The sequence below is a fragment of the Sphaerodactylus townsendi genome, linkage group LG07 (assembly GCF_021028975.2).
Source record: "Sphaerodactylus townsendi isolate TG3544 linkage group LG07, MPM_Stown_v2.3, whole genome shotgun sequence".
NCBI classification, from domain to species: Eukaryota; Metazoa; Chordata; class Lepidosauria; order Squamata; family Sphaerodactylidae; genus Sphaerodactylus; species Sphaerodactylus townsendi.
The window spans coordinates 65,497,447-65,641,178 of record NC_059431.1 but is presented as its reverse complement, the minus strand read 5'-3'; the positions used below and the strand labels follow the sequence as shown (position 1 = coordinate 65,641,178).

Here is a 143,732-nt window from a genome sequence, read left to right as displayed (position 1 = left end):
GGACTGTTTTAACCTTCGAGGGAGGATTAATTGCAGCCAGATTCAGCAGCAACCACTCAGCAACTTGATACCACATGATAGTTTGACTCGCCTAGATCTGGTTGCTTGCTAACATTGAACCTTGCCTCACAATAGCCAGTGTGGTATGGTGGTTATAGTTTCAGGCAAGGACTACAAATCCCCATTCTTTCCTGAAACTCACTGGATGACCCAGAAGTTTAGCTGGGACGCACTCCATGTTTTCTGCCCCCTGTGGCCCTGGTCCTGTCCCTGCAGCTCCCCCCTCTTCACACACTCCATGGCTCCCCCCACTTACCTTTTCCAGCTGGCAGAAAACAGCTTTCTTCCAGCTGAAAACGGGCCAGGCTAGTGGGACAGAGCCAGACCTGGCAGGGCGAGGGGGGCAGGGTCAAAGGGTGATTTTCGTGCCTCCCAGGTGCATGCCTGGTGCACTACGTCCCCCCTTCCCTTCCCCCTTATAGCTCCGCCACTAGGGTGACCTTGGGACAGTTACAGATTCTTAGTGGACCTTACAGGCAGGGCCAAACTTGACCATTAAGAGCACCTCGGAGACTCTTGATGGACCAATGGCCTTCCATTAGCATCTGGACCAGCTGATGGTCATTCAGGCCCAGCAGTTCATTTTGCCTATGAGAAATGAAGCCAATAGGACTTCCGGTGGGAGGCGAAAGGGCTACACGCGTCCATTGCTACGGATGACTAGTCCTCGCTATTTTTGTTTTTTCTCTGCAAAATACCCAGGAAAAAATCTTCTTCAGAAGAGAGGGCATTTGTGGAGATTAAGGACCGCGAAACGAGTCGGCACCCGAACCCTCAAACGATCAGTGAGGGGGGTAGAGGAGCCGGACGCCGCCGCGGCCATTATCGAGATAGCGACGATAGATAGAAAGCCCACCCTCCCCTTTCCCACTGTGCCAGACGGAGCTCGGACTGTCCTGTAAGCTGGGGAAATTACAAACTTACAAATTACATCCAAATGACGTCCGGGCAGTCGGCAGCTTCTATTGAATGTGGAAGGCAAAGAGAGGATTTTTGACGAGACGCTGCATGCATACTTTCTGCAGAGTTGAGGGTGAATAGACACCGGTGAACGAGCGAAAGTGACCAGCCAGAGGTGAGGTCCGATTTGTTCTCTCCTTGTAGAACAATAAAACTGGACTATAACTTTAACAGACTTGCATAAGAGGAGGGCCATTTAGATTTTGGCGAAATACCTACTTACTCCTTTAAAAATACCAGGAAGTTTACTGCATTAGAGAAACAAATGCCACTTCCGGTTTAGAATGACCATAGAGTATATGAGACTATCTTCCTAGATAGTCAGGAAGTGCTAATGAAGATGTGATTTCACAACAAATACAGACCTGTGTAAGATAAGCGGTTTGTGACGGACTTAAGAAACGACAATACATAAACGAAACCAACAGATAAGTGAACTTATTAAGTTATATATGACCACAAGAAAAACGAAATTAAATGGTGCCAGTAACATAAGTGTGGATGTAAGAACTCCAGAAAAAATGACGTCTGATTCTAAAATAGAACAACTTATTGAGATAATTACCAACTTTCAAAAAGATACTAAAGAAAAATTAGATAAAATAGATATGGAGGCACAAAAAAGATTTAATAAATTGGATAAAGACTCCAAAGATAGATTTAATAAAATAGATACAGAACTTCAAGACATGAAGGTAGAAATTAGTCAAATCAAAAAAATGGAAGAGTCAATTAGCCAACTTAAGGATTCAGTAAAATCTAACCAAGACCAACTAGAAGTGATGTCTAGCAAGTATGATGTACTACAAAAACAAGTAGAGACCTATCAAAACAATATCGCACTTCTAGAACTTAAGCAAAAAGAAACAACATTACGAATAAGGGGCTTGCAAGAAGAAAAAGGTGAAAATCTCCCACTCAAATTAGCCCCCATCTTAGCAAAAATCTGGAAAATAGAAGAGAAAGACACCTTCAAAGAATATGACCGGCTATACAGGATCAATTCTAGATTTGCAAGAAATAAAAATGTTCCGAGAGACATAATAATAAACTGCGTTAGAAAAAATTTCCGTGATGAGATTTTGCATTACCACTCCAAAAACCGACTGGACTTTAATGGACATACATTATCAATATTGAAGGAGGTGCCAAATTACATCTTGAGAAAAAGAAAAGACTATTATTTTTTGGTAGATGTATTGAGGAAAAATGACATTGTGTTCCGATGGGAATTGGTAGATGGTTTATCTTTCTCCTTTCAAGATTCTAAAATCATTATTAACAGTGTGGAGAAGGCACAAGAATTTCTGAAATGTTACAAACAAGACTTAATAGGATAACTCACAGGTCTGGGTAAGACATGCCTGTATATACATATATAATTTTCTTTTTTCTTCTTTTGTCTTATTTTTGTTTGTTTGTTTTTTGTGTTGTGATTACATTTTTTGTTATTATTGTTACTCTATTGCAGGGGTAGGGAACCTGCGGCTCTCCAGATGTTCAGGAACTACAATTCCCATCAGCCTCTGTCAGCATGGCCAATTGGCCATGCTGGTAGGGGATGATGGGAATTGTAGTTCCTGAACATCTGGAGAGCCGCAGGTTCCCTATCCCTGCTCTATTGGAACCCTATTCTGGATGCTTAATGTATTGATTGCCATAGATTAAGGAATTTGGGTTCTGTATCAACCTAAACATTTATTGTTTGTTTGTCTGCACAGATGGGGGTGGGGGAATGACGACAGAAACAAATAAAGGAATGACTTGTAAGATATTCTCTAATAATATAAATGGATTGAATAATCCTAGAAAATGAAAGGAAATTTTCCATTACTTGAAAAAACAAAATTATGACATCATTTGTTTACAGGAGTCACATATCAGGAAAAAAAATGAACACCTAGTAAAAAATGATAGACTGGGGAAGACATTTTACTCCTCTAGCCCCCCAAAAAAGAGAGGTGTTCTAATGTATATTAAAGACCAATGGAACCTCAAATTGTTATATACCGCTGAGGACGGGAGAACCTTAATAACAGAGGTAACAATTGAGGGAGAAAAAACTATAGTAATAGGCATATATGCCACTACAGAAAGAAACAAAAAGACAAATTATTACAACAACCTATTAAGTAAGTTGCTGGAATTTACTGAAGGAAATTTGCTTCTGATGGGTGACTTTAATGGTCTAGTTAACCCTGAACTTGACAGGAAAGAAACCAAACAAAGTAAAAATAGATTTAAAAAGAAATTTAATATGCTCCCACAAGCCTTTTTCTACCTCATTGAAAAGATCAAATTAAAAGATGTTTGGAGAATGAGAAATGGGAACACTAAAGAATTTACATATTATTCATATAGACATAAAATACACACCAGGTTAGATATGGCTTGGGTGACTGGAAAATTACCCCAATTCATAAAAGACATTAAGATATTACCTAAATTTCTATCGGACCACAATGCCGTTGAATTACATATTACAGTAAGAAAAAATCTAAAGTATGGAGACTTAAAAATTGGCTGATAAAAATGGAAAAACATAATAAGACAAAAACATCAACAAGAGAATATTGGGAATTAAATAAAAACTCCATAAAAAATTTAAATGTAAATTGGGATGCATATAAAGCTACGATAAGAGGGCTATGTATAAGCCAAGAGATTAAACAGAAGAAAATTTGGAGGACAACTGATCAGACATTAATGAAAGAACTTAAAAATCTGGAAACTCAATTTCAAAGTAATCCATTAAATAAAAAAGTTAAGAAGAAATTACAATTAACAAGATTACAAGTGGAAGAAAGAAACAGGAGAACCCTGATACAAAATATTAGACAATTAAAACATAAGAATTTTCTATATGCAAATAAACCGGGGAAATGGCTTTCAGCCAAAATTAAAGAAGATAAAGAAAATAGAACTATAAATATTATTAGAAAAAACGAAATAGATATAACTAATCCAGAAGAAATTAAGGAAGAATTACATAGGTATTATTCTGAATTATACCAAAAAACAGAAGTCTCATTAGAGAAAATAGACGATTATTTAGATAATCTCCCATTTATTACAATTCCCCAAACAGAAATAGAAGATTTAAATAAATTATTTACTATAACAGAAATTAACCAAGCTATTGAAAAGTTAAAACTAAACAAGTCACCTGGCCCTGATGGGTTTACCGCCCTCTTCTATAAAGATCATAAACAAGATATATCAAACATACTTGTTGAAATGTTTAACAATATAACACAAATTAAAGATATCCCACAAACATGGAAAGAAAATCATATCACATTAATAGCTAAACAACAAGGGACAACTCCTGAAGTGGATAAATTTAGGCCTATTGCCTTGTTAAATACGGACTACAAAATCTTAACTTCAATAATGGCTGAAAGACTGAAGAAAATTTCCACAAAATGGATACATGAAGATCAAAGAGGCTTTTTACCAAACAGGAGCGGTAAAAATAATATTACAACAATAATTGACATCATAGAAATTCTAAAAAATAAACCTGACCAAAAGGCAGCCTTAATATTCTTAGACGCCGAGAAGGCGTTTGACAAAATAAACTGGATGTTCATGATAAAACTGTTGGAGAAAATAGGCATAAAAGGAAATTTTTTAGAAATTCTTAAAATAATATATAATGACCAAAAAGCTTCTTTGAAAATTAATGGATCTCCTTACAAAACATTTAAAATCTTCCAAGGAGCAAGGCAAGGCTGCCCTTTATCTCCACAACTTTTTATATGGGTACTAGAATTACTTTTACATACCATTAGACAAGACAGATTAATTGAAGGAATTAAAATAAAAAATTTTAATTATAAAACACAAGCTTACGCAGACGATACATTAATTATTTTGGACGAACCTGTCATTAAAATAGACTACCTTTGGAAAACTATATCGGATTTTGGACAATTGGCAGGATTCACAATTAATAAACATAAAACAAAAATACTAACCTTTAACTTACCAAAAGAAGAAGAAACACAATTGATGGCAGTATCGGGCTGTAAAATAGTGAAAGAAGTAAAATATCTAGGAGTAAATCTGTCAAAATGTAATCTAGATATCTATAAAAACAACTATGAAAAATTGTGGAAGAATATAAAAAAGGATTTAGACAACTGGAGTAAGATCAAATTGTCTTTTCTCGGCAAAATAGCATTAGTCAAAATGAACACCTTGCCGAAATTGATGTACCTGTTACAAAATATTCCTTTCATTGATAAACAATCAGTCTTTAAAATATGGAAGAGAGACATCTTGAAATTTGTATGGGGCGGAAGAAAACCGCGAGTGAAATATAAGGTTCTGATTTCAAGGAAAGAAAGAGGAGGTTTATCTTTACCTGACTTTCGCATCTACTATATTGCAAATGTATGTGTATGGCTAAAAGATTGGATTGATCTTTCAGAAACTAAGATGTTAAATATCGAAAGTTATGGCCTCAACCATGGATGGCACGAAAGATTATGGCCACCTAAAGATAAGAAGAGATATAGAACCTTTAATCAACACTATGTTAGAAGATCCCTAATAAAAATTTGGGATAGATGTAAGTCCGATTTTTATAGAACCATACCGCTATGGATATCAAGGTTGGAAGCTTTAAATCTAAAAGGTTGGTCAAAAGAAATAAAATGGCCAACATACAAGGAATTGTTACTCTTTGAAACAGAGAAATTAACTTTAAAAGATAGAGAAAATATAATAATTGCCGATAAGGCATGCGATTGGTATACGTATGCGCAACTTATGGATTATTTTAAGAGTGACAACAAATTGTGGGGTTTTTCAAAAAAACCTTCGAAATTAGATGAAATTATGAATATGGGAAGGAAAAAATTAATTAGCAGAATCTATATATATTTATTAGATTTAGAAACGGAAGACAAATTAGTTAGAACATCCATGATACAATGGTCCAAAGATGTTGGAAGGAACATCGATCTAGATGATTGGGAATTAATATGGAAAAGAGCGCATACTTCTATAGTATGCACAGAAGTTAAAGAAAACATCTATAAAGTAATCCACAGGTGGTATTTAACCCCTGTAATTATTGCTAAAATGGACAATACTTACCCAATAACCTGTTGGAAATGTGGGGAGGAAACAGGAACGTTTATACACCTTTGGTGGAACTGTAAAAGAATAAAAAGGTTTTGGGTGAAAATACATAATCATCTACAAAATATATTGAAGGTACAATTTAAAATGGAACCGGAAATATATCTGTTAGGTTTATTTAAAGATAAGGAATTTACAAAGTTTACAAAATTGATTACCTACCTTATAACAGCGGCACGTATGTTGATTGCGTCGGTATGGAAATCCCATAATATTCCAACTATGGAGGCGTGGTTTGAAAAAATATATATGTTTAGGGATTTGGAACGCATTTCACTTACATTACAGGAAGAAGAGACAAGAAAGAAAGAACTGGAGTGGAAGCCACTGGAAGAATATTTCAAATTTATTACCAAGTAGATAGAAATAGATAGAATAGATAGGATAAATATGAAGTAGAAATATAAGAAGAATTATATGTTGTCAATAAGTAAGTAGGTAGATTATGCAAGATATATGTTTGAATAATTTGAAAGATAAATGTTTAATTCGCTATGAAAGATTCATTGAATGCAGACTTATAACATATTATTTCCACATATTTGATTTCAGTGCAGATTACTCCAGTTAGGAGAGAAGTCTTTTGATTAAAGTAATTAAATGTACGAAATTCCCAAGTAAGGGAAACAAAAATTTTAATTGTTTGAGATAAAATGTATGAAACTAAAATACAAATGTATAACTTGTATACTTTTTAATATTTTCCAATAAAGCAAAATTTTAAAAAAAGAGAGAAATGAAGCCAATAATCACACAAAGCAGTGGAATGCCAAGTTGCATGTTATTCTCTGCACAGATAGCAAAACAACAATATAATTACAGAAGGGAATCCATTTCCAAAGCTTAGCCAGTCTTTGGTTTCCTTATCCAATGTATCTTAATACATCAACATACTGTTAGGTGAAAATCTTGCAAACAGCTTGTTTTTAAAATAACCAGTCATTTAATTATTTACAGACTTCATGTAAGGCAGGGAGGGGTTCAACTTGCTGGTCACCCCATCATTCTATCACAGCTGTTCCTTTGACAGAAGGGGCCTTTCTTACTCAAACCCCATGCAAGGTGGGAGAGGCAGTGCCCAAATAGCCTGAGTCAATCAGGGGACACAGAGCCTGGCTCATTGAAGCCCTGTGCAAGAGGTAAGTGAGCCAGTGTGATGTAGTGGTTAAGAGCAGTGCACTCTAATCTGGAGAACTGGGCCTGGTCTGTGCCCATGCAAGATGAAGCCTCATGTAATCTGCCTGAAGCAAGGAAAGCAACACTTGGCCAATTGGGCAAGGCAGACTTGCTTCCATCCCACCCCCTTAGGGAAAGGGGGGCAAGGTCACGTAGACTGCCTCGTTCTCTCTCCTTCCCTCCTTTGAGGGTGGAGTTGGGGCTGGGGAAGGAGCTTTTTTCCAGGACCTTTTACTTCTACTTCGCCCCTGTTCACAGGGTTGTTCTGAGGATAAAATGGAGGCCAGGATAATTAAGTAAGTCCATTGAGTACCTACTGTGGAGAAAAGTGGCTATAAATGAAGGGTGTGTTACCAAGTGAAGGAAAAAAGGATACAGTATATCCTCTTTCCTGGGCAGAGTGTACCAGATGTACGGTAACGTGAAATAGTAAAGACGGGAGAAGAAAAGTTAGGTTAGCTGGTGTACAGGAAGGAGAAGAGACAGGAAAAGGTTATGGAAGCATTCAAGGAAGGAAAAGAGGAAACAGTGGGGGAAGAAGGAAAATTACCCCACAAGTCCTTGGGAGTTTCCATTTGTTAATACTACTTTCTACAGCACTTTTAGCATATGAAATACTTTACCATTCTATCACATTTATCATCAAAGCTGTGTTAAACACTAGAAAATTAATCCTATTTTATAGTTGGACAACTAGAATGAAGAATAATGACTTGCCAAAGGCCATGGTTCATAGCGAAATTAGTATCTGAATTCAGGTCTGCTAGGCTCACCGGCTATCTTTGCACATGGCCACAGTGGAAAGTTGTTTGACATTTACAACCAGAAGTTCCTGGTAGGTGTGGATGTTCAGACTGAAAATATAAGATAAATAACATTTTGGATCAGAGATGTAAGAAAAAGACCTGCTATAATCTATCAGAACAATTATCCATTGAGTACAGCACCTGTTTCACATAGTGGCCAACTGCTGCCCTCAGAAGGCTGCCCAAGAAAGGCAAAGCCTCCCCCAACTGTTACCCCACGCTTTTGGTATTCAGACACTTACCATCTCTGAACAGAGATGTTCAAGAGTTCCAGCAGCCACTGATAGACCTATCCTCTACAGATTTGCCTGATCACTTTTTAGAGCCAGCCAAACTAAAGCCCATCATTACATCCTCTGACAATGAATACCAGAAATTAATCCTTTGTCCATCCATCAACCTGATTGGGAACCCATGATTTAGTATTATTGAAAAGGGAGAAAAGTACTCTTTATTTGTATAATTTGATAAATCCCTATGGAGCAAGCATTAAAGGATACATACAGGAAAAAATAAAGCTAGACACAAGGAACACCAGCAGCCTGGGTTTTCAACTTTCCTTGCATCCACATCTGCTAGTTCCAAAACTAGCATTGTAAAACAGGACCCTCATGCATTGTTTCTACCACAGGGATTAGGGAAGATATATTCCACTGGCCCAAGTCTTTTTCAAAAATGTTTTTATTATTTTCATATTTAATAACAGTACAGAAAATCAGAAGTTAAATAAAATAAAATTTACAAATGATAGTAATAAATAACTGTACATAGATAAAATGGATCTTAACATTTATAACATTCTATTTTTGAGCCTTCACTACTGCACATCTACTTATGATGTTATTCTTACTTTTAACATCTTATCAAAAATAATAGCTTTACATTTACTATTCAGCAATAAATCTGTCACATTTTAGACAACTGGTTATGTTTTTAATATCATTTTCTTAATCTACCTTAAATTATACCATCTTTAAAACAAATCAATATAATATGTGAAATATATCTTCCATTTCTTTAAAAAAAAATTTCAGAAGTTTATTTCCTAGATTAGTTAACTTTGCCATGCTGGCATATTCTCTTAACTTGTCTTCCCAGTTTTCTAGATCAGGGCATTTGTGAGCTTTCCGTTTTTCTGCAAGTGTCACTCTGACTGATATTACCAGGTACAGAAACAGTTCTCACAGTTTTTGTGGTAGGTTAACTGGAAAAATTCTTAATAGCATAATCTTTGCATCCATATGAAATTTAATTTTCAATATTTTTTGCATTTCTTTCCAAACTTTTATCACTTTCTTATAGGACTACACATATGATAAAATGATTCATCTTCTTGATACTACCAACATCTTCCAACAATGCAGTGGCATCACATTAACCAAAGAAACAGACTGAGACACTCTAGCTCAGTGGTTCTCAACCTTCCTAATGCTGCAACCCTTTAATACAGTTCCTAATGTTGTAGTGACCCCCAACACTAACATTTATCCATTTTATAGATGGAGAACACTGATGCAGAGAGTCTTAGGCGACCCCTGTGAAAGAGTCGTTCGACCCCCAAAGGGGTCGCGACCCACAGGTTGAGAACCACTGCTCTAGCTGACCTTTTCAAAGGTCCATTCCAACAGTGTTGCTGTATGGACAATTGCTATCAGACTTCCATGGTGACTCATAGGGGAACTCGGAGTCACTAACTGGCCACAATGACATGTTGGGGAGAGACCCAAAAGAGGTCATCTTCAGAAGAACTATATAGAGCAATTGGTCTGGATGGCCAAAATAACGCATGTCACTGATGATGAGGATGTGTTCCTAGTGAAATTTCTAGTCCATGGCATAGCCTAAACAGCTTAGGCCCTGCCTACCTGAAGGAGCACCTGCACCCAGGCGCTGAAGTCACAGGGGGAGGCACTCCTACTTGCTGAGATGTAGGGGGTGAGTAACTGTAGGGGGTGAGTAACTGTGAGAGGGTTTTCTCAATGATGTCAAAAGCAAAGCAAAAAAGATGAGAAAGTATAAGACAGTACACTTAACATAAGAACTCCCAATTTCATCTACATCAAGTGTGAACAATAAAAATTAATATGCTAATTTACTTAATGTCAGATACCATCAATACATTGTTTTATTAAAATTCTATATTTTAGATTAGTGCTTAGTGTACGCTTAAGACCCCTTGACCACATATTCTCACACTGTTCTATTTAAATCTTATACCCAAAATTAATGAGCCATTTCATCATACACTCCTTCACTTGTTCTCCTTCCATTTCATATCTCAAAAATAGTTTTTACATTTTTAAGATATTTTTCAAGAATATTTTATTTCTTGATTTCCAGCTTAGAAAGTTAAAATCACTTGTCTTTACCAGCAATTACTTATTTTTAAGAACAAATAATTACTTTATTCAATATATCTATTTAACATCTGAGAAGTCTTCACTAATTCCAGGGTAAGCTTGTATTAACTTATGGAATTCTTCAAGATCAGTTTTTCCAAATTGTTGTGAAATTCCTCGGAATCGTAAATTATTACTTCTCCCTTGGACTTCCAGGACTTCAAGCCCTCTGTAGTCAACTATCTTGTTTTCCAAGACATAAGTTTTTTTCTTTAATTTTCATAATTGCCTGGGCATTTCTTGAATACTTTTCTGAATTTCCACTATTCCCATTGCAATCTCTTGTCTTATATTTTGAACTTCTTTTCTTAACATTTCTCTTGTGTTTTGCTCTGTATTATTTGAGTTGTTACTGCTTGAAGTTGTTTAGATATTCCCATAAAATTTTATTAATTGTCTTGAACATCTTCTTCCTCTACTTGTCTTTCCCCCCTTTTTGATGTTGCTGCCATTATCTTGTATTTGTTTATCTTCTTTCATGAAATTAATTAGAGAAAGTGGACATGAAATTAAACATAAAACCAGTGGTTTAATTGCCCTGACTTTAGATGGTAATACATATACAATCACAATCATAATAACCTTTATTGGCATTAGGTATTAGACAGTGGTTATACACTATTATTAAATTATTAAATTTAAAATCATATGTTACATCTATGGATTTTGCTTTCCAACTTGACAGTTCATTTGTAAAAATATAAAATGGATTAAAAGGGTTTAGCCATTCAATTCAAAGACAAATTTGTAAAACAGATACCATTTGACTATATTTAAGATCCAACGCCAGGAAATATCTGACATTTCCCGATTTAGTTCTATTTGCTAAAAGGATATATCCACTCCTCAGACTCTGGAGAATTACTAATTAAAACAACAGGATAATTAAATTGTCCTAATATTAAATGGTAATACATATGTATGAGCTAAAGGGTCTTTAAGATGCCTGTATATTATTTTCAAATTATGAGACTGTAAAATGTTCGTGATATAATTTATGTTTATTCTGGATTGATAACAGTTTGATTGGAGAATCTTAATCTGTGAATGAAACAGAAAATAATTATTTTTGAATTTAAAAAAAACTTGAAATATTTGGTGAGATTATTGGTCTATTTAGACCTAAAGCTGAGTTAGTGCAGAGTGGTTTCTGTCCAAAACAATAATAGCTCAGTACTTGCATTACTCTGCAAGTATGAAAGAGTCCTAAGATTTGCAAAAATTCTGTGTTTTTACCAGAAGTGATGATAGCACACTGGCATTACACTGGAGCAGTGTATTTCCCAATTGTTCTTGAGAGTTGCCAGCTGTGAACTGGCAATCCTAGTTTCATTCCCCCCATCCAACCATCACTTAAATAAATAACCACAAAACTGGTTAAGAAGAATCAAGCTTACAAAAATTTTGTAACATACTTGAGAATTAAGTCAAGATAATGAAAACATTCTTGAAAATAATTGTAAACCTATTATATCAGATATTGAAAACTTCTTGCCCTTTGGAAAACTTTTACTTTATCTATTATGAGTTGGATTGATGCTGTAAAAATGTTGCAGCTGCCAGAAACCAACTAGACAATTTCCAATTTACCAATTATTGTCTCAGATAAAACTATTAAGAATTGGTAGACCATGTTCAGTGAGTTTACATACAACAGCAAAAAACCTAGAGTTAAATTGTTAGTAGCACAAACTAAAATCAACAAAGGTGGTTTAGGTATTCCCACTATGACATTAATTCACAATGCTTCACAATTTGCATGGCTCAGAACATGGGTAAGTGGAAATAACTGTAGAACAACACTATGGCGCTTTCCGCATAGCGGAAAGGGCACTGCTCCACCAGCAGAAAATATGCCGGAGGAGGGAAGGGGGCCATTCACATGGGAGCGTGCGAGCAGCCCCCGCAGAGGCCAGCACAGAAGAGGCGGCTCCGCATGGCCAGCACAGAAGAGGCGGCTCTTCTGCATCCCCCCACTCACTTCGTCCTCCAGCGTCAGCCTGGAGGGATGCAGGGACCAGCCCATGCTGCCCTCCAACCTCCAGGGGTCGGAGGACAGCATGGGCGGGTCTCAGCAGCCCTCCAGACTGACACTGGAGGATGAGATGAGTGGCGGGGGGATGGGAAAGCGGTGCCTTCGGCGCGGTGCGGTTCTCACCGCATCGATGGGAAAGCAGTGCTTTCCAAAAACCTCCCTCAGGAAGGGAGGTGGAAAGCGGCGCCTTCACGCCGTTCGGGGCCGGACAGCGCTGCTGCATTGCCTGTGCAAACGGCTGACCAGGACGGCGTTTTTGCTGTCCCTGGGCTGCTGTAAATGGCTCGTGCAGAAAGGGCCTATGTTAAGATGACTGAAGACTTTTCTGTAGTTGACTAAATATCTAAGAAAAAGGCTATATCATAAAAAGGAAAACAATAAACAGTCTTACAGATTAGGCATAGCTAAAAAATCTATCATCTGATATTTTGCCATTGGCACTGGCAGTAAAAGTCATAGATAGCTTGCAAAAAATTAATTTTAACTCTTTAGCAAAATTGGAATTGCACAATTGATCATAGATAATACTATCATTGATTTCCAAAAAGTCTATTGAATAAGTAATGGTAATGTTAGTTGTTCGGAGTACTTCAAGTTCGGGGTGTGTGTGTGTTGTTTTGTTTTTGTTTGTTTCTTGACAAATTGTTTGCATACAGGTTCAGGAATAAGTAGTTTGATAACATTTAAAGAAACCACAAGCAAAAGCCAGAAGTTACTTTCGCAACTTCAAGAGATTTTACGTTTAACACTTAATGTTTCTAAATATCTTTTTCAATCCGAGTAGGGAAAAGATTTAGGATATGAAATTCCTGAAGAAAAGTGGAAACATATTTTTACACATGGTTTAGCTTGAAATTAGAGAAAAATTGATAAAAATGTTGTCAATGGAATTTGTCATCACAAAATTAATTAAAATCTTCCGAGCTGTGCATGATATATTTTGGTATTGTAAATTAGCTGAGTCTGACTAGCTACATGCATGGTGAACATGTTTCACACGACACATCAGACCTATGTTGATTAGTTGAAAAATGCTTTGTTATAGATTTTTCCATTGAAGTTAAAGTATTTAAATATGCTGCTATGTTTCCAAAAGACAAGCAAAATTAAATCTCCCATATTCTAACAGCTACTATATTAGTATTTGCATGCTACTGGCAATCAGTTTCAAGCTCCAGTTGATAAATGGATTTTAAAATGTAAGGAAATGTTTTTCTCAATCCATCCAACAAATTTAAAGAGAGGTTATGATGTGTCATAACAGAAAAATTACAATTGTTTCTTGTAAGAACTTTATAATGTAAATGGATATGTCAGCTATAATAAACTTTTTATTTCAAAAACAACTGAAACCGTAGGATTTGGAAAGGTACTTAATTAGTGTGAAATGTGGTGAGGCATTTTCATCTCAGAGGGGATTCTCACACAAAAACTGCATATTCAGTTGGTGATCAGACTAAAAAGAAAGCATTAAATCATTTGCCAAAGCTTATTTGTGGCATGTGCACTTAGAGAGAAACAGAGAAGTTCATGAAAATATGAAAATGAAATATAAGGTTGATTCAATCAGTCATCACAAGAGACTTGGAATACATTTTGTGTTGGAGGCCCCTTCTGCACATGCAGAATAATACACTTTCAATCCACTTTCATAATCGTTTGCAAGAGGATTCAGCTATTTCACACAGTAAAATCCAGCTGCAAAGTGTATTGAAAGTTCATTATTCTGCATGTGCAGAAGGGGCTGGAATAAGGCAATATCTAGTATGCAAAGGATGAGAAAAAGAACAACAACAATATTCTCCTTCTTCTCAGAAGTCTGTCTCTGCTCTCTTGGCTAGTTAGGTGATTAGGAGACTCTGAACCCCATCTAGAAACTGTGGTGGTGGGCTGCAGTGGTAGCTGCAGGGAGTTCATTTTTCAAGGTAGAGGCACCAAACTTGCAGGGTGGCTTTGGGAGGCTCTCTTGATGTGACTGTTCAGGTCTGGTGAAGTTTGGTTAAGGGGGTCCAATTTTGTGGACCCCAAAAGGGGGTGTCCTCATCTCCCACCTTTCCAATGGTCTCTAATGGGACATGGAAGCTACTCCTTTGAGGGTCCATAAAATTGAACCCCTGACACTCTTATCAGGAGGGCCTCCTAAAGCTACCCTGTATGTTTGGTGCCTCTACCTTGAAAAATGAACTCCCTGCAGCTACCCCCCAGTAATCACCTAGATTCTTATATTGAACTGCCTTAGCTCCATTGTAGCCAATGGGGAACTTCTGGGTGTGTATGCAGGAAGCACATTTTTCAAAATAGAGCCACCAAAGTTTCAGAATAGCTTCAGGAGACCCTCCTGGTAAGAGCACTAACGTTTGGTTTTGGAGGGGGCCACTGGTATGAATCCTCGAAGGGGGAGCTGCCATCACCCATTGCCCCCTGAACCAAACATCACCAAAATTGGGTGTTCTCATCAGGAAAAATTTCCAAAGCTACTCTGCAAGTTTGGTACCTGTATCTTTAAAATGCACTCCCTACAGACACCCCAGAAATTCCCCTTTGGCTACAATGGAGCCATCAAGATAAAAGAAACTGGCAGACTCTGCAGCAACTATCTGTGGTGAGAAAATGTCCCACCATAGACTTGCATGTCACGGCCACACAGCCCGGAAAACCCACCAGAACCAGTTGAGTCCGGCCATGAAAGCCTTTGACAATACATTGAACACCTCTACAGGGAGGAAATGTTCCAATAGACGCGGAAAATGGAGACACTCCGGATCAAGAAAGCACACCTGCTATGCTCTTTATCCTTTCTTCTGCGTTGCAGAGACACCAAGACTATTCCAGCCTTTCTCAAAGCAAAAAGGACTTTCAAATCCCCACAGGCTAACTATTTGTAACTTGTATTATTGTAACTTGCTCTACACAAAGCTTCCATTGAGACTAATTTTGAAACTTCAGTGGTGCAAAATGCAGCCACTCGGGTCCTTACTGGGACACTGTGGAGGACCCACACCCAGCTGGATGCTTCATCAGCTGTATCGGCTCCAGATGAAGTACCGATTCAGGTTTAAAATTCTAGTACTAATATTTAAAACCATACACAGTTTGGGACCTTCATATCTGTGAGACTGCCTCTCCCCACATGTTCCCCAAAGAGCATTATGCTTAGCAAACAACAACTTACTAGAGGTCTCTGGTCTGAAAAGTGTCTGGCTGTCCTCAACCAGAGCAAGAGCCTGTTCCATTCTAACCCTGGTCTGGTAGAACAATCTGTCTAATGAGACCAGGGCTCTGATGGATTTATCACAATTCCATAGGGCCTGTAATACACAGATGTTTTGCAAGGCCCATGGTTTAGGACTGCAATGTCCCCCCCCCCAGCTTAGCTGGGTTCCCTTTCTTCCCCCCTCCCTTTCCCCACATCTTATTGATCTTGTTAAAGTATGGGGTATAGAGAGACCATTGCAATTTAAACAGTCGCCCCCCCCCCCCAATGGAATATGATATTCTAAGACACCTGGTTTATTGTTTTCTTGTTTATCTGTTGATGTAATTTATTGATATGTATATTATTGATGTTAGCCACTCTGAATCAGGGGAGTGCAGCATAGAAACCCAATAAATATCATCAGTTGGCGTCCAGCAACCTACATCTCAGACTGCTATCAAAATGATTGAAATCCTGGAACCTGCAAGGGCTTATTGAAGTCACATCATTTCCTCCTGCATCCCCTTCTTGAAGTGCAGTGCTGTATGGGGGGAAACTGGTACCCAGGGCAAAATGGCACCCGTGCCCCCCTGTGAATGCCTCCATTCCCCCCCCCCCCACATGCTTCACTTTTAAAAGTTAAAGGAATAGCCTGCTCTGGGCCGCGGGGGCTGCTCTGGGCCGTGGGGGCTGCTCCGGGTCACAGAGGTGGTCTGAGGGGAAGGGTGGGGGAGCGATTCTCCACCACCACTCCACTCCTGCACCCAGGGAGTTTGTCCCCCCGCCCCGTGGTAGCTCCACCTATGCTGTAGTGCCAATGCAGAAGAACCTCCAAGGAGGATTAGAGAAAAATATAGAAGAATCTTCAAGGTATGGTAAAGTGACCTTATTCAGGCTTTCAGCATTTCGCAACTAAGTTCCAAAGCTATAAGTAGCTACAGAGTTACTTCCTCCTCTTGGGCATTCAGCCTTCACAATAAGAGCTCTAGGTTTAGGTATTAGTCCGAAGCCAGCATGACTCAGCAGACTGCCAGATGTTACTGAGCATCATTAGTCCTGGGAGGCTACATCTAAGGCTGAGTATAAAGAAGGAAGAAATAGTAAGAAGGCATTACCAGAAAGTGTTATGAAACCAGGCTCAGCCATCACTGTAAATAGCCCCCAGTGGCAAAGAGCGACATAAGAAAACACTCTTGGTACTGTGGACTTTATTTTACAAAGTTATCTTGCCTATGTAAGCTTTCTTGACCATCCAGCTCCCTTAGAGGACCCTGCCTTGGGGAAAACAGCCTTTGGTCAGATCCTCCAGGACAGTACAGGTTAGCAGCTCATCAACAGATATTTTATTTTGTTGTCAGTTAGGATACTTCACCATCTTGTATTTTAAGATTTATTATTATTTATCATTTTGGAATGATTGTTATTGAACTGTGCTGTGACACAAGAGAGAGGCAGGTTATAATGCTAAAATAAAGTAAAATATAAAATGATTGAATTTGTCCTTCATGATAGTGTAAAAGCTAATACAAGACCCCCAAGTCTTTATTTTCTGATGGTATTATACAATATTGCTAGGATTGCCAATCTCCAGGTGGGGCCTGGAGATCTCCTGCTTTTAGAATTGATCTCCAGGCTACAGAGATCAGTTTCCCTAGAGAAAATGGCTATTTTGGATCCCTATGGCATTGTATTATGCTGAGGTGTCTTCCCTCTCCAAGTCCTTCCTCTCCAGCTCCATCCCCAAAATATCCAGATGTTTTCCAACTCAGAGCTGGCAACTCAAAATATTGCACAGTTATAAAACAGTCTAGAGGTTTCTACTAAAAATATGTCGCATGACTCTAAATTTTTCCTTGAACACCTAGTGGTGGCCTCCAAAACTTTAAAACCAATTTCACTGTGTTTCAAGGGCTCCCAGGCCTTGGTGGTTTGAAAAGGGCTTTATAGGCCCTTTGTCCATTCAGGCCGTTGACCAGTGAGGTTCTTACTGCTTATGGTTTGATTACTATTGCTGTAGTCCTGTGGCTAGTTTGAACTGATTTCTATTGTTGAATTCTGCTTTTATGTACTACTAAAGTCCTCTGTAGCAAGAAATACAGCAGGATCTAGACAGGGTGGTGAGGGCAGGCAGGGCACTGTGTTTGACTTACCTAAAGTGGTAAAGAGAGTGCTACAGAGAACAGTGGCCGAGCAAGCAGTGAGTGGAGGGGGAAGGCAGGCAAGCAGGAAAAGTGGTGGCCAAGCGAGCAGTAACTTTTGTGAAATCTTTTCTACTTTTTGAAAGGGAACAAAAGACTGTCTAGAATATATGTATGTATTTTTCCTTTTCATTTCTCTTTATTCCTCAAGTGATACTTCCTCACTCCTTCTCCTAGCTCTTAAACACTACATAAGGTTTACACTGCCTTTATCCACAGGATAGAATTTCAACCCCTAAATCTTTAATTTAAAGATTTAATATTGGAATAAGCTGTCTTCTGACATTTCTTGGAAACTCTCCAGATGTGGCCATTTGTTGACTTCAGCAGTGTTGTATTATGAGAATGAGATGGATATAAATGGTACATTTTAACTGTTACAGCTGTGATAACTTAGTATTATTATGCTTTATAGAAAAAGAGTTGTACTCCGTTAGAGTTTCTGGGTAAGAAATGTTTATACAAGATGGCCATAAATCTCAGCTGTTCCTCATCAGACACAACTTCCTCCACATTTCACTCTCTTCCCCTATTTTTCTCAAAACTACAAGGGAAAAAAACAGAACCTGGTATTTTCTTGTAGTGATACTAGTTGCAGACATTGGAGGTGTTGATTTAAAATGCTTTAAAACAAAATGCCAAAATTATGAATCATGGAAGAAATTCTCGCTCTTTCAACAAGAAAATGCTTTCATGGAAAGAAAATGTTGTTGGTTATGTAACTCCCTTCTTCCCCAACAAAACTCAAACTAATTCAAACCAAGTTAATTTGGGAAAGATGCAATATGAGACTGCAAAATTACTGACACTGCTTCTGCACATGCTGAATTTGGGGGAGGGGGTGAACCAAGTTTTTATAAAGTAGGTAATGTAAATTTCATTCTAGTAACCTCATAGAATTAACAATAAAACATATTGGCTTATATCCAATACCTCACAAGCAGAACAGAGCTAGCAGAATGGGACTTTCCATCCCCCCATATACCCACACTGTGCCCTGTCCTCTCAACTTCTGCACCTGGGAATCAGATCTTAAAAGGGGAGCAGTAATTCCATCAGTGAGAAAGGATGGTTGATATACAAACAAATATAGATAGCACACTTCTTTAACTGCTCTAAATGCATTACATATATTAAGGTAGTCATCCATTCAGCCCTGAAATGTTCATCAGCAATCCAACACCTATATTACTGACAGAGGCTAAAAGAAATCAGTTTGCCTAATTTCACTCTGTAACTTATTTATTTGCCCAAACCTGAATACCCCAGCTTGCCTGGTCTCATCAGATCTCCAAAGCAAACCTCCGAACATCTCTTGCTACCTTGAAAACCATACAGAGTCACCAGAAGTCAGCTGCAACTTGATGGGTTTAAAAAACAGACAGACCATGAGCAGGTTCCTGGAAAGATGGTATAAACATCTCTTAAATACATTAAAATATCAGAGATGAGCTGCAGTTAAATCAACTAGAAGACCAATATTATCTTCCATCCAAGGCCCAGGAGAGTTTTAACCTGCCATCAAGAGAAAATCACTCTTAGCTCCAGATGAATGCATTTGGAGATGAAGGTCTTCAACTGTAGAGCCATAACCTCAGATGACCTGTCCAGCTACTAGCTGGCCAATTAATTCCTGAGGAAATTCCGGTAGCCATTATCCAGGAACTTTACCTCTTCCTGCCAGGCCACATTCTGAGCTCTCTATGCCCTGATCCCCAATTTATTCTTTCCTCCTCCTGTGTTGCACCCTCATCTGTCCTGTCTCAATAGCTCTGCCCACCACCTCATTCTCACCCTGTCCCTCCATCAGCTGCCAGACTAGGGTTGCCAACTTCCAGGTGGTCCCCTGGAATAATAAGTGATCTTCAGCTGAGCCCCCCCTTCCCTCCCAAAATACTGTCCCCAAATCTCTGAAACTTTTCCAAGAAGGAGTTGCTACTTTCTGCTGGATTGCAGCAGTCCTTCCCAACCTACACCAATCTCTAATGCAGGAGCCACAGGGACTGACTTTGGCCTGTCCCTCATAACCACCTGATTAAGTTCCAGACATAGGGGTTTCCACAGTAGACCACAGATAGAGCTGCCAGCCAATGGCTAGCACCAGGTGGGAGGCAGAAGGGCCATGGACATTGGGGTGCTATCAGCATTATGGCACAACATCACTTCAAAGGAAAACTCAGAACTGACTTCAAGCTACTCTAGGAATCCTGGAACAAAGAAAAGGGTGTTTTTTGCCAAAAGTGATATCACACTGTCAACATTTTTAAAATTGATTTTTCTTCTGGCATCCAATAGAACAGCACCATGGAGGGGGTGTTGCCAGTGGGGAGTCTCCTGCCATACCAGGAGACCTTGCAAACCTAGGGCTCTCACATGGTCTATTAAATTTCCTGATTACAATCCAGATCTATCTCTTGTTTTTCTAAGCTCAAAAGCAACGAAAGATGCTGCACCTGCTATGTGTGTTCCTTCACTGGAACCTTTGCCAGTCTCCTTACTCTCCTACTGTAGGATGAAACTGGAGTCATGCTTGCTACAGAAAGACCAGATATGTCTTAGCTGAATATTAGGCTATGCCAGCAATTATGGATTTGTTCAGCTCCATGTGGAATCATCACTGTGCTGCACTGCAGGCACATTTGTGGTCAGAACTGATGCAGTAGGAATGGAGTCTACATGAGGTCATCACACTTCATTTTCCTTCTACTGAAAATATTATACCTGTTGCAAACAAAGTAAGAAAGCAGCAGAGCAGATACTGCTTTAACAATATTAAAATATTCTGAAAAGATCTACAAACATTTTAAAACAGAAATTTCCATCAGTGACTGCACCTATAATGTCCTCTAATATAGCTAACCTGATGTTTCTGCCTAAGAAAACCAGTGTGAATCAGCATGTTGCCTTACATTTTTGGAACATTTTAATCTTATTAAAGGAGGTTGATCACATCCTAGCAAGTCTTGAACTATGGGTCAATATTTACGCATAGTATTCTTGATCAAATTGCTTTATTGTATATTTACTTAGTGGTATCTCTTATTATGACATGGATTTCATGCTGTCATGTTGTTGCTTATATTGTAGAAAATGTATGAAGAATTTTGTTTTGAGCAATTTTGCGGTAGATCTTAGAGGGCACATTCATCCCGTAAGTGCATTATTTTGCAATACCAGAGCTAGTTTGAGATCATACAATGGTTCTTACCAAATTTTACATTGTTTGTTTTAGAATTGTGATTTTCTTTGAGCTGAAAGAAGGATACAGAAGCAAGTTAATCAAGTTGTTGCCTGCTTGGAGGCATTTTGCGTGCCTGTTTTTCTTTGAAATAGCACCTCTGGCACTGGTTTATTAGTATTAGTTCTGTCCTTTACAGTTAAATTTTGTGTTTGAACTTATTGCTGTCTATCTATGTGTCCTTGTTGATAGCAAGGGATCATTTTGTTCCCTTTTCCCACTTAAATTGTTAGGTGAGATTGCAGCAAGTTTACTTTAGTATGTGGGAATTTTCTGAGTTCTGTTTCTTTAAACTACAGATATGAGTAGTGTCAATATAATTCATTGATAACAGGAATTATTTTGCAACTATTTTGTGGGTTGAAGTTCTTTATTTTGATATCTCTTTGCTTAAGTATTGTTTATGATAGAGTTTTTATACTGTTAAGCCATGGGTCAGTTTATATATTGTTTTTAATTTGTGGATTTCTGCACCTCCCCAGCTTATCTGTGATTACTTAATCAATGAAGGCAACATAAAGGGAAATTGAGCTGTAAGAGGAATATTTCTCAATTAAATGCTGGAGTATTCGGCATTGGTCAATGGTGGACTGATCTTCCTTGAAGCCAGCTTGCTCTTCTGCAAGTATGCTTTTTTGTTCCAGCCAAGTCTGAAATTTCTGTTGTAAGTGCCTTGCATATAGTTTGCTGATTATGTTAAGAAGGCTAATTGGCCTATAGTTAGCAAGATCACCCTTTCTTCCTTCCTTTTTTGTGTATTAGGATAATGATTGGGAGCCCTCAATCACTGGGGATACATCCATGGATATTAATGCAGGTCAAAAGGGAGACTTGGATGGGGGTCCAAAAGTCCAAATTATTTGCAATGGTCTCTGAGGGAATTAAATCTTTCCCTGGTGCCTTCTTCAGTTTTAGTTGGGCTATAAGACTCTTAATCTCTGTCCCTGTTACAGGTGCCCACCTTGGTAAGTTTTCTATATTTTTACTAAGGTGCCCTTTTTCATCAGAAGTGTTGGTCCCAACACAGATCCTTAAGGGACCCTATTGATCACATTCCTCCATTGTGAGAACTGACCATTTATTTCTACTCTCTGCTTCCTATTTTATAACCAGCTCTCAGTCCATAAGAGGATGTCCCCTTATGCCCTGACTGTGAAGTCTGCTTAGCAATCTTTGGTGGAGGACTTTGTCAAAAGTCTTTTAGAAAGTCAAATACACAATGTCCACAGGTTCAAATACACAATTGGGTGCTGTGTGGTTTCCGGGCTGTATGGCCGTGTTCTAGCAGCATTCTCTCCTGACGTTTCGCCTGCATCTGTGGCTGGCATCTTCAGAGGATCTGGCATCTTCAGAGGATCTGATCCTCTGAAGATGCCAGCCACAGATGCAGGCGAAACGTCAGGAGAGAATGCTGCTAGAACACGGCCATACAGCCCGGAAACCACACAGCACCCAAGTGATTCCGGCCGTGAAAGCCTTCGACAATACATCAAATACACAATGTCTACAGAAGCAATACTATATACAAACATGAAGTTGTTTCCAAAGTTCAGCACAGATGGTAATTGGCTTTTTGAAAAGATGTCAGTTCGTCATTGAGTTCTTAATGCTTTTTAAAATATGACAGACTTTTAAGATGTTTCACAGATGCTAGCACACAGAGGTTCATGAGTTCTCTGGTATCTGTAAGCTATATCAAAAGGAGTATTTCTCCTAACTCACTTTCACTTTGGACTTCTCAAGCTTTAGGGACTTCTCAAGCTTTAGGGTCATTTTAAATAAACCCCTCTAAAGGACTAGATAGGAATTCTTCTCCCACAGGCTGTGTAAATTCCCCTTCTGACTAGAGAATGGTCCCTCCCTAACCCAAACTTTTTCAAAGTTAGTTCACTCAGTCTTACCCACTTTATCCAGAAGACTAACTAGCTCTGCTTTCAGAACCTGGGCTAGGAATTCTTCTTTCCATAGAAGTAAATTCCCACTCTTGGTTAACGTAGGAACCCTTTTTCTCCAATACTCTTTTCCATTCAACACCACAGGTTTTTCACAGACACTGAACATAGTTCTTCTTTCTGGAACTCAGGTTTAAGTTCCTTCCAATCATTTCAGAAACTCTGCCTCCTAAAACTCACTCCCAGTCTGTCACTCACACACTCAGGGTCTGTAAGGGATTAACACTTTAAATTCAGGCTTTTCTGCCTCTGCCTGCTTCTTAGATTCATCACAACAGGGTTAAAGTTTTTCCTCTAAGTCTGTTTTTGGCTAACCACTTCCAAAGTTTGGATAAAGAGAGTGAATAGTCAAGTATGGAAATTACAACTAAGCAGTTTTGACTGACAGACTAAATGGCAACCTTAACCTAAGTTTCTACTTTCTCTATTTAACCCATATATATATCCATAAAGTTGCCTCCCTTCTGCTGAGATGAAACGTCAACCTTTTATTATCTCTCTTACAGATGGGAATGTTTCCCTCTTATTATGCTAACTGAAAACTACAAGGGGGTTAGCCATTCACTTCAATAGTAGAAGCCATACTGGGGCTTCTCAGAGCTAATAAGAAGACACTCACCACCAGGTTTAGATTTGCACCTGCTGAGTTGGTGAATTTAGTAAAAAGTTTGCAATAATATGTCTTTGAGTTTCCACTTGAAAACAGTCCATATTTAAAGAAATATATTTTATTGCTTTTAATAAGCAGGTCTAAGTGTTACCTGAAGTGGTAGGAAGTCTTTCCCTTTTAGTGTGGGGAAATTAGCCAGAGCAGACTCTTGGCTTGCAAAAGGCTGGGCAACATGGGGTCTTGAACGCCTATTTATACGAGAGTCAGCTTTTGTATAGATATACACACAGGAGAGTGGACAAAAGTTCAACAATTTTTTAAGGGATAAAAATGAAGGTACGCAAGCACACAATAAAACAGCAGAACACACACACAGTCCTAGGATATAGATCGAGAATAGATAAGGAATGTAGGGCGGGGAAATAGAAGTTATAGTCACCTGATCCTGGAGCGGAATGAACAGAACTGAGCAACCCATGCTTAGCTCTGTGGAACAGTATCACAGACAGAGGATACTGGACACTGTCTATTGGGAAAGTGGACTTCTTGTAGGGAAAAATGGACCCTCAGGGTTACACAGAATGATCCTAAATCTCCCTAGATAAAAGGTATTTCCTGCCCTTCCTGGGAAAGACAAGCGATAGATATCAACTTTAATGTTGGGTCATCAGTCTTATGGGTTTAGACATCAGCCTGATGTGCCCTGGGAAGTTAGCTGAAAAGATTACAGCTGTGAAACAATGTTAATGTAAAGTATGGTGGTTCTTAAAAGTGTTACTCAGAGGAAGAAACATTAGATAATAAATTACATGGCAGGTAAGCACCTTAATATATCCTTTGTCTTCTCCAGTGCATTTGGACCAGGGCTGGAGATGGAAACTCTCTCCACATAACATCTTTTGTACAGACTTAATCTTGGCAGGAAGGGTGTGAGAGGACATTATGCAAGTTGCTTTGGAGGGAGACTAGTCCAGACCAAGCTCTTTTTCCTTGTAGGCTGCCCAAGACAAGCTTCTCTATTTTGGCACTGCTGCTGGGCATTCAAATGTTGGCTGAGGTGGTAGAGGTGCCACTGTCAGTCTTAAAACAGTGGCTCTTGATCCACCATAGGTCAGTCTGGCAAGAAAGGGTCAGTTACACAATTTCTTTGCAGTTTACATTCTAATACATGTGAATTTCCACTGATGCTATGATATTAAGAACCGAAGAGTTAAGAACAGTTTTGTGTGTGTGTGTAAAGCTGGGTTAAGTTGCAACAGATTTATGGAGACCTCATAGGGTTTTCAAGATGAGATAGCTGGTCATTTCCTTCCTCTACCTCGTGATCTTGAAATGCCTTGGTAGTCTCTGTCATGATCAGCCCATTTCTGGTTTAATCCTGCCATGTCTCCCAGCTGGGAAGGGGGTCCTCTGAACTCCTTTCCCCCCATCTCGTCCTCTTCATTACTGTGATTGTACTTTCTCCCTGTCTGTGCTTTCGCTTCCCAGGCATTGCCTTATTAGCTCTTAGATACTTCATGATGTAGTTCTTGCAGAAGTGTGGAATATAGGTTGTCTTGATCCCAGAGGAAGCTGCATTGACTCTGAATCTTAGGACTGGTGAGGTGCCATTCCCCTTTGGGAACTGGTAGTCAAGGGTGGTGTTGTGTGAGTTGGGGGCATGACAGGTATAATGGAGGGTGCTTTGTTGCTTATGCTTTAGTTCTGGCAATAGAAGTCTAAATGCTTATTCCTGACACAAAGTCTCATTATTGAACAGCAGAGGTCCATGACAGTCTTGCAACTAAATACTGACCAGATCTGATTCTAACTTAGCTTCCAAAATCTGATGAGGTCGGGCTATTCTGGCCAAATTCGTATAGTTAATACAAAAAAAATCATTCTGTATTACATCCTTTCTAGTTCAAGTGATCGGTGAATACAAGAGGAATGCTGCCAGTGGGAACTACAGCAGCACACGCATATAAAACTGGTCAGCATGATCACACACAATATTCATATCAAGAGGGTCACATATTGGGAGGAAAGAGTGCTCCTGGAGATTAGTCTGGTTTTGCACATTTCTTGTGCTGCTCCACATTTTATTTAAAAGCTCTGAAGGTCTGTTCCTAAAGCTCATGGAGCTTAAGCTAACCCTCAGTATTGATAGAAAGAAGACCTCACCCCACCCCCACCCCTTAATGTTGGGTTCTTTGTAAAGAGAAAGACAGCTATCAAGAAATCATCTCCTGAGAAGTAGCTCCCATTGAAGAAACATCCTTAGCAATTAAAGAACATTTATATTAGTTTGTCGAGGTCCTATCTATCAAGTTCTGCCTTAAGTCAAACCATGCTGAAAGTTCCATTCATAGTAAACATAAAAATACAGTACCTTATATTAGGATAAACCTATTATAATGCATAAAACAATAGGTTACAATAGACCAGGAAAACATAATCTGAAAGAACAAAGAAACTGAAATAGCTCCTGTAATAGACATTGTAATACCTCTCATATATAACAATGAAAAACATCAGAATAAAAATGTAAGTGCCAAGACCTAGTGTTTAAAATAATGCCTCACTAGAAACCACTGCCATAATATCCTTTATAACGTCACCTATTGAAACGGTCTTCCAAACACCCTGAGGTTAAACATGTGCAATTTAATAGAAATAGAAAAAGTTTCATTCTCCACACTCACAGTAGAACCTGGATGTTTCTAAGCAACCCAGCACTACTTTAAATATTGTATCCCTCCATGAAAATGTAATTAACAATCAAGAAGTAAAAAGATTTTAACAACATCATCAAACTATTAGAGAAGTGGTCTGTTGTCCAAAAGGGCTGTTGATCAGTGATATGGGGAGAGCGGGAGAGTTGGAAGTGTTGGCCTAGGCAATACTTGCAAGCATGGTCAAATTTACACTGAGCTCGCTGACAATACCCCTGACTGAATTCCCAGCAAACCCTGTGCAAAGGAATATGCCTAGTATAATGGAACACTGCCACCAAATATAACGGACGAACACCCCACTCACTAAGCCACTTAAGAAGTAAACAACAGAGCATCTTTAAAAATGGAGGGAAACTCTGTTGAGGGGGCTTGGAGGTAACACTGACAGGCACTACCCTATTCAGACTAACCAAAGACACGCTGGCTCTTGTGGTAACATGAAAAACAGATTTTAAAAATTATTTACAGAAATGAACTGGCTTCTCAGATGGCGCAGAGAGGTTACTTAAGCATGTGGTTTCATAAAGTTAGAGCTTCTACTTTACAGATTTATCAAACAGTTTCACTGACACACACTTGGTCACACACAGGTGCCCACTGAAAGTACTCTTCCCTCTCACTAAAGTCTTCAGCTTCTTAGCAACTAGTACACCCACTGTCCCACACTACCAGCTGGAGCTTAGAGGACTCTTGGCTCCCTAACCTTCCTCTCTCACTAGTCCCTATTTGGGTGTCACTACCCTCTGGACTTCACTCCCAGACTGGATGGAACTGTGTACTTGCCTTGTGTCTCTATATATACAGTCCATGCGTCTTAGGCTTGGCTGGTCTCAGATTTTCTAGTATTGGTTTGACTGTATATATTTGCTGATCTGTTTAATATGGAACTGTGTACTGACAGATACAGTCTGCCTGGATGCTAAGCTGCGGGTCACCTTCCACAGACTTAGATCCACCTCAGCTTAACAAAGGCCGTTTCCACACGAATGCGGAAGCGGCCAGGTCGGCGTTGAAAACGACGCTGGGACCGTCCGCACGGACAGTCCTGGAAAGAGCTGGGCAGCCGGCGCCGCGGAGCGCCGGCGCCTGGCCAACCCGGCATGTCACTGGGCCTCCGGCGCATCGCCAAGGCCTGGGGACATGCGGCGCAGGGCAGGGGGGCGTGTCCCCAGGTCTTGGCAACGCGCCGGAGATCCGGGGACAAGGTAAGTGCCGGGTGGGGGAGGCGTCTTGAAGCCGCTGCTGTTCACTCGGCAGCGGCTTCGAGGCGGCGTTTCCCCAACAAGAGCGCTTCCGAGCGCTCTGGGGAAATGCCGGCTTCGCGGCGTGAGGGCGGCGCGGCTGCGATGCAGCTGCGCCCCCTGTGCGAATGGCGGCCTGGAGACGGCGTTTTTGCCGTCTCCAGGCCGCCATTAAATGCCTGGGCGGAAACGGCCAAAGGTTTTCACTGCTCAAAGAGCTCTTGCTGACAAAGTAAGACTTCTCTTCAGATCAAGATCCAAATGATTCAGATTTCAAGTCTGTTACTCTGACAGGCTTTCTCCTGCTTTTATATAACCAGCACTTTATATATAGCTCCCCCTACCTGAGGCTCTAGTCTAGGCGAACTGCACCACTGCCAGTCAATGAGGTGGTATCTCCATATAAGGAGTGTGCTTACACATTTCTGGCTGTTGCTAAGGCCAGCTAATCTGCACATTAACACACACCAACCCTTCAATGTGGGCTAGTCTGTCACACCTAGCATCATATTTTCCCACCTAAAAAGGGTCGGTCCTGCCCCAGTTGTGGGGACCCACTAACAACAAACTAAGCTTACTGTTAATGAGGTCAAACCTGGCCCTCTGGCTGTGAGAAGCCCATTTTCTGAATGCTTCATCATACTCAACAGCAGCCTCATCACTGGTCCATAAAACATTACCTAGGTGGTTAGTGGTGCCAGCCCCATTCAGAATAGTCAGACTGTATGACCCCCATAAACACTGTGTAGCTGGTCAACCAATTGTTAAATGTGTGATCAGCTTCCTCTTGCTTATTTTTGAGGATTGGTTACTTTTCCCTTCTTTGGCTTCAGGCCTGAGGAGGAAAAACATATTAATGTAAAAGCTATCCCAGATCTATTCCCTATGTTTGCACAAAAGACATATACTGGGGGGTTGGGGGGGGGGTGACATCATCTGTAGACAACGCAAAAGAAAAAATAACTGAAGGGTGAAGGGAGGAAACAAACTTCTTGGTGCTGAGGGAGTCCTTCTCCCTCACTCCTTCCTCTATTCCCTCCTCCTCCTGGGAATTGTGGTTAAGCTGCCAGATGCCACAGCCCCCCAGGTTGATAAGTCTCTTTTGGTTACAAAAGAGAAAGGGAAAGAAAAAATTGTGTAGGGCTGAAGCAACATGCCTGATAACACACTACCATATGAACTTACATCCAGTTTAACATGGGGAATTGGCTTTCTTTTTTCTGTCAGGTGCAGCAAACCAGGATATTTTACATAAAGAAGTGGCTGTGAGTAGCAAGTCTGTAGAAGGAAAAGGATAACAGAACTGATTTAAAAGACATGTAGAGTTTTGGGGGGATTTGGTACAATAGTGCGGGGGGGGGGGGGGAAGAGAGAACTTATCCTGAGCAAATATTAGCAGTAAACCAAAGTGCAGACACATTCCTTATCCCAATTAATATAGCAACAACAACCAAATATTAAGCAGAGCTACTCCAGTTTGAAGTAGGAGTTCATCTGTAAGCTAAAGGTGTACAGGAGGAGAAAATGGCGAATAGGAGAGAGGAAAAGAGAAAACAGTTGGAACAGAGATGCCTAGAGCATAGAGGAGTACAGTGCCAGGTCTCAGTGTGGTGCAAGTGTGGTTTGGAAAATAACAGGAGGGAGAAATAGATCAAGAGGGAGAATAAAGGTTACCTGTACTATTCTGTGAAGAAATCAGATGAAAGAAGGAAGGATCCAGTGTGTGTTGGGAGTCCAGATGGTATCCAAGATCAGACTCTAATTACTGGTTCTAAAGCCAGGGTAGTTATACTGTTTTTGGCTGACAACATAAAATGGATTCTTTTCAGGAAGCAAAAGATTATGACAAAAGAATACTTGAGTCAGGATAAAACTATAGAACTGACTAAATGGCATAGGGGAGGGCAACAGAAAGGAACTTTTTAATTGTAATTCAGAATTACAACACTGGAGACATTAAGAAAGAGCTTTGGGGACAATGGGAAGATTTGAATTGCAGATTTCAGACTGTCACAGGGCACTGAATGGTCAATTCAGAGATTGGTCAGATGGTCAGAGATTGCCTATCATAAAGACAATGCATGGAGAGGCATGTTTGTCTTCTACTACCCCTTTTTTTGTTGGTGCCATCAATTCATAGCTGATTTCTGGCTACCCTATAGGGTTTTCAAGGCAAGAGATGTTCAGAGGTGGTCCATCACCCACCACAACATCAAGACCCTGGTGAGATTAGACTAGCCTGGGCCTATCAAGGTCAGGGCCACAAATAGTAGGTTGCTGTTTTGTTTAAGGAAGAAGCAAAGTCATTGCAGCAACTTCCCTATACCCAAAGGCTAAAGCATATGGTACTAGGGGTGTGCACCATTTTTCCCCCAATACTTTTCAGCTTCAGCTTTAAAAAACCCAGAAAATTTTGAAAATGTCAAAAAAAGCTGAAACACCATGCTGACTTTTTCAGCTTTTTTAAATTGGGGTGGGGGGTTCTTTTAAATCCTGACCTGCCACAGAACTGGATGCAGGTATTGGCTCAGCCAACGCTGCATGCTGTTCTGCTGGTTGCCCCGCTACCTCTGAAGCCTGCTTGGGCTTCAGAGGCAGCAGGGGAGAGCTGTGTGCAGGGATTTGGTGACTAGATTCTTGCATGCAGCAATGTTAGCAGCCCTGCTGCCTATACTCTGTTCAACATAAAGATCCAAGGAGATATGTATATTAAACTGCCACATCTTCCTGGACCTTTGCTTTAGAGGAATGCTCTCCCAGGTCCTAAAACCTGACTTCCCCACCCTTCCGATTCTCTTTTAATTTTAGAGAATCATATTTAAGCGCCACTTTCATCAAAATCATTATTGCCTGCAGTATGAAACAGAACTTTGAAGAAAGATCGTTCATATTGCCCCTGTTGGCTTTTAGCAAGACTTGCTCATCTGTAAACTTGTACCCACTATTTTGTTTCCTGCAACAGGATCAAGTATAATAGACTCAGGTTTCTTTTTTAAAAATATGGTGGCAGACAGCTTTGTTACCCAAGGTGGAGACACAGTTTCTCAATATAATGGGGAATATTAACTTAGAACAGACTGCTTATTATTGTTGGAAGAGGCTGGGTAAGGAATCTTTAGTACCTGTGTATATGAAGATCAGCTCTTGGAAGAAAATCCACAAAGAAGGATATAACGCAAATGTGACAATCTTTATTGTAGGGAATAAGTGGTTTACAATCACTTGGTTCAATGCAGCAAAAATGCACACACAGAGTTCCTAACATAAAAATTGGTTGGAAAATAGATTTGGAATAGAGAGAAATATGGGATATACAGTGACCAAGACGGAAAGGTGTCAGTGGCAGTGGGCAATTGGCCCTTTGGGGTGGGGGAAGGATATTTATAGGTGGAAGAACCACCTTTGGGGGTGTCACGACAACTTTGTTGGATGTTAGGACAACCTCTGGGAGTTGTCTGGAGGGACTGTTTGAGAAACAATCAAGTGTATTGTAAGGTTAGGAGAAGTTAGTTACAGAAGGGAGTATGAGTTAAGATAATCAGGGGAGGCAATGACATCAGGAGTCTTCTTGTAGCTGAAAATGAGTATTCATTCAGCAGGGCTACTGTATCATATTGAGAACACATTCTTCTTTGGCTGTGCAGCTGAAAATGTGCTGATATGGCAAATAAGCTAAAAGTGTGAGAACAGAAAAACAGTTCCTGGAAGCTTCTTGTAGGTAGACCTGGCTATTGCCAGAGAATGCCCCCCCCCCCCATCTCTGCAATGCCAGCATCACCCTTTAGGCTGGCACGTGGGCAGCGGTACCAGTGAATAGGTACTTTCCCCCTATATGCCAGGGTGGTATGGTAACAACTTTGTCTCTTCGCATGTATGGGATGCTTACTTTCTTTCTGAAATCATATGAATATAAGCAAACTTTAGTAGTATTGTTAATTAATTTAGCCTGTATCCTACCACTATGCTCACCAAAGTTTGAAGCCTTTCTCCAGCTTAAAAATCGTGGTGGAAGTTTGCCACAAAGTCTGCCCTCTGAAGGTTGCATTTTTCCCCACGGGAACTGATCTCTGTAGTCTGGAGTTTAGTTTTAACTCTGAAAAACTTCAGTCTTCTTCTGGAGACTGGAAATCGTATGAGATTTACGATGTCTGTTTTATGTATTAACTAATATGGAGGGACAGCACAGGTGAGATACAAAGGCAGTCCTACTGAGCAGGGAGGAGTTTCTTTTATTTTGCCTCCTCATACCACTGAAAAGCCCTCTGGAGGCAGCAGGGTGGCGCCGCCCCAGGGCTTTGGATTGGCCTGTTAAGGGGCTAAAAGAGTTTTCTTTCATGTTGATAGATATTGAAATAAGGTGCTTTACATTTTAAAAATAAGACAATTTATAGTATTACTAGAATTTTGTTTAATTTTGATGCAACAGACTAACACAAACACACGTTTGCAACCTGTAGTCCCAAACAGTGTTCTTTTTGGGTGAACAAAGGGACCCTTCCTTTTATATTTGCAGAATAACTAGCTGGATCCAATCCTCTCCCCCCCTCCTCCCATCCTTCTCAGTGTCACAAACTGGCATGAAAAAACCTCCTGAATGTTCAAAAGGCTCCCTCCCAATCTCCCCAAGGTAGGTCTTCTTTTTAAGTTTGTCTAGCCACCCCCTCCCACATCATTACTAACTGGACAGCAAATGGTGGGGTGTCACAGGCAAACTTCTTTTGTTCTGTTAGCTACCTCACACCATTATGTGAACTGACTAGAAAATTTCTATCTGCAATTTGTGGTGCAGCTAGGAAAAAACTTTTTGGCTTACCCAATAATGCTAGGAAAAGTTGAAAGCCGCAAAAAAAGAGGAAGACCCAACATGAGACAAATTTGACTCTATAATGTAAGCCACTCTTTGTCTGCAGGATCTGAGAATGGTTGATAACAATGGCACATTTGGGAGTATATTAATTCATAGAGCTGAAAGAGGTTGGAAGTAGGGTTGCCAAGTCTGCACTGAGAAAATCCTATAGTTCTGGAGTGGAGCCTGGGGAAAACAGAGTTTGGAAAGGGAACTCAGCCAGGTATAATGCCATTGAGTTCACCCTCCAAATCAGCCATTTTCTCTAGATGAACCAATTTCTGTAGTCTGGAGATCAGTTGTAATTCTGGTAAAATCTCCAGCCACGCCCTGGAGGTTGGGAACCCTTGTAGAAGTGACTTGACTATGCCTGACACACGCACAGAGCTTTCACAAAGTGCAAATTAAAGATTAAACTTCAAATTGGTTACAGTGCCTCACTTCTCAAGGTCACTTTGCTAAATATTTTCAAAGTAGTCAGTACAATTGGGAAGGAAATAGCATGAAAACACTACATTGTCCAGTCGTAGGATTTCACTCATACCAAAAAGTCATGTACCTGCACGTGCAGTACATTGGGTGTATATGGATAATACGCTTTCCAGCCTGGATACTGATAAAATAGTCTGTGATTATTTCTATTATTTGTACTAATTTGAAATAGCATCCACCTTTCAAATAGAAAAGGCCGTGTGGGAAGCAGCCCTGAGTGACCAGAACCGATAGCATAGCAGTGGGTTAACTTTCTTTCCCCGCAAAGTGGTAACAACTGAGGTTTGTTATGTTTTTTATTCGGGGAATGGGACTACAACGACAAAAAGAATTGTGCACGCCCATGCTACAGATGTTTCTCCTCTAGGCTATTCGACTGCGAGCGGCGAGGAACGAAATTCCGTCCCCAGCATCCCAACACATTAGCCGAGTTAGGCTCAGGCCGCGCAAGCGCCCGAGGGCGGCCAGGCGGGGTGGAGAGCGAAGGCTGCTGAGGCGCCGCTCTCCTGTCGCAGTTCAACCGACGAAGTGCGCCTGCGCGCTGCAGAAGGGAGGGAGGCGGGGCCGCGTGTTTGAGGTGGCTCACTATTTGGCAGGAAGGCGCGGAGGCCTCTGTTCTGGCGGCAGCGCTCGCGCAGGCGAAGGGGAGGCTCCCAATGTGGCAAGGGAGAGGAGGGCCAAGCAGCGGCGGAGGAGGAGGGGGCCCAGCGAGACAAGGGGAGCCGCAGCAACCGCCGCCGACGAGCTGAGAGGCCTGGCCGGGCCCGCGGGGGTAACGGAGCCTCTGCAGCACTGGCACCCCCGCAGACGCCGCCCCCCCGCCGGGCACCTCACGGCCGCCCGGGTGGAGGAGGAGGTGGCGGCCAAGAAGAAGGCTTGGGCAGCAGGTGAGAGAGAGCGGGAGGAAGGGAAGGGAGAGAGGGGAGGGGGGAACTGGTGCTGCCGCGCCGCCCTTGGCCCGGCCCGGCAGTACCGGCCACAACCTGAGGGAGTCGCTGTGGGGGACTCGGCGCCTCCGTTCCCTCTCCCTCCCCTCCCCTGGGGCTGGTGTTATTTATTATTCATTTACGGCGGCCTCGCTCTGCTCCTCCCCCCTCCTTTCTCTCTACTTCTCTCTCTCCCCCCCCCCCGGAAGCTGTTGCCAGAAATGGGGGACAGAGAGGCCAGTGGGAAACCCTCTAACCTGGTGAGGGAGAGGGAGTCGATCCTGCCCCCCTTCTAATTGCTCCTCCTTTGTGGGGGGGACGACGACGGAGGGGAGGTGTCAGACTCTGTCCTTTCTTTTCTCAATCCCTTTTCACAGTCTCATCTCCCCTCCCCCGATATTTTGCCTGAATGTTCTGGTTCCTTCCCGCTATTGTGTGACAAACTGGGGCCCCTGTAGGGGTGCCCACATCCACAGCTCTTCGACTCTGAGCCCCCTCTCCGTGATCACTGTAATTGAAGATCTGCTACAGCACACATGGGGATTAGGGTGGGGGGAATGTGTGCGTGAGAATAGGTTTCTCCCTTCCTAGTTACTGTGTCGTGGAAAGTAGCAGACACTCAGCACAGTTCCTCTTGGAGCAGCTGTGTGTGTATATTTGTATGAGGCTTTGCTGGTTCCTTTGTCTGCTGTTGCTGGCTGTCTCGCCTCCCTTCTTTCTCCTCCTTTTCTCCTTCTTGTCTCATTCCTTTCTCCCCCCTCCCTCTTCCCCTCCCCCCACCATTCCTCCTTTCTCTTCCCTTGCAGACTTCAAGAGCTGCTGCAGCTGCAGGTTTGTAAATACTGTGCCCACACATTACATACAAGCAAAACATGGCTGACGCTGTCCCTCATCCTCTGTCAAGCTCATTTTGTCTCTGCTTCTTAATCTTTCATCTTCTACTACCTTTCTGTCGTATTTTCCCTTTCTCCCCTCCCTCCCTCCCCAAAGGCTGCATTTGTGTGTATGTGTGAGATATGAAACAGAGAGTCTGGCTCTTTTCTCTGGAGCAGTCGCCTTTTGATTTGTTGCGTACGTTACAATGAACTGAAAGTCCAAAAGATTCTGGAAGCTGAGTGAGGCCTTGTTGAAGGGGGAGGGGGTGGCAACTAGGGCGACCTCTGCTGAGAGACTTGACTGGAATGTGCGTATCTGTCTTCCTAGGCTTGGGGGAAGGGAGGCTGATGCACCAAAATGTTGACGGTGATTAAATAGGTATTGCACTAGCAGAATGCTCAGAGCCATTCCTTTTATTTTGGGTTGTGGCTCATTACCTGATATTAGCCAATGTGTTAGCTTGGAACAGAGTGGCAAAGCTATGCAGCCTGTTCCACCCTTCGCAGTACTGTGCTAGTATCTTAAATTCATTTTGTGCGTTCAGAAACAAAGCTGCAGAAAATTTTAATTGTAATGCAGTTCTGTTTCATCAAATACGGCCCTCTTAGTGACCTTATCATGAGTGTACTACTTGTATACAGTGAAGGGTTGTTCCTAATTTTTTTTTTAATTTTAGTAAATGCACATATTTGACATTTTTGGTATCCCATGTTTGGTAGCAAAACATTAAGTAAGAATAGGGATAGTATAGTTCACAGACTACAAGTGTGGTTCCCAATATTTACCAACTATCAAAGCCAACAGAAGAGAGTTTTTAAATAGCTTTATTTGCAAAGAAAAGGGAGCCATCCCTACATGGGCAGACTCCACTGAAACAACACATCCACAGCATATTTATTCCCTTCTGTCAGTTTCACCACACCCTCTCTGTTCCCCCATTGGCCAAGGGTACTTGGAGTTACAGCTTTCCAATCTGCCTATTTACATGTTACTCCTTGATGTTTCCCCCCTCCCAAATTCTTCCTGTATGTTCATTTTTGATGCCCCTTATTCAAGCTGGGGTGTAAAAGTTAATATGCATTAGCTAGTTATGCATGCCTCCTTTACACAACCTCCTGCCCTTTGCTTTCAGTTTATGTCTACTCAGCTTTGTGACTTTCACTATAGCTCATATACTTGTTTTTGCCTATACATGTCCTCTTTATTATTTGTTTTTATCTTGTGGTTGTTACTTTCCACCCCATAATTCTGAACAAGCATCTTTATATCATCTGTTTTCATCTTGCTGTTAGAAACTCTTGAACAAACATTGGCCTGTTAAAAACTTTTAACCCTTTTAGTTCCCACTCTTTTTATTCTAGTAGAAAACACATTTCTTCTCTTTCACACAAGGTTTCACTTTCAAGCTCTTTGTCAACTACTAGTACTTTTTTTGAACTTCCACCAAAACTTCTTAAAACAGTTTTGAACCACACACACGTGCAAATCCTTAGCTAACAGTGGTATCTTTCTTTTTGTTCCACATTTTTTGTTATAAAATGACCATGGAGATAGAATGCAACTATCTTTTTAAAGGATGATACAGAATGGGAGTTTTTATCTCTTATTCTCTGCTGCCTATGAGTGGCTGCTGTTGCTTAAAAGAGAAGTGTTGCATTTATCCTTTCTTTATGTAGAAGATATTGCTTATGATCAAAATCAGTCTTCATGTTACTCTTTTATCCCAACATGTAAATATTGTTTTGTGTTTCCATGAAGTAGGTTAGTACTATATGCAAAAACAAAATAAAACCCTATATACAAGTACAATGTATAAGATTGAAATCCGTTCTTGAGGTCTCAGTGGTAAAGGCAATTCCAGGATAAGAACAATAGTTAGGTATTAGGCCTTGGAACTTTTGGATGAACTGTTAAGAGTTCCAAGACTGTAAATCCTTAGCTGCAAAATCCATTTGTTTCAGATCATATTATCTGTTAATATAGTTAATATAATTCATATGGGTATATAGTATAATACATATAGGTAAAATATTGTGAAATAAAGTTGCACTTCGTCTGGTAAAATGTGGGACATAATGGGCTCTACCTACCAGGAGAGTCAAGATGGAAGGGACTTAAAGCCCAATAGCATCAATATGAAGCTTTTGGTTCAGTGGCTGCTGGACAGTTTTCTTGGCATTCTTGTTATGGTAATATCAGCTACTTGTTGAGAGCAGAATTCCAGTTTCTTGTTTTTGTTCCTAAATCAGTGAACTCAAAGATTAGGACGTTCTTCATCATGGTGCCACAGTTTTCCTGCGAGAAGTATGTACATCTTTTTTTCTCTAGATTTAGACAATTGAGGGGGTACACTCAGTGACTGCCAGTGTGATATAGATGGGTAAGGAAGCTGTTGGTTTCTGACTTGGAGAGAATTGTTTCTGTGGGCTATGGTAAATCCCTTTGGAAGAAGATGGATGGATCACAGGTTAAAATAATATGAAATTTTAGGTAAGAGGGTACCAGTGCATGGTTCGTCAGGAATATATGGAAAGGTCACGTGGGGAAACTATTTAATAATCACCTCTTTGTTTCTACTAACATTTAAACCATCCTCTTCTTGGTCTGAAAACCATGGGAGGGCAAGGGAGGCATACATATATAGATCAGCTTGGTGTCTTTAACCCTTAATTGTCCAGGAGTTAGGCCATATGAAGATTATGCCAGGCCCAAGGGTATCCTTAGTGTGGGACAGGTAGATGTGAAATCTACCTGCATTGTCAGTTGAGGGGATTCTATCTCCTCTTGTCCTACCAAGGCCAATTGAGCAGAAAACTTTCTTTCAAGCAGAAAGCTTGCCTGTCGGACTGTTTGTGAGTGAGTAGGTTAAGCCTCAGTTCTGTGTAATCCTGTACGCTGTTAAGTCATATTGTAGCAAATGAGACTTATTGCTAGTTAAGCATACATAAGATTACAACCATAGTCAAGAATTCCTTTGAAAATGTTAGCTTTATAAATTATTTGGTGGTGATGCTTCCATCCTATAAGCATGTTGAGTCATTCCTCTGGACTACTACCAGCAACTTTGCAAAACTTCTGAAATTGTTTACAGTATCATGATTGGCCAACCTTTGGAGCCTTCACACTAGTCAGAGATCTATGTCTTAGTGCAGTGTTTTCCAACCTTTTCAACGTCACGGTACCCTTGACCTCACTCTTGATATCTCACGGTACCCCTGCCATCCCCCCCACCTTCCCCTCCCAGTTCCCCTGCTTGCCACCCCCACCTTCCCCTCCTAGGGTGAAGGGAAGCACAGGGGGAGGGGAGTGGCTGCTGTGCTTGCAGCAGGTCCTGCCCCCTGGGCCAGCTCCATATCCTTGCTGGTGCCAGCGGGAGGCACCACAAAAGTGAGAGGGGCTGGTAGCATTGCCGCAGTACCCCTGGGACATGCTCAGGGCACCGTAGGATACCACTTAACCCTGGTTGGGAATCGGTGTCTTAGTGCCATGGTTTCTCTCCTTGTTCCTCTGGCCTCCCCATGAGTCTGCTCCAGAAACTGCAACTGATCCAGAATATGGTGGTGAGATATTAGACCTGTGCTTTGCGAGCTGCACTGGCTACCAGTTGAATTCTGGATCATGTTCAATGTTTCAGTTTTAACCTTAATATGGCCTTGAAGATTCTGGGTCCTTTGTTCTTTGGGACCATATCTTTGGGAGCCAGAGTGGTGTAGTGGTTAAGAGCAGGGGCACTTCTCTAATCTGGAGAAGCAGGTTTGATTCCCTGTTCTGCCACTTGAGCTGTGGAAGCTTATCTTAGTTTGTACACTCCAACACATGCCAGCTGGGTGACCTTGGGCTAGTCACAGTTCTTCAGCGCTGTCTCAGGCCCACCTACCTCACAGGGTGTTTTTTGTGAGTGGGGAAGGGAAAGGAGATTGTAAGCCCCTTTGAGTCTCCTTACAGGAGAGAAAGGGGGGATATAAATCCAACTCTTCTTTATCTCACCACACTGCCTACAGAGGGCCCTCCTTTCCCCTGGACCAGGGGTCTGCAACCTGTGGCTCTCCAGATGTTCATGGACTACAATTCCCATCAGCCCCTGCCAGCATGGCCAATTGGTGATGGGATTTGTAGTCCATGAACACCTGGAGATCCGCAGGTTGCAGACCCCTGCTCTGGACACTCGACTAGCCCTTTTTGGCCCTGGCCCCAGCTTGGTGGAACTCCTTACCAGCAGAAGCTTCATCTATTCCTCAGGGCCTGCAAGATGGAAATGTTCTCCTGGATCTTTGTTTGAGGCAGCTTTGGTTGAGGCACCAGCTCATCCCTGTCCTAATAAGTTAGGACTAAACGTATAATGGGGCAGGGTTAAAAACTGGAAATTAGAATTTAGGTTACCTGAGAGGCCTTTGGATATTTATTTTAGCCACTGTCTTTATGAATTGTTGAATTGTTCTATTTTTTACTTTTAATTTATTTTTATGTCATTTTTGTAATTTGTTTTCATAATTGATATTTTGGGAATTGCATTGTGGACTGCCCTGAGCCTGGCTTAGTCTGGGAAGGGTGGGGTATTAAATCCAATAAAATAAAATATGTGAATGTGGAATGTAATGATTTAGCTTCAAACTTTGTAGTACTTCCCAAGCTTACTATATTGTAGTACTTTATTGTTCATTGTTACAGTTTATGTAGCATGTATTGGACAAGCTGTTAGCCATTTTGATTGACAATTTATGATTGACAATTATAGCTTTAATATCAGAAGTAAACTTTGAAGTTAGAATATGAGATGACTCATATTAAGCAAAAAACTTTAAAATACCTCAAACTGGTAGCGATTTTTCTTTAATATGCAGGTGAAATTTATCCCTACAACTAAAGCAGTAATCCAAGGAGGGATAACCAACACCTTTGGTCAACCAGTAAACATATTTGGAACTAAACAAAGACTTAAGGTGTTAAAGTGAAACATTTTTACCTTTTGGTATGGTAAGTTAGCTAACCTCTTTTGCCTTGAAATAAATTGGTTTTTGCCCACAAATAAGTACAGAACACTGGTATCTGGTTATCATTCTAGTTGTGTCTGTAGGGTCATACTTTTCTCAATGTGACCAACTGAGAATATATTATATTTGAGAATCGACAAAACCATACTTTTTCCTTGTTTGTCAAATGTAAATTCCATATTATGAAATGCTACCAAAACAGTTATATAAGACAGAGCTTGACAAATTTTCTTTGGCTTAAAAAGTTGGCCCCAAAATTTTGGAGCCAGTTTCATATTCCTAATCTCTTCACCATTTCTTGTGATTCAAGTGTTCTTCAAGCATAAATAAATATGGAAGAAACACTGGTTGTCATCACTTCAACAAAAAGCTTACTTCTAACCCAGCTCACCCTCTCCCTAATTTATCATAATTTCACTATTGCTTTTAAAAGCTTCATTGAATTGAATGTTAGAGCAAGGATAGAAGGTAACTGGTGAAGAAAGGAATTCATTCAGCACCGCAGAAGAATATAAAGTTAACACATGAATGATTATTGAGAGCCTCATGTACTTGCATGTTTTTGTCCTATTCTGATGCAAAATTATTCTGATGTAAAATGATAAATAAGCTTTGTACTTTGTACGAACTGAAAATTGGCAAGGGATACTTAAATAAAAACATTGCTGAAAATTGTAGGTACCCCAATGAAATTCCTAGGCACCACAATGATTTGGTGCCTGAGATTTGTTAAGACTTATTAAAGATGACTCTTTATAGTCTTGGTTATTAAGATCACTTCCTTGTTTGATCAGTCTCTTGCTACTCTAACTTTTTGATTTTTGTAAGCTGTGTTCTTTAACTGTTATCATCAGTGTGATATTGTGACTAGCTTGCTTCAAAGAATTTGGGATCTTTTTTGAACCCAAATCTGATTCTGGTAGTCTGATCTGACAGGGACGTGCTGCAAAAATTGTTAATAAGGTATCCCAAGTTAGCCAGATATCAATAGCTAAGCAGGGTCAGCTCTGTTTGGAATTTGGATAGGAGACCACCAAGAAACACCAGGTCACCATGCAGAGTCAGAAAATGGTAAATGCTTTGAAAACGTTACAAGGTTGCCATAACTTGGCTGTGACTTGATGTCCAGAAAAAATGGGGGCAGGCATACCACCTTCAACCTAGAAGGGGAGAGCCAGTTCAAACCCAAAGGCTAATGATCCAGATATATCCACCCTAAACAATAAAGGCTGAGGAATCAAATGTTGCGACAATTAATCCCTCCACCAATGGGTGAGTCCTGCTCCCGCTTTGGTGGCCAACATTCAATTCCCTCCTGGCTCCATGGCTCAGCAAAGCTTTCCCGCCTCCCCCCATCCCCAACAGCCATTCCAGGCCCACAGAATAGCTGATCTGTGGGCCGGCCAAAGCCTTCCCCCTCCACCCCAATCATCCAATTCCACACTCCCCCACCCCAATACTACACGTGGCCCTCTCCCCCCTAGCCACACCTTTCCATTCACCCCAAGCCTCACCTTTCTATCTCCCCCCACCCCAATACCTACCTTCAATCCCTCTGCCACCGCAATAATCACCATCCAACCTTCCCCCACCCCAATACTGACCTTGGAACCCTCTCCAAACCCTAGTCATACTTTCCAACCTCCCCCACTCCAAGCCTCACCTTGCCACTTTCCACCCACCCCAGGCCTCACCTTGCCACCCCAAACCACACCTTCCAACCTTCCCCCCATCCTAAGCCTTTCCTTTCCATGCTCCCCCACCCCAAGCCTCACCTTTTCACTCTCCTCCCATGTCAATACTTACCTTCCGACCCTCTGCCACCCCAATAATAATAATCTTTCAACCCTCCCCAAAGCTCAATACTGACTTTCCAATCCTTCCCCTCCCCAATACTCACCTTCCAACCTTCCCCCAACTCTAGCACACCTTCCAGCCCCCCTCCAAGTCTCACCTTACAAACCTCCCCCACCCAAGCATCACCTTACTACCCTCCCCTGCCAGAACCCTCACCTTTCTGACCTCCCCCACCTGATGCCACTCTGTTCCACCCTCCCCAATCTGCCACCCCAAACCTCACCTTTCAAACCTTCCCCCACCCCAAACCACTCTGTTCCATCCTCCTCCCAAACCTCACTTTGCTGCCCTTCCTCCACCCTCCCCCACCCTCACCTTGCCACCTACCTCAAGCCACACCTGTCCAGCCTCTCTCACCCACAAGCCACAGACCCAAAATCAGGTAGGAGGCAAGCGTCCCACCGAGGGCAGAGCAGGGGTGCTACCACCCCAGTAAAGCCCACTGCAGGGGGAGATGATTCCTCTTCTTCCTTTGCTAGGGCCCATTGCATATTCCCACGGTGGACTTTGCTGCTAGTTTTATGATAAACTTGGTATTTTGGAAATATCAGGTCCTTAAGGCTTTTCAAGATTTCGTATTCAAGTTGGTTAGGCAAATGTTTTTCTAACCTATACAACCTTCTTCCATACAAGTTCACATTGTCAGAGAATCTTACAAGAGTCCTATTGGTACTGCATCTTTATCTGTACTTGTGTACTGTTTGCAGATAGAATATTTTATTTACGGTCAATGATAAGAGAGAGACTAAACAGATCCTTGCACTCAAATCTAGTTGTACTGATAGTCATGTGGGCTGATCCCATTCTAAGATGGGATATGCCTGACGTCCTAGAGTTTGAGTGTACAGGAAATCCTTCAATTTACTTGAATTAGAGATGTAACCTACAGGAAGTTAATTAATTAATCTATACATGTATTGTCTGACTGCTTTAGATGGCATACTGATTTATAATTAATATTCAGTCATCTCTACTATGTAGTATCTTACTGTGAACTGTAGTAATATTTTTCTGATTTTGGTGGCATATACATTTAGCAGTTTTAATTGGATTGCCCTAGAGTACATGAAAGGTGATATACAGTATAGAACTTGACACACTGGTGTGATACACATCCATTTATGTCGCTTTCTTGCACCTTGCTTCATTATGCCAAGTTTGAATTGAACAAAATGAAGTTGAAACTCTGTCATTTAAATTTTTGGTTCCTGATCTGTGTGTTCTAGCACAGGAGTAGGGAACCTTTAACACTCAAAGAGCCATTTGGACCCGTTTTCCATGGGAAAATAAAACACTTGGAGCCGCAAATAATTTTTGACATTTAAAATAAAGATAACACTGTATATATTGGGTTTTTTTACCTTTTACTCCACTCATTCTGAGAAGCGCATGGATGTGCCCACCCTTCTGCCTGCAGGGTGGGCAAGGATGGGGCCAGCGGCTTGGCCTTGCCGGCCGCCAGGAAAGCGCCCGCCCCGCTCGAATGGGGTGGGCGAGAGGGGAAGCCCGCGGCACTGCCCAGCCGTCCGCGGGCAATTGGTGCACTTGCCCTGCGGGCTAGGATGAAGCCGGCGGCTCGGCCTCGCCGTCCGCCGGGAAAGCGCCCACCCCACTCCAATGGGGCGGGCGAGAGGGGAAGCCTGCGGCGTGGCCCAGCTGTCCGCGGGCAATTGGTGCGCCCGCCCTGCTGCCTGCAGGGCAGGCAAGGATGAAGCCGGCAGCTCAGCTCGTGGAGCCGCAGTGCAAGGGTAGAAGAGCCGCATGCGGCTCTCGAGCCGCAGGTTCCCTACCCCTGATCTAGCACAATCTGTTACCCACCATGCTTCTACTGAGAAGAGCCTGTGACTTGAATTGACTACAGAAATGGATGTAGCAGTATACTGCTGGCATCCAAATCTCAAACATCTTTTCCTAGCCGTATATCTTATGAATGGAGGAAAGATGGAAATAGAGGGAAGTTGCTTGTGAAGAAATTAAAAGTTTTTTGAAGGCTTATAGCTGTCTGTCAAGAGGTTCTTAATTTCCTGAACTCATGAGAATTTTTCAAGACTGTTATTGATGTCTTGTGATTGCCAATATGTGTTGCATTGTGGCTACTATAAAATCAAGTCAGGAAGCAAATTTTTACAGAGCAGAAGCTGGTGATGGATTCTAGAGTTAGAAGAGATTTTATAGACCATCTAGTCCACACCCCACTCATACAGAAAATACAGAGTGAGTGCATTTCTGACAAATGGCTGTCCAAACTGTTGAATCTGTCAGTGAGAGGGCAGTATGAAGGTCTTCTGAGCCTCCCCCTCTCTCGGTCTTTTGATGACAAATGCTTTGGTTGGAAATGAGTGGGAATAAAATGAAAGATCATGGAAAATAATGTTACAACTGGTATGATCTTCTGTTTTTAAAAAATAGTTGTCTTGCAATTTTTGCAGCATTATTTTATCTGTAGACTTGGTCCGTCAGAAATATGAATTTCAGGTGTGGCCCAAGTAATCAGTTCTCTGAAATTTTCACCTGAGTCTGCTGAACTGCACTTCCAAGTTAACTGACCCACTTTTATGATGTTCTGTTTCTTGTATTACTGTGTGTAAACTGACAATACTAAATATTGGGCTTGGTTTATGTTAATTGCTCATCATTCTGTAGAAATGTGATTCCTAGACATCCTAAATTATTGTGCCCTGGCACAGAGCCAACAAGAGGAGTTGTAATCTTAGACTTAGTTCTGAGAAGGGCTCAAGACCTGGTGAGAGATTTAGAGGTTGCTGCACCAGTTAGGAACAGTGACCACAATGGCTGCTAAGTTCAGCATTCATGTCAATGGAAAGTTATCCATAAAGTCCAAAACTGTAACAATTGATTTTACAAAAATGAAATGAATAGTTTAAGAAAGCTTCAAGGAAAACAAATCTGTAGTAGTAAGCAGTTTTTTCCTCAGGAGGAATCCTCCCAGCTTGCATTTCCATTCCTGAATTTTTCATTTTTCGTCCGAAAGATTAGGAAAAAGTAGGAATCTCCTACCGCTAACAAACACACACTGTCAGTAGCAAAAAAGCATTACCTGGTACTGGAATATGTAGACTCCATGCTACAAGTATCCCTAGTGGATGCCCCAGTCGTGGCCACCCAATCTGGCAGCCTCATTGTTAAAGACGGAGAGGGTACTATCAGACGCTCTTGACAAAAAGGTCTGAGACGATGCTTAAGAGGTCTCATGAATCTCTGGCCTCTGCCATGAAAGTCATAGCACCAGCCTCCACGGTTGCCAGAGCCCTTCTTGTCTGGGTCAGTCGTATCCTCGAACTGTTACCCCCTGAAGAAACAGCCATTAAGGAAAGGCTGGAACGTATCAGGATTGCATTCATCACCGATGCCACCCTCGACACCTTAGTCTTGTCTGCAGGTTCCCTGGCATCCACGGTGATTGCCCGACGCAATACCTGGATCAGAACCTGGCAGACTGATAACTACTCAAAAACCTTACTGATCAGTTATTCCTTCCAGGGTCAGACCCTCTTTGGCAACAACCTAGACCAGGGGTAGGGAACCTGCGGCTCTCCAGATGTTCAGGAACTACAATTCCCATCAGCCTCTACCACCATGGCCAATTGGCCATGCTGGTAGGGGCTGATGGGAATTGTAGTTCCTGAACATCTGGAGAGCCGCAGGTTCCCTACCCCTGACCTAGACCAAATATTGGTCAAAACTAAAGATAAAAAGAAATCTTCACCCAAAATTATCTGGTTTGATAAGAGTCACCCTTGACCTAGGACTTCCTTTCGGTCGCAAAGGACCCTGTCCAGAGCCCCTAGAGATGATAGGAGTGCATCATGGTACTCCAGGGACACCTCATGGTTTCCCAGAGGCTCTGGATCTTTTCATAGAAGAGGTAGCTTCAGAGCAAGGTTTGACAAAAACCCAGGGCAGATGGCACATCAAAATCCTGACCATTCCAGTGGGTGATCGCCTCCTCCTTTTTCAGGAACTCTGGAGAGGCGACTATGTCAACTCCTAGATGAGAGAGGTGGTGACTCAAGGTTACACTATCAAGTTCCTCCGTTTACCATCCTCATTTTCTACCCTCTTCCCTAAGCACCAGAACTGACAAGGCTTCGCGGACCTTAAACGCCATACTCATCTGCTATCCATCAGAACAATCGAACCAATCCCGAAGGAAGAACTGTGGTGTGGTCACTATTCACACTTCTTCACGGTCCCCAAAAAGACTGGGGACTGGAGGGCGATCCTCAATCTTCAGGTGATCAACAGGTACATCAAGCTCCACAGATTCAAAATGGAGTCTCTCCGAACAATTTCAGAGGCACTCGGGACAGGAGACTTCATGACATCATTGGATCTTTCCAAAGCCTACCTGCACATTCCAATCCAGGCCTCACACAGGAGGTTCCTGAGATTTGTGGTGGGGAAGGACCACTACTAGTTCAGAGTTCTCCCCTTTGGTCTAGCCCAGTGGTTCTCTACCTTCCTAATGCCACAACCTTTTAATACAGTTCCTCATGTTGTAGTGATCCCCAACCCTAACATTTATCCATTTTACAGATGGAGAACACTGATGCAGAGAGTCTTAGGCGACCCCTGCGAAAGGGTTAGTTCGACTCCCAAAGAGGTCCCGACCCCCAGGTTGAGAACCGCTGATCTAGCCTCTGACCCATGGGTGTTGTCCAAAGTACTGTTGGTGCCAGTCACTCTCCTTCGCCAGCAGGGGGTCATATCCACCCGTACCTGGACAACCTGCTCATCTGATCCAAGTTCAGAGAGGCTGCAATCCAAGATCTCAACCAAGTGATGCGGACCATACAACAACATGGGTTCTTGATCAACACAGACAAGAGCATCTTCATGCCATCTCAACAGATTCTGCATCTCAGGGCCATCATCGACTCCAACAAGAATGCTCTTTTTCTTCCAGACGGAAAGATATACAAGATCCAGAGGATAATCGGCTCCCTAATTCAACCACAATCAGCATCCCTTCTTTTCCTAGCCAAGCTTCTGGAAATTGTCATAGCTGCAATAAATCTTGTTCAATGGGGGAGGTTTCACACCCGACCCCTTCAACTGTTTCTTCGCCCATATCAAGGCACATTATCAACAAGAGGGACAGAGCATTGTTGATACCCCACTCCCTCAAGGATGAATTATGATGGTGACTCCACAAACAGAACCTGAAACAGGGCAAACATAACCTGCATGTCTCTCAAATACAAATCTTCACAGATGCCAGCCTGCAAGGTTTGGGAGCCAACCTTGGGAACCAATATGGGCAAGATACATGGAACAACAACCAATCCAAGTTGCCCACCAACATTCTAGAAGTAAAGGCCATCCAGACTTCAATTGCAAACCAGCACATATTAATCTGCACCGACAACATCGCGGCGAAGGCCTACATAAACAACCAGGGAGGCTCCAAATCTTCTCACCTACTTTGGAAGGTCAGCAATATTCTTACATGGGCGGAGTACAATGTCCTGAGCCTCAAAGCCAAACACATCAAGGGAACCTTGAATGTGGATGCAGACTGGCTGAGCAGGCAGACCATTTCTCCAGGAGAATGGACCCTGAACAGAACAACCTTTCAGACCATCACGCGCAGTTCGGGATATCAACAGTGGACCTCTTTGCAACGGCCAAAAATTCACAGGTTCAGCAGTTCATGACCAGATTATTTTACCCCAGAGCCCTGGCAGTAGACGCACTCTCAGCCTCATGCCCTTCAACCCTCCTATACGCCTTTCCGCCATTCCCGACTATTCCGAAGCTACTCAGGAAGATTGCTGAGAAAGCTCGTGTTATCCTGGTCGATCCCCATTGGCCAAGGGGGCCATGGTTCTCAGCAATCCAAGAGCTCGCAACCTGCCCTCCTTATCAGATTCCAGTGACTCCAGACCTCTCTCAAGGACCACTGAGACACCCCAACCCAGGGTGGCTCAGCTTGACCGTCTGGCTGTTGAATGGCACAAACTAACCAACAAGGAATATTCAACAGCTGTAACTAACACACTCTTGGCTTCCAGGCGTCCTGCCACTCTTCACATCTACAACTACTCGTGGAAAGCCTTCGTCAGATGATTTAGATGAAAACAAATCAATCCAGAGAATCCACCTCTATCATCTGTGTTGGACTTCCTGCAGGAAGGCTTCCAGTCAGGTCTTCAGAGTAACACCTTGAGAAGGCAGGTTGCTGCCTTATCCGTGCTTTGGCATACCTTTCAGGGTTTTCCACACCGACACAACACCCTGAACTTCTCAGGTTCTTAAAAAGAGTTCAGCAATCTCAACCACCAATATGTCACCATTTTTCTTCTTGGAAACTACATACAGTCCTTTCACCCCTCACAAAGTCTCCATTCGAGCCCATCCAAACCATCCATCGTAAATGGCTCCAGATGAAGGTACTCTTCTTGGTTGCGATCACCTCCACTAGGAGGGTATCAGAACTCCAGGCTCTATTGATCAATCCAAACCTTTGTGTGTTCCATAACGACAAAGTAGTGCTCGGAATGGACCCTATGTTTAAACCTAAAGCTTCTTCCACATTCCATCTACAGCAAGACATCGTACTGTCTTCGCTCTGTCCTCATCCATCACATCCCAGAGAGCGCTCATGGCATACCTTGGATGTTAGGAGAGCAGTCAAAGCCTCCATACGGCAAACACAGACACTCTTCATCAACACGTCTGTCCCTAAACTAGGACTTCCTATGTCAACGGCATCTATTAGTGCAAACCTAAAGGCCTGTATTATAGAGGCATATAACACTTTAAATATCCCAGTTCCATTAGGCATTACAGCCCACTCCACTCGTTCCACGGCCACCAATGCAGCCTTTTGGCACAGCGCTACAATGAAGCAGATTTGCAAAGCAGCCATATGGTCTACCCCCTCGACATTTGTAAAACACTACAAGTTACAATCCTGGGGGGCGGCTGAAACTGTCTTTGGACGGAAGGTCCTGGAACACATTATAGACAAGTGGTGGTGAACCTATGGCACTCCAGATGTTCATGGACGACAATTCCCATCAGCCCCTGCCAGCGTGGCCAATTGGCCATGCTGGCAGGGGCTGATGGAAATTGTAGTTCATGAATATCTGGAGTGCCATAGGTTCACCACCACTGTTGCCCACCCTAATTAGGGACACTGCTTTGGGAGGTCCCACCAAGATGTCCTCTGTCTCCAAGAAAATGGTCCATTGGTCACTCACCATGAAGGAGCCTTCTCTTGGTAGGCAGGAGGACATCTTGGCCCTCCCTGTGTGTCATTAGTGTCTTGTATGGGTCCAGAAAATTCCTTCTAAGGAAAACCTTATTTTCTCAGGGCTATATGTACCTGTTACTTCTGTTTTCCAATGTTCTTGTTACAGTTAATGTTGATTTCTAATGTTTGAGGTTATATTTTGTTTGCATACTTACTATTATTTCAACTGCTCAGTCAGGTGAATACTGGCTAAAATGGAGCCCAAGCCTCGACCGGAAGTGACGGAATTCTTTTTCCTGCCTCCCTGAAATGGGGTGGAAATTACCCACTAAGATGTCCTCCTGCCTACCAAGAGAAGGTCCATTCATGGTGAGTGACCAATGGACTGTTCTGGCTAATGTTTAACTGCGTCTTGACTTGGAACGGGCCAGGGTGCAGTTCCAGGGTGCAGTTCTAGGAAGTGGCACCCAGGTCTTATCCCCCTCTTGCCCACATCACTTTGCCAGTGCTCCCAATAGACGGAAGTAAACAGTAGGGTCTCACAAGGATTAGTATTGGGGCCAGTTCTAATTAACTTGTTCATAGATATCTGGAACTAATTGTGAGTAGGTGACCAGGTTTGCAGATGATATAAAATGTTTAGGATGGTCAAAACTAAGTATAACTGAGATGAATCCCACAAATTGGATGAGTGGGCGCAATGTGGTAGATGAATTTAAGTGTTGATAAGTGTAAGGACATACATATTTGAACAAAAACAAATACCAACGTTAAGTGTAGGTAAAGGGATCTGAACTTGTATAGACTGAGAGGGAAAGGCAAACTCTATGTTAGGGATTATTAGGAAAGGGATTGAAGTTAAAATGGCTGATATTATAATGTCCTTGAATAGGTTGTGGTGTGGCCACATTTGGAATGTTGTGTACAGTTCTGGGCACCATATCTAAAAAAAAGTGTTGCAGAACTGGAAAAAGTACGGAAGAAGACAGCCAAGATGGTTAGGGGGATTGGAGCAAGTTCCCTGTGAGGAAAGACTGAAAAGTATGTGGATTTTCAGTTTGTAATGGAGATGACTAAAGGAGGATATGATAGAGTTGTATAAAATTATGCATGGTGTATAGAGAGTTGACAGAGAAAACCTTTGCTCTTTTTGTCAAATTAGATCTCGAGGGCATCCAATGAAGCCGATGAGCAGTACCTTCAGGAAGTAATTCTTTACACAGTGAATGGTTAGAGTTGCTGTTTTTATTGCCTGTTACTGTTATAATGCTTTACTGTATATTGTGCCAACAAATGGAGTCCCTTAATACAGTTTCTTGTTTTCCGAAACATTGGTTCAGACTTCAAGCCTACAGTAGATTGCTTGAAGTGGAAAATGACTCTGCTGTTCCTGAAGATTCAGCAAAGCTGTGACCTTTTGCAACCAAGATAAGGACCCAGGTGCTGGACGAGGGAGTTTCTATCCTGACTCGCTTTTATGTTTCCAAGGCCAAAAACAGTGGAGTCACATTCCAATCAATTAGCAGATGCTTTTATGAGTCTTGCCATTTGTAAGAATTGGGAGGGTTTAGTCTGCAGATAAATCCTACCATTTTATCTCACTGACCTGCTCAATTGTCTGGATATCAGTAGGGTTACATGGTTAGTTAAGATCACCAGTTACAGATCTAATTAGTCAATGGGCCCCAGCCTGCTCAGACCTGTTGCCATAAAGTTTAGGATTTTCAACCCAGTTTGATGTGTTCTTGCTGTTTTCACCATGTCTCCTTGATACACCATTGGGCCTTGTGATTTTGTAGTGCTGAGATATTCTGTCTTACATTCTGACACTCTGGCCCTTTCCGCATGAGCGGAATAGAGCACCCCAGGGATGGCGAAGCGTTCGCCCAGGAGGCGCTGCTGCAAAGCCCTGGAGGTTGGAGGGCAGAGTGGGCGGGTCCCTGCAGCTCTCCAGGGCAACGCTGGAGACGAGGTCAGTGGAGGGGACCAGAGGAGAGGTGGCTCTGTGCGGAGCTGCCTCTCCAGCTGGGGGGGAAGTCAGGGGCTGCTCGCATGCTGCGGTGCGAACAGCCTCGGAGCCTCCACCGGCATAATTCATGCCAGTGGAGGTGCGTTTCCACGCGTGTGTGGAAAGGGCCTCAGAAAGGGTGTGAACAATTGGGGGGGGGGGGATAGTAACATCTAATATTTTAAACCAAAACTGTTTACTGTGTAGTTAGTCCTTTGTGGTTTAGCCTTTGTTATTTTTAATCCTCACTGCCTGTTGTTTTTGAAATTTCATTGCACAATTTAATAAATCAACTTAATTATAGCTTGTGGTATTTTGTTTTCAGGAGGCTTCATCTACTTTCAGAACTGTTACCCAAGGTGGAGACAGTCTCTCAATATAGTGAGGAATATTAACTTAGAGCAGACTTCTTATTAATGTTGCAAAAGGCTGGGTAAGGAATCTCTAATACCAGTGTATATAAAAATCAACTCCTGAAAGAAAATCCACAGAGAAGGATATAATGCAAAATTGACAATCTTTTTGTAGGGATAAGAGGTTTACAATCACTTGTTTCAATGCAGCAAACATGCACACATAGAGTTCCTAGGATATAGATAGGTTGGAAAGTAGATTTGGAATAGAAAAGGGTATGGGATTTATGGGTAATATGAGCTGATTGCGACGTGAAGATCCAAGGTTCAGCATTTGGGCACAATGACAAAGACAGAAAGGATACCTATGAATAAGCACTCCCCCCCACCCCCCACTATGCCAGGACGGTATGGTAACTGTGTGTAGGCTTGCACTGATAAACTTACCAGGTTAATTGTCTTGTAAAACTCATGCTGCAAGTGGCCTGTCTTACGAGGTGACTTTTTGACTGAAATCCAAGAAAAGTTGGAAGCTTGCCTTTCGGCTGTCTGGACAGTGAAAATAGGCTGGTGGCAGCTACCAAGGCTGAGGTGTGAGGATTCATACCTCGTTTTGTAATTTTTTATTTTGCTCACTCATCCAATGAGAATTCTCTTGTACTAGGGGTTCATGACATGCAACTTCATTGTATTTTTAAATGTAAAAAAAATTAAGTTGCTTTGAGGCTTAGGCTGTAAAATAGTGGTAACAGTATGAAAATAATGTTCCCAGATGTCCCAGAACAAATGGCAATCGTTACTGAACATCTCCGGAAACAGCATAAGGCAAACCACAAAAGATCATCCTTGTTTTAGAATACTTTATCAGCAGAGTAGAGTGGAGCTACCCATAGTTGACAAGGAGGTCTACTAGTCCAACTGCTTACGCTCAGCAGACTCCCACCTTCTTGGAATAAGACACTTCACCCATTGTTCATTCCACAGGAAAGCTTTACTTGGTAGTTGCAGCATACAGTACACTATATACAGTTCTTAAGCTACACAGGACTAAACACTAACATAAGTAAGAAACCTAAAGATACATAGAGAGTTCTATACACTGCCTTTATAATGTTCAAGCTAGTGCTTTGCCCAGCAACAGTCTTCCATAGGAACAGAGTCACAGTCTCTTGCACAAATCGCGTTAAAGGTCGACTATCACAAGTTGCTCCAGCTGGCTCCGACTCTGTTGCTGACCCAGCTATCTGTGCTAGGAGATGAACCCTCTTTTCTACTGGAGGCGGGGGACATCTTGATGGGTGTTTTCCAACTGGATCTCAGGGAAGCAGGAACTAGAATCTTGTCACTTCCTGTAGACCGGTTGGCGCCCATCTTGATCTCCAGTTACGTTCCTGCTTCATCAGGGATAGCAGCACTTAGACAGAGCTCCTTGAAATCCTTCTCAAATTCCTCTAAAATCTTCTAAAATCTTACTCTTTCTACTTTTATCCTCTCAACTATTCCTCAGGAGGCTTTCCTTGGCACTAGCCGGGATTTTCCTCCCTTCCTCTCCCTCCGCTCTTCTCTCCCTCCCTCCTGCCTCGGCAGGGCTGAGGCCTATTTTTTCCCCAAGGAGACTTTTCATCGCCTCTGAGAGGCATTGCCCGCCACTCGTCAATGGCACTGAGTCGACAAGGTTGAGAGCACGAGATCTACTCAAGCTGCTAGGCAAGGTGTCCGCTAAAGCCGCCACGACGGGGAAAAAGGCAACGAAAAAGGCGCGAACAGAGGAAGAGGCGGCGCCTGCCGCCAAGAAGAAGAAGAAAGCGGCTGCTGGTACCTCCGCCCCCTACAGGGACGTGCTGAGTACCGATCGTCCCCGGACTGCGGGGGACGATCCCAGACAAGGGACCAGGCGCTGAGACTCCCTGGAGCCAGCCCTCCGGCCCAGAGCTCTGAGAGGAGGGAGTGAAGGGAGAACTCGCTAGTGTCCTGGAGAGGGCCACTTGAGGCTTTATCCTCCATGCAAGCATTAGCGCTTCAGCTGATCAAGACATCTGAGCAGGCAAGATCGCGACGAGAGGGGGGTGGATCAGGCCTCCGTATCGAGCCTAGTGCCAGCCCAGGCCATCCAGCAGGGAACTTGGCAACAGGCTTCCCCAGAGCAACTAGTGCAAATGTTCAGGAAGAGCATGAGGGAGGAGATCAGGGCTTACCATAGATCCCACCACAGCAGAACAAGGTCCCCTTCCTCCTCTTCCTCCCCCTCTCGGCCCCCCCACCAGGATCCAGGGCAACTCCAGGGTAGTTCTATTCCTCCAACCCCATTGTTTTCCCGAGGAGGGGGTACCAGCTGCAGGGGAATGCGGTATGCCTGATCACTTTTCGATCATTTTTCTGAACCTGAGGAAAACCTCAGAAAACACACAGAAAGCACTCCATAGGTTCTTAAGGTTGAGGATGCCTTCCTTCCTTATCACCACAAAGCAATCGCCATTGGAATTGAAGGACCCCGAGACGCCAGGGATTCTGCCCCCCAGTCCCTCCTCCCTCCTTCAGAAGCCAATTAAGGATTCTGCTGTGAAACTGACATTTTCCCAGAGGATGATCAAGCCAAAGATTTTCTCCCATTGCCAGCATACTTTGAAAAGTATGAAAAAGGAATGGCTCAACCCATCCTCTAGCAAAGGCTTCCCGGCCAGCTTCAAGAAACTTTACACCCCACCACACCTTTCTTTCGGGCTTCTCCAGGTGCTACCAGTGGATTCCCCTTATCGCCTCCCTCCAGTCAGGGGACTGGTTTCCCAAGATGGGATGGAAACATCAAGGACCCTTTTGTAAACGGGTCGCATACTATTCTTAAAGGCTTCATGAGAACTTTAGCCATGGCCACCTCAAAATCGCAGAGCTTCCTCAGCCACCATGGCCAGAGCTGGCATCGCTGGGAGTCAGACTTTAGAACTAATCCCACCTGCTCAACAAGGATTCGCGGAGGGGTGCCCAGGAGGCTACCTCACCTCATATCCTTTCCTTAGCTGATTCCAATTTCACAACTTCTGACCATTTCCATCACTGGCCATGGCCTCAGTCCCCAGACGCCTCGCCTGGCTACGTTCCTGGCAGGCAGACTACCATTCCAAATGCCAATCTCCGTTCTCTTCCAAGGTACCGCCTCTTCGGCCAAGAATTAGAACGTATACCGATAGAGACATTTGACCATAAGAAGGCTATGCCAAAATTTCATAGGGCAGATCATAATCCTTCCAAGCCCAACAACACCTTTCGCCACACCGCATTCTACTGTTTCAGAAAGAGGTCACTATAACCCTCTCAGGGATTTCGCAAACGTAATAACAAATAACAATCCTCCAGCAACTCTTCATCATTCCTTTCGCCCCACTTCTAAACAGGGAAAACCTTCGCGCGGATCAACAAGAATAACAGATCCTGACTACGCCCCACCGGGGTGGGTGGTCAGCTTCAATCTTTTCCAACATCAGTGGATCGGGCGACTCATGTGGATCGTTGGACGAAGAAATCATCCAAACAGGGTATTACAGAGTTTGCAAAGATCCTCGGGTTCCAACCTTTCCCGACAACTCCAACATCAGCAAGGCCAAAAGAACTCAACTAGCCATTCAACACCTGCTGAACATCAAGGTGATAGAACCAGTTCCTCGGCAAGAGAGAACCTTGGGCGATTTTTCACTTCTTACTGCACTCCAAAAGAATCGGAGACTGGCGCTACCATCATCCTAAACCTAAGGTTCGGCCAACCAGCACATCAAACTGTACCGCTTCCAAGATGGAGACCCTAAGGTCAATAACAGAATTGGCGCCCAGGGATTATCTAACTTCCCTGACCTGACAGAGGCGCATCTCCTGCACGCGCTCATCAACTCCAGCACATCGGGTTGCCCCTCAGGATTCGCAGTAGGGCCAGACTAATTCCAGTTCGGCCTCCGCCGGCCTCTCGCCACAGCCCCTGCAGCCCTCCAAGGTGCTCCTGGCACCCATCACTCTCCTCAGACAACAATCCATACACACCCACCCATATCTGGACGACATTCTAATCAGGTCCAGGTCCCATCAACAGGCGACCCTAGATGTCTCCAGAACCCAAGAGACTCTCCAACTTCACGGCTTCCTCGTGAATCTGGCCAAAAGCCACACAAAACCATCTCAACGTCTGGAACACCTGGGGGCCATCATAGACACCACCCAGAATGCCCTATTCGTTCCCCCATCCAAGATCACAAGATCATGAACTCAACAATCTTCAACCTGTCTGCCAAGAAACCGCCGCTACTACGCCTTCAAGCCCCTGCCTGATGGTGTCGGCCTCGGCGATCCAAAAGCGACTACGCATGCTGCCCTCTCCAGACGCCCTCCCACCGCCTTCCAGCACCAAATCATGGCAAAGAAAGATCGCACTTGATTCTAAGTACAACAACAGCTGAATAGAACTTAACTCCGGCGGTGGACAATAACGACGAATTGGAAGGGGAAAGGTGTATTCTACTCAGCAGACGGGAAATATTCACGGACGCTGCAGCTCTGCAGGCTGGGGAGCTACTGCACGGGACTCTACGCCCAGGGGCAATGGACTACAGACTCAGGCCTCCCTCCTCCTATAAATATCCTAGAGACCAAGGCCATCTTCCTAGCCTTGCAACACTTCCATTCACACATCCACAGCACCTATCACGCTGGGATCAGAACGGATAAATACCGCCGCTAAGGCGATATCAACCAGGGCGTGTTTCGAGGTCATCCTAACTACACCGGAGTATGGCGTAAATCCTACTTTGGGCAGAACAACAAGCTCCCTATCGCAGAACATATAAGGGCATCTGAACACCACAGCAGACTGGCTGAGCCGCCAAACGGTAGTGGAAGGAATGGCAACTCAAAACCAACAATCTTCCACTTGTCTGTCAACTTTCAGGTATCCCCTAAAGCGGACCTTTTTTTGTCAATCCACAACCGCCACCCGGAGTTCGCGTCACGCCTATCACCCTCAAGCCCTCGGGCGATGCCCTGACGCCTTATGGCCCAAGGCTCTCTTTTTACGCGATATCCACCCACTCCGGGATCATCCCTGCGCCCCGGTACACCTCCAGGAAAAGGCCAAGGTAACTCTCATCGCCCATTCTGGGCTACCGAGACCTTTGGCTGTCAGCGCCATCATAGAACTGGCAACCACTCCAGCCTTTGACGCTTCCAACACCACACGACCTGTTGTCACAAGGCCCAGTCTCTATTAACGACCTGACCCAGGCTGGTTCCACTGGACTTCGCTGTTGAACGAGACTGCTGAATCCACAAAGGCTAACAGCACAGGTGACTTCGACTATCCTCGCTTCACGCAGAGCATCGACCAATAACATTTACAACTGTTCCTGGAAGGCCTTCGTGAGATGGTGCGGGAAGAACTCTATCAACCCTGAAGCGCCAGACCTTCCCCAGATCCTTCTCTTTCTTCAAGAGGGTTTCGACATGGGCCTCAGAAGCGCAACACTGAAGAGACAGGTAGCTGCGCTCTCCACTATCCTTCCGGGTTCTCCCCACAGGCTACCCACTCTGCCACCCGGATGCGGTTCGCTTCTCAAAGGTGCTCCAACTTCAACCACCAATCAGACAATCGTATTTCCATCCTGGCGCCTTTCTACCCGGTTCTCTCAGCTCTAACACTTCCTACCCTTTGAACCGGGTTCAAAGCATACACATTAAGTGGCTTCAAGATGAAAATCATCTTCTAGCTACTACAGCCAGGAGGGTATCCAACGCTTCTTTTCAGTCAACAAGGACCTATGTATGTCTCCATAAAGCATCGAAAGGGAGTCTGAGGACGATCCGACGCTCATTCCTAAAGTCAGATCAACCTTCCATCTAAAACCAAGACATAATAGTAATTTAACTTGTCCAAACTGCCTCACCCTAAAGAACGCTTTTATGGATAACTCTATGTACGCCGTCACTCAAACTTACATCATTAGGGACCAACTCTATTCGCAAGACCAGCAGCTTGTCTATCAACGCTGCCCCCCGCCCCAATTTAGAGCTATGTCCAAAGTCGCCATTAGTCGCATTCATCAAGGCTTTCTGTGGTCATCGAGGCTTACAAGGCCACTAATCAGCCCATTCCCAAGGAATTACAGCACACTCGACGAGCCAAGTACTAACGCGGCACTCAGAAGTCAGGTGTCAGTCCTAGACATATGCAGGGCGGCCACATGGTCCTCAGTCTCCTCATTCGTCCGGCACTACAAACTCCATTCCATGGCAGCTCTTTAGGTTTACCTTTTAGGTGAGAGAGAGTGCTGGAGACATCATTGGGGACTGATACTTAACCTCGGGCCTCTTTCTGGGACACTGCTATAGGAGGTTCCATGTCCCCCCTCCAGTAGAACGGGTCCATTGGGTTACTTAATGAGAAGGGTCCTTCTACTGGACGCAGGGGACATCTTGGCCCTCCCGTGTTTGTCATCAGTCCTCATATATGGGTCCAGCACTATCCATACCTTTTAATTCCTAGATACCTTAGAGCTCTGGTTGGCACTCTATTTTAGTTTTATTCAGTTTCTTTATTAATATGTTACTTGTTACTCTTATATACTGAAAGATTCTCCTGTTGTGCTTAAATAAGAAAAAGGGAGTGCTTCATCAGCCGATGGTATGCTAACTGAGATTGCTGGCCAAACTGCCTACAGGAAGTGACAAGATTCTAGTTCCTGCTTCCCTGAGATCCAGTTGGAAAACACCCATCAAGATGTCCCCCTGCCGTCCAGTAGAAGGACCCTTCTCGGTAAGTAACCAATGGACCGTTTTCACATACCATAACACCCCTTTTCATAAACTAGGTAGCAGATAATATGTACAATTCACTCAGTCATATTCACAATTCCCAACAATGTTTCTTTACATGTTTCAGGTACTGCTTTAGTAAACATATCAGCTTGATTATTCTCACTTTCCACATAAGTAAAAGCAATACTTTTGTTCTGTACCATCTGTTTCACATTTCGATACCTTACACCAATATATTTGGTTCTGGTTTTCATGTTTTCTGTTTCTGCAAGACTGATACAAGTTTGTGAATCTTCTTGCACTACTGTCGGTTCTTTGCATTCCACATTCAGATCCTTTAACACTTGTTTTACCCAATGCAATTCTGTACATGTTTCTGATAAAGCACTATATTCTGCTTCTAAAGTTGATAGAGCTATAGAGGTTTGCTTTCTTGATCTCCATACAATCAGTGCATTAGCATACTTTACAGTATACCCAGTATAGGATTTTCTGTCATTGTCATCTGCGAATGAACTATCTGTTGTTGCTGTCAGCACATTTGTTTTGTCAGGTGCAAACACTAAACAATTAGTCACATGAAGTCCTAAATAAAACAGTCAAACTCCTTTTTTAAGAGAACTTCAAAAATTATTAAGAATTTAATGACAGAGGTCAAACAAAAAATAAGAAAACACAAAAATACATATAACGGAGGGAAAGGGAGTGCTTCTGAATTCATCTGCAACAAGTATAAATGCAGATACAAGTTTACTGCTTACTGTCTACTTATAAATTAATTCTTAATTAATTCTGTTATTTCTTAATTATTATTTCAGTTTGGTTTATGATGAAGATTACCAGACTCTGATCTGAAATATAAGGTTTGATTCCTCTGATCCTCCACATGAACGACAAACTCCAGTATGGTGCACTGGGTTAGTTCCCAGCTTACACACAAAGCCTGCTAAGTGACCTTGAGCTAGTTTCATTTCTCTCAAAACTCTAACCCCACCTACCTCACAAGGTATCTCTTGTGGGAAGACGAAGGGAAGCAGTTTATAAGCAGCTTTGAAACTCCTCATGGTGGAGAAAAGCAAGACCCAAAACCAACTCTTCTTCTCCCAACTTTTCTCTAATATATTTGTTTCATTATTCTTCTAATCCCCAAATCCACAAGTCATCAATTCATTTTTTCTTATTTTACACAAAAAATCTACAGGAATTCCCATTATCACATTCCCATTAAATTCATTATGTATGAATTTAAATAAGTTCTTTAGTCAAAGAAGTAAGTTTAGCCATCTCAGCCACGTCCAACAACTTCATAAGCCATTTTTCTGTTGGAAATATAAAAGTTTTCCATTTTTTGCACATATAATATTCTTGCTGCTGATGTCATATAAAAACAAAGTTCCAAACTGTATGTTCATAAGGCCCAAATGAAAAGTTTCTGGTTTCATTTACGTATTACAGCCAAATCCTGACAGCTGGCGCACTGCGCAGCCTCCAGTGAGCTTTTGTAGTAGTGGGGGGGGGGACTTGAAAACCCTCCCCGCCTGGGTGGCATAAGTGTAGGGCTAGGCCTGTTGTGCTGGGGTGGAACTAGCGCCAAAACTGGGGTGGAACACTCACATTACACCTACGTAGCTGGGGTGGCGCAAGAGATAAACTATTCAGAGATTCCTTGAACTAAATACTATACTCAGTCTCAGAGTAAGATAAAAGTATGGTTCATAATGGTGTGGCAGAAGTACATGTTTCTGCAGTAGAAAATAGTCCTGAAGGACTATGAGCAGGCTAAAGAGAGAGGTGGCAGGCAGTAGAGTGAGGCGACAGGTAGTGTAGCAGGATGAGGAGGGAGGTGACCAAGATATGCCTGTGGAGCAAGCGGTAATTGTTGGGGGAGGGGCTGACTGGTTTGGTGTTTGTACCAGGAGGAGGGTGGGAGAGGCTGTTACCAGACCTGGTGGGAGAGTGCCAGCATGCCGCCACTGTCCAGTCAGCCCATTTTGGTGTTTGGGGTGGGGGGGGGACGACGACACTAGGTACTAGGACCCAACAGGAGCATTATACAAGGAAGGAAGTCCAGGAAGTGGTGGCAGATGAATTCAAAATCTCCTGAGATCTTCTGGTGAGTGTAGTGGAAACACAAGAGCTGGGAATAACTCTTCCTTTCATACCCAGCACACTTTACCCAGATTCCATCACGACTTTCATAAGAACCTGTGAAACCAACCATGGTAGCCATACCAAAAGGGCTTCTTTGGCAAACACTTCCAGCACAGAAATGACAAAGCGGATGGTGTCAGCAAACCCAGCAAGGCATGACTCAGTTACATTGCCAGTGAGACGAAGACTGGCTGCCTTCAATATAGTGTGGATGCAATTTCAGGCAGACCATTGGGCAATTGACGTTACTTTAGTCCAGGGGTAGGGAACCTGCGGCTCTCCAGATGTTCAGGAACTACAATTCCCATCAGCCTCTGTCAGCATGGCCAATTGGCCATGCTGGTAGGGGCTGATGGGAATTGTAGTTCCTGAACATCTGGAGAGCCGCAGGTTCCCTACCCCTGCTTTAGTCAGTAACGCAATAAAAATCCATCTCCTTCCCACCAGAGCACTTTCTCCTTCAACTGCCAAAAACCCCTTAAAAGGGAAAGAACATCAAAAGCCATTCAATACTTGATGGAGTTACAAGCAATAGAACCAGTTCCCCAGGAAGACCTGAGGAGAGGCATGTACTCCATTTCCTTCACCGTTCCAAAGAAGAATGGACACTGCAGGGCAATCCTTGACCTGAAGTTTCTCAACCATTTTGTAAAGTTACGTCATTTCAGAATTTTGATGACATTCTGGTGACACCCCCATCACGAGCCCAGGCAAAACGGGACATTCAGAAGATGTTGACTTATCTCCAAGACCATGGATTCATCATGAGCATGCAAAGAGTCTCCTATCCCCCTCCCACTGGATAGAACATCTGGTAGTGGACAAAGACACCAAAGTCAGCAGTCTATTCATCAGAAAGCTCAGAAGACCAGAGAGATGGCTCCATCAATGATCTGCATTCTCCATTGTGACTTTATCCAGCCTGATGGGGCTACTCATTTCCACCATGGAAGCGGTACAATGGGGTTGATTCTGGTGAAGAAAACGTCAACAACAAATACTACTGTACTAACTGCAAATTTCCTGGAGGGAGAGCATTGCCATCATAATTCTGAGACAAGTCAAAGTAAGCCTGGCTTGGGTGACCAAAATAGGGAACATAACACAAATAAAATGGTCCAGACAACAAATATTCACCAATCCGGCCTGATAGACTGTGGAGCCATGTTAGACAACATTCCAGTTCAAGGCAGGTGATCAGTAGCGGAGGCCACGCTACCCATCAACTTTCTGGAATTAAGGGTCATCCATCTGGTGCTGATACATTTTCAGAACCAAATACTGTGTACACATGTCCTGGTCTGCACCAACAACATCACGGCCAAGATATATATGAACAAAGAGGGAGGTTCAGAATCACTGATTCTCCATGGGAAAGCACATCAGTTACTGACTTAGGCCGATTGGCGGAGCACATCGGGGGAATGACCAGGCAGACTGGTTGAGCCATCGGACCATTTACCAGGGCAAGTGGCAACCCAAGAAAGAAGTTTTTCTCTTCATCATTTCAAAACTGGGACATCCAGCAGTAGATCTATTTGCTACCCTGGACAACAATCAACTTAGATTCTTCTTCCACTGCTACAATGCAGCAGCGGAAACAGTGGATACTCTCACATCCCACTGTCCTCCATGTCAAATATATGTGTTCCTGCCTATCCTAGTGATACCCAAATTGCTTTGCAAGCCAGCAACTATCATTCTGATAGCCCCATTCTGGCCACAATGCCCATAGTACTCCACACTTTGGCAACTGTCATTTGCCCTTCCATTTTCCCCACTACATCTTCAGATTTACTTTTTCAGGGTCGTATTTGGCACCTGGACTCAGACTGTCTACACTTGACTACCTAGAGATTGAGCGCAATAATCTCCTGAAATCTAGGCTCAGTCAAGACGTGGTACTCAACATGTCAGAAAGAAGACCCTCTACCAACCTCATTTACAATATCACATGGAAAACCTTTGTACAATTGTGCAGAAGGAAGAAAAGCAATCTTTTACTCACCATGGTACCTAACATATTAGATTTTTCTATGAGATAGTATCCACACAGGGCTATGGTCTACATTTCTGAGGAGACAAATAGCAATCGTTCCCAATTTAGAAGGATGAAGGCTGACAAAACACTCTCGTATTGTTGATTTTCTGAGGGTCGTGAAGGCTCAAGATTCTCCGCAAATCCACGGATTTCCTACTTGGAGTTTGCATACAGTCCTGACTGCTGTCACAGCCCCTCCCTTCAAATCTGTCATGGATATCTTGAGTTTCGATACATAAAGGCTACATTTTTAATACTGGTGGCCTCTGTTCAAAGGGTTTCAGAGCTCAGTGCTTTTAGTCAATTCCATTGTCTATATATTCCACAAAGATAAGGTGATCTTGAGGACTGCACTGACCTTCATATCTAAAGTTAATTCCCAGTTCCATAGTCAGCATGGATCTGTTTACCAACCTTTTGTCTTTGACCAAAACATCCAAAAGAGATCAAGTAGCACACACTGGATGTGAAGACCTTAAGGGCCTATATCTTAAGGACAAACAGTTTCAGAAAGTCAGAACCACTGTTTGTTGCGGTGTCTCCTCCAAACCTGGGACAGAAGATATTTACTACGACCATCAGTAGATGCCTTATAAATTGCATTGTAGAAGCATATAGAGTCCAGAATCTAGTATCTCTTACAAGGATTACTGCTCACTCAGTTCACAGTTCAGCCGCTAACACAGCCATGGCCAAGAATGCTTCCATAAGTGGGATATGTAAAGCAATGGTCATCAGTATCAACATTTATACGTCACTACAAGATGAATGTCTTCAGTTCGGCAGACATCACCTTTGGAAGGCAAATTCTCCAGCACTTTCCAGAGTCAGATGACAATGACCCACCCAATTACTAGAGATATTGCTATGGGAGGTCCCAAAGATGTCCTCTTACTAAGCTTTGTTACAAAATGACCATTGGTGCTTACCCATGAAAGGTCCTTTTCAGCTGAGTCGAAGGCATCTTGTCCTCCCATGTCATAGTTCTCAGAGGCACGGTATATAGTTTATTCTTTTTAACTGGTAGCTTTCCTCTAAATTTCTCTTGTTTTCTTCCATGCTTCTCACTGTTTAGTAAGCTTTAGCTTAAGCATAACGTTCAAAATGTTTGTTGACTGCTACTTGGAGTCCCAGAATTGAGAAGGTGTGGGAATTGTGCAGGAAACAGGAAGATTATGATTTTGTTTCTTCCTCCCTGGTAAAGTGGTGAGAATTACCCAAGGATGTCCTCCTTGACTCAGTCAAAAAGGTCTTTTCATGGGCAAGTAGCAGTGGTCATTCTTTTCTCTTGTGCTGTGTTCTAATACATATTTCTTTCAAAACAATTATGTCCACGCTATCAATTTTCAGTCTTATACTAAAATGCTTTTGTAGGATAAGATCTTTCATCATCTTCCTTACAAACTGAACCAGTATATCTCTTTGGGATTTTCCTCATTGTAGCATATCTGGAATTTAATCTGTAGACTTTACCAACTTCTGTCTTTATATCTTTCTCTTAAACCCTTGGGAAGTATGCCAAGATAGTTATAAACCTTTGTCTAATATTTTCATTTGCAGACTCAGGCACAGCCCTGAATCTCAAATACTTTCTCAGTTCTAACAGAGCAAGATTGTCTTCTCTTTCCTGATCTTTTTAAAAAATTCTGTTTTCCCCTCAAGAGTTCAATTTTTCATTAGTCTGTTTTATTTCTCTAAGTGCTGAACTTATAGAATTTTCCAGTTTCTTAATATCTTCTTTCATTTTAAAAAACCTTTTATCCATTCAAATAAATTTCTCCTCCAAGTTCTTTTCAAATGTCTTCAATTTATCTATTAATTGCTCAAAGTATTTTTTTTTCCATGATCTCAGGTAAAATTAATTTTTTCCGGAATTATGTCCATAGATTTTTTTCTTGTAATCATAATGAAATTAGCTCCAGATAAAAATTTAAAAGAGGATAGATTCTTTAAACCAATGGCACCTCTTTCTCCAGCACATGTCTTAATTTATTCTGAAAGCTGCAACTTAAATCTGTTTACATTCCAGGGGTTTCCATAGCAGCCAGTTTTCACAGTTTAGACTCAACATGGTAGTAAGAAAAGAAAGTCTGTTTATTTATGCCGGTGTAAATCTTTCTATAGCAATCTTCTTTCAAATGCACTTACATCACAAAAGCAACTACCAGGTGTGGTGAGATCTGTGCCTTTAAGAAGAGGGAGTTGATGGGTGAAGTTAAGAGAAGCAGGAAAAGCAGAGGCCCATTGAGACTTCAGCATGGGGCAGGCAGTGAATGCTTCCTCACATTTAAACACATTTAAACACAGTGAATGCTTCCACTCTACCCACTGTGCAGCTAAGAGACCCAAGGTAAGCATTCCGTGCATAGTGAGCCTAAGTCTCTCTTTATCTGTGTAACTGATTAACAGTAAAAAAGGGAGGTGGTCTGTTTAAAGTTCAATTATTTTCCACACACTGTAAGCTGTTGATTGTCCATCAGGCCGCCCAGCCCTCAACCCCAGAGTGAGTTATAAAAAGCCTCTCCCTGGAGTCTTAATTCCTAGGTAGAAGCATATGGGAAAAGATGGTCCTTCAGAAACTCCTGTCCCAAGCCATGTAGGGCTTTATAGGACAAACCAGCACCAGCTTCTGGCCATGTGAATCACCTCACATCTGTACATGGACTTCATGACTGCTCCAGGTCCAGAACAAACAGCTTTCACATCTGCCCATGCCTTTGTATCGTATTTAATTATTGATGCCCTTGAGCTGTGGCACTTAATCCTTGGCCATCCAGGGCCCTCAAGTATTCTTTTTCTCCCTTGCTGTCACTTCTTCCTGGTAGTATCTCTCAGGAACTGTTTGTTGTCACCTGACTTTCTTCCTTCACGTCCCCTTTCATAACCCATAAGTTGAAGTCAGCAGGGAAAGAGAAAAACACAAGATGAGATTGGGTGAGTCAGTCAAAGAAGCCACAACTCTGACTTCACAAGACCAGATCAAGGCTGCTAAATAATAGGACATTTTGGAAGACGTTGATTCACAGGGTTTCTGTAATTTGGAAGTGACTTACTGATACACAAATAACATAGACATATACAGCATATTTCAAAGATGCGTATTTTAGACAAATATGCTATAATATGCTTGCAAATTACTGAAAACTTCAATTATAATGTTCAGTCTTACTCTGTAAAGTATAACTAGATATCCAATGATGCTTCTAACTGCCTTGTGATTATATGGACCTTTTTATGTTCAAGTAATACTTTTTTCCTTACAAAATGTTGTCCGGATTTCAACTTTTATTTTTCCTCCTTCTCAGATAACAAGTGTTGAGGTAGCTTAGAATGCAGCAGTTTGCATCTCTCTTATACACAGAATTGGATATATTTGCAGTGTTTAGTTCTACATTTTTGTTTTTATGTTAAAACAGAAAAATGTGTAGTTTTTAAATGGAAGTACATACTGTATCAGTTTCCCCCAAAATGTCCTTCTGTGTAGGTTTTTTGTTTGCTTGTTTGTTTTACTTTTCCATGACATAAAAAATTCTAGAACTTCTATATTTCCAGTAGGCACCACTTTATATAGGCTCGATCATATGAAGGCTTCCCAATTTCCATCCTGCACATTCGTGCATTGCCTTTTCACTCCCCCCGGAACATAGAATTGATTAAGCTGAGATGGGGGATGAAATAGATTATTAGGCTTGGGGTCGTAGGACTCCTATTAGTCCGCTATCTTATATAATTTAGACTTTCTTGAGAATAATTTATATTTTATTGAATCTTAATGTTTTTAATTCTTACATAAGCCACCCTGAGTCCAGCTCCGGTTGGGAGGAGCAGGGTATAAATATAATTTATTATTTTTTTAAAAAAAAAGAGATCCTCCTTTGTGTGCTGTTGCTGCAAGTGCTTATATATTGTATACAGTGGGTTGAAAAGCACTTTATCCGCATGCAGTGTGAGACAGCCGTGGTGAAAGTTCAGGCATGTGGCCAGGACTTCCACTTCCTCAAGGAGCTACAAGATTTAGGTGTTCCACTGTGGTGACTGGCTCCTGCTTGTACTGTTAATGTAGTCTAAGGAGAGGGTTGATCCTCAAAAACGCATATTGGGATAGGAGAGAGACAAAGTGGATGATTTATAAGTTAAGTTGCCAGGAGAAGCAATGTTCAAGGAAGCTCTGGCAAGGGAAAGCAGTTGAGAAACTTTTGTTAAGGTTCAGCTGGGATAGCTGCAGTTTGCCACAAGAGGGTGCTAAAGTTGTTGCTTCTAAAGGCAGAGCTTCAATAATGTGTGATGTGTGAAGACTTCAGATCGTCCTTTTGAACAATCTTTAAGCTACTTTAGGTATGAACTACTTCCATGTGACAATTATTTTTCATTTTTTCTAGTTATTCTAGTGTTAAGCAACATATTCAGAAGTCTTAATTATTGGCCAGATTTCCTGTTGTCTTGTTTTTTTTGCAAAATAATGTGGAATAAAATATACTTAGTGCTAGATGCTATATCAGGTACTGGCAACTGCATTGGTGGATGGGCTACATTAACCAGAGAATGGTGGACCAGACCTCTGAGCTTTCTTAATATACTGATTAATAGAAACAAATCCTTTTTCTATCCAGTCACCATTGTCTGAAAGCTTGTGGAGAACTCACTGAATAAGTTTGTATTTTGAAGGGGTAGCATTTACCTTGAGTGCAGTAACTGATCTAGTTAAGACTGTCACAGGTCCTGATTGACAGAATTATAGAGGCAAGCATGGGGTTTCATTAAATGCTTGTTGAATGAAGAAGCCACAGAGTATAGACTTGAGGTAGAACAGAAATAGTTTATACCTGTTCTACCTCAATATGGAATTAATCCACAGCCACATCTTGGGCCTTCTTTGTATTGAAAGAAGGTGGTAGCCATCTTAGGGGACCAGGTTTTGAGTTTTGAGAAACCAATGGTTGGAGAAGAATCCCTAGGTGACTCCAAGCAGAATGCAGTTAAAACCACTGTGAAAGCCCAAGAGATTCCAGAGATACCAGTGGTTTTATCCGTAGTGGCTATTTTAATATGGAGACTTTTTTTTTCTACAGCAGAAACGCACTATTTTCACTTCCTCTGAACAAAGCAGAACCACATTTTTATCTTTTGGTGGGACAGAGTATGGTTAATATTAAGAAATTCAGGACATGTTTAGTTGTATGTTAGGTCCAAGTGCAGGGAATGTCTGGGAAAATATTGAGAATGGCCTAGTCAAGGACAGAAGCAAAGATACAGTTCAAAGACTTGAGTTCTTTGGTGGCTAACAGATTTTTATAGATATGCAGCATATGCAGATATGTCAAAACTAGCAGACATGTTAAGGTGTGTTTATCATTAATGGATTATCTGAGAATATATGCATATTGTTAATTATGTAGGATGTTTGAAATCTATAAAAGAGAAGATCAGTATGATTAAAGAGGGACAGTTAGGATTGACAGAGGTTATTTTGATATGAGGTAATATTTTAAAAACTAATAAGTATGGAAAACTGATTTGTTTCTTGACCTAGCTATTACCTTAGAAAACCAGGTGACTACTGTGGCTTGGAGTGCATTTGCCCAGCTCTTGCAGCTTCAGTCAGCTCCGGTCACAGTGAACTGTGACTTGGTTGCATCTAGGCTGAACTGTTGTAATGTTCTCTACTTGGAGCTACTGTTGAAGAGTGTTTAGAATCTGAAGCTGGAGCAGAATGCTGCAGCTAGACTTCTGGTCAGTGCCAGCTACTGCTAGTACATGTTGCCAGTACTATTGCTGTTGCACTAGTTATCAATTCAAGGTTTTGGTTTTGTCCTTTAAAATCATACATGGTTTGGAACCAGTTTATCCAAAGAGCTATGTTGGGGAGCCACCCTGGACAAACAATTCATGCAGGTACATGGACTCCGAAACATTCGCGCCTTTCCATCAATGTCCTGGAGATCAGAGCTGTCCGGCTAGCCCTGGAACACTTTCAGGAGATGATTACACAACAGCACATCCTCGTCAACACAGAGAACGTGGCAGCAAAAACTATGTAAACAATCAAGGAGGTTTCAGATCATCCCTGCTCCATCGAGAAGCAGCTCAAATCTTAGCCTGGTCGGAAGTCAACCTCCTTTCCATCCAAGCAGAATACATCTAAGGGACTCTGAATGTGAGGACTGATTGACTAAGCAGACAAAGGGTCACAGAGGCAGAATGGACCCTAAATCAAGATGTCTTCCAGACCATCATAGATAAATTTGGACAACCAAGCGTGGGTCTCTTCACCTCAGCAGACAACACCCAATTCCCATAGTTCATGACAAGATACCACCACACCAAAGCTCTCACAATGGACGCCCTCACTGCTCCATGGCCCGCACATCTAATCTATGCATTCTCACCAACACCAGTGATCCCAAAGCTGCTATGGAAGATCTCAGTGGAATGGGCGAGGGTCATCTTGGCAGCACCCTACTGGCCAAGGAGACCATGGTTTTCAGCTATACGGGAGTTGGCGGTGACCCACCATTTTTCCTTCCAAATATAGACAGCTTACTATTTCAGGGGGTCCTGTACCACCCTGTACTATTTCATGGGGCCCTGTATCACCCAGGCTGGTTCAAACTGACCGCGTGGCTCTTGAGCGGGACAGACTAAAGAAGAAGGGTTCTTCAGGGTAACCGACACTCTCCTAGCATCACACAGACAAGCCACCTTAAGAATTTGCAATTACTCTTGGAAGGCGTTCATCAGATGGTGTTGACGTAAACAATCCAACCCAGAGGATCCTACCATCGAGTCAATCTTAGAATTTATGCAGGATGGATTTGAGGCTGGACTATGCAGCTGTACCCTTAGATGCTAGATTGCAGCCCTTACAACTGTATGGCCTCTGATTCAGGAAATTCCAGCTTCCCTTCAGCCGGACATTGTGCGATTTCTCAAGGGAGTGCACTAGAGCCAGCCTCCACCAAACCACAGATTTCCATGGAGACTAGAGATTTTGTGGAGACTAAATTCGGTTCTAGTGGCCCTCACAGCCTCCTCATTCGAATTGGTTCAGTCCATCTGTCTCTGGTGGTTGCTGATGAAACTTCTCTTTCTGATTGCAATCACTTCGGCCAGAAAGGAGGGGGATTAAGTCCCTATGTGAACAAGAGCTGGTGCACTAATGCAAGCATCACGGGGGGTCACTGCTCAAAGGATTTGGAAAGTATGACTGTTAGATGTAAACCCACATATCTGCCACGGGAGTTTAGTGTGGTTATCATCATTGCGGTATACATTCCACCTGATACTAATGCTACCATAGCTTTGAGCTCTCTGTACAACATTGTTGAAAACCAGCAGAAAAAGCATCCTGATGCTGTGCTCATTATAGGAGGAGACTTTAATCATACTAATTTAAAAACAGTGCTCCCTAAACTCTACCAGCATGTTAGGTGCCCTACTAGAGGAGCCAATACATTGGATAAAATGTATACCAACATTAAGGATGCCTACAAGGTGATACAATTACCACACTTGGGTCAGTCAGGCCATTTGTCACTGTTTCTGGCACCAGCATACATTCTGCTTGGGAGGCGGGTGTTGCCTGTAATAAAGACTGTGAAATTCTGGCCTGATGATGCCTCTAAACTACTTTAAGATTGTTTTGATACAACAAATTGGGATGTTTTCTACCACCCAGATCTGGAGGAGTATACCACTGCTGTTCTGAGTTATATCACCTACTGCACAGACACTCTTACTGTGGATAAGCGCATCCGGATTTGCTCCAACCATAAACCCTGGATGACGAGGGAGGTTCAGCGACTTTTGCGTGACAGGAATATTGCTTTCAGATCTGGTGATGAGGCAAAGTATAGTGCGGCGAGAGCCAGTCTCAAGAGAGGCATTCGACAAGCCAAGATGAATTATAAGAGGAAAATTGGGGATTATTTTCATAACAACAACATGAGGCAGGTGTGGCAGGGGATTCAACAAATTACCAACCATAAACCAAACAATGACATTCCTGTAGATGGGGATGCTTCTCAGGCAGAGGAGCTAAATCACTTTTTTGCCCGCTTTGAAACAGGTCTATCAGAAGGAGATGACATACAGCCACTAGGTGATTGTAGCTCACACATCACTGTGGAGGAACATGAGGTGAGGCAAGTTTTGAGGGCTGTGAATCCAAGGAAGGCTGCTGGACCGGATGGTATTCCCGGTCGGGTGTTAAAGGAATGCACTAACCAACTGGCTGGTGTTTGTACTGGGATCTTTAATTGATCTTTATCCCAGTCCACCATTCCATCTTGTTTGAAGGTACCAAAGAGATTTCCTGCTGACAATCTTCAGGATTATAGACCAGTGGCACTCACCCCCATCATCATGAAGTGTTTTGAAACACTGGTCCATAGGCATATTAGTTCTTGCCTTCCAGATACATTTGATAAACATCAGTTCGCATATCGGACTAATAGATCTACGGAGGACGCCATTGCCATTAGTCTCCACACTGCTTTGACGCATCTGGAACAACAGGGGAATTATGTGCGAATGCTCTTTGCGGACTTTAGTTCCTCATTTAATACAGTCTTACCACAAAGACTGGTGACAAAACTTGTGGATCTTGGACTCTCACATTCAATCTGTTTGTGGATTAGGGACTTGTCTGGACGTTCCCAGAGGGTTAGACTGGGAAATCGGGTCTCCTCAGTTCTTACTCTAAATATGGGAACGCCACAGGGTTGAGTCCTTTATTGTTCACCCTTTATACATATGATTGTACTCCTGTCTATCATAGTAACACCATTATCAAATTTGCCGATGACACAACGGTGGTGGGGTGGGGCTCTATCTCCGAGGAGGATGAGTCTGCCTATCGGAGTGAGGGGTGGACCGAGCTCGCTCTCATTGTGCAGGGAAAATAACCTGGTTCTTAATACTAACAAGACAAAGGAGCTTATAGTGGACTATGGAAGGAATAGCTCAGAAATTCAGCCCTATGACTATAAATGGAGATCAAGTAGAAGCCGGGTGGCTAGTTTTAAATTTCTGGCGTCATTGATTAAAGAGGACTTGGACCTGGGCTTACCATGGTACCGTCAGGCGGTGGTTAAGAAGGCCCAGCAAAGACTGTACTATCTGAGGCTTTTAAGGAAACAACAACTGAATGGAAAACTCCTGGTGTCCTTTTATCGCTGTTCTATAGAGAGTGTCTTAACCTACTGCATTTGTGTATGGTTCTTCATTTGCACAGTGGCAGATAGGAAGGCACTCCAAAGGGTGATCACTACTGCACAGAGGATTATTGGCTGCCCTCTCCCCTCGTTGGAAGAACTCTATAATTCCCGAAGCCTTAAAAAAGCCCAAAATATTCTGAGAGACCGATCTCATCCAGCACACTCTCTTTTTGAACTGTTACCATCCGGCAGACGATACAGGTCTATCAAAACTAGGACAAAGAGGTTTAGAGACAGCTTCTACTCTAGAGCTGTGGCTATGCTAAACTCTGCGGCTTCGTGTTGATGTGTTTGGGGCTGTGTAGGGATGGGTGGAGGAAGGGGAAAGTGAGGATGGGGTATGAGTCTGAAATTGTGTGCATCAAGGAATGCTGCTGTAAATTTTGTTGTGCGTGCACAATGACAATAAAATGCTTATGCAGATGGGTATCTCAGTGTCTCCAGACCTCTGTATATTCCACACGGATAGAGTGGTGCTGAGAACTGACCTGACTTTCAAACCCAAGGCCAGCTCTAATTTTCACATGAGACAGGACATAGTGGTACCAAACTTTTGCCCTCAGCCTTAGTGCAGCAGAAAAAGACTCTGGCATAACCTAGATATCCGTAAGGCCCTTAAAGCCTTCATTATCAGTACGAAGTCTATTAGGAAGACAGAAAGCCTGTTTATAAACGTTTCGTCCCCTAATCTGGGTCATCAGTTGTCCAAAGCAGCCATCAGTACTGACCTCAAGGCATGCATTATAGAAGCCTACAAAGCATCATGGTTGCCGATTCCTGAAGGGATTACTGCCCATTCCACAAGGAGTGCTGCTACCAACGCAGCCCTCAGGAGACAAGTCTCGGTAGAAGACATCTGCAAAGCAGCCATTTGGCCTTCTGCTTCCTCATTCTTCAAGCATTATAAGTTGCAGTCCTGGGCAGAAGCTCAAAAGGCCTTCAGCAGCAAGATCTTGGAGCATGTTCTGGAACCACAACAATGACCCACCGGTCATTTTGGGACACTGGTCGGGGAGATCTCACACAAGATGTCCTCCGCCTTTAGGAAAACAGCCCATTGGATACTTACCATGAAGAGTCCTTCTCCTGGTAGATTAGGAGGACATCTTGGCCCTCCCTCAGTCATCGTGGGGGTTCCAAATGTTTTCTCTTAAGTAATTGTTAGGTAACATGTTAAGTTGAGGTTCATGTTTTCTTCTTGTCTTATGTTGTCATAGTTAGGGTCTGCTTGGACAGTATGTTACTGAGGTAAAATGGAGTCTAACAGAAAGGACAGGAAGTGACAAAAAGCAGTTCTGCCTCCCTAAAAAAGGGGTTGGAAACAACCCACACAAGATGTCCTCCTAGCCTACCAGGAGAAGGCCCCTTCAGCGGTGAGTATCCAGTGGGCCGTTCCTTCACAATATCATAAGCTGCCTTGAGTTCTACAAGAGAGAAAGGCAGCTATTAAATACTTTAAATAAATACATTTATTAATGAGGCTCCTTGTTTCCTGTATTTACCAGTGAGAGTAAGAAAAACTTTGTTCTCATGTAAAAGCTCTTTTTTATATAAAAATGGATTTATCATATTTTATGTTTTAAGTTAGGCCATTGTTTTAAATACAAAAGATCCTTACTATTCACAGGGGATCTGTTCCTAGCATATTTGAATAGTGAAAATTGCAAATACTGGGAGGCCATACCTTCCAGTAGCAGAACAACCAAACTTTCTGTGCTTGAAAGTTGGTGGTTGTCCCTGCTTCACTGAGCTGGAATGAAATGAAGAAGTGATATGTGCTACCAATGACCTTCTTCAGTAGTGTTGGGATAGGAATGGTGGAGGTACAAGAGGTAAGTGGGAGGTTGTTCTTCCTCTTTCCATTGGCTTCAGTTACAAACTTGTTTTCCTGGTTATTAGCTGTCATTCACATTTGGCTATTTTTCTTTGTCTTGCAGAATACTGTAACTGAAGGAGTATTCCAAGTTTGGAAAAACATAATCACAGTTTAGATTTTCCAAGGTTGAGGATCTCCATAATCTCCCTAGAACTGGATTTTCACCCTAGTTTAGCAGCTTTGCTGCTCACATAAATCCAGATGAATGAAGACCCCATTTGGAAAGGCGCCAGGTCAGCGATCCAGAGCTGATGCAGGTAGGCAGTGGCATCTTGGAGAATGTTGATGGCTGCATATCTATGTGCTGGCAGAGAGAGGCATTCTAGACATTTCTTCATATAGAAACATGTATGTTCACATTTCTGAATATATGTAAATGCAAACAAATCTGGATGAACTACAGCAGACATAGAACTAAAAAATTCATATCATCCCAAGTGATGGGAAATGGCTTTTAAGTCCATAAAATTCATTTCACTGTATTAGGAACTTCAGTGAATTTGCAGGACACCTGCTTCAGGTTGTTTTTCTAGTCTTGAATCTTTGATAAATGACAAGTAGTTGAGACTGATTGCATCTCCAGTTAATTTTTTTTAACTTATTTAAAATTCCTTCCGTATAACCACACTCTGGTGTGAGATTGAACATTGCATTAACCTAGTGCTCTCCATTTGTTAGGGTGTACCCCCCATTATATGGGCCCTTTCAATGCATAGTGGATCCAGCATGTCGTTTTTGCTGCCAAACTAATTGTATTGCAACATTGGAAATCATCTCTACGTAATTGGCTTTCCTTGCCTCTGTAAGTTAATGTCTCACTATCTTGTGTATTAATTCAGTTATTAGTCTTCAGTTCTAATCTTGGAATTTCAAGTCAATACAGTTTCCTACTTGGAGAACCTGGGTTCGCCCTGTGTGAAGCTTTTCTACCAGTGTACTCTGGAAAACATATATTTTCTTTTTAAATAATTGTCAGATAGTAATTATTGGAACATGAAAAGGTCAATTAATGAACCTCTTAGGAACATGAACATCTAACTAATTCTATACATCCTACTTCAAACAAGATATGGCCTGGTTCACAAATGCAGGAGAATGACATGGGAGATCTCTGAGAGGGCAGAATGGGGTTCTTCTCTTTGGACGGCCAGTGGGGGATTCTAGCTTTGAGTGTTCCTTGCTTGCTGTTCTAGTTTTCTATTTTTGCAGAGAATTTTAACCTTGACAAAGATTCTAAAATTGGTCTTCCATCTGCAGGTTGTAGTGGTGCCATTTGTTCTACCATCTTAGTCCTCTACTGTCGCATTCCTTGGCATGCGTGTACCAAGCCTAAATCTTACATATCTAGCTATTATACTTCACTGTCACCCATCTCTGAATATTGTTCTTGCCTAAGATAGAGAAATGCTGGTGGACATACTGTGGGCGCAGGTCTCTTGATCTTAGAACTCTGATGGCAAGGATCTTGAACCAAAACTCACTGCTTCTCAATCACATTATTCAAACATGTAGGCGCACTGAAGAAGTTTTAGTCAAAGTATGTAACAGGCTTTTTTGTTACTGTGAACAGAGATACAAGTGCCAACAAATTAGGGAAAATAAAGGGAAGAAATCAAAAGATAACATTATTTAACTCTTCTGCTGCTACATTGATAGAAGTTCGCAAAATCAGCATGAAAACAAAGTTAAGTTTTAAGTTAAAATTATACAATACTATCTTTTGATATTAAAATGGATTTTCAGGACTCTCTAATCTTGTTAAGTCTCTGGGCACCTCTGGAGTTGTTAAGAATAGTAGTGGACTTTCATGAGAGTGAAGCCAATTTGAAAAATATTGAGAAGTTCCAAGTAAAGTATTGTCCTGTTCTGGAAACAACTGTTCTCCAATGGATACTCTGCAAATGCTAAGATAATACTTCCTGGCTTTTCTTAGGCACATCCTGCTTTATTGAAGTGAAGGAAAGCTGGGGTTGGCTTTCTGTTTTGGAGAAGAAACATGCACCAAAAAGTATATTGGGTGGGTGCCATTCTACTCATGGGCACCATATTGGACTTCACTGAGCATTTCCCCACGAACTGGTGTTTCTGATCCACTTTTCAAAGAATGCTTTGGAAGATAATATTCTGCCATCAGGTCTGGAATACTGGGTTTTATGTTGCTTATAGATGAGGGCCAGCCAGTAAAAAGGTTTAGCCTAAAAGCTGGACTTTCCAGGGTGTTAATTTAAAGCAAATAAAAAGAGAATGGAATCAGGACAGGTGTCTCCTTTTAGCTTGACACATATCTGACAGTTATTAGGTAGGTGGAGAGTAATGGGTTTGAAGTACTGGTGACCATAACACAGTTGTCAAGGACACATTTGTAGTTTTCTGGAATGTAACTATCTGGTGTGCCCTGTGGCAGGGATCATTTACTTTAGAGATCCCAGTATATCAGAAATGTGTTCCTAAACAGGATTTGTGCCATAGGGACAATATGAAATTCAGCCCTGAAAAGTGAAATTAAGCCATTTATGTATATTTCAACCCTACATGCATCTAAGCTTGGTGGCTTAATAACTGTTGACATAATTCTTGCAGGGCATGCAGGTGTATCTGCCAGCATGATGAAGAAAAGAGCCTCCCACAAGTAAGTGACTTTCTACTTCTTAAAAGCAGTTCTCTGCAGCTTTTGTCCGATATCTTTCTGACTAATTCTGAGATCTGTCTGACTGCTTAATAGAGGTTTGTATGTATTATAGACTGAGGGCAAAGTGTCATTCTGACACAGAATTCTGGTACAAGCCACAGTACATAGGCACCTTCTGCACATGCAGAATAATGCACTTTCAATCCATTTTCACAATTGTTTGTAAGTAGATTTTGCTGTTCTGCACAGTAAAATCCAGCTGCAAAGTGCACTGAAAATGGATTGAAAATTCATTATTTTGCATGTGCGGAAGGAGCCCCAGTTAAAAGAAACATTTTTAGTGAGGATTCAATATTTTAAGCTTTCTTAGTGTTCATGTGCCCCTTTTAGAAAGTCATAACATAGTCCAGGATGCCCTCATCTTTCATATCTTATATATCATGAAGTTGACTAAATCTTTGAATACTTGATTCCGGTGACTAGAACTGTGAATGGCAAAGACAGATCTTTCTACAAACCTGACAAAAACAAACAAAAAATGACAAAAGGAGCACCTTTAGAAGTGGATTCCTTTGGAGGTCGTTGCCAGGCAACCACTGTTTCTGTCAGTACTTCAGTTTCTGTCAGTAAAAGGAATTGGGATGGGGCAGGCTCCTTCCCAGGCCTATTTTGACTTTTGAGAGAAGACTCATTGGGGCCAGGCTAGGATTGGAAAATTTCCAAGTTGGAAAATTTCTGGAGATTTTTTGGTAGTCTGAGGAAGGCAGGATTTAGAGAGGGGAGAGCATTTAGCTGAATATAATGTCATAGAGTCTGCCCTCCAAAGTAGCCATTTTCTCCAGAGAGAGAGCCATTTCATCTGTAGTTGGAAGATCTGTTGTGATTCCAAGAGAGCTGCTGTTACCACTGCTGCTGGGGGAGCAGGTGAACAGTGGGGAGGGTGATGAGGTCAGAAAGAGAGAGCTGGTAACAGTCTTGGAGGAGAGTAAGAAAAAGGGTGGTAGGAAGGAGAAAGTGAGAGACTGAGAGAAGTAGGGGGAGAGAGGGTGAAAAGGTGGGGGGAGGGAAATGGGATAACTGTTCCTTCAAGTTTCTGGTGGGTCCCCAGTAGTTTGTAGCTGTTTGTTCATCACCGTGTCTTCAAAACAGTCCTATATGGACACTGCGCAGGCCTGGACTTGTCATAGACATGTGACCAGAAAGGCTTCTAGAGTTTTCAAGCACTTGGAGGACTCTCCTCCCCCTGCACCGCTCCCCTCTGGAGCCAAGAGTGGGCTAGCATTCCTTCCTTATAGTCCTGTGAAAGCAGGTGGGGGCAGTGCTTCTCTTTCAGATCTCCCTTCGTAACTGGCTTTGTTGAGTACTTCAACTTACCTCACCATTTTTCTCCTTTTTGGAAGGTATCTTTGTTTTAAAAGTATGCAAAATTCATCACTAAAATGGCCCAGAATGATGAGCACAATGAATGTCTCTTCTTGGCATATCCCTCAAAAAATATTTGTATTCACTGTGTAAGGTATCATAATGAGAAAACCTTCCTAGTTTTGAGGTGTTCCATCGTAAAGCATATGTTAGAATAGGTTAATGCTGTGTTTAAGACATGTGGCTTTGTATGTAAATACAGGAAGCATCGAAACAACATGGGACCAAGCAAACCCATTTCTCAACCCAGAAGGAATATTGTAGGCTGCAGAATACAACATGGATGGAAAGAAGGGAGTGGACCTGTGACACAGTGGAAAGGCACAGTTCTAGATCAGGTTCCTGTAAATCCCTCCCTCTACCTTATTAAATATGATGGATTTGATTGTGTCTATGGACTGGAGCTGCACAAAGATGAGAGAGTTTCAGCACTTGAAGTTCTTCCAGACAGAGTTGGTAAGTGTCATGATATGGGCTGTGGTTTAGGGGTCTAGGATCTGGATGTCCTAGGTTTGATCTCCATTTTGCCATGGAAGCTTGATCTCCATTCTGCCATGGGTAAGTTTGGACCCATCACTTTGGCAATGATCTTGTATGTAACGGTGGGTGAACACATGCATTTGGATAACCAAAAGAATTTTAGTTTGGGGAAATATCCTTAGTGTGCATTATTTAGGGTGTTCTTAAGATGCACAAACCAACATTTAGCAGAACTCTGGTCAAATATTTATGTGTTGTTTTTCAGCTTCATCTCGAATCAGTGATGCCCACTTGGCAGACACAATGATTGGAAAAGCAGTGGAACATATGTTTGAGACAGAAGATGGCTCAAAAGATGAATGGAGGGGAATGGTGTTGGCTCGAGCACCTATAATGAACACATGGTTTTATATTACCTATGAAAAGGATCCTGTCTTGTACATGTACCAGCTTTTAGACGATTATAAAGAAGGAGACCTCCGCATTATGCCTGATTCCAGTAAGTTGACTTGAATTGGTTTATGTAATCAGGTCTTGTTAAATGCTTGTATTTTGATGAGTCAATACACATGCAGAGTAATTTCAACAACAACATACTCAAATCTGACATTATTAATCCAATGTATTGCTCCATTAGATGTTCATATGGTTCATTTCCTATGCATATGAAACTGAACAGAAAGTATTCCCTGAAAGTGCCTAATTTGAACAGAGTGTTGAAGTTTCTGTAAGCAAAGTGAAATTCTTAGGTTTCAGAAGCAGAGCATGTGGCATCCCCATATGTTTTCCAGCCTGGAATGGCCATTGAAATAGGTTTCCTGAGTCAGTATGTAGTTAGGTTACTGGCTGCCTTTTGTTGGGTATAATTGGACAGTCTTGCTGTAGTACATGATTAATCATTTGGATGTAATGCACTACCAGTTCAGTGGCTTTCATTCATAGAATAATGAGCACAGCTCAGTTTGGGGAACATTTTTTTGCCAACTCTCCCCTTTTAGTGCATCTTTAGAAGATCAGATGACCTTCAGGAGAGATATGGGATGTGTCATGGATAGGGGAATCATTTGCTTGATAGTGTGCGTGGTGTTAGCTGGAAATCTAACTAGGCTGAGATTTCTCACCTAATAGTATAATACTGAACAGGTAGTGAACAAAAGGGTGAGCAGCATTGGCTGACATTCCACAGAAGATTTTAAACAGAATCTGATCTGTAATATCTTACTGAATATATATTGCAAAGCTTTGGGGGGGTGGGGGGTAGTTCTGTGAATTAATAAGATACTAGATCTTGCTTATTTTGGAGTGATACCATTGATTGCTGCTTGTGATTTACAAGGATTACTGGTCAGCCCTGGTAGGTGGTTGTGCAGTGTTCTCTATATATATTTCTCTATGTTTTCTATATGTATATTTCTAACTTAATCCAATCTTATTCTTTCAGATGATTCACCTCCAGCAGAACGGGAACCAGGTGAAGTTGTGGACAGCCTAGTGGGGAAACAAGTGGAATATGCCAAAGAAGATGGCTCAAAAAGGACTGGCATGGTCATTCATCAAGTTGAAGCCAAACCCTCTGTCTATTTCATCAAATTTGATGATGATTTCCATATTTATGTCTATGATTTGGTGAAGACATCTTAGACACCACCATGCAAACTTTTGCCAAATTTGTGGAACTTCAGTGTAAAATTTGTAGACACAAAGACTTAACTGCTTTCCAGTTTCTTTGAAAGCTTAAATGTCCCTGCGAGCCCACAATCTCTGCCAGGAAAACTATTCCATTGTGAACTTTACAAATAGACTTATGTGAACATGATACAGTTTTGTGTAAGGGAGCTCCTTTTCTTGACAGAAGTCTTCTGAAGGGGTATGTGGATGAAGTTAGAGAAAACAGCAGCTGCAGATTCAAGCTGTGTAAAAGTGGCTCTAGCAATGTAATCATTAATCTGATTTTTGATTTTGTTTAACTGTAACTTTCCCTCAGCGTCTCACTTAGCTGTTCAACTGCCATATGCAAGTGTAGCTTGATATTATGTTTCTTCCATATATGTAGCATTAAATTTTTCTTGTCTGGCAGTCCTTGTTTCTGGGGGTTGGGCAATGATAAATGTTCTTAAAGCAGTGTTAAGGAGTGCCTAACCTAATTAACATCAGTGTACTGTGATCAGCTTAACTGTTGAGCTACTATTACATGAGAGTCTTATGCATTTTAGTTGAAAGAAAGTAGACCATAACATACATGTAAAGCAATTGATGAGAACACAGTATCAAAAATAGCAGGTTTTTGAGATAATGCAAATTGTAGGACACAGTCAATATATTTACAACAAGGATGCCTTCAGTTCTAAATATAGAGATTTTTGTAATTTTTAGCAGAACCCAGGTGCTTTGTGCCATAGCAGTATGGTTAATTTTAAAGAATACAGCAGCTACTGGACATTTCAATATCAGAATTAGCAACTTGGATTCCTATGTGTGGGCTTAAATGTGTTACATGTAAAAGGCAGGTCTCATGAAAGTAGAGTTGTTTTGTATTAAAGAGAGAGACTGTTACTGAGAAGGAAAATCATTTTGTTGCCTTCTACTTGATCTGCTGCATTCCTTCTCATTTTATTGCTCTTAGTTGAAGGCACCCTTTTTCTTGTGGTGCATCCAGGCAAGACCCTTCACAACTCAAACCCGTTGTCACCCTTTGTGGTGTACGTTGTACTTCTCGAGGTATGCTGTTAATGTGAACTTCATTTAAAAGAAAAATAACTAGAGTTCTGCATGCTAATGGTGTACTATCCCAACACAAACTAGGCAGTCTCCACAGTTCAGTCATCTGCAGCCAGATTGTGTATGTAAATAAGCAGCCCACAAACACAATACTTTTTTTTCATTTTGCAAAATGGTAGTAGATGTGGCAGTTTTATAAATAATCAGTGAAATGTTATCAGAACAGCAACAAAAGCTGGGCATTGCAGTGTACAGAAGTATCTGTGAAATCAACACCACTGCTTGTGTATATACAGTTTTTCTTAGGAAGGGCGAGAAGTGTTGCTGATTACCTTTTGGAGGTCCAAATTACCTCTAACATAGGTATGCATTACTGAAAACTCCGTGTGGTTTAAGCCCTCATTTCTTGTTTACCGGTCTTCATATTTTAGCCTTAAGGCTTGTGCCTCTTGGTCTTTAATGGTAACAAATATACATCACTTAAATACAGTATCTCAACATCTATTGTCCATTGCTACTGTTGCATTCTGTCCAGTATTTCATCATGGGCAACCAAAAGCAGATTATTGTCCTTTTCATGAAGAGCTTCTCAATGCAGTCCTTAAGCCCTAAACATGTTTATTGTGTTCTTGAACAAAGTGAGCAGATTTGCAACCCAGTGTGTGTGTGTTTTTTTTTCATCCTGCAGATCTGTATGTTTTCTATTGACTCTTTAGAGTCCTGCATGTAAATCTCAAAACTGAGCCTGGCTCCATGAGCCCAAGTTGATATTTGTGGCACAAGAATGAGTGAGTGTATTGAAACATACACATGAATTGTGGGCTACACAAACACTAAATCCAAGGTATGTCTTGAGGTATTTGCTGAGGATTAAGTAGACCGAAAATTTTACATTAAAAGGGCTTGCAATTGAGGATTTTCTGCAAGTCGCTGGGATACACCACATTCTGCCAGTTTAGCGTGTAATCTATATTCTGTATAAATTTTTATGGTTTTTTAAGTGTCACATTGTCTGCTTTTTTGATAGCTTAGACCACCGTTTTGAGGCTTGAGACTAATTCTACTCCCTGCCCATCTGCTTTGGGCTTTGTTTTAGGCTCATGTTTCAGATCTGCATGCAGTGCTTGTTACCCTGGTAATTAAATGTTGGTTCCTTGTTCTAGGGGTTCAACATGATTTTCCAAGTTATCACGGGGCTTGTGGTGGCACAAGCTATGAATCTGTGTATAAAAGTTACTGGCCTTTCTTTCAATTTACCTGCTGTAGTATTGTATATTGTGTGTTTTGCGTGATGTCAGGCTGCCCTGTAAAATTTTAAGAGAAACTTAAATGCAGACCATCCTTTTTTGCATGCTTAGAAGGTAGAATGTTCAATGTAACAAACTTTAAAGTTGCATGTTAAAGATGTTTAGGTTTTTAGTTTTTATTTTGTGTTTTTGTGAATTTGCTTATTGTGCTGTTTTTTAATGGTGGTTAGTAGGATTAAATGCACTGGTGAGGCAAACATAGTGCCAACAGGAGGTAACTTTCCAGGTGTGTGTGTCATGCAGCATTTGAAGGGACCATTACCCTGTTCAAAATATAAAATAAACTTAATTAAATTCTATCTTTTTTTTGTGCCAAATAGTACAATAAGTTGAAGTAGACTCATATTAGAATCACCCCGCCAAAAAAATAATGGGATAAGCCTTTATTTTATGGTGGCTTTTTATTTTACTTAAATTGATACATTTTATAAATAAAGCCCCCAAATACACATTAATTTCAACCATATCAAAGAACCCCTGCCCCCCAAAAGCTTTCATTCATTAGAGGTTCCTTGTAAATGCTGCTTTTTAAATTTTACATCATTAGTGCAATTTGGATGGTTCTTGGTATGTGTATAGTTCAAAGGTCTTCGTGTTCACATTTTAAAATTAGGTAAATTCATCTCTAGAGCTTGGTTTCTTTTTTATTTTTAACAATGTAGACAGTTCCCTGTTCTCTGCATTTAGAAGTATAAACACTTTAAATCTGTTACTTAATTCTGTAAGTAATTTTTATAATCATGATGTAACTCTATCCTTAAAACATTTAAAATAAACCCTTTATGTGCAACTTACGACTGTAAACCTTATTCTCACAGGGCAACTAGTAAATGCATTTAAAACATTCTTTCAATTTCATTTTTTACAATGAGCCATTTATACTGAGACATATTTTTGCTTCTTAGTGGGCAGTTTTTGCCAAGTATGATGATAAAGAGATCCACTTAGGTTAGATACAACTTGGTACTAAAACAGCACAGCACTTGTTCACAGTTTAAGGAAGCAACAGAAGTACTATGAAGAGTGTGAACACTAATACATCATCCCTAGCATGTACATTTAACCTGTATTTCAGAGATGGTGGTCTTGGAAAGTCTTTGTCCAATAGGATACAAATTCAAAGAATCCAAATTCAAAACAGATGTTGAATGTTCAACTTGCAAGTTAAGTAAGATATCATTTTGTGGTACTATCAAAAGTTTAAAACTTGGGTGGGGGTCCTTGGTGGGCAGGTTTGTCTGGGAACACACTTTGAAAAGACCCTGATTTATTTCAGGCATCAAGAAAATGACCTTAGGATGGGTGTCAGTGAAGTTGAGAATTAGTCCAAATGGTTTACAGAGCTTGGCATGTATGTGGCAGGGAGGGTGGGCAAGGACTGGGATTGTACCACCTTTGGAGATGCAAAGACCAGAAGTGTTAACTGTATTAACTCTGTTTCTTATAACCAAGCTACATGTATCAGGACTTGTGGTTACAGTCCCCAGTGGCACATTTTGACCATGTGTCAAACCTATTTTCTCAGCTATTAGAAATTGTTATGTAAATTATAGTTCTGTCAGGGCTAGACACATTAGACACTTGACGCATATTTGCCAGGGCCAGCTTAATGCCAGGCATATAGCCTGAACCCATCCAGAAATACAAAATCATAATGTGATACACAAAAGGAACTTAGTAACAGCCTCTTGTCAGTTGTAGTTTTCAAAAAGTCACATGACAAAAATTCTAAACTGTCTACTTACGGTATCTGATGGTGCCAGCATTTAGAACAAATGATTATATTACAGAAGGATCAGTTTAATACTGCAGTTGACACTGCTAATACTATTATCCAAAATTATAAGATGATATGACTGGAATTTCAGGATCAGACTGTTGGCATGCTCACGGTTAATGTTCAGTTACAGGTATGTCGCTAGCTGTTTTCTGATTCCAGGTGGCACTTCTGCTAGTTGAAGCAATATTTGCCAATCGCTCATTCCAGTATAAATTCTCACTAGTAGTACAATTTCAGGGGAGGTATAGCAGGCTGCAAAGAGAGAAGAGAGGTGAAGAGTTTTGTAAATGCTTGTTTTGGTTGTACTGAACAGGATCCAGTCCAGGTATTTTGAGTAGCCCAATGATTTTGTCATTGTAAAATAAGAAAAGATGTGGGGGACTCCATAACACAGAAATATTAGTGCTTCTTCCTGTAACATATGTACACACATCTTTCTAGTGCATTTATTTATGGTGGTTTCCAGTAATGAAAAAGACATAAACATCTGTAGAAACCTGAACAGAACTGATTAACACAATGTAATACCAGCCATGCATCTACTTTGAAAATTCTGCCTAAAATGAGACCTTCCTAATTTAAAAGCATTTATAGTTTTCCTTCATAAATTAACTGGGCTCTAATTAAAACTGTCACTGCTTCCTTTCTTTAATGATTATGTGATGGTTCCCATTAAGTTTCCTTGCATAGGAAGCATGTACAAAGCTTCTCCTTCAATTATGTCCCATTTAGCACTTTAGCTTTAATATCAAATTACTGTTTCACTTAGCACTGATTTCTTGTTTAAAGAAACATTGTAAGATCACAGGGGAATTTTCAATGAATTTCATTGTTGGCCACTTTTGCTATTGATTTCCTTTTATCAAACACCATTTGATAATGTGTTTCTGTAACACTTCAAAATGGAAATTCTTCCATCAAAGGCAAGCTGTCTGATTCTGTTTCTTAAGGTGGTCATGCATATTTCCCACTCAGTGGATATTTGCCAAACTGGACACATTTTTAAAAATATACAGCAAAAAATTATTTCAAACTCTGATAATACTGTTCTTACAATCCTCCGTAGTAACTAAAGTGGTTTCAATTTGGTTTCATTTTCTCACATGACTAAACCAAAATTGTATATCTCTGTAATATTCCAAGCTGTGCTTTTGTCCATCGCTGTAGACCAAAATCATAAGGAAACTACCCAATTCCCTGTTAGACACTATGATACGATGCAGAACTATTGTCACAGAATTTCCTTTGACTGCCATAATAGCAGAAAGTAAATGATGCAAGTCATACATCCTCCAATAATTTCTCTTTCCTCCTCCATTTAGATGTGTGAAAAGGTGGTCATATGAAATCCCTTTTGTGAATAGACTATGAGTATCATAGACTATGAGTATCTGGTGTGCACAGGCTATAAGTATCAACATAAGTCTATGTACATATGTGTCTGCAGAAACTAGATTTTGCTTTCTCATTCTTGTCCTTGTAAAGCAATTATTATTCATACTGCAGAAGAAGAAGAGCTTGGATTTATATCCCCCCTTCTCTCCTGTAGAAGACTCAAAGGGGCTTACAATCTCCTTGCCCTTCCCCCCTCACAACACTCACCCTGTGAGGTAGGTGGGGCTGAGAGAGCTCGAAAGAACTGTGACTAGCCCAAGGTCACCCAGCTGGCATGTGTGGGAGTGCACAGGCTAATCTGAATTCCCCAGATAAGCTTCCACAGCTCAAGCGGCAGAGCGGATTATCAAACCCAGTTCCTCCCGATTAGAATGCACCTGCTCTTAACCACTGTGCCACTGCGTAGGGTAATTAAAGGCAAAAAGAAGTGTATTCCTAGATGTGGAAATGCTGGCATTTACACCCGAATGAAATGTATTACTTCAGCTAGCTCACAATCTAAATGTACAGTATTACTTTTCCTTAAATAAAATTCATACTTCATCTGAGTTTCAAGGAACTTAACGCAATGTGTATAGAGATATCTTAATTCTGTCTGGTAAATTAAACGGAAAGATGGTGATTTCCTGGAGGTTTGTCCATTGGGTTCTGGTTGAGCTGAGAACCCAGTTCCTCACTCAAGTGACTATCTGACCAGCTTTCCTGATTTTATACTTAAAACAGGTTAAATCAGCCTTGACAAACAAATTTTCCTTGGCTCGAGGCTACATTAATTATGGTATTTTATAATTATGTCCACACAAAACTTAATTCTAACATCTTCATGGGTGGTTGTTATTAAAATTGTGACAGAAGTGTTTCATATGAATTTTCATATGTTTCAATTTAACTGAATTTTGGTGCCAGTAGAGAAAGCAACTGGTTAAAAAATGGATTCATCCCCTACCACTGAATACTGTAACGTTAACAAATAAGCAAGCAATTACAAGAACTTAATGCACTAGTATTTTGCATCACACAACAAAATATATTCTAATGTGAAATGATAAAAAGCTTTGTACTTTTCACTGAGAAACACGTAAATTATTGCTAGAAAACACCATCTGTCACAATGAAATTCTTATGTGCCATGACAACCTGGGATGTGTTCAGTGCTGGGTTAAATGATGTAGTGTGAGCAAGCATACTTGGATATAGTGCATTTGTCAGATATAATTTCTGTTAATATTTTTATAGTCATGAAAGTTTTGGTTCATCTTCATATCTTCAGTGTAGTCCTACATGGGACTGTACAGGTGCAAACCAGCCATGGAGAAGTGACCAGAAGGCTTCTACAAGTTTTTGAGCACTTGAAGTGCTCTCCCCACCTCCAATCTCCTCCAAAACCGAAAGAGAATTGGTTTCCCACCCAGTCATGTGAAAGGTGGCAGGGAGAGTGTTCCTCCCTCAGTTCTCTCTTCTCCACCATGAAGAGAGGACCTGCTTCACTAAACACTTCAGTTTACCTCAGGATTATATTTGACATGGCACTTGTTCAAGAAGTGTTCTAAATGTGGGACTAAGTCTAAGATGATTCAAGAGTGATTAATTGCCATCACATCTAATCAAATTCCCCAGTTTGTCCACCAAATGTCTTTTCTTGATGTCAGTGACAGTCACCGCCTCAGTGCCAAGGTTTGATGCCAATGCATTCATATGACTCCCCAGTTTAGGAGTCTGATTTCTTATCTCATTGTCAATCTCTATCTTCTTGACACTGAGCTTCATTGGTTTCGTGTTGTCCATCTCCTGGATGTCATCACTCATAATCTCTTTGTTGGAGTCTCTGTCATAGTGTGATCAGAACCCAGGAGACTCATGTCAGAGCTTCCACTCCCCCCGCCTCCACTGGCCATCATTATTGTCACCTGTGGGGGACTCCGTTGTCCCTGCCCGTCCACAGCTCCTCTGCCACCCAAGGACATATTCATCTCTCTTCAGCAAACATGATGTATTTGAAGTTCCTCTGCCTCCTTTAGATTGGGGAAAGGTGGTAACTCGTTCATATTGTCCTTGTTGAGGTTGTATAGAACAGTCCTTCCTCTGCACAATCTTCCATGGAAAAAGTGAAGAATTTGTATAAAATTAAACAGCAAGGGTCTGAATTCCTGTTTCACCACATCCCACCTAATACCTTAGTCATGAAGGTGTTGCCCTTCCATTACAGATCCAGTTCCCATTCAAACCCCATATGTAAAGAGAAGTAGATACTCTGGTCCCAAGGTATACTCAGGTGCATTACGTCTCAGAAATTCCATTTTCACTGCAGTGATGGGTCACTCTCAAATAATCTGTTGTGAATGGATGTAACACCTAATTGAGACTCTGGGTAAGATCTTATTTCCTGAGGATTCCAGACTAGGAAAACAGAAGTTAAACACAGCAAGACATATGGCCAGCAGAGGCATGGCCTCCAGAGTTGCTTTTAAGACACAACTTGGCTCAGGTCTTCCTCATTACCATGACACAAGGGCCAGAGTCAAAGGCTTTTCCTTTGAGGGTAAGACCCTCTTTAATTAACAGACCAACACCATCACGGATGGGATCAGAAAGAAAAAGTCACCTCAAAGCTGTTGGGTATTACCTCCTAGAGTACTGCACCTTACAAACAAATGTCTTTTCCACATTGTTCCACCTATTACTCCTAAGGCAAACTAACCACCAACAATCCTGTTTCAGGTCTCCATCTGTTCCTCAACAACAAGGGAAATGTTCCCAACAAATTCAGAAGGGTAGAAAAGGTGGTCAGTCCCTCAGAGACTTCCAACCACATGACTTCATGGTTCAGAATGTTACTTTTGTGACCAGTTGTCACTGTTGTCTGACCAGTGGTCATTTATCACCCAAAATCATTGGGTTCTCTCTATAATAATGTTTGGTTACCAGTTATACTTTGAATCTACCACTTCCTGGGTTTTTTTCCCCATCACCTCCCTCAAAGTGTTCTTCACCACAGGCGACATTTTCATGGTGCTCCATAAGGGTGCCATTAGTCAAATCAGTCCTCCCTTTTCTAAAAAAGGATTTTATTCCAGATATTTCCTCATGGATAAAAGGCTGATGGTAAGAGACCTAACCTGAACCTCAGACATCTTAACATGTTTTTGCATGTGCCTAAATTCAGGATGCTTTCCCTCTCAGACATCCACCCTTTCTTGTTGGGGGATGTTTGGTTTGCAATCCTTGATTTTAAAGGATGCTTATTTCCACAAATCTATTCATAAATCCAATGGAAAATTTTAAGGATTCAATATGGGGGTAAGTTTTATCAGTATAATGCAGAAGGGTAGAAAAGATGGTCAGTCCCCCAGAGACTCCTAACCACATGACTTTGGGATTGGCTGCAGTCCTACACACCTTTACAAAGTGTATGTTAGCTGCAGTTGCCTAACATCTTTTCTAATTACAGATTTCAAAAAGCCATCCACAGTCAAAAACTCTTGGGATTTATGGCCTCTACTACCTCTGTCATTCCTCATACTAGATTGAACACGAGATGTTTACAAAATTGGTTCCTGTAGAAATTTAGACCTGACATTTCTCAGAGTTTCCTGCAACTCCTTATAGGTTTGGGGTCATTAGTTGGAAAGTGAATTTAACATGCATATACTTAATTCCCATTGTCAAAGAATGGCAATTCCCTCAGATCTATTTGCCTCCAAAGCCAATGCAAAATGTCTTCTCTTTTGCTCTAGAGCAGGAATGGACAAGAGTTTGTTAGAAGATTGTTTTCAGCCACAAAGGTCAGGTCATTTTTTTTATACTTTCTCTCCCTTCCCTTTCCTTCACAAGACCATAGCAAAGATGGTCTCCAACTGGTCAAAGGTGTAGCCTCCATCTCCTACCCTGTTTCCCTGAAAATAAGACCTACCCTGAAAATAAGACCAAGCATGATTTTTCAGGATTTTTGGAGGATGCTTCAAATATAAGCCTAACTCCAAAAATAAGCCCTAGTTACAGATTCCCCGGCGTACCTGATATGGTCATGTGAAGGGCGCAAAATCATGGTAAAAAAATAAGACATCCCCTGAAAATGAGCCCTAACACATATTTTGGAGCAAAAAATAATATAAAACCCTGTCTTATTTTCGGGGAAACATGGTATTAGCTCCCATTGGAAACAATAGGGGATGTGGGCACCTCCTTTGGGAGTCCATAACTTTGGACCTCCTGAACCAAACCTCACCTAACTTGGGTGGTATCATTAGGAGAATCTCCTGACCCTGACATTTTGGTGCTGCTAGCCCAAAAACTGCGCTCCCTGCCAGCCAAAAACTGAAAAAACACTAAAAATACAAAAACCACAAGCCTGAATTTTGCGCCCCCTCCAGGCACACGCCCGGTGCAACGCATATCCTCCCTGTCCCCTTGTAGCTCCGCCTCTGCTCTTCCATAGCGGGTGAAGGGAGAACTGAGGGAGGAGCACTCTCCTTTCACATGACAGGAAACCAGCAAGCTCTCAGCTATAGAGAGGAGAGGGGGATAGTGTCCCAGGCACTCAAAAGCTTCTAGAAGCCTTCTGGGCAGTTCTCAGTACCTAGCCTGCACCTGGGCAGTCCCATGAGTGCCTACAGATGACACAAGATGAGTTACAGATAAGCACAACTTTGTTTTACTGATCTGTAGGAATTATGTGATTTGCCCTAGCCTAGTACAATCTTATTTTCTTCTTCCCCTCCTAAACCAGATACAGATAAATCACATTATAAAATAACAATGCAAACTGACTGCACAATAGAAACTTTCCCTAGTCCAGGGGTAGGGAACCTGCGGCTCTCCAGATGTTCAGGAACTACAATTCCCATCAGCCCCTACCAGCATGGCCAATTGGCCATGCTGACAGAGGCTGATGGGAATTGTAGTTCCTGAACATCTGGAGAGCCGCAGGTTCCCTACCCCTGCCCTAGTCAAAATATAAATGGAGTATTTGAGAGTCTGGAAATACCTTTCTGATGTTTTAAACAGCTGACAGTTTGACAATGTTTACCACCTTTCCAATAAGCATGTCATCTCAGTCTTTAGATAAAGCTAATTTACTCCCTTGAGAAAAGATCAGGAACACTGTATAAATAGTGGCATGATGATAAATCTCAGTGAGGTTTACAGAATTAAGTCCACCCTCCTTAGGTATTGAAAGAAACAGAATAGTTGCAGGTAATGTTTGCTATGAACAAAACAGTCGTATCTATTAAATATATTAACCTGCTTCAGAGCTTTCTCTATAAACTCATAGCACTGTTAAAACACATGCAAAAGTTCTAGAAATCTGCATGCTTTCTTGCTAAGTCCATCCAAGCCACCAGGTGCAACAGGATTTTTTTTTGCAGAGCACTGCCTCCAAATAAGACATTATAACAGTTCTTGCTACATGCTTACCTGTTACAGAACTGTTACTCGTACCTTAAATTTAGATTAAATTTCACAAAAAAAGAGTTTGGCTCCTGTAAACTTTAACACAGTAAAAGATGAGAAACAGTCAATAGCCAATGGAAATAATTATTATTAAGGTAAGGTACATTTAAAATTGTTAATTACCATAGCCTATTTATAATATCTTGTGCACAAGTTTAATAAAATAAAAGATTATGTTACAAAATGTCCAGAGAGAAATCCTTGCAAGTTTGGTATAGTATAAGAGACCTACAGTTCCACAAAAAGCTGTGAAAACTGTACTGTGAAATGACTGATGTGTTTGTAAAAGTCTTCATTCAAAGCCAATTTAAAGTGAGCCTATACATATGCCTTCCTCGTGGTTTAATTTAGTCAAGGAATTGATACGGCACACTTTTCTTTGTTCAAGATTGTTTACAAAAACTAATGGGATTAGGAATGGGTAACTAGATTAACCCTTCAGGTCTATGCTTCCTTAAATGTAGATATATCGAAGCTTAATGTTAATATGGTGTCTTCATGGTTGACCCAATCTTTTGTTAACCCTGTTAACCCTACTGCCTTTTAACCCTATCAAGTCACAGCTGACTTATGGTGAACCCTGCTGAGGTTTTCGAGGCAAGAGACGTTCAGAGGTGGTTTGCAGTTGCCTGCCTCCACATCATACAGGTATTTCCTGGCGGTCTCCCATGCAAAAACTTGCCAAGATTAACCCTGTTTAGCTTCCGAGAGCTGCCCAGATCAGAGACCCTTGGCAATCCTGGTCAGGGCTATCCTACAGCATTTGAAATCAGCTTTGAACTCTGGTTTAAAATTCCAGTAAAGATGCCTCCTTAATCGAGGGTATTTGCACATCTGATCTGTGTAGGTAACAATCCCAAAGTTAAGCATTTCCAAACTCCATTTGAACGCATGTTTTGAGGCTCTCTCTTGCTCCCGCTGAGATCAGTGGGGCTTGTAAGAGTTCATACAAAACGGTACCTTTGTTCTAAAGTCGGGGAAAGAAAATGAGTTTGGCAGCAGGGGTTGCACGGGCCAAACAGACCCGCTGCGCAAGTCCGTCCGTCCGGGACTCTCGATCGAGAGGAGGAGCCTTGCCCGGCGCTTTTCCACCGACGGCCTATTTTTAGCGGCGCTCGTTCCATTTATAGTTGTCGCCAACAAAGGCCCTGCCAACCCCGCCCGCCTCCGGGCCCTTCCCTCCTGCTCAGCGGATTGAACAACCTTGAGCCCCCCACCCCTCCCCCGCACCGCCTGGCCGAGGTGAGCGCGGCGACTCTCTCCAGGGAGAAGTTTTGTAGCTGGGAACTGATCTGAGTACCTGTTGCTGACTCTTCCCCCACCGCCCACCCCTCTCTCCAGCATCCCGAGGAGCTGAAGCGGGAAGGTGGAGAACATAAAACTCACTGAGCAACCGGGGAGCTTCAAGAACGGTCCGGCCGAGCCCCTTCCTGCCGCCGGTCAGGATGGTGGACGTGTTCAGCGGGCGCCTCCTCGTGAACAGGGACGGGCACACGGTGGACCCCGAGGAAGCCCTGCAGAACAAGGTCGTGGGCTTGTACTTCTCGGCCGCCTGGTGCTCCCTGTGCCGCGAGTTCACGCCGGTTCTGAGCGACTTCTACAGCGAGCTGGTGGAGGAGGCGCCGTCGCCGGCCCCTTTCGAGGTGGTGTTCGTCTCCTCCGATCGCACCGCCGAAGAGATGGTGGCTTACATGCAAGACATGCACGGGGACTGGCTGGCGCTGCCTTTCCACGACCCCTTCAAGCAGTGAGTATGCCGGCTGCCGCTTGGCCACGTGCCGGCGAGGGGGACATCTGTGCGGCGCCGGGAAGGGGAACGCCTTCCCTTTTGGGGTAGATCCCAGTGCTAAAGAATGAAGCATATCCTTGAAGTGGTATATATTCGATTGGGGGGTGGAGGAGGGAGCCTTTGTGATCGGTTCACATAAACATGTACCTAAGCTCATAAAGATGTTCCTAAACTGATGCTTCATCACTGGATGATTTTACCCCTCAAAGGCTTTGTAGGAGATAAAAAGCATTGCATGTGAAATCTGCCTGAAATGGCATGCAAAATCTTGAAAGGAGAGCATGGGCTGTAACTCAGTGGCAGAGAGTGTGCTTTGTTAATGGAAGGGCCCTGGTTCAGGTGAGCTCCTGGCAAGAGCAGCTAAAAGGATCTCAGGCAGGGGGGCTGGGAAGGGGCACCCTCCACCACTACACCACAAAGCTGCCATTTATGGTACTGGCTAAGCAGACCATGGTACTGGCTAAGCAAAAGAAAAAAAAAAAGGTCCCGCACATGTGTGATGGGCGTTTCACACATAAAGAGTCCCTTGCCTTGAAGACCATCAAATGATGAATTGGATTTTGTAAATTCATTCTTCAAAATCTTCCATGGTCTATTTTATATTAACTCTTCATCCTGGAATGTCTGCTTGTTTATCTACTAGTATTTGTCCCATCTTTCCTCCAAGGAGTTCACCCCAGCACCCCTGGGAATTATTTCACTTTTTCCCAAACCATCCTGTGAAGTAGATTTGCTGAGAAAGGCAGAGGCTCTAGGATTTCATATCTAAGTAGGGATATTAGTACAGTCCTCTGTCTGGTTCAATCCCCATACTATCCCCTATACTGCCACGCTGATGCTAAGAAGCATCCGGTCTATTTTAATGAGACTTGCATCCCATGTATTCATAGTTTAGATTATTTTTAGCCTAATCCAGGCTAGTGCTGGGTTCAGGATAAAAGGCCTTTTTAGCATGGCAAGACATTAATGAGAAAAGGCAGCCTAAAAGTGTGTGTGCGTGTATGTGTTTTGCAAAGCAAAATAAGTGTATGGGGAATTAGTCATCTGTTTGTTGTTTCTTTTAAAACATTCTCCAGTGTAGGAGAGGGACAGGATTGGAGAATGATTTTTTTTAAGTGCAGCAAGGGTGAGAACCAGAGGTTTGCTGATATCAGTTAGAGTTTTCTTCCTTCCCTGCAAGCCCTCACACAAATGCTGGCTTCAGCTGGAGTGGTACAGGAGTAACGACTGTAAGAATGACTGGGAGAAGGGCAATTCTGGTCACAGTTTTAAGTTGCAGGTCTGTTAGAGCAAAAATCCCAACCCCTGCCTCCCACTGCAGGTCCCCATCCCCCCCCCCTTGATGTTTGTTGGAGATGAGAGGCTGATGCTCTTCCATGGCATCATTTCAAAGAACTCTGTAGGTTGAGTGGGGGCTAGTAAAAAATTACCCCTCCCTCTCCTGCAGGCAGATGTAACTCTGAGCAGAAGACAACCTTTGGATTCTGCTCTAGGTGTTTAGGATATATTTTTTCAGCCACCTCTGAGGGGCTGGCATTTCAGTTTTAGAATCCCCTCAGTTTTGCATCAGGTAGTAGTTCACAATAGCTCACATTTGCCTGAAGACTGAGATGCGCTTAGGACTGTGCCTGGGGAAGTCACTTTGCTGGACCAGTGAACTTGCATACTTGAGGCCAGATCTTGACCTTGCATAAGTTTTGTCTGGAGACAACATTCCCTGGCTGTTTGTTCAGTACCAGAAACCATCTTGAGGTTATAGCAGATAAACTTAAAGGCCAACAAGCTTTGCTGGATTCATTTATCATCTTGAGAGAAGTGAGCAATGGAAACAAGACCTGAATGTTCTCACCAGTACAGGGCATTGTTCTGTAATAGGAGGAGGAGGAGGAGTTTGGATTTATATCCCCCCTTTCTCTCCTGCAGGAGACTCAAAGGGGCTGACAATCTCCTTGCCCTTCCCCCCTCACAACAAACACCCTGTGAGGTAGGTGGGGCTGAGAGAGCTCTGAGAAACTGTGACTAACCCAAGGTCACCCAGCTGGCATGTGTGGGAGTGTACAGGCTAATCTGAATTCCCCAGATAAGCCTCCACAGCTCAGGCGGCAGAGCTGGGAATCAAACCCGGTTCCTCCAGATTAGAATGCACCTGCTCTTAACCTCCTACGCCACTGCTGCTCCCCTTGCTAATTCCCTTGTTCTCTTTGGCTGTAGTAAAGTCTTTGTCAGATTATTTTACAATATCAATTTCACATGATGTTAACTTCTTTATCTTATTTATACCCCTCTGTTCTCTCCAAATTGGCTTACACTGTTTTCCTCTCCATTTTATCCTCACCCTGTGCAGTAGTGAATGACTGGCCCATGATTACCCAAGTAAGCTTCCATGGGTGAGTGGGAATTTGAATTTGGGTCTTCCAGATCTTAACCTGACGCTCTCAACACAATGCCATGCTAGGCCCATATCTCAATATCTGTGTCCCTACTGGGTTTATTGCTTGTTGCATTCTATGGCTGATTACCCACAGCCAGCTGTTTTCTGCCCTCTCCCCACTCTGGCGCGAAAAGTCATGCCAGAAGTGCTCTCGTTTTCCCCTTGGAAAGTGAGAAGCATGCACAAGGGCAAGAGGAAGGGCATCAGGACAAGAAATCTTGCCCTGGCATGCCTCCTTTCTTGGCACACCACAAAGAGGAAGTGCTCCTCTCTCAGCACACTGCGAAGAGGAAGCACATGGGTCATCAGCCAATATGATCTTTAATGTAACTGTAAGATGTGCATTAATAAAATGGATATGCAGATTCTCAGGTTTTAAAAATCAGCCACCTCAGATTTAAGAAAAGAGGTGCAAAATATGCTTATGCTGTTAAAAAATTGCTAGTTAAAGCAATTTAACTTGTGCACTATGAAAGCAAAAAAAGATAGGAAGTTGTGTGATCTTTAATAGAGTCTGGTGTGTATATTTAGCCTAATTAAGTTTGAAGTATTGGACTCCATGAACTTTTACTTTGCTCTGGTCTTTTGGCTTCAGTCGTATTTACTCCACTAATAGTCTGCCTTTGTTACACTAAAGCAGTTTATATAAGGTTCCTAAGAGGCTCCTATGCAGGTACTGTCTTTCCCCAGATTTGCATACCTTCAACCATCCCCTGAGTTTTGTCCCTCATCAGGCATGGGGCAACACTAATGCCAATGTCAGTGCTATTTCAGTATTTCACAAGCATCTAGTCCAGTGATGGTAAACCTATGGCACGGGTGCCAGAGGTGGCACTCGGAGCCCTCGCTGTGGGCATGCTCACACAGAGTTTGTCCTGTGGGGGGCAGAAAATCACACACACACACCCCCCACACACACATCTAGGCTGGCTTGGGCCACTGAGCACAACGTGCGCGCACCACTGTGAGCAGGGAGGACTCAGCTGGTGGGCCTGGTGCCTGTGCTCCGGGTGGCTGTTGCCTGAGGGGCGGGGGGTGCAGAGGAGGCAGAGATGCTAGAGAGGCACAGAGCGGTGCATGCGGGACTTGCTGGAAGCTAGAGCAGGCTGGGCCCTGCTCGAGTGTGTGGGGCAGAGGAAGAGGGAGCCAACTGGTTTTTTCTAAACTAAAACCTCAGGTTAAATTGCCGGGTTGGCACTTTGCAATAAATAAGTGGGGTTTGGGTTGCAATTTGGGCACTCGGTCTCAAAAAGGTTCGCCATCACTGATCTAGTCTCATGTTGAAATTGACATGGAATGTCCTCTGGAGGAACAGGATGCTGCCCTGTTGCTTCCTCAGTGAGCAGTATTGATGTTATTTACAGAACCCATTAAATGGATACAAAAATAAAGTATCTTTGGGATTAAATGGCACCAGGAATGATGAGTGAAACTGATAAAAATAACCAGGGAAGATATAGGGATAACAGCAAGGAATTGGGTAGAAAGACAACACAGTGCTCTAATACCAGGAATGGTGGCTAATTTGTGGATGACAAAAGTGATTGGTAGAGAGATAAGACACTTTGTGGAGCACTGCGGTCACAACTGATTTGCTGTTTCCATAAGATTCCCCATCCTTGTTATTCTGCCTCTTCTCCAGTTTATCGTATCTTGTTTTCATTGACAAGGGCAACTATCCTTCCACAGTCAAATTTTTTGAACTTAATCCCTGTCTCCTGTTTAAGTATAATTTCTCCTTCATTCATAGTCTTTTTTCAACCATGTCCCTGAGTTCATCTTACCTGCATCTCATCCCCACACACACATGCACCCCATAAATAAGTAGGAAAGCAAAGCACCTCCACTCCACCAGTTGACTTGGACCCACACTGCCCACATATGCTGTCCATTCTCTCGTCACATGCTAGCTTCCTTGCCAGCCAGCCAGCCTGGTTTCCCCACAGTGGAGAAGAGCCTGATACTGCTGCACTACCTACTGCCAGCACAACTGAATATCTGTGGGATCCTTCTCTGCTGAACTAAACATGCTCCATGCAGTGGAGCGGAAGCTTCTGAATCTTGACCGTTTTTCACATGAGGGAATTTGGGTGATAAGTGACAGGTGAAGTCAGTGTTCTCACTTTGAAAGTGCTAGCAGAAGACAGCATAGGGGAGATGCAGGAGAACTGGAGGAATCTTACTGGCACCGTTTACATTTTTCAAACATCTACACCATCAAGTTCAGTTCTATAAAGTCCTCAGCTGGAAATTAGGGTACCTAAGGGGCCACCTGCTCCCATATTTTTTAAGATCATCATCAGGTAGCTATGGAAGCTATGGTTTTTGTACTAGCACTCTGAAAGTATCATACCACTGGAGATGCTTGTCTGGCATTTTTTGTACCACATCTATCGTCAAGAAGCAGGACAGACTCTGTTTTATGCCAAGTTGTTCAAACCCCTCAGTTCTGGTCTTAAAATCTCCCTGAGGTAAGCTTCCACCTTTCCTATTCTGTATAGGCCTTTTCCGGTGGTGCTAACAACAACCAAGTTATATAACACTCAGTAATCTACTTTTCAATCAGCTTCACTTTATAGTTGGTGCTTTCTGGATCCACTTTCAATCTCAGCAGGATGCGAGAGGGACAAACAAGAGGAGAATTAAAGAAATTGATTAGGAACAGCAAGTAGCAAATTATATTCCATTCTATGTTGTTTGTGGCATAGTCAGGAACTGAAATCGGTGAGGTTATGTGTGTGTGTGTGTGTGATTGTGTGTATAGCAATTAGCCAGCATAAACTGCAACCCTTCATTTAGATTCTGTTTCAAGCTGGGTTTGATGTGGGACACTGATTACCCATACGATCTCTGCTTAGGTGTTCCACTTCTAGGCATAGGTCTCCCACAACATGTGTTTTTTTTACTGTTAACATCTATGACCTGTTAGCTTGATGCTTATCCACAAAACCCAAATGATTCACTTAACAGGCCAGGTCTGCACTTTCCATGAAAGAAGACTGAATGAACCAGGCCTACACTTTCCACTATACTTGGAAACCTGTACACAAATCTCTGGTTCACATCAATTAGGACATCTATGTAATCAGATACCATATATGAACAAAATTTTGGGCAGGGATAGGAAAAAGAGATACTTGCTTGGCCAAGAAACTATGGAAGCTATGATATTAAGTTCACAGGTGTGAGCTAAATGAGTTTCCATGTAGCTCAGTGGGTGTCCAGCAGGAGCCTGGCATCAGGGAATCCTGTTTGCAACTGGGAGGGGGAGCGAGGAGTCTGGATGGAAAGTTACTTTCTTTTCTGCTTAGTTGAAACAAGTAGGGGTGCCCAGGCCAGATGGCTGCTTATCTCTTCCTTTGGCCTTGGAGTTCTCTCACTGTTTCTCAGCTTTCCTTTGTAGTTGGGTAGCACAGGAAAAGATGGGAGGGGTGAGTACTGAGGGTAGGTATACTGGGAGTTTGAGAAAAGACAATTTAGAATTGGCTTTTCTTCTGCTAGCCACTGATGCTTTCTGCGGCGAAACAGGCTTGCTTTGCCTGGCAGGCCCTATTCCGCTCTGTGCACTCTTTAAATGGAAGGGGGAAAGGGAGCAATAACCTACACCTCTTATTCCAAAAGACAAAAGAACAACCACAGAGCCAAGAACAAATCAGGATACAAGCACCCATTTTTTTGCTTGGCTAACCCATGTATGCAATGACCTAAGGCTAAGCAGTATAATCTCCTGCTGAACACAGACTAAGTGAAATGCCCAGAACTTTCTAGAAGCTAGAGTGATTGTTCTTGAAATATCACTGTTTCTCCATGGGTTATGAAGTAACTGTTCATACTGCTTGGTTGCTACAATCATAAGTAGTCATCTTATGAAATCGGAACACAATGTAGTGGTCAGGCAGTTAAAGAATGTAAAAGCATATAAGGTTGTCCAGCTGGATTTAATTGGTGATCTTAGTGTCTCTTTGATCCTGGTAACTGTGACGACTTTCCAGCCCCTCAACTTAGTAGGAAGCTCCCAATAATAAATAACAACAATTCATGGCCTATTGTTCTTTATAACGCTTGATTTTTAAAAAATCAAATATTTCCCCCCAGGTTCAATTGTTTATTTTTTTTTATCCAGCTTTTAATTCCATGTGAATAATGGAGAGTTGTGTATTAAATAGCATTTAATGTGTGTTTTAAAAGTGTTTTAAAATTATTTCAATAGAAGCCACACACAATTTAAATGTAATACATGTGATTTAAATAAAAAGTAAGGGTTTAAAAATGTTTATGAACCTATCTAACTTTCCCCCATTTTGTTCTTCTTTGCAGTGAGTTGAAGAAGAAATACAACATCACAGCCATTCCCAAACTTGTGATTGTTAAACAAACGGGAGAAGTCATTACAGATAAAGGCAGAAAACAAATTCGTGAGAGAGGTCTCAACTGCTTCCGAAACTGGGTCGAGGGGGCAGATGTCTTTGAGAATTTCTGTGCTTGAATCACCAAAGGAGATAGCTTTTGTATACATTTTGTAAATCTAGAGTTTTTATTGTTGCAACTTGATCAAAAGAGGACATAACAGTTGCTCATCCCATTGTCTTTTGCTTTATTTCAGATTTTGTGTCATGGAATAGTTAAGTGTTTATGACCCCTTCTGTTCTGTAGTACTGCTAAAGTTTTTGTTATATAGAAGGTAATCAAAATATTCCTTATATCCGTTAAGACAGAGGGTCAGCTGTGTATAGTAAGGCCATTTCTGACATCTAGAAAGTATGCCCTCTCAAATCTATGCAAGCACTTTATTTTTGTAAAGGAAGACTATATTAACCAGAAGACTTTTTGGAGTGTTGGTCTATAATTTATATTACTACAAAATAAAAAAGTATTTGATTACTTATTGCTTACTACCATGTTTCCCCAAAAATAAGCCTTAGCATGATTTTTTGGTATTGTTGGAGAATGCTTGAAATATAAGCCCTACTCCAAAAATAAGCCCGAGGCCCCTTCCGCACACGCAAAATAATGTGTTTTCAAACCACTTTCACAACTGTTTTCAAGTGGATTTTGCCATTCCGCACAGCTTCAAAGAGCACTGAAAGCAGTTTGAAAGTGCATTATTCTGCATGTGCGGAATGAGCCCTTGTTACAGATTCTCTGGCACAACCCCCACCCTGCTGCCAGGCCAGGTAGGAGTGCCTCAGCCACCCGGGCTACACACAGGCTGGTGAGGTTTGGTTCAGGGGGTCCAACGTTATGGACACCCAAAGGGGGTGCCCCATCCATTGTTTCCAATGGGAGCTAATAGAAGATGGGGGCTACACCTTTGAGGGACCATAACTTTGGACTCCCTAAACCAAACCTCACCAAACCTGGGTGATATCATCAGGAGAGTCTCCCGAAAAATCCCTGAAACTTTGGTGCTGCTAGCCTAAAAACTTCGCCCTCTGCAGGCCAAAAACGGAAAAACACTGAAAATACAAAAAATCCCACAAACGAACCTGCAGTTTTTGTGCCCCCCACAAGGGGGTGCCCTGGGCAACTGCCCACTTTTCCCAATGGGAGGAACGCCTCTGCTTTTGAGAGACCAAACATATGGCAATCACTGATAATTAACTAACATAAGCTTCTTTGAAACAATATTTCTAAAGGTGGTGGAGGCAAGAACAAATCACAATTTCCCCAGCTTTCTTCCTAAAACAGGTGAGGGATCACCCCCTTTTCTTTGGAGCTATTTCCCTTGGGAAGGATGCTCAATTAACTTCTCACTTTCAGGATCCTTCTTGATCCTATATACAATTGGCTGCCAGCCTCTGTTAGTTTATTTCCAACTGGAAGCTGCCAACTCTAGAATTCTCTGTTGTTATTGTTGTTTTCTTTTTGAATTTCCTGTCACTCAAGATCCCATGACCAGGACAACATATCAGCATTCAGGTGTCTGTCACAAAGGGTTTACTCGGACTCACATAGAGAAGGTTCCCCCCGTTGTCATGTGATAACAAAATGCTGGAGACTTCAGCAACTTTGCCTGTTAAAATGGCCGTCCTAAAGGACTATATTTTCACCTGTTGTCAGGTTTGCAACACATTCAACACAGTGGAGGAGGCATAGCCATTATCCATACATTATCCTTCCCTTGTCAGTTTAAGACAGCATGAGGTACTCACTATGATAGACAGAGATTTTGTTTGGATCTTGAAGAATAAATGGGCGCGCAGGGCTCAAGCCAATTTAGATTTTATAGTTTTATGAATTATGAGGTGTATGTGTAATACAGCATATAATGTGAACTGTGTGAAGCCAGCTGGCATCTGGAACACTGTTACAGCTTCATGCTCTGGTGCTTCCATAGTTATACTCCATTCTCTGTAGTTTCTACAGCTTTGGCTGTCCAAAACATTTTCATCTTCCTTCAAAGACAATGTTGCTAGAAGTAAAAGAGCAAAGAACACAATGCTCATTTACATGGTCTTAATTTCTTTTGTTACCTAATATTCAACATGTTATTTGCATTTACAACCTGCAAGCTGTAAACAGAAAGCCTCTGCAAGAAGCTTCTTTCTCTTGCAGAGACTAAACCTCTGGAGGTTTAATTGATGTGCCTGGAGCTTCTAGTTAGCAACAGCCATCTGTGCTGTTGGAACAAAAGACTCACATTTCCCTTGTAAAGCTCATATCTGATATTGCTGTTGATCAGAAGCATTAAAATCAGATATTCAGTGTAATCAAATAACATAGAAGAAGGTTGTATAGTCATATAGGTCCACACAAAATCCTCAAAACAAGACCAAATTCCATGCAATACCTTTACTTAGGACCAATCAAATTTCAGTAAAACATTGTACAAACCTTTGAGTTCACCAGAACTCTTCCTCATGCTGGACATTACAAAATTTAAAAAGATAGTGGGGAGCAGATTTTCCAGGCCATAGTGTTATGACTTGATCGCACAAATATCCTCCGTGAATGCCTCATCCCAGAGACCATGCTGTAACCGAACAGCAGTTTTGTTCCTGCAAGAATTTCACAGATTATAGGGTTTTCGTTCTTTATCAAATAGCATACTGTGACAGATAGGAGGCTGTTCCGCCCCTGATTTGAAAAACAACCACTCAGATGAGCTCATAAGAGAGATTTTGCAGCATCCAATCACCTTTGAGAAATTGAAAGAAAGGTTGGAGGGAAACTCAGAAGGTGGAGGTGAGTTCTGTCTCGGGGGAGAGCATGACAGATCAGGTCTGGCTCAGGAAAAAGAGCAGACAGAGTGAAGGGTGGTTCTGCCTGGTAGTATGACAGAGTGGCATAGCTGTATCTCTGGGAGATAATAGAATATCCAATTGTCTTTGGAGATGTGCAATTTACAATTTGTACAATTTACAGTATGATCCTAAGAAGAGTTACTCCAGTCGAAGTCAATTCATTGAAATAACACTGCATAGAATTGCTCTTAGGAAAGGGCAGATTCATATGAGTGAAATCCTGTGTGTGTGAGAGTCCATTCTAGTGGCTACTTAGAATAACCTGTTTGTGCCTGAAAACTTTAAAGAAACTTCTAACTGCTCTCTAAAGTCATAACAGCTCTCAGCCAGATTTATCCTTTGTCTACCTCGAGACCTGTGCTGCTGATTTGTTCCTTTAAACCAACCTGTAAATAAATAAATACATCTTTTTACAGCTAAATCTGGGGGGAGGGAGTACTTCTGGAGTCGGCACAGCCTTACCCAAGGAGCAAATGCACCAGTGGAGGGCTGAATACATAGGTGGTTGAGTGTCCCTCAGCCCCACTACCACAAAGTCAGAAATCCTGTTGCATCAGGACTGTCCTGACATCCAAAATGGACACTGATATGGGCAGGCAGGATGGGGTGTTCCTTGGGGAGGGGAACTGAAGTTAGTTGGCTTCCACCCAGGGTTTGCAGACAGTTGCACTGCAGCCTAAGTACATTGTTCCTAGTGGAGGGCTTTCCGGAGGAGGGTTTTTTTTGCTGCTTCCTCCCTTCCCATACCTCCAGAAAGCTCGCTGGTGGAGGCTGGGCAGCATGCCAGCAGTACCATCCCCAACTGCCTGCATGATCTGGATTGGGCTGTTAATTGTTAAGATACTAATCCTGCCTCAGTGATCTCAATAATCTCTTTGTCACCACAAAACTCACTTCATAGCAGTGAACTGAATGCCTATACACCAATGATGTAGGTATATATTTTATGGGGTGGGGCGGGGTCACGCCCCCACCCACCCCTGGAGGCGTGGTTACGGCTCTCCAAGCCCTGCCCCCGGCCTCAGTGCTTATAAAAGCAGCTCTTCAAGGCAGGGATGGCAGACTACCCTGCCCCCCCCCCCCACTGGCTGGGCTCCCAGCCAGCAGTCCCTTCTGCCCTCCATTCCAGGCAGAGGCATAGCTAGGGAAAATGGAGCCCGGTGAAAAATATGAGCTTTGTGCCCCCCACCTCCATAGGCAGCTATTGTGATGCTGGAATCCACCCCCAAACAGCATCACTTTCAATGGTGTTGAAACTAGGGACCCCAGATTCTCCTTTTAAATCCACCTTAAAGGGAGAATCTGGTCTCCCCAGTTTAAACACCATTGAAAGTGATGCTGTTTTGGGGTAGATTATCCTCCACCCTGAAACAGGTTCACTTCCAATGTTTAAACTGGAAACATCAGATTCTCCCTTTAAATCCATGCCGAAGTGGGTGCGTTTAAAAGGAGAATCTGAGGAAATGTGGAGGATGCCTGCTATCAGGGGTGCAATTGTTAAGCTAGCAGCACCAAAATTTCAGGGTATCTTTAGGAGACTCGCCCAATGATACCACCCAGTTTTGGTGAAGTTTGGTTCAGGGGGTCAAAAGTTATGGACCCTCAAAGATGTAGCCCCCATCTCCTATTAGCTCCTATTGGAAATAATAGGGGATGGAAGTGCCCCTTTTGGGAGTCCATAACTTTGGACCCGCTGAACCAAACCTCACCAAACCTGGGTGGTATCATTAGGAGAGCTTCCTAAAGATACCCTGAAATTTTAGTGCTGCTAGCCTAAAAACTGTGCCCCCCTGCAGGCCAAAAACTGGAAAAAAACCCACTAAAAATACAAAAAACCCACAAATGGGGGGCAGATCTTCAGACATGTAATGGGGGGTTGAACCCGGGAACCACCCCTTACCTATTTCTTTGCTATACACTTGCTACCAGAACAATTGGTAACTGAGTGATAGGCTTCTAGTTTAAAACAAACCGAGAGCCCCCAAAATCATAGGAAGCTGTGTGTATCTTCCCAGTAGCCAAAAAAGGCCTGTCACACATACTCTTTGGTGTAGGACGATATATCTACAGTTATTTAGATTCTTGAAATATTTCCAGTTTTTAAGACTTGGTAAAGCTGCTAACACATCCAGTAAAGTTGTACTTATTGAAGAAAGGCAGACCCAGACCCAAATAACTATTCATGCTTTTGCAAGGGGCCTGCCTAGGGTTGCCAGCTTTCCTTGGGAAATTTCTGGATATTTGGGAATGATGCCTGACGAGAGTGGAACTTGGGGGAAGAGGGAGTTCACCAGGGATGCAATGCAACAGTCTATCCCCCAAAACTGCCACTTTCTCCAGAGCAGCTGATCTCTGTAGCATAGAGATAGTTGTGATTCTCCCAGCCCTACCTAGAGGTTGGCAACTCTAGCTGGCCCGGGTGCAGTGGCAACTTCTTTGTATGCCCTAATCCAGTGGTGGGATCCAAAAATGTTTGTAACAGGTTCCCATGGTGGTGGGATTCATACTGTGGCGTAGTGCCAATGGAGCTGGGCGGGGCACAACGGGGGCATGGCTGGGCATTCCGGGGGTGGGGCATTCCTGGTTGGGGCTGTGGCAAGGACGCAGCCGCTGCGCCGGTCCTTGGGCAGGAAACGAATGCACGCAGGCGCAGGCTGCCACGCACGCCGGTGCACCTCCTGCTAGACTGCTTCAAGTTCTGCGCGCTACTGTTGAGAGGAGGGGCGTAACTAAGGCAAAAATCACGTGGCAAAACCACCAATTAGTAACCCCCACTCGGCACACACAAATAATTAGTCACCTACTCTTGGGAACCTGTGAGAACCTGCTGGATCCCACCTCTGCCCTAATCACTCCATGCTAGTGTGCCAACTGCTTGGGGAACTTCCCTCAGCTTCACAAATAGCTGTAAAAATAGTTATCTTTTTTTAAAAATTGACAAAGCTTTCCTCTTCACAGTATTTGAAGTATTACATTTAACGTATCACAATTTCTCCATGTGATTCCTTTGCTATATGACTCTGTCTGCTCATATTATACTAATGCAAAGCTCAGAAGATGGAATGAGTATTGTCTCTTGAATAAATATGAATATGGAAATATGTGGAAGGGAAATCCTATCTTAACTGACAATGCAATTACTATGTTGGACTTCTTACATTTCTAGCATTGGAGATTTATATGTTGGCTATCAACAGCTAAATGTTCAGCTAATAGTATGATGGCCTGTGATATCAACAAGCAGGTTTCAGTCTGGTCTGTGGGGGCTTCCCTGAGAACTATACTTTACAATAAACACAGAGGCTGCAAGATTATCCCTTCTCTGATTTGTAATAAATGGTTCCTTATCCCTGCCTCAGGGAGCAGTCTATGATGACAAAAAAATACATACTGTAGGGGCCTCAGTATTCAAGGTATATTTGACTACAGTTTACAGCATGGGGTGGAGAAAATATAACAGGAGGCTGCAGAATTCAGCATGCCTCTGGCTTTCTGAAAGAAGAGCATGGAAGGAGGTTAATAATAGTAATACTACCACTACTAGTAATAACAATAAATATATAATTTCTGTGCTTGACTGTACTATAATGGTGCTCAAGCAGAGAAAAAGGTATTGTTTTTGTCTTCCTGTTGTTTCTTTCGAGGAAATTGCCAACTTGCTATCAAACTGTTCTGTTTGCCTTTATTATTTATGCAATGGAGTTGTTTATCAGCAACAAGTACTACAAAGAGCTAATTCAGATGGATATTTGTTCTGTGCCTAGGTTAAATTTGAGGCCTTCCCTTCATAACAGGTGTGCACATGTTGAAAACTATTAACTGTCAACTGCCATGAAGGCAAACATACAGAAGACTGAATACTCCTCAGGAAATGATTTATTACAGTCATCTTCCTCCTAGTTTTATTACATATTATATTTAAAATAATATCTAGGACATAAACAATGTCTGTTTATGTGCTTTAGCTACAAAATGGTGGATGTATTCTAAAGGCAGGTGAAATCCTAAAAGGTTCCTATGGCAAACACTCTCCCTCCTGCAAACTGAAGCACAGCAGGCTATTTCCATGTTAAGCCACTGAATGTGAATGTGAAATTCCAGCAAGTAGCAAAAACTGCAATGAGGGTTTTGGGTTAAGAGGCGAACTGTTTCACTGTGGCTTAAGGAGCATTAAATAAATTGCTAGTCCTTTGGATGTCATTGGTCTCTTAAGTTGTTATTCCAGTTTAAATTTCCCCATGGTTCTAGGTATCCTACAACAGAAATACTTCAGATGTGAACCTTTCTGCATGGGATGACAGCTTGATCATGTAATCAAGGATGAGCAAGTGGTATTACCTGATGTGTGGGGAATATAGTGACAGGATAGCTGTTGGCACTGAATCACACAAATATCTGCTAACATTTGTTAAGGAGTTGGTGACCTACAAGATAATAGGAACTTACCTTTATCATTTAGCAAAACATTTCAATCCCCTCCATAAAATATGTTCAGAAATTAATGTCCAGATATTGAACATGCATATCCATTACAAGACATCTGTGATCATGTGAGTTTGCATGTTGCATGTCACTGAGAATTGATAAAGTTAACAAGAGAAACTAGAAAGTACTGAGCACCCTTATGAAAATCTAGCCATCAGGGAGACAGTACAAATCTATATGGAAGCAATCCATGGGGGGAATCCTCTCTGGTTGCAGCGTGGGCTTATGCTGACAGATTTGCCCTCCCTGGGGCACTTACCCCCATGAGGTAAATCTGCTGGTGCAAAGCTACTGTGGGCCCTGGGACACCTGGCTGTAGGGACCAGTTCTTCGTCGGCACTCCCATGCTGCTCGAAGCTGCATTGCTACGTTAGGGACATGGCAGGGGCATTCCTGGGGGTGAAACCAATGTTGATCAGCTTCCACTGCCTTTCAGCCCCCTTGCACCACAGGAGTCAACCTCAGAGATATGCCATGATTTTCATGGCATATCTCCACTTTCCCCTATAGGGACTTTTGCAAACTTTTTTTCTTTTTACTTTTTGGGCTTCCTGCGCTGCAGGGAAGCCCTTTGGAGGGGGTGGGGCAGTGCCAGAGTCGCACTGCTCCTGCCTGTTCATCAACTCTGGATTGGTACCCACAAGAACAGAACCTAGGTTTTTTTGGTCTTTGAATTTATAATTTGTTCTGATTACACAACCAGCATACCAGTAGAAGGGAAGCAATGAATTGAGACTTCAAACTTTCTGTATCCCATCAAAGTACATGTAATACTCAAACTGGCTTCCACCTCAGCCTTCTAGTTTAGTTTAAATGTTTTATTATTTTCTCATTTATATAAAATATCAAAAATACAGAGAACAAAAATATCAAAAATAAGATATAAAACACAGAAACAAACATATCCCCCCCCCCAAAAGCAATAAAAATCATACAATAAATCAGCCCAGCCTTCTGATTGCCTTGGAGCATTACACAAACTTCCTGGTTCATATAATTTTGGCTTTAGTTGTAAAGTACAAGTCCTGGCAGAAGATAAAAAGAGATCTGAGGTAAGTTCTATGAATCTCCAATAATACCTTCAAGTGAAAATCATTAGTCTGGTTTCTGTCTTCAGCTCCTTATTTATCAGTACTTTACAGACATTGAAGCAGAATGAGACTGGAATTGCTGGAGTTAATGATGTATCTTATAAGGAAATCAGCTTTTAAAATGCAAGTTCTGTGCAGTAACATTCAAGTTGTAAATATCATGAGATTTGTATGAATCAGGCTGACTGTTGAGGGATGACCCAGTATCCTGCTAGTTCATCACTGTGGCCTCTGTGTAATGCCACATGGGGACTGCATTCATGCAGGCCAACTGTGGAGTATTTTAGTTAGCTTTAAAAGATCTTTAGCCATATAGCAAGTTTTCCCCTCCCCCAATCACATTCCTAAGCTAGCTGTTCTTCTCACCCAGGAAAACATGACAAGAGGGAAGGATGCACTGTCCTTCCAGTTCTCTCTTCACCGCTGCATGGAGAAGACAAGTGTCTGGTTAGCTGAGCTGAGCTTTTTTACCTCAGACTTTGTGGTGTTTCCCCTCCTCGCCTGGGGCCTTCGGGTGGCGTATCCTTCCCTCCAACCCTAACCTGGGGGTTGGTTGCCCCAGATGCTGACTCTTCCAATTGGCCCGAGGGGCCAAGAAACAACCGCGCCCACAGGGTGCCTGGTGTACATGGCAGCCCTTGCCCATGCCACCCTCCTCCTAGCAGGTCTCTCTGCCCTCCTTCCCCTGGCTGACCTGTGAGTTCGCACCCTCCCGCTCTCTTTCCCTTGTTGCTTCACAGGGAGAGGAGTTTCCAGGGATTTGCCTCTCCCCTGTGGCCTCACAGGGAGAAGAGGTTTCCAGCCTGTGTGAAAGGTTCCCACCCTGTTACTTCACAGAGTTGGGACCTGCCTAAACAGTGCTCTAGGTTCTGGCAGGGGGTTGGGGCTCCGGGGTCCTCTGCCCTCCTTCCTACTTCCCACCATTGAGCTGTCCCTTTCTCTTGCCTTTTCACACCACCACCCATATCCCCTGCTGCTGCAGCAGCTCCTGTCTCTCCCTTTCCCACTTCCTTATATCCCTTCTGCCCTCTCATTTCTCTCCCTCGTCCCAGCTGCTTCCCCAGCCCATCTCCCACATCCGCCTCAGCTGTGGGCGGGCGGGCCCTGCCAGGCCTAAAACTCCTCTCTCCCTTGACTTCCTCTTTGAACAAGGCCTCTAAGGCCTCCACTGCCACTGCAAGAGGCTCCTCTGTGGCCTTCCCATCCCCTGCAGTGCCGGCCCACGTGTGGCCCAGCGGGGTGAGTCTGGGTGCCATGGCGATCTCTGTGGCCAAGCCCAGACATACTTTTATTGCTGTGTCTCTGCTTATGGTTAGCCTTTTTTTGTACTAGTTAGTGCTATTTCTTTCAGGTTTAGGCTTAATTTTCTTGTTTTCTTTTACTTTTGGGTTAGTCTAGTACAGTGGTGGGATCCAAAAATTTTACTAACAGGTTCCCATGGGGTTGGGATTCAAACTGTGGCGTAGCACCAATGGGGCTGGGTGGGGCATGACGGGGGCAGGGCATTCCTGGGTGGGGCTGTGGCAAGGACGCAGCCGCTGCGCCGGTCCTTGGGCAGGAAACGAATGCATGCAGGCGCAGGCTGCCATGCATGCTGGTGCACCTCCTGCTAGACTGCTTCAAGTTCTGCGCGCTACTGCTGAGAGGAGGAGCGTAACTAAGGCAAAAATCACGTGGCAAAATCACCAATTAGTAACCCACTCTCGGCACACACAAATAATTAGTCACCTACTCTCGGGAACCTGTGAAAACCTGCTGGATCCCACCTCTGGTCTAGTACATGACTGACTGTTGTTACACCTTTATAAAGTGGTGTACTTTAAGTATTGCTGCTCTTGTAATGTGGAAATATTTCACTCGAATGAGTGTTTTGTTTTATCTCACCTGGACAAGGGACATGCTGTTTTCCTTCTTTCTATGGTGGACCAGGATTAGGCCACCCACCTCGGGGGAGCCTTTTATGGGAAGGCACTTCGGCCTGTAACTGATGCCGGAGAAGGTTTGTCTTGGGATGAGGCTCCTTCCTCTGAGGCTTCCGATTGAGTTAAAAATTATCTTGAAGGAGAGTATGCCCCTTCTGGGAAGGGCTGTCTTATTCCTCAGGGACCCTGCTCACCCAGGTGCATGATGGTCCCTTTATCGCCATGAGGGAAAACAACTCCTCCAAGACCGCTAATTTCCCACTGAGTAGAGTTTTGAGGCCTACCTGTAGTCAGAGGTCACCTTCCCCAGAGCACTGATCTTGGCAGACTGATAGGGGGCACTTGTCTGGGTAGCAATCCCACCATTCTTTGAGCACAACTGCTGTTCAGAGAATGCAGGGTGTGGAAAACGACCATGCTCTCACTCACCATTGCTTGCCTTCATCCAGTTTTTCCTTCTCAGAGAAACAGAGGGACTTGGATTCCCTGTCTCTTTTTCCAGCAGCAACCCTTGAAGGTTTCAGGGCTTTTTGCACCCCCTTGAGGGCTTGGCAATACATTATGCCATATGGTGGCATGCCAGTCTATCTGACGATTGAAGGCTTTTGAGCTACCATCTTTGGTACAGCTAGGAAGCCAGACTGGTCTTGCTCCAGCTCACCTTGTGCTAGTCTGTACCTGCTTCTGTATCAGAATGAGGTTCTGGGGACTCTAACTCTGATTCCAGTATGATGCACTATGACTCCCTTGGGAGCTCACGAGGCATGAGTGCAGTCCCTGCATGGGACTGTACATAGGCCACAGCAATGGTCATGCTCGAGCCTGCCATGATCTGGGTCTGCACCATATCTGAATCAGAAAGAGGTTTCGGGGACTCTGACTCTGATTCCAGTAAGATGCACAATGACTGTCCAAGGAGCTGAGCAATTGGCTTCATTGAAGGCCTACAAATGGCTTTGTCAATCAGGGGCAGGTGTTCATCGTATTGATTGAGCATCTGTACCAGCTACATGATCAAACTATTTTTTTTCAACCTTCATCTTTTCCCTTCCACATTCAGAGACAGGATGGAGGGAGCAAAGCCAAGCATGGTAAAATAGACAATGCCGGGGGAGCCAAATCCCCCACAGAAGCACTGTGGATATCAACACCAGGGGTGAAGGATAGTTTAATATTGGGAATATATTATTGTCCAATACAAAACAAAACCTGAGACAATATAAATGTCAATCATAAACAGCAAATCCCCTGTCTGGCTCTAATACAGAATTAAAAACTCCATTTTAATATAAACATTTTAAAATACATCAATGAACATATAAACTATACATACAATAAACAACAACAATGAATAGAAACCCCACATACACTCATGCACAAAAAAAGGGAGAGAGATTCTCTGGACCAATGTATACACAACAAGTCTCTACCATGAGAACATCATATTCAATGAATTGCGCACGGTTGTGAGGTGAACAAATTGGCTGGTGGTCAATCTCCGATGGAGGTGGTAGTATTGACCCGGGATGAATTCAATACTTTTGACTAAAAAGTCTTCTTCAGCCACTCACATCATTCTGGTACAAGTTGTTCTATTACAACAATAATAATAAGGGTATAAATTTATCAGTATATATACATACATTCATTCATCAACAATGATAATCCACATGGCAGCACAAGATGGCCCATGAGAAATAGATGCCACAAAGTGGCTCATACTAGCCACACATTACACATTAAATTAAACACAATAATGTGCAGAATACTTACAGCCTGATACAATTCCAACTCCTAAACATAAGGCATTACGCTCTGGCCTTAAGCTCAGCTCCATAGGTCTACTCAGTCTGTTGACAGTGTATAACAGAGTGGAAATTTTTAGGAGGCCAAACACCCAAACTCAAATTCTCTGCAGCTGTGCCGCAATGCAGACGTGCAGTGAGCCAATACTCTCACTAATTTAAAGAGACAGCACTTAGATATCCAATTGTATTGGCAATAGTTGATGTATACCAAGCCTCATAAAAAGCATTTCAAGTCCAGGTCTTGATTTAAGCCCCAGTGAGTCTGGAACATTTTAAGCCTATCCATTTAGCCTCCTCTCTTAACAAACTGACGCGCATCTTCAAAAGGGTTTCTGGCCTCATGTTTGTATAAGACCAAAAACCGCATATCCCTATCCGTGTGATTATTCTGTAAAAAATGCTGTACAATAGGTTCCTCCAATAATTTTTGCAATCTAACATTGGAGGAATGTTCCAAGATTCTTTGTTTCACAGGGCGGAGGGTACAACCCACATAAAAGGCTGGACAAGCACATGATATCAAATAAACCCACTCTGGGGTGGTACAATCTGTATATTGATTGAATGTATATCTGAACTTGAGAAATGGATGTACAGACTCTTTTGTTGCAAGAGCTAGACCACAAGCTCTGCATTTACCACACACATAGTGGCCCTTCACCAAAGAACGTTTCTCATAAAGCATTACATCCGTCCACACCAAACTTTGTCTAAGGCTTTTTGCTTTTCGCAAACTGACCCTGGGGGGTAGGCTACATCCTGGAATGGAATTAACAATGTGCCAATGTTGGTTCATAACACTCCTGATGACCTGAGAACCTGGGGTGTAATCTAATGCATAGGTGATTCTATTTTCTCTCTGGGCGGGAGATTTCTCCTGTAAAAATAACTGTCTAGGCATAGAATTCACCTTTTTAAATGCTGACTCCAATATATGACTTGGGAAGCCCCTACCCCTAAACTCTTGTAAGAGCCTCTCAGACTCCCTCCTAAAATCACTCTCTAAAGATGAATTCCTCTTTAAGAGGACCAACTGGCTGTACGGCAAACTGTTTTTTAATGATTTAGGATGGTATGATCTAAAGTGTAGACCTGAAGCTCTATCGGTTGGCTTGTGAAAAGGCTTAAAAGCCAATTTCCCCTCAGCTGTTAGACAGATCTCAGTATCCAAAAAAGGAATATGCGAAGGATGGGACGTGTGTGTAAATTGAGTAGAAGGATGTATCCTATTCAGCCATTCTGTCAATTCTGGGAGAATGGAGGCATCAGATATAATAAGGAGGATGTCATCAATATAGTGGCGATATAGCCGAAAGTACGACCAAAACCTATTATGGGTTGGATTACAAATAAAGTCCCGTTCCAGTTTGTTCATGAACAGATTTGCAATTGAGGGTGCGATTTCGCAACCCATAGCTACCCCTTTAATTTGCATATAATACGTTTGTTGAATTCTGAAATATGCTTTTTCTAATATGATCTCAGTGAATGTTATTAAAAAGTCTGTGGAGGGGAATATATCTGACCTAGCCTCAAATACCTCTAATGCAAACTCTCTCGCTTCATCCTGGGGTATATTGGTGTATAAAGATGCAACATCAAGGGACACCAAACATGACCCCATTGGAAAGACAGTACTTTCCAGTTGCATGATGAGATCTTTTGTGTCCTTCACATACGAGGCTGAACTTTTAACAGCCTCTTGCAAAAAAGAGTCTATGAACACAGAAAGTGGTTCAAATACAGAAGAAGACCCTGAGACAATCAGCCACCCTGGGGGAGGGAGAATCCCCTTGTGAATTTTTGGAAGGGTATAAAAATGGGAACCTGGGGAGAATTATTAATAAGAAATTTGCCTACACTATCGCTTATTTCTCCCAATGATACAGCACCCTGAACTACTATTTTGATTAAACTCAAAATGTGGTGTGTAGGATCACTTTCTAAACGTAAGTAAAAAGTGGAATTCTCCAGTTGTCTCTGGGCCTCAAGGATATAGTCGTTCCTATTCATGAGTACAACCGCTCCCCCCTTGTCTGCCGGTTTTATAATTATGTCCAAATTATTCTGAAGACTGGCCAAAGCTATTTGTTATCTGACAGAGAAATTCAGGGAGGAGCGCTTAGTGTACAAATGTTTCTCAGCCTTTTCCACATCCCTCAATACTACTCTTTCAAAGACCGATATAGCAGGGTCTGCCCAAAACTTCTTTGGAGGTGGTCCAGCACTGCCTTTGCAACGCCGCCCCCAGCCATCACAGAGCTCGCTCATCCACATCTGGATTGGGCTGCTGTATGAGCCTGTGATGTCGTTCTGGCCTTTCAGTAGCTTTGCATGCCAGATAACAAGCGGCCTGCCAACTTCTCCAGCAAGCTTTCTCCCAGGCTTCCAAAGAAAATCATCTCTTCTGTAGGAGTTTCCTCCTCCAGACACAATAAAACAAAACAAGAAAGCTCCCGGCTGCAAGATGACGAGAAAGTCCAATGGCCTTTTTATTCAGGAACCAGAGGAGGTCTCTTCAGGTAATCAAGTGAGGATGGATAATAATTCTTAAGAAGCCAAACCTCTGAGTATATTTTAGAAAAGATCTCGAGCCTCGTTGTCCTCCTCACTTGTCTGACCTCTCCCAGCCCCCAGAGGGTGCTTGTTATATAAGCCAATGCCATTAATCAACCCTCAGGTGTTTTCATTCTAACAAATAACCTTTTTTCTTACAGGCAACGCCCCAACTGGTAGTGCTCGAGGCTACCATACAGCTGCCCATAATGTCTGGGTTCTAGAGAATATCAGCCATAAACACCATTTTTAAAAAATTAATGACACAAGGTTCACCCAACCTGCATTCTTTTTTACATTTGATTTTTGCTATAAAGAACAAACATTTCCTTTAATAGTGGGTATAACTGTTGTAATTAACTTATTGAATAATTAAAAGAATAACAAGATGTATGTTCCTATCTTTAAAAACTGTCATTCTGAAAATATTAACAAACACCATTATGCATTCCAACCAGTATTCTATCTATGGGAATGGTCTCTCCATTATATTTCTTTGAGACATCCTTGAAGTTGTTTGATGTCTCTTGAGTATATAATTCTATGCCAGCAACTCAGAGCTGTATTTCTCAGGTCTGCGATAAAATTCCTCAAAACAACCATTGCATAATATTTTTCTATTATTCAAAATATCAGAAATTGCTATGAAAGCTTTCAAATGCCATGGAACTATTAAATATGTTCAGTACAAGAAAAATGAAAAAATAGAGATGGTGGGGTTAGATTTAAGAGGATGACATGGTGTTTGGGGCAAAAAGGTCTCTGGATGCATTGAAGTTTATAGGATACAGTGCTTCGTCTGTGGAGAAAAGCCTTCTAACATTAGCTTGGTTTCTACCAAAAAGATTTCCAATTCCAGAAAATATGTAGTTTTTGACACAACTGAAAAATTTCCATTTCCTCTAAATCAAAACTGCTATGTTACTCTTCAGAATCTAATCTAAACTTTACACTCTATGTGTAAGAGTCTTAAAATGTAGCACTACAAAAAAGTTTTCTTTTTGGAGGTTTATTTCAGCCTTTCATTATATTCCACAAAATAATTTCTATACATTATAGATTGTTTTTGCTTCTCTATTGTGCCTTATCCAGTTTTTAAATGGCTTAAAAAAAACCCAAGTTGATCAGAGGAAATCTATTTAGTTCTAACCACATATGGTTTAAGGAAAGCTTATTTTTGTCCACACATCCTATATCAGATTTGAAAAGTCATAAAATTACTTCCAGATATTTTCCTTGCCCAGTACTTGCATGAATCTTCTCCCTTTACTTCTGGATCTCTTTTTAAAAACACATGTTTTTTTCCAAGAAGCATTCTAAGCCACAGTAGATTAATAGTTATTCACTATTGTTAAAGTTTTGTGAACAAAGCAGGATAATAATCCAGGATGATGACAAAGTATCATACAACTTGTAAAAATGCACACATTAAAATCCTTTTCTGGGGTCTCCTGATAACATCCAAGACTGGATTTGTAGATGACATACTTCAAACGTAAATGAATTTTTAACTGAAATGTTCTATATGGCTTTCCAATATCTACTTCACTAGCTTCCCACAAGAGGGCAATGTAATTCTTAAATTCAACATTCATTGTGATACAATGCTATATACCATATCTTAAATGATATTGTTATCTCTTCCAAATAGCATTGCAGGTTCTTACAAATTGCAACACCTTTCTACTTCTTATTATTACTTTCTCTGGTACAGCCATCATTACAATTTCTAGTGCCATGTTATTACTTTAACAATAAGCATCATGTCAAGAGAGCATTTATATGAACTTGATTAACGTTAATACTGTACCAATCATGGTATCTAGCAAAACATTTATTGATTTATTTGTTTGTTAAAACATTTCTGTCCTTCCTTGTGGTTCAAGGCAGTTTACAATAACAGTTTAAAACATCTTATGTTAAAACAAAACAAAAATAAAATAGAACAGCAAACTGAAAATCTCTCCCCCTTTCCCCCTTAAGAGCTGCCTGCCAAGTCAGTCTCCCTCAAAATCCCAGGCAAAAAGGCAGGCCTTGTAGCACCTGCTGAAAATTTCCAAGGACAGTTCTGCTCACAGTACTGGAGCTATGATAAAAAAGGCCCAGGTCAATGCCAGACAGGCCTCCCTAAGTGTTGGGAAAGCCAACAGATACCTGACACCTGCAGTCATGTAATGCATATCATTCATTCTTTTGTGACAGTGTGTGTAAAGTGCTGTCAAATCGTAGCTGACTTATGGTAGCCCTGTAGGGTTTTCAAGGCAAGAGATGTTCAGAACTGGTTTACCATTGCCTGCCTCTGCATGGGCTAAGAGAGTTCAGACAAAACTGTAACTGGCCCAAGGTCACCCAAGCAAGTTTCATGTGGAAGATTGTGGAATTGAACCTGGTTCTCTAGATTAGAGTTGGCTGCTCTTAACTACTACATCATGGGTCGATTTTCTTTCTACTGAAATATTTGAAGAGGTAGTAAGAAACATGAAAAAAAAACCCAACATTATTTGAGTTGGATCTGTTGTTGGTACAGAAGTTATAGTCAATTGGTTTGAGTTGTAAGTTTCACAGCTCCTGTTCAGGGGCATAAAAAAAAAGCTGTTTCAAGGTTTTCTTTTTCATTTATTTACTTACAATAACTGAGAGGAAAAGAAAGCCTACTCTTTCTTGAATTAGCTGCTGAGGGAACATGCCCCTCTGAAAGAGCCATGAAGTTCAATATTGTCTCAGGTCGTTTTGAAAATAATGCTAAGAACATTTGCAGGCCCATCGTCTTCCCTCACAAAAGGCACATCAAATTGCCTTTGACACTTGTGAATGTTTGAAAAAAGCTCCATTGAGATTAAATCTGGTTCCTAATTCCAAGAGATTTTAAGACACATGTCCTCATGCTTTCCATCCTGCACATCTAACTTAAATTTTTAAACCTTCGAATGAGAGCACTTGAGCAGTAGACAGTAATAAAAATTTGAAAATGTAAAAAACTCTTACTTCCACTTTGACAGAATGTTGATGGCTTGTCATTTGTATTTTTAATTTTTGACCATATACAATATTACAGTAGCACTTATGCATAACCTAAAAACTAAAAAAAAAGCAAGGATTACTTCTGCTTGGGTGGGAAAATATGCATTGAAATTTCATTCCCATCTATAGGAATGCACTAGCACTCTTAGGTCTTTTAAAAGTTTTTTTAAAAAATGACACTAATAACGGTTCCGATTTAAATTATGAACCGAATACCATTACTGAGGGGCAAAGAAGCTTCCTGGGAATACACTCATATAGTAAGACCTGCAGTATATTTATATGACAAGCCTGGTAGTTTTGAATGTTGCCTCTACATAAAGTTAGTTTTCTATAGGACCTATGGATATTTTTCTCCTGTTTGATCACGCATTAGAGTCACACTTTTGTTTCTGTAGTGGCTCAATAATGATGAAACACCACTCTTTTATGCCTATAAAATGTCTTCGGCACCTCTGGACCCAAAGACTTTTACTTATTTACTGCATTTATAGTCCACTGTTCTGAATTTAGTTAGGAAAAGTCACATGCATAATTATAAGATGGAGGAGAATTGTCTAGGCAGAAGTATGTCCTAAAAGGATTTAGGGATCATAAAAGTAGATCATAAACTGAACAGGAATCAGTAGTGTGATGCAGTAGTTAAACAGGCTACTGTGATTTGGGGCTATATCAAATGAAGTAGTGTCCACATTATGTGAAGTGGTAGTATCACTTTACTTTGTTCTGATTAGACCTGACCACAGAGGCGTAGCAAGGGGAAAAAATGTCCAATGCACTGGTGCATCCTCTGCCCCCACCCCTCCCCAGAACGCCCCCGCCACACCCTCACGGAGGCATGTCAGGGGCGTTCCAGGGGCGTGGGGTGGTCTGAATGGGAACCCCTAGGAAGAAGACTCAGATTGAGAAAGGACAGTGCTGTTTCCAGATTCTCAGGCACTACCTTTAGATGCAGAGACTGAGCAGCCAGAGTTCCTGCAGCACGAGGTCCACAGGCTCAGGCAGAACATACAGGCTCGGATTCACAGCTAGGTCCAAGCTCTGAGATTCCCCAGCAAGAGCTTAACTCTGAGACTCTTCAGCCCCTTGATACAGAGCCAGAGGTGACCCTGACAGATCCCTCACCCCCACCCCCCGTCTCCAGAGCCCCAGGAGCAATGCAGGAGGACACAGTCAGGGGACACAGCAGTTCAACTGCTGAGGACGAGCTGAAGGTCTCTCCTCATCTCAGCTTTAAAAGTTCAGTGACTTAGACAAACACTTTAGGAAACCCTAAAGATTCCAGAATCTTTGGGGAAGAGCAAGAGATGATGACTTTTGAGTGCTAGCTTACAGCAAAGGAGATGCAGCAGCAGGTTAGCAGCTACGGGGTGAACTAGAGTAGTTGCAGAGTCTTTTCAGGAGCCAGAGTAACCCAGTTACAAGAGGTTATTGCACAAAGGAATGGGAGGCTGGAAATAAAAGAGAGGTTGCAACTGAGCTAGCTTATGGGGCAACATTGTGGTTTTGTCTGTAGGTTACTGGTTCTGTTTCTTGTCTGGATTCCTTGCTCTGAACCTGCTAAAGACCTGTGTGTGGACTATCCTTGGTTCCTGAGGGCTTGTCTATGTCACACTCATACAGGCATCCTTGCTGTTATTTGGCATCAGGTATCCACCTCATTGCTGTCTTTGGGATCCGACCATTTTCCATGCGAAGGACATGACCAGCCAGCTGAAGTCTTCTGTGTGCAACAATGGTATGGAGTTTGCACATTCCGCTCCTTCGGAGCACCTCCTCATTAGTGATGTTGTCATAATATTGGATCTTCAGGATTCGGCGTAGGCACTTCTGTTGGAAGACATCAAGCCTGTTGTTGATACTTGTTGATGCCTTCCAGGTCTCGCTAGCATAAATGGCTGTCAGGATCACAATGGAGGTGAATAGGCTCATCTCTTATGTTTACTCACAGCTCTACAGAACATGCACCCCCTAGTGTTTTCCTGCAAGAATCACTAGCACTATGAAAAAACAACAACATGCCAAGTGACAAGGTATTGCATATCTTAAGGTAAGGCAATTTGAAATGGCACAAACTGGCCAACACTTAATGTTCCTGACAAAGTGCCAAGTTGATCTGAACAAAGTTTTATTTAAACTGAAAACTATTGTCTTTTGGTAACTATGACTGTCAAAGAAATATGACTCAAGGAACAATGCTGAATTGCTGTCTAGGGCGTATTATACACTGGTACTCTGCCCCACACTGGGCCTATTATAATAGGGCCTATTATACACTGGTACTCTGCCCCACAGTGAGGGTACGTTTCCTTTGGGGTAGAGTTTTCATTGCATATGTGCTCACACTTACAGCACTGCAAATCCTGGAAGCCTCGTGGTTCCTGAGAGCAAGTAAACTCCAACATTTTCCCTGGCTTCAGAGTTTCCACTTCTTCTGGTCTCCCCCACCCCACCCAAGGCATTTCCAGGGACTGATGGTCGGCTTTTTCTAAAAAACTAAAATTAATTCTAACAAGCCATTGCAATAGTAATGGAAGAATATTAACATAAACCAAAGAATATCAATATAAAATCTTGTGATTGATGGGGAACTACTTGGAAGTGAAGGTAGACAATCTTCACAGCAGGCAGTTGGGGGTGCTTCCTCACATGTAAACAAGGAAACATGAGGCCCCATTGTGAAGAGCATTAAAAACATGCTCCTAGCATTGGACTAGTTGAGAGCAGTTTTCCATTTGTCAAGAGACAAAATCAACTCAGGTAAATTCTGATGTACAAAGTGCCAAGTTGATCTGATGTACACTGCCAAACCTGGCACACTTACAAAAACTAATTTAGGTAATTGCTTCAGCACAGTAATCCATACAATCACTCCCACATATTTATCTAATTTTATGATCAACTTACTCAACTTATTTAACTTATTTGCTCCTGAATGCTAGCATCCTACGTTTGCCTTTTTTTGTTCTTGCTTCAGTTTTAAACTCAGGCCCATTATGCATGGAATGCTTACCTAGGGGCTCTTCACTGCTCAGTGGGGTTGTAGTAGGTAGGGTCTCCTTGCATTTCTCTGTTTACACACAAGGAAGCACCCCACTGCCTATAGAGCAGTTTGCTTGCTGAACTCTCCAAGTTTCTGCTTTTCCTGGTTCTCTTGTCTATGGTTGAGCTGCTGCTGCTGCTGCTGCTGCTGCTGCTGCTGCTGCTGCTTCTGCTTCTTCTCCTCCTCCTCTTTTTTTGACTTCTACTTGCTGTTACCAAAAGACACCTTTTCTTGTGGCAGAGATGTGGCCGTCCACCGGGTGACCACAAGGGGGGGGGTCAGCAACAATAAACAGGCAACAGAAAAATGATCTGGCAGGCAAGGAGAAAGCAGAAAGGAGCTGGCAACATGGAAAGGGGGACAAGGAGGAAGACATTAGAAACCAGTTATCAATGTGGTACCTATTTGGGGGGGGGGGGGCACACAGGGTACAATTCTATCCAACATGCTTGTCAGTCTTTATATAAAGCAATACACACACACATATACTTACACCACCAGCAGCTGTAATGAAGAGGCAGCACTAGCAGCAGGAGCCACTTTACGCAATCAAAATGGGGCATGCACAATATCATAAACTGAAGATGAACCACTCTATATACTACAAACCTTTCTGCCACCACTAAGCACGCTACAGCAAATAAGCCAGTCTTATTGGCACAACACATTGAGTATTATAGCCTCGATCAACTCAATCAGGGTGGTAGATCATGAAGAATGCTTAATACTAGGTTAGTAAATAGGGCTGTTTCAAAGTAAGTGGGGGTTCATGGCAGTTAGAAATAGGAAACCACTGGGTTGCTCAAAAGGCTGTTCTAATGAATGATGGAATACAGAATAAGGGATTTTGAACCCAGCAGGCTAAAAGATGAGTATATTGGATAAATATACAACATCAGTGGCTTAGCATAGGCAATGCATCTGTTTGCTATTAACTTTTCTTGAGATAAGTAAAGGTTGGGAGGGGTGTTTCCTGTGGTTTAATTTGAGAAGCAATTTGGATTTCCTGTCCTCAGCTGGAGACAGTGTTGGTATGAATCCAAAAAAGGTATCAACTATCCAAGGAAGGTTTATGTTTCAGAAAGAAAAATACCTATGAAAATTTCTGTGGACCAGACCACTTTGAATTCAACAGCCACCCGACAGCAATCCAATCGCCGCCCTAAGCCTGTGCACTGTAAAATCAACACCGGGCAGGCGCTTGGGGAGAAAAGACAATACAATAGCACAAGATAGCTACTCTTTAAGATGCAGGAAACCACCCACAATAAAAGTCATTTGATACTGAGTTGCAATGGGCAAATTTGGCACAGCTTGTCACTTCAATCCAGCACAGCTGACCAGAGATGAGTGAGGAGAGGAGAGCAGGAGGCTTCGGTCTACACTGTACTGGGTCCTTGCTAACACTGCAAGACTGGGAAAGTGTATACTTGAGATCCATACAAGCAACGACGAAGCGGATCCCAATTAACCACACATAGATATATAGAGCTCACAAAGCAGTGGATTTTTAAACGGAACCATTACAATTAAACAAATTGCCACTAATTCATATTTCTACTGCTCTTCAATGTTGATGAATTTCCAGCAGTGCTTTTTATCTTTCCCATGACTATTTCATTTGCATTTAGCATATTGGCCTATTCTATCTAGCATAATTGTTTTTTTAAATAATAACATAAAACTATATATTTTTATTACAATTTTATTACAATTTCGTATGTATTATACTATATATTATTAACTAGCAGGGCCCGGCCACGCATTGCTGTGGCTTACTGTGGTGAAATGGGAAAGGAACAGTAGCAGCAAATCAATTGCAGAGGCCAGCAGTACGTGCTCATGCAAACACGCAGCCTGATACTGTGCGATGTCATTGATGTGTGTGCCCGCATTTCTTGGCGGGGGGGAATGGAAAGGCACCCCTCCCACACATCTAGGCTGGGTGGTCATGATCCTTTACCTGGGAGTAAGTTTGGTTGGTGGCAATGGGTGTTGCTTCTGAGGAAACCCTCTGAGGGGTGCGACGCAGCCATTCAAAGTATGTCACGGTTGCTGTACCGAGCTTACTCCTGAGTAATGCGTGCCTGGTTTTCTTAACTGTAACCACAGTATTCAGGGAATCTAGGGTGCCTGGCCCCTCCCTCCCGTCCCTTGCAAGTCGCCCTTCACTCTCTTCCCTCCCTCACTTCTCTTCCCTTGCATGCCACCCCTCCCCCTCCCTACTTCCCCTTTCCCTCCGCTAGGGTGGGTGGGTCATATCAAGATGCTGGGCCCCCTGCCTCCCCTGCCTTGCATGCCAACCCTCACTCTCTCCCCTCTCTCATTTCTCTTCCCTTGCATGCCTCCCATTCCATCCCTTTCCTCTCCCTCCCTTTCCTCTCCCTCCCTTCCCTCTCCCTCGTGTGTATGTGTTTCACTTCCACTCGAGTTACTGCCTATGTACTGTTTTCACTGCTCATATCTTGCCATCTGAGTGAACATTCTAAGCAGCACGAACATTCTAAGGGTGACAGTTACACACAGACAGCGGCATGTCCTTCACCAGGGAGTGCCAGGAAAAAGGCATTTTACCTGGGCCAGGTGTGAAATTTCAGGTATGTGAACATCTAAAAACACTCTCACCTGGCTGACTATAGTGGCTGGGAATTTTCAGAGGAATTGGCCCAGCAGTTACTGAGTTATACTATCATCAACAAAAACACTGTTAGCTTTATATATATATAGATTAATTAATTGATTAATATAATTAATTAGATATACTATGCTATAACACCATATTTAAGCATAATTTTAATAACATATAGCTATATTTTATTATAATTTTATTACAATTTCATATTTATTATACTATCTATTATTAATTAATGAACTGATTAACAATACGGGAAGGGAGAAGCACCATCAGGTCGAGGACGGCTCTCATAACCCCTGCTGACTTCCCAGAGGCACCCCGATTGTTTTATTGGACCCAGCAACCTTTGGAACCTCTCACTGACACCCAAGGGAGCCATCCAAATCCAATAGAATCCCAGACTTTGAGCCGCTCAAGGAGTAGGTAGGAACATCATTTGGGATCAATAAAAAGCAAAGCAACAGGGGGATACTAGACAGCAATGAAAACCCATGCCCATGAAGATATCATACACTACATTTTTAATATAATACTTCAATATAATCCCTTCGAGAGATAAAGGACCCAAAGTCCAAAAGATATACATCCCAAGACAGGTCTGCTAATGGACCTCACATCCAATAGGGATAGGAATAAAAGGGAGGCTGGCCAAGGCAAGCACTGTGCTCCTTTCTGACCCACACAAATTCACAATTTGAAAAGACTTCGCCTGAACAATTTCTATTCCTAATACAAAAATGTCAAAGAAAACAAAACATGTGGCAATCACCAACACATCTGAAACGCTGACCGTGAACCCGAATTTTTCAAATGACAACATGGCTAGTCATAAGAGGCTAGATATGATACTAGAGAAACTAGACAGTTTCCAAAAAGAGAATAAGAACAAACTAGAACAACTAGAAACAGAGAAACACAATCTCAAGAGAGACAATGCAAAGCTACATAACCGGGAAGCTACAATGACTAACATCACATTAGATATTACAGCCACAAACCAAAAAGTGACCACATTGGAAAGACAGCTGGAAACACATAAGACACAGAATGATGATCAATTAGAAAAACTCTCAATGATAGAACTCAAACAGGAGGAGATGGCTTTAAGGATACATGGGCTTCGGGAGAAACCAAAAGAAAACCTAATATAAAGACTTTCTCCACTTTTATCTGAAATATGGAACATCCCACTTCATGAAGTATCTAAAGAAGTTGATCAAATCTACAGAATAAATTCCAGGTACGCCAAAGAACACAAATCACCTAGGGATATAGTGCTGAAATGCTTGAGGAAGACAATGTCAGACATAATCCCAAGGAAACATTTAAAACATAGACTTACCTTGGAAAACATAGATCTCATTATACTTAAAGAAATCCCAATATACTTCCAGAAGAAAAGGAAAGCGTATCATTTTCTCACAGACTTTCTAAAGGAAAACAACATTTCTTACAGATGGCTGTTCCCTGAGGGGATCTCCCTTGTCTGGAATAACACTAAACCTACAGATGGTTGCGAAAGCACAGGACTTTTAATACAGTAATACAAAGCTCTCAAAGAACACAACAAACTAGACAAGCAAACAAAACATCTCCTAGATTCAATAAGAAAACAAAATTACAACACCTAAACATATGACTGATCCAAATCTCCAGAAGATGTTCTCTTGCAATATCAACAGACATATCTAACAATAGCAGCAAGAACAGTGATAGCCAGATATTGGAAAACAAAAGAATTGCCGACATATGATGAATAGCTGTTAAAAATACAGGACTACAGAATAGCAGACAAATTGACAATTCTTATTCACAAAAAATGCCTCAGCGCTTTTTATAAAGTATGGGATCCTTTACTGCAGAATCTATAGAATTCTGACCCTCAAAATAGAACCTTATTACTATCTGCATAACTTACTATTATTATTAATCTATTAATTAATTAATTAATTTGTTATTAATCTACTTATTGTTATTTACCTATATATTTATTTATAACTATTATTGCACATTTATATCTGTATTTTCATAATCTATTTGTGTACAAAAATCTTAAAATACTGTTCCTTGTGTAACTATTACTTACGTATGTAAACTACATAGTTCTTAATAGATGTGGTAGATTGTACTCTATTATTACTAGAACCATTCTTAGAATGACTGTTAATTTATATGTATTCCACATAATTAAAAAATGAATAAAAAAATTCTGTGGATTCTCAGAAGAATGACATGAAATTGAGGGGAGGGGAGGGAATACTCCTTGTTCTTTTTGGAAAATTGCCAAGAGAATAAACTACTACCAGGGATTAATGTATTCTTTCCATTCCCCACGAAAGCATCCAGTGCCAGTTAAGGTGATAGCTTCACAACACCAGACAGCTATGCGATATCGTCAGTGATTCTATTTATTCAAGTGCTGAAACATTTTCAATTAGAATCAGTTTTTAAGAATATATGAATTTTTATCACCAACATTTATGTAGCTTCACTAGCTGCAAACTCAGAAACTTGTAAATTCCTGCTTTCAAGTTGTGAAAAAGCCAATAGACAATTCTAGTTGCCAACTTTTGAATTTCATACTGTGGGGTTTTACATATGCAGCATCTCTTTTAGCTTCTCTGGAAATTTCTGTGAACTTGTAACACTGGTCATGTAAACAGTCATTTACTTGCAGCAAAGCAAGAAAGCTTCTTTGAGGAGAAGTCTAGTCTGTGGAAGGTATGGCTGCCAAACACCAGGATAACTACTTCAGCAAAAGATGTCCCTTGTGCAAATGCCACTTGTCAGCTTTAGCCATTATCCCTTTAGGGGATGATTCTGTAAATCCTAACTTAACATACAGGGAACATTTTGTGGAAGGGCGAGCAGCTTTGCTGGAAGTGTATTGGAGACTGAAGTGTAGTGCTTCAACATAATCCTGAACATTAATCACACCCTCTTAGGTTGTTTTAACTTCCAGCTGAGAACAGATGATTAGATTTATAAATTTAACTGGTATATTAAATACAGTAACACAATGTTCTAGCAATAAAAGAAAATAGTCCAGGAGATGGCATACAACACATAATAGTACCTCACTGATGGTGCCAGCTGAGAAACTGTAAGTGACCAGCCACTCATTTCTGTGGAGGAGAGGAAAATTAGGCTGGGTTTTCTCTGAGATGTCAAGGAGAAAGCAGGCACTCACAGTTGCAGACAGCATTATTGGTGTGGAATGTATTGGATGTGCACCCAGGCTCTGCGCTTTTTCTGCTTCTAGCCATTCTGCTTGAAGGAACTGAAAGTTCAATTTTTAAAGAAAAATGTCATTATTGATTCCACTGTGATTGTCAAAGGTCAGTTGCACCCTTGGGGAAAGGATTTTTGCTCATGGACCATCTTCAGGAAGACAAACATGAATGATCAGCAAAGGCATAAGCAAGTTCTGCAATCCTGACTAGCTTGGATGTTACTTGTTGACAGATCTTCTGCTCTTAGCTTATGTATGTTTAGCCAGCAGCTACTTAAGCACTAGCTTTTCATCATTCTATTCATGTATGTCCATCCAATTTTCCATATGCTCTGGAGTTTTTAACTGCAGTTAGTCCTTTTGTTTCATGATTCTGCACATAGGCCAGTAGTGTGACATGGAAAGTTTCTCTGCCATTCCTTCAGCATTTCTTTGGCAGTTTTCTGGGTTAGCTACCTTTCTTGACTTGGGAGGCAGGATTTGCCTCAGAGATCCCTGAGAAATGTTAAAAATGTGTCAACCCCTGATTATTTCTTTAGTTTTTTTTCTCTTTCTCACTTGGATTTAAGGCAGATTGCAACACAGTGAGTTAACTCGTGTTCTGACCTTTATTATTCCTTGGCAAATGTATGTACATAGAATCAACCACTTAATTCTTACATGCTTAGTTCAAAGAAGCTCAATGAATAGAAGATTGTTTGATGAGGAATAGCTCTGCACAAGGAGCTAAGTGTGAGAAGGGAAGGACAAGCAGTAAAAATGAAAGTGAACCTTTTGAGCAGAATACACCACAGGTGTTGGGATCTTAGTATGTATAGCCTGAGATTTATCATATTATTCTCTCCCTGGAAAAGAAAATCTGTAATGGCAGCAAACTGTAAAAGAAACCCAGTTTGGAAATATTTTAATGAATTTCCTCTACCTATGGGTAAGGCAGGCACATGTGCAAAGTGCAAACACTGCAACAAAGGAATGTAAGGCCCAGAGGCGTAGCTGGGCCAGAGTGCGCCTGGTGCGCACTCTGGCTTTTTCGCCCCCCCCTCCCCCGTGGCGGCGCCCTCCCCACTCCCACTCCCACTTACTTTAGAAAACCGAGCAGGCAGGAGAACAGGCCTTCCTGTCCTGGTGGGAACTACATTTCCCAGGGTCTCCTGGGAAATGTAGTTCCCACCAGAACAGGAAGGCCTTTTCTGCAGCCTGCTCAGTTTCCTAAAGTGTGGGGGGGTGGGGTGCCACAGGGGGCCACTGTGGGGGGAATCACGCCCCCCCCGCGGCGCCCCCCCACACGCTTACTTTAGAAAACTGAACAGGTTGCAGAACAGGCCTTCCTGTTCTGGTGGGAACTATATTTCCCAGGAGACTGCTGTTTGTATTAAGTTCTCATTATTTTTTCTTTTTGTATTTAATTCATTGTTGCACTGTATAATTTTTAAATGGTTTTTGTTAAAAAAATTAAAAATCACATAATTGGAGTGAAGACAATCCTGGATGTTGGCAAGTTGCCTGAAGAAGTACAACTTGCCTTAAAAACAAATTTTAAAATGACATGTTGTATAACATTTGAGTTTTGCTTTCGGTGCTTGATTTATACCCCTATTTTTTTCCTCTATTTGGATGTATATAAACCACATTGTGTGGAAATTCATCACTATACCACAGTATTTATTATTTCAAAGGAATTTAACATAGTCCAGACCTCTTTTTTCATTAGAACAAGAAAGTCATAAAGTTAGAAGCTAAAAATAAACATAGGGAATCTTAAACAATGCCATTAAAAAGAAGTAAGATGATAAAATGACACGATCATCCCACCCTTTAGGGGAAGATTTGATATACATCTTTAAGCATATCTAAATCCCACATGCCACACACTATTTAAAATGAAGCATATCTGGTCCTTTTTTCTATCACATTCCCACACATACTACAGCATAAGAGATTAAATCAAAGCAATGTCCGAGATGCAATATTTGTGTAAATGAATGTATAATATTGGTTCAAGGAGTCTTCAATGCTAAAACATGATTTTAAAAAATAGTTAAATGTGGTTCTTCAACATTTTTGAATCCTACAAACTATTAGGGGTGCTTAAATATCCACCACTTTGCCTTACATCCTGTTCATGGGTCATGGACAAGGAGTCAATTTTTTTTTTACTGAGCATTTATGTTTATTGACCCGTTTGAGGCTGTTCACCCTATTCCTTCCTAGCAACGTACTACAGCACTGTCAGCTTTTTGCTCATGTACATTCTCATGCAGTCCAACTGAGTTCTACTCTCCCATCCTTGATACAACTGTTATTCATTAGGCCCTGCTGGGAGCCATGATTCTTAGGGCCGAAGTAGATATGATGGTTTTTAAAGAGTTGTGTCTGAGGAACTCTGTTTTCTTACAGGGAATGGATGTTAAAAAATAAGACTCAAGAATACTTTTGGGTAATACATCACTGCTTGGCTTGGCAGACTTTCAGACAATAGACAGTTCAATCAGTTGCAAATTATATGAATCAGTCATAAATAAAATTTTTTTAAATGTCCTACCATTTGGTGTTTACCTAGCAGTCTTTAGCACCCTTGATAGCTGCTGAACTGTTTTAACTGGCAGCATTTTTGTGCAAGCACAGTTTTTTGAGGGGAGTGGGGACAATAAAATCTTTTCATTCAAGTTGGGGAAATAGTTCTGAGACCTGCTATGTGACATTTAAAATAAGCTGTATATGATTACCAATGGTTAGACTTGCTCAAGCTTGGGCTGATTCCGCATGGGCCAAAAACAGTGGTGTGAAAACGGTGTGAAAACAGTATAAATCCTTTTACATCGTTTTAAACCCTTTTACACCATTTACACCCTGCTGTTTTTGGCCCATGCGGAATCAGCCTCGGTTTGTAGTTTAACAAAAGATGTGCTTTTACTTATTGAACCACTTCACAACTTCGTTTATCCAAGAAATTCCAAATGCTCCAAGTGTCAGAAAGTCTGGATAAAGAGGAACACTTCTAAGCAAGCATGCATTGACATGCTGAAATGTTGCAAGGTACACAAAATTTTCAGATCATGCATTTAATTATGAGGACTCCTAAGCCTAAATCTTGACGAATGCAATCAAACAAAGCACACTCAGCCTGGAGTTCTCATTTCATGTTACATCATCAGTATCTGTAAAGACTTTAGTTCAGAAGAAAGAAGACCCAGATTATGGCTGCACTGAAGTGGAAAACATAAACTTGTTCAACTTATTATCTCCTGGCCATGTTAGGCAGATCAAATCCTTCTGCATCACTGAACAACAAGGCAGAGATGCTGGCACTGAGAAGCTATTATTCAGGCTGACATTTCAGACAGTCTGTTAGTCAGCAGGGGTCCCTGAAATGGTTGTGGTGACATTTTAATGAATGTCTAACAAGACTGAAGTCCTGGATTTATGTAAACATGCTGCAGTAATTTACTGGCATGTTGCAGTGGATGACAGTATTTATGCTGAACTTAGTATTGCAGTAAAAAGAGCTACAAAATGAGTTTTCCATAGAACAGCTATATGGTAATGTACTGCAACATTTATGTCTCAGATTCCTTGGATCTGAAATTGAACTCTGTAATAACCTCATGTGAATATTCCTTCAAGGCAGTATACATTCCAGAATATTGTCTTCCCCACAGTCCTCAAAGATATTGCCCTGGAAGTTGCCAAGCGGTAACTTGGTTGAAAGTTGCATAATATGGTACAAATAGTAGTTCAGTCATGCCTGCAAAGGATTTTCCATAATCTTGATTCAGCATTTTAAAGAAAAGCTGATGAGGTAGAAATCAACCCATTACTCCTGTCCCTGCCAAGGTTTCAGTCCAGTTTAAGTATTTGCCAGACCAGTGGCAATCTTTACATGGTAACTTGTACACTGGTTTCCTTCTGCTGTACAATTAACATTACCTGTAATGTCACTGAGATCTGAAACTCACTAGGTAAATTAAGCCAGGTGCTTTTTCTCAGCCTAATCTTCCTCTCAGGATCATTATGAGGATAAAGGTAAGAAACAGCACAGACACTGTATCGAACTTCTAGTCTTTGGAGGAAGGTTAGTATCTAAATGTCAGTGAGGGAGCTGTGTTAGTCTATCACAATAAAATAAAACAAAAGGCCAGTGGCACTTTACAAAGTTTATTCCAGCATAATCTTTTGGGTGTCAGGCTTCACTTCTTCAGATGCACATAGTGTGGAAAGTCCTTTTACAGACATTTTTATAACCAAAATCACAGAAAGGGAGGAGGAGGAGTTGTAGCAGAGAAACTGTAAATCCTATTGTAAACTTCAGGGAATGCAAAGTTTTGTGAACTTTCTGGTGGTAGCTTTGTCTATTGAAAACCCTCTAAAGGCCCATATAGATCTTGGAGCTTTAATTGGTCATACAATCCCTCTTTCTCTTCTTCCCTTCTTTCTTCCTCCAAAATTATTACAAGTGGCTCCATTTTCAAACAAGGGAGCTTTCACTTTCTCCATCCTTCTGTATGTTTTTTCTAAGTATCACATGAACTTTCTCTCCCAGTGCCTAACAGAGCTTCTCTAAGTATTTCTTTCCCCATTGTAATAACAAACCATTGTGTTCCAAAAGAATTAGGGCACTGCTGCTTCAGGATTCCTGAGGCATGGACTGCATGTTGTTTCATTCATCAGCTTTTCAAAACAAAGAATTTAGTCTCTGGGACAACTCACTTGTTCCACTCTTTGTGTCCTCTCAGGTGGATAAAGAGGCACAGTGTGGAGCCTTGACTTCATTTGCCACTTCAGAACATCACATCTGACATTTTTGCCAGGGAACACAAGAGAGAGAGGGGAGAGAGGGGGAATAAAAATAACTCCAAACCCTTTATTTCACAATTTCCATTATGAATAAAGGACCAATTCTCTTAAAGCTGAGCAGCTGCCATTTGAGAGTGATCTGGGTGAGAAATTGTTTTGTTTATTCAGCCTGATGATGACCTCTTTCCTACCTCACAACCATTGTTCACTCCATCATCTAAAGCACTTAAATCAATAAGAGGTTTCCCCCAAGCCACACTCTGTCCTGCTCACCTGCATTTTTAATCTGTGTAGAGCACATGCGATATCTTCTTTGCCATGTGTTTAGCATTTATTGCTGTGATTGTATAGACAAAGACTAACAGGACATTAGGTGAGAAATTATTGCACAGAAAACAGTACAGGTCTACAGACTTACTTATTTATTTACACTGTTCATAGCTTGTCATTCTCACTGAAACATAAGGCATGAGAAATTCCACTATAGTCAGAATGAAAGTTTGGTTTGTACATTCATGTTCATTGTCCAATGACTGCAAAGGCAAGTAGTAGTTCATACATGTGATATAGCCCTAAAGAAAGAAGTTGCCTGTCACCCCATAGGCCAGTGATGGCAAACCTTTTTGAGACTGAGTGCCCAAATTGCAACCCAAACCCCACTTATGTATCGCAAAGTGCCAACACGGCAATTTAACCTGAATACTGAGGTTTTAGTTTAGAAAAAAACAGTTGGCTCCGAGGCGTGCGTTACTCGGGAGTAAGCTTGGTGGCTTTGCTTTGAAGCAACCGTGCAACTCTTCCAACGGGTGAATCACGACGCTAGGAGGGTTTACTCAGAAGCAAGCCCCATTGCCAGCAACCAAGCTTACTCCCGGGTAAAGGGTTGTGCTTTAGTTCTTCGCATGAAAATCAGTGGGATTTAACAGCGCTTAACAGGGTTACCTACACTGCTTCCCCAAAACTAGGTCTTAGGTTTAGTGCTAATAATCGAGCCCAGCAGCCCAGGCCAGCCTAGATGTCAGGGGGGGGGGCACTCTGTGCGTGCCCACAGAGAGAGCTCTGAGTGCCACCTCTGGCACCCGTGCCATAGGTTCGCCACCACTGCCATAGGCTCACACTAGATGAGATGCTAGAAGTTCTAGGACTAATATTAAAGAAACCCAAAGGAGGAAATAAATTATTTGTATTCCCTTTTCCTTTTACATGCCTTAACATCCATACCCACTCAAACATGATACATTAAAATTACTTACATATAGTGATCCACCTAATAATGCAATGGCAGATAGTTGGGTTTGAATTTCAATAACAACTTGAAAAAAAGCTTTGTACTGTCTGATTGCAGTCAAATCATGAAGTAGAAATGACATACAGTTGAAAGGATAAAGCAAACACAGTTGCATTGGCTGCCACTGTCCAAACAGATTTTTTCAAACATATGCTGGCAATGAGAATAAATTAGTCTGACTGAACTTTCTTTTGACTGGCAGTGCAGAAAGAGACACCTCACACATTCCAAGGGAAAAAAAATGTTAGCTGTTAAAAGCGCACGGGGCAGTTCAAAATCAATGCATTACTTTTAAAATCATATGAAATCATTCCAGTTCCCAGTGTAGTGATGAGTTTGACACTGAACATGAGCCACAACTTTCTCCTGGTCTTCCTACTGGAAATTAGCTCCACAGTACCTGCTTTGGGTTGTGGAGTAAGATATGATATAAATTTGTTCCTACAAGTACATGATGGATACATATCTCCCTTCACAACCAACTGAATTATACCCATGTCCTTTACTATTTTATTTATTTGTTTGTTTGTTTGTCTTATATACCGCCCTCCCCCTGAGAGCTCAGCGCAGTTCACAAGGTTAAAACATACCTTAAAACATAATTTAAATATCAGTTACATAAAAACAGAACCCATGTAAAAATGTGGATGGCGTCCGGCTGCCCCCCTCCCCCCTTTTTGTGCCCATGGGAGGCCAGATGACATGGTAGATATATTTTTAACCAGGTTGGCCAAACACCTGGCGGTACAGGTCCATCTTGCAGGCCCTGCGGAAACTCTGTAAGTCCCGCAGGGCCCTGATCTCCCTAGGGAGCCTGTTTCACCAGGTAGGTGTCAGGGCTGAAAAGGCCCTGCCCCTTGTGGCGGCCAGCCTGATCATTTTGGGGCCAGGGATCACGAGTAAGTCCTCCTCCGAGGAGCGGAGGGGCCTACCAGGGCAATATAGAGAGAGGTGGTCCCTCAGCTATGCAGGTCCGAGACCGCGAACGGCTTTGAAGGTCAAAACCAACACTTTAAACATAATCCGGAACTCAATCGGCAGCCAGTGCAGATGGTATAGGATCGGTGTGATTCGATCCCTGCTCAAACAGCCAGTAAACAGCCTGGCTGCTGCATTCTGAATGAGTTCTAATTTCCGGATCATGGCTAAAGGCAAGCCCGCGTAGAGTGAGTTACAGTAGTCTAACCTGGAGGTGACCGTTGCATGTATCACTGTCGCTAGATCAGAACGGGAGAGGTACGGGGCCAGTTGCCGTGCCTGCCGCAGATGGTAAAAAGCCATCTGAGCTACTCGGGTGACCTGGGCCTCCAGCAACAGAGCCGGATCCAGGATCACCCCTAGGCTTTTGGCCGATGAGGCAAGCTGTAGCACCTCACCATGTAGCATAGGCAGGCCAAAGGACTCCGGACACTCTCCCCGACCCAGCCACAGGACCTCCGTCTTTGTAGGATTTAACTTCAGCCAACTTGCACTCAACCAACCAGCAACAGCATCTAAACAACGCTAGAGAGCATCAGGGGCCAAAGACGGGTGGCCTTCCATCATGAACATGAGCTGCGTGTCATCTGCATATTGATGGCACTGCAGCCCAAAGCTCCGGACTAAACCTGCCAGGGGGTGCATGTAGATGTCTCGGGGAGAGGATCGCCCCCTGCGGCACCCCACAAATTATGGGATGATGCCTGGAGTTCTCTCCCCCCAACGCCACCTGCAGTCCCCGGCCTTGGAGAAATGAAGTCAGCCAACACAAGGCTGACCCCTGAACTCCAATACCAGCGAGGCGGTGGACAAAAAGGTCATGATCTACCACATCGAACGCTGCAGTGAGATCTAATAACACCAGCAGTGCCGAACCGCGGGCGGGCCAAAATATGCCCGTCGCCTAGACAGGGGGGCGTAGGAGCATCAAGCCGAGCCTTCAGGACGTAGTGGTCAGACCATGGCACTCTTTCAATAGAGGATATGGCCACATGCACACCTGCCACAAAGATCAGGTCCAGAGTGTGGCCTCCTTGATGGGTGGGGTCACCGGTGTTAATCAAAGAGAGGCCTAGCATCGTTATGGATGACACTAGATCAACAGTTACCGAAGAGGAGGCCAAATCAACATGAGCATTGAAGTCACCCAGCACAATCAAGCACAGGTGCTCCAACACCCACTCAGAGACAACCTCCAAGAGCCATGACAGGCTGTCTGCCGGTGTGCTAGGCGACCGGTACACTAGCAAGACAGCCAGCCTCTCTGGGTGATCCCAATGAAGACCCAAACACTCCAAACTATTATACAGGGACCTACTAAATTGCAGCTTGTCTATTGCCATCTATCTATCTATCTATCTATCTATCTATCTATCTATCTATCTATCTATCTATCTATCTATCTATCTATCTATCTATCTATCTATCTATCTATCTATCTATCTATCTATCTATCTATCTATCTATCTATCTATCTATCTATCTATCATCTATCTATCTATCTATCTATCTATCTATCTATCTATCTATCTATCTATCTATCTATCCATCTATCCATCTATCTATCTATCTATCATCTATCCATCCATCCATCCATCCATCCATCCCCATCCCTGAGGGGCTCTGGGTGGGTTACAACATATTTTAAAAACTTTCTACAACTTTAAAAAATATATCCTGAATTAAAACTTTAAGACTAATGTATGATTAATGTAAAACCAATGTATGATTAATGACTTCCAGCTGTTTATGCCTGTAGCAGAATGGACCTGCACGCCTTATTCTACCCATGGGTAGAATTCTATTCTATTCCATGGGTTTCCAGCTTCTTAGGGGTGGTGGGGCTTATTGCTCTCTTTGTCTTTCAGATAACCACAACCACTACCTTACCACTGGAAGGTCAGGACCCCCAGCTTCCTTCTATTCTGAGACCTTGCTTTGGTGTCTTCTGCTTTCCCTCTCTTGGGAACCCCTGGGAGAGGGTAGGGATGGAATATAGCCTGTTGGTCACAGCAGGTCCATTTCACCATAATGCCCATTATATTTAACTGGCAATCTGAAATATACCAAGCATACGTGAAATACTGGAAGAGACGGCTACACCCTGAAATAATTTACCCACAAGAAATTAAGGAAATCAAATGGCACAAGCCGCACGGTAGCCTTAAAATGAAATAGAATCTTCTGGATTTAATGTGAATTTCCCTATTGTAATTACAAAAACCTAAAATCTAATCCATTGTTATACTGTGTCCTTAACATAGGCAGTGGGACTGTTGAAGTAGTTTACAAATTAAAGCTATTAATTAATGTTGTGATCATATCCAGGCCTAGATGCAAAATCCTCATTTATATGTGAGTCAGTAGATTTCCTTCCACTTTAACATTTATTTCCTGTACTGTATATGTTTTAATCAGTTTTTTTTTACTATTGTTGTACTGTTGTCTATACCAATAAAGGCTTGCTGATTTATATGTGAGTCCAGGGACAAATACATAATTATATAATCCAATTATCAGAAAGTCTGTTCCCAGTTCTCAGAATCAGGCAGATGCACTAGAGTTTTAGCAGGCAATAACCTTTATTTTAGTTATAACTGCATAAGAATGCTAGCCTCCCAATGGGACCTGAAAGAAAGAAAGAAAGAAAGAAAGAAAGAAAGAAAGAAAGAAAGAAAGAAAGAAAGAAAGAAAGAAAGAAAGAAAGAAAGAAAGAAAAGCAAGCAAGCAAGCAAGCAAGCAAGCAAGCAAGCAAGCAAGCTTTAAAAGGGCCTTGGACAGATTTATGGAGGAGGTCGATCTATGGCTACCAGTCTTGATCCTCCTTGATCTGAGATTGCAATGCCTTAGCAGACCAAGTGCTCGGGAGCAGCAGCAGCAGAAGGCCATTCCTTTCACATCCTGCAAGTGAGCTCCCAGAGGCATCTGGTGGGCCACTGCGAGTAGCAGAGTGCTGGACTAGATGGACTCTGGTCTGATCAAGCAGGCTCTTTAAGAAAGAAAGAAAGAAAGAAAGAAAGAAAGAAAGAAAGAAAGAAAGAAAGAAAGAAAGAAAGAAAGAAAGAAAGAAAGAAAGAAAATTTATTTATACCCCACTCTTCCCAGCTAGCCAGGCTCAGGGCAGCTTACAATAATATACAATACGTACAGAATATAACATTAAAATTCAAAATCATTAACATTAAAATACCACTAATAATAGCACATTCCTACATTAGTGCTTAATCGCTAAAATATTGCCTCTGGAGATTGGTCCAATCTAGCAGCTCCACAGTAAGTAATAAACTGAAGGGATATGCCACCAGAAATAGAGGAGGGAAAGGGAAAGGGGAGGCCAGGCTTCAGTTTCCACCATCGCTGTCCTCAATCATATGCCTGTCAGAACATCTGTATCTTACAGGCCCTGCAGAATTGCACTGATTCCCAAACGGCTTGGATTTCACCTGATAGAAAGTTCCACCAGGTTGGATTTATGCCTGAAAAGACTCTGGCTATGGTTGAGGACAGTCAGATAGTTTTACAGTTTCCCAATTCAGTATTAGCCCAAGTACAAGTAAAAAGCTAGATCAGACCTTGGAAATTCAAGTGAACTATAGTAAATTGTGCCAGAAATGCAACCTCCATATCAATGTTATAACAGAACTCTTCTTTAACACTGAAAAATTACTTGAAATCAGGATCTATATGCTCACATTCACCTTTAAAACTTAAATGTGTGCCTTATTTCACCACACCATCTTTCCATCTTCCATTTATTTTCTTTTTTTTTTCTAATTTCTATTCAGAGAAACATATTTTGGAATTATATTGGGAAGTTTAGGAGGAAATCTTGTGTGAGCTACACTCACAGTCAGTAGGAATTTGCTTCTTCATCAAGATATGGGCATTATCATCAAGATGACCAGAATTCCCATGGTATACACCATAGCAGGCATATGCTTTGATTACACTGGTGTTCTCTACAGACAGCACGGCTGCCTTCAGGAACCCTCTGGTGAGAGTAACAGCAAAATTGCCTCCCTTGGCCAGGATGGATGTTTCATCACTGGAAAGTTGCCGTTCAGTCAAATTTATTCTGTATATTAATGCAAGTCCAAATATGGTATTTCTAGGCTTACCTTTGGCAGGTCCTAATTTTTTCAGGTTCCCCATAGCATATACAGAACCTTGCCAAGTGGGATCACTATTCCTAAAATTTATTTTGTGTAACAGCAGTTTCTTTCTCTGGTTAATCTTCCAACTGCCCATCTGCTTTCCATTTATAGTCAATTACCTCACTCCAGCTTGGGAAAACTAATCCAGGACATTTCTTGCTGTAAAGGCAAGAGCTTATGAAGTCTGAATTTCCCCCTATGTTTTCCCCCCTAAATAGTGTGTTGTATTGTTTTAACCCTATAGCAAAGGGGTAGAGTCTACCAGGATTGTCTCTTTCATTGACATGAATGGGGGTGGGGGGAGAACAGTGGGATTGCTGGAGTACTATCTGGGAGACCTATGTACAAACCCTTACTCTGCTATGAAAGTTACTGGGTCACCTTGAGCCACTCATTCTCTTTCAATCTGACCTGCCTCATGGTACTGCTGGCAGAATGAAATGGGGGAGTTAAAATATATGTTGCAACTAGCTACATTAAAAATGTTAAGTGGGCACTGATCTGTTCCTGAATTATTCCTAATGGGACTTGTATGAAAGAAACTGCTAGTTAAACAGGTCTACTCAGGTCTATTCAGTGGAGCTTATTCAGGACACAGTTCTTAGGATTGAATGAAAAGCAAGGTTCCAAAAGGAAAGCAAAGTTCCAAAAAGAAAAAAAAAACAATTAAAAATGGCCTGATTTATGTATGCTCTATTTAACAACTAGCTGATGGAATCCTAACATTGGCCCTTTCCCCACTTACCGTTTGCTGCACGCTACTCTCCCCAAATAGCGTGGGGTCCAGCGGCGCTCCCCACGAGTCCAGGCGGCGACAACGCAGCCGCCCCGACTCTGCCGCTCTCGCGTCCCCTCAGCGCGCGTCATTTCTGGTGCTGAAAAAATGGCACCTTTTGATGACGCGGGGCAGTGGGGAACATGACCCCGCACCAGAAATGACTCTCAGTGAGAGTAGCGCGCCGCAAACGTTAAGTTGGGAAAGGGCCATTAATTCAGTCTTAATGTGTTCATATAGGTATGGTTTAATGTGCTTTAAACCTGTAAAATGTTTGAGACCAACATGGCCAAATGTGAATCCTATAGCTAGATTTGCATAAGGTAGACTTATTGCTTTGGGATGCCCCTGTCTCTTCCTGGAATGGGAAGGTCAGTGTTCCTAGGTCTATAGCTAGATTTGCATAAGTGTTCCTAGGTCTAGTAGACACCAATCACAAACTTGATAGGGACCAAAGGCTCACATCAGGCTCTTAGATACATTAGTATATAGACTCTTAGATACATACATTAGTATATAGCAGTGGTGGCCAATTGGCCATGCTGGCAGGGGATGATGGGAATTGTAGTCCATAACATCTGGAGTGCCAAAGGTTCGCCACCATGGGTATATAGGCTCTTAGATACATACATTAGTACATAGGCTCTTAGATACACTAGTATATATACTAATGTATCTAAGAGCTTTAAATCCTTTTTTAAAGCTGCCAGTACTAGCGGTCACTGTGACATCTTGTACAAATGACTGAATCCCAGGGGAGAAAAAAGTATAAGAGACAGATGAGTGGGAGGATTACAGAATGGCCAAATGCCATGAGAATCTCCTTTGCTTGCTATGATGTGGTGAGCACCAAATTTGTTATTTGTGTTAGCCGTGAAACATTAGTATATGAGCTAACGACATTTTCAACACAGAACGTTATTGCCTGCTTTAATTATGTGATGGAATTGAATCTCTAATGGGAACAATATGGAACAACTTGCTCAGAAGAAAACACTGAAAGTGAACTTGACATAAAATCCAACTTGACATCAGAGCCAAGGTATAAAGCTGTAGCATATCAAGCATCAAACACTTCCTCTAGTGCAGGGGTAGGGAACCTGCGGCTCTCCAGATGTTCTGGAACTACAATTCCCATCAGCTCCTACCAGCATGGCCAATTGGCCATGCTGATAGAGGCTGATGGGAATTGTAGTTCCTGAACATCTGGAGAGCCGCAGGTTCCCTACCCCTGCTCTAGTGGGAGATTCCTCTATTTGTTATAAAGGAATTGTGTATGCCTGCAAGCGTGCCAAGGCTCCTGGTCATCCCTAAGCTTCCAGAATTTGACTTCTATGAAATCTCATATTCATGGGTGTCTTCCAGTATTCCTTAGAAAGAGACAAAGATTTTGTGACTCAAATTTAAAACTACATGGTATAAATTGACCAACTTCCACAACTATCTTAGTGGAAGCTGTACAATAACACAGGGGGAAATCAACATATCCTCATAAAATGGAGCGGGGATGGAATGTTGCATTGAGGAGGTCCCACCTATGGACTGACTTCAGCAAGTATATCACAACTTCTGTACAGAGCCTGTGCATGTGCTTAGGTGGGCCCAACTTGGATGATCTGTACCCAGAAAAATTTCAGGCTTCAGATTCTGGAGAAAACCTGACTGCATGCAGCTTGTACACTCAGGCTCAGTATTGAAAATCTGAGGAATGTGCAGTGGCCAGGGGCATGATAAATATTTACATTCTCATCCTCCTCATGTGAGGACCCACCCCCTCCTCCAGCTGAGACCCCTTAGATACAGGGGAGTCCCCCTTTTTATTTTGGACTTCGTTTTAATAGGCACCCCTTTTTAGAGGTCAAGTGCCAGGGGATCTGAAACCCAGAGACTTAAAAAAGCACCTGAGTTCAACCATGACATCCCACAAATGAGGAAAGGTGTTGCTGGAATTAAAAGTGTTTAAATGCAATATTCTCCAGCTTCATGGCATATCTTTCTCCAAAACTAACCTTTCAACATGAAGGATATTATACAACAGCCGCACAGCCCCTGAAAGTGTCCACTCAGCCAAGGCCAGTGACTTAATCAAGGAAGGTACTTCTTGTTAAGCTGCCCTTTACCCTAATGTCATAAGTCACTTTTGCCTCACCCAAGATTTTTGTGCCCATGCAGATGTGGTTCTCAACAGCCTAATCAAGGTAATTTCCCCAATTTTTCCCACTGAAATATAACAGCAATTAATTTTAAACCTGACAGTAAGATTCAAACTTTTTATCTCAACGCAATCCAAAATCAGAATGGCTAAACCCTCACTGGCAGCCCAGACTTTCTGTTTGTAAACAAAGGAACCCACTCCCCAGCAAACTGTTCCTCTGATCTCTAATCCAGAGACCGTGTCAGAGTCAGAACTCTGGTTTCCCTCCGAGAACTACTGCACTCCGCAGGCTTTTTCTCCCTGCTTTCCTGGCTCTTTACGCTTCTCCTTGGACCTCTGCTGCATCAATCCCCAGACCTCTCCATACCTCAAAACCTGTGTTTAAAGATATATGCCCCTTCCCTAAACATCCCTATTTCCTCCCTTTTCTTTCTAATAAGGCAACCCTCTCACTGGTGTGTGTGTATGTGTGAATGATTAGGGAAACCAGTTCTCAGGTGCTTAGTGTAGGTTCTTAACATTTTTATTTTATTTTTCACACAATGAAGCTTTTTTCTCTCATTTCATACTTTTACTTTGGGTTATTCATACTGAGATCCACCCTGGTATACACAGATGATAAGATCTTGATTTCTTTTCCTTTCTGAAACCCTGTAATATGCCCATTTCCCCTTCTCTTGGTCTAGTTTGGGTAATACCCATTGTTCATTTTGTGTGGGCACGTTTAATTAATAGCACTAATGAATTTTAGCTGGAATTTTAGCACCCAGCTACCCGATCTCCCTGCTGCCCGCTCCCCTAACCTCCGTACCTGACATCATGTCAGTTTTCAATTATGCTGAGCCGCCGATTGTTGCAGCCTGCCCTTCCTGAAATACTCCCCCAAGCATGTTTCCTGCTCATGGTATTGACCAGGTGTTATTTTGCCTGGATTAATCAGGAGTGGATTCCCAAAATGTCCCTGTTTTCTTAGAAGAAGAAGAAGAAGAAGAAGAAGAAGAAGAAGAAGAAGAAGAAGAAGAAGAAGAAGAAGAAGAAGAAGAAGAAGAAGAAGAAGAAGAAGAGGAGGAGGAGGAGGAGGAGGAGGAGGAGGAGGAGGAGGAGGCGTTTGGATTTATATCCCCCTTTCTCTCCTGTAGGAGACTCAAAGGGGCTTACAATCAACTTGCCCTTCCCCCCTCACAACAAACACCCTGTGAGGTAGGTGGGGTTGAGAGAGCCCCGAGAAGCTGTGACTAGACCAAGGTCACCCAGCTGGCATGTGTGGGAGTGTACAGGCTAATCTGTACATGTACTGGTTGCTAGGAGTGCATAGCTAGGGAGATGTACACTTTGAGCTTAATTTTAGTGGGCATATCATGGGGGGGAGTCTCTCATTTTCCACAAAAATATGAGAATGTGAGTGGAAATGTGATGTGATGTTGTACCTCATTGTTTGTCACTGCCGCTTTCCATGTTGAGATCTGTGCCAGGCCCTATCCGGAACTGGAAAAGGGGAGGGTTCATTTCCCCCCACTCGCTGTGGGTCAACCAGAACCAGAACCAGAACAATCAGAAGATGTTCATTCAAACTGCCTCCCAAAAACAATAGCCAATCAGAATGTGGGACACCAGGGATGTTTGCGCATGCACGGATATGCTTGTGGTGTAAATACAAAAGACCTGGGCTCGTGTGAAACAAACTGGAGTATTTCCTCCTGGTCTTCACTCAATTCCTTCACAAGATACCGATTGTAACCAATGGTGCAGCGCCAGCAGGGGGCATGCGGCGGGGTGTGGCAGGGAAGTTCAGGGGAGTTCCGGGTGGGGGCAGGGTTCATCAAAGTGTTCAGCCAATGCCACATACTTCGTTGTTCTACAGTAGTACTTCTAACCCTGTGTGATGTGATACAACTACAGATCACAATCTGCCCTTCCCATATACTCCCCTAACCTAATTTTTGCCCTCAGTCCTCAATAGTGTTTTTGCAGTTACTGTTTCTGCACAATCCTACCAGTGTCCATAAAACTGAACTACCTCATCTCTCTAAAGGCAGTAGAATTGACATTCCCATGGGTTCACTTTAAATGGTCATACAGTCAAGTCCTCCGTTTGCTCGATATTGCAGAGAAGCAAGCAAACAAACAAAATTTCTCTAGGCTTTGGCAAAGCCCCCTAGCTGTACAAAAGCATACCCATGTGTCACAGACAATATGTACTTTTACAGCAAGCAGGGTTATGATTATGGTAGATTCTGGGTACATTTGAAAAAAAAACAACAACAGCAACAACAAGCCACTAAATAGTTTGGCCCATTTCACATATTTACTACAGCAGTAATTATGTGCATTGTAACGTTAGGAGCAATTACATTTGGTATAAACCCAGCTGTTCCAGAAAAGAGTCCTGGTTTTAAACTAGAGTATAATTTCTTTGGTGTATGATGAGTTTCTTTCCCTATCAATTTTTTTGCCGTCCTTCAGCCTGCAGCAGTTGAGGTTTCAGAGAAATCTCCTGTGAGTACATTAAATAGAATGTTTTATGGGATTGGCTCAACTTCTGATTTTGTGGTTGGATATCCCATTGTTTGGAGGTTTTCAGCATAAACAGAATATTCCAATTATTGAAATGTCTTCATCGCATTCAATGTGGAAAATCATTGATTGTGATTTAGAGAATAAACTGCAATGAGTTTTAGAATATTCATCTATGTCTTTCATCAGCTACAGAAAGATTTCCTATATAGTAGTTCTCATGACCACGAAGAGGCTATAAACTCTAAGCCACAGATATTTTAGTGACAACTCAGTAAAGCTCTACAATTTTTGCATACAAAAACACCAGTAATGATGCATAAAGGTCCATTCAGGTGCTCTCAGCTGCTCAGGGTTGGGCACAAAACCTAATACAGAATCTAAGGGTGATAAGTATATCTTGGATTTCCCACTTATGGGCTCAAGGTGGCTTTCAATCAATTCAAGAAAAATTCAAGAAAACCAATAAAAAGCATTAAACCTGGTTTTCCTATTTTCTGTTCCTTTTGGGACCATTTTTATTCCACTTGTTTTCTGGAAGCCAATTTTGAGTTACTTTTTCCTCATGTGCAATGTTTCTGTTAGTTTTCTTTCTCCTGCCCACTCTTATTTGCCTTCAGTCTAGTTTTCAATGACTGGACCGTAATTATTCTCAAACTACTTCATCTCCTCACCCACCCTGAAGACAAGTGATTAAAAAAAATTAAAATAATGATATATCAATACACCATTGTAAAGATAGGTTTTGCAAGTTCTGTGAATTTTCAGCTTTTTCTTTTTAAGTTTTTAGCTCCTTTCCTTGCAAAGTTATAAGGAAAAAGGCTTATCTCTGAACGAGTAGAGGCTAGGGACTGACAGCCCAATTCAAAGCGAGCTGGTGGGCAGGAATGGCACTGCTCCAATGCCACTTCACCCTCTCCAAAGGGTTTTACCATGCTGTGGAAAGTCCAAAAATGCAAAAAAAAAAAAACCCTCCAAGAATCCCCCATAGGAGATAATGGAGATATGCCACAAAAATGTGGTGTATCTCCAATGCCAGCTCTGCTGGCACACAGACACTGGGCAGAAGTAGAAGCTGACTAAGGTAAACTCAACGCCAGGTCCACTCCTGAAAGGCCCCTGGCTTTTTGTGTTGGTGGGCTTAGGCAAGGGCGGCAGCTTCTGGCTCAGGTATTGTGGATGCATGCAGCACCCAGCCACCAGGGTAAGTAACTCCCCTAGCACATTTGCCCCTTGCACTGGCGGGGTGGACACCC

The 143,732-nt window shown here is 42.2% G+C and overlaps 4 protein-coding genes across 9 annotated transcripts; 2 read left to right on the top strand and 2 right to left on the bottom strand.

Annotated features, from left to right (window-relative positions):
* Positions 1-33,680: 33,680 nt before the first annotated feature.
* SPIN1 (spindlin 1) lies at positions 33,681-82,725 on the top strand. Of its 5 annotated transcripts, XM_048504203.1 has the most exons (8): positions 50,109-50,175; positions 73,441-73,636; positions 74,058-74,181; positions 75,313-75,513; positions 75,960-76,008; positions 77,633-77,886; positions 78,176-78,409; positions 79,352-82,725. In XM_048504203.1, the coding sequence occupies exons 5-8, from the start codon at positions 75,983-75,985 to the stop codon at positions 79,549-79,551; spliced, it is 714 nt and encodes a 237-aa protein (XP_048360160.1). In that variant the 5' UTR covers positions 50,109-50,175; positions 73,441-73,636; positions 74,058-74,181; positions 75,313-75,513; positions 75,960-75,982; the 3' UTR covers positions 79,552-82,725. The 5 variants fall into 5 exon arrangements, with proteins under 5 accessions (XP_048360162.1, XP_048360158.1, XP_048360160.1 ...); XM_048504202.1 differs by lacking the exon at positions 75,313-75,513; XM_048504201.1 differs by lacking the exons at positions 50,109-50,175; positions 74,058-74,181; positions 75,313-75,513 and adding an exon at positions 33,830-33,964.
* LOC125436992 lies at positions 82,318-91,905 on the bottom strand. The gene is made up of 3 exons (XM_048504367.1): positions 91,522-91,905; positions 87,018-87,201; positions 82,318-83,967 (listed from the first exon to the last, which is right to left on the bottom strand). Exons 1-3 carry the CDS (start codon positions 91,903-91,905, stop codon positions 83,840-83,842), a joined length of 696 nt encoding a protein of 231 aa, XP_048360324.1. The 3' UTR covers positions 82,318-83,839.
* NXNL2 (nucleoredoxin like 2) lies at positions 91,643-99,662 on the top strand. The gene is made up of 2 exons (XM_048504206.1): positions 91,643-92,308; positions 99,099-99,662. The coding sequence occupies exons 1-2, from the start codon at positions 92,007-92,009 to the stop codon at positions 99,265-99,267; spliced, it is 471 nt and encodes a 156-aa protein (XP_048360163.1). The 5' UTR covers positions 91,643-92,006; the 3' UTR covers positions 99,268-99,662.
* A 1,325-nt stretch (positions 99,663-100,987) lies between these two features.
* On the bottom strand, positions 100,988-113,602 carry LOC125436106. 2 transcript variants are annotated; one of them, XM_048502736.1, is made up of 2 exons: positions 111,297-113,602; positions 100,988-101,193 (listed from the first exon to the last, which is right to left on the bottom strand). In XM_048502736.1, the coding sequence occupies exon 1, from the start codon at positions 112,980-112,982 to the stop codon at positions 111,618-111,620; it is 1,365 nt and encodes a 454-aa protein (XP_048358693.1). In that variant the 5' UTR covers positions 112,983-113,602; the 3' UTR covers positions 100,988-101,193; positions 111,297-111,617. The 2 variants fall into 2 exon arrangements, with proteins under 2 accessions (XP_048358693.1, XP_048358692.1); XM_048502735.1 differs by lacking the exon at positions 100,988-101,193 and adding an exon at positions 110,932-111,115.
* Between the last annotated feature and the right edge of the window lie 30,130 nt (positions 113,603-143,732).

Bases quoted from the DNA above. Each gene is read 5' to 3' on its own strand.
- NXNL2 (XM_048504206.1), top strand. From the start codon at position 92,007: ATGGTGGACGTGTTCAGCGGGCGCCTCCTCGTGAACAGGGACGGGCAC. The intron at 92,309-99,098 runs GTGAGTATGCCG...TCTTCTTTGCAG, and splicing joins TTCCACGACCCCTTCAAGCA to TGAGTTGAAGAAGAAATACA.
- SPIN1 (XM_048504201.1), top strand. From the start codon at position 73,585: ATGAAGACCCCATTTGGAAAGGCGCCAGGTCAGCGATCCAGAGCTGAT. The intron at 73,637-75,959 runs GTAGGCAGTGGC...TAATTCTTGCAG, and splicing joins GCGATCCAGAGCTGATGCAG to GGCATGCAGGTGTATCTGCC. The intron at 76,009-77,632 runs GTAAGTGACTTT...ATGTAAATACAG, and splicing joins AAGAAAAGAGCCTCCCACAA to GAAGCATCGAAACAACATGG.
- LOC125436992 (XM_048504367.1), bottom strand. From the start codon at position 91,905: ATGCTGGAGAGAGGGGTGGGCGGTGGGGGAAGAGTCAGCAACAGGTAC. The intron at 87,202-91,521 runs GTACCGTTTTGT...TTTCCATGGAAG, and splicing joins TCCCCGACTTTAGAACAAAG to ATTGTGCAGAGGAAGGACTG. The intron at 83,968-87,017 runs GTGACAATAATG...CTCTCTTTGCAG, and splicing joins GACAACGGAGTCCCCCACAG to CCTGCTATACCTCCCCTGAA.
- LOC125436106 (XM_048502736.1), bottom strand. From the start codon at position 112,982: ATGCAACTGGAAAGTACTGTCTTTCCAATGGGGTCATGTTTGGTGTCC.